This window comes from Rousettus aegyptiacus, unplaced genomic scaffold, assembly GCF_014176215.1.
Source record: "Rousettus aegyptiacus isolate mRouAeg1 unplaced genomic scaffold, mRouAeg1.p scaffold_m13_p_3, whole genome shotgun sequence".
Lineage (NCBI taxonomy): Eukaryota > Metazoa > Chordata > Mammalia > Chiroptera > Pteropodidae > Rousettus > Rousettus aegyptiacus.
This window is the reverse complement of record NW_023416306.1, coordinates 136,976,404-137,120,582: the sequence shown is the minus strand read 5'-3', so window position 1 is coordinate 137,120,582 and position 144,179 is coordinate 136,976,404. Positions and strand designations below refer to the sequence as shown.

Here is a 144,179-nt window from a genome sequence, read left to right as displayed (position 1 = left end):
GACTGAATTCAGGATATATTTCGAAACCAGACCTGTAAAAATGTGCTGCTAAAATGAATGTAAGAGAAGTAAGAGTAAGGAAGGTTCTAAAGCAAAGAATGAATGTTGGAGCCATTTGCTGAGATGAACACAAGGAAGGGGAAGGGGGAATTTTGGAGGGAAAAAGAGGTAGAAACCAAGAGTTTGTTCATTTAACCATCAAAAGAGGAAAGAGCAATATTCTGTTGTTTTTTAAAAAAGAAGATGAAAGGATTTTTCTCACTTTACAAAGAAAAGGATCCACATTAATAGAGAAACATTTCTATGTCCTGGCCCACTAGGATATTGTCTTTAGAAGACTTTTAAAATCAAGTAGGACACTCTCAACTTTAGTTACAAATGCGATCAGTTATGGGTCAGTTCTGACTCACCAAAGGTCAGACTAAATAAATTCAGGAGCCAAGTCTGCTCCCGGGGTCCAGGGCCCCTATTGTCTGTTATAAAGCATAATCTGCCTATTGAGTGAGGAATCTAATTATCATGCCTGTGAAAGATAATCTCGCTGGCTAATCTCACATGACTTTCTCTCTCTCTCATTTTTTTAAATTTAAAACATGACAACTTTGAGTTCCAGAAGCAGATGCGGCAGGAAACAAGACTTAACAGACACTTCCGTTTTTCTTAGGACAGCACCCTTTGCCCCACTTCCGCAGTCCTTACCATAAAAGTAGAGCTGTACCCCCACCCAAGCCAAGACACTCACTCTCCTTACACAACACCGGTTACCTGCTTTTCCTCTGAAGACCTAAAGCTTTGGGGCAATTCAGTGTGGAGGCTGTGCTTACAGACTTCCCTCTGTAGACTTGCCAGGGGACCAAGCAGTACCCTATGTGCTCTGAGGGGAGAAGGCAACGCCCTGCACCTTGTTGTTGTGATGTTTGCCACACACTCACTCACATCCTCATCTACAGCACGCTTTGTGATGCCAGTACACAGTTGTCTTGATGCCAAGAGGCATTTTGTTGTTGCCGTTGTTGTATTTATAATGACTTCTGTCTAAATATTCTTTAGGCTTCCAGGAAGGGACACAGCCGACTGTGATAAAATGGACTTCTCCTCCCTTCCCCCCTCTGGTTACCATGGCAACTCTGAATGACTGATTTCCTGGTTGCCATGTAAATGCAGTGGGATCCCAGCCACTGCACCACACAAAGACGTCAGTAAGAGTGGTGAGAAAACAAAAATCATATTTAAAAAGACAAAGAATTTCATCTCAAGCCTTTTCCTAACAGAAAAGTGGAGGAAAGAAACCAACTGTAATTAGAAATGGTGCTCTTCCCAAGACAAGGTAGGAGTGAGTGTGTCTCTCCCCCATTGGAGGGAAGGCTGGAAAAAACAGGGAAATCCCTTGTGTGTAGCTGGAGGAGTTGGCATGGTGACAGGAGGACAGGTGCCATTCTCAGGTGGCTAGAACCCTTCAGTGAACAGCAATGAGTTCCGCTGAGTAGAAATCTGAAAGATTTTATAAGTGAAAGAAGTAAGTTAGATTGAAAACAACCACAAAATATGGGTCTCGTGGACATTTTTTAGAATTACTCTCATTTGTACAGTTTTATAATTTTAGAGTGAAGATTCCAAGTGCTCTAATTCAATATTTGCTTGATGGTGAATTTTTATTCCTACCCAATAATTTTGCAAAAATAACAAAATGCAGGGTTTTTTTTTTATTTTTCTATTTTTGAAATTGATTTGTAATACCCTGATAAAATCCACATGCCAAAAACTTATTAAGCCAGATTTTTGCATGTTTCATAGCCTGGGTGTTACCTGTAAAGAACACCAGCATGTAAAAAAAACATGTAAGATATATTTTGTATCATTCTTTATGGATACAAAAACTAAAATTGTTGATAACTTACCTCCTCAACTTTTCATCATATCTTCGAATTAATTGGCCTAAAATTAACCTGTTATTCCTTTTCCTCCCGAAAAATCTTTCTGCCTTTTGACAAATGCTTCATATCAAGGTTTTAAAAAACCTAATTAGGAAGAATTTCCATAGGTTTGCTGAAAAACTCACATTATTACTTTTTACTATTAATCGTACTATTAATTTTTGAAAGCTGAATCATGAGTTCATTTTGAACACTTATCTTGTGGGAGGTTAGAGCTGCTATGAGCTAAAACATTTCATGTTTTCTAGATGCTACAGAAGTGACCCTGAGAGATAAAACTCCTTGGTACAAAGGGTACTCCAGGGTACTAAGCAGATAGATCCAGGCCTTGTTAACTGCCATTTCTTAATAATCTTTCTGGCATTCAACACTGCCTCATCACAAAAGCCAGCATGTTCCAAATTGGGTCAATAAGTGTCACATGGCATAAAAAGTTGGGGCAGAAAATTCCGAGGTCAAATAATTTTGTAAAATCTTAGGTTGTAGCACGTTAGGTTTATTTACTGCAGAACTCTTCAGAACTTTTGATATTCCAATGTCTATGGTGGGAGGGCGCTCTAGAGAATATGGTTTCCCAAATGTTTCTGGCCCCTGAGCCATGTCTTCACAGAAAACCTCTTAGTTCTTCAGAGCATACTTTGAAGAAACGCTGGGTCAGACTTCTCTAAGATCTACTTATTTTATTTTTGATTAAAAATTATAAAATTTTAAAAAGTGATTTGCTCCATATGATTCTCCTGGGAAGGAACCACCAATGCTTGGGGGATTTTCTTGGGTCTGAGTTTTCTTCTGTGGAGATTTTGGGGCTTCCATCCCACCACACTGACTCTTTATATGACTACCTCCCCCTCGCCCCACCTACCAGCTGTGAAAAACAACAGAGCTGCCAGCAACCTCACCCCTGCTGAAGCCGATGAGAAAAGCGACAAAGGGAACGGACGCCTGCTCCTCCGCCTCCCTCCGCCACTGTGAGTGAGAAGAGGACCGTGCCTGAGGGAGACGCACCCCCTACTCAGCCTAGTCTGGCTGCCCTGGGGAGATGGAGAGAAGTTCGAATCAAACAGAAGATAGTTTATAGGATCAGATTGTTTTAGCAAACAGAAGTGACAGAAGAGCTAAGGGACAGAATGAAATATTGTTCAGGAAGCTCGCTGCACAGAGGGAGAGGAGAGCTGACTGGAACGATTTGGTAGTGGCCGTCTGAAAAATAAAACAGGTCTGTGTCTTTACTTCGACAAGTTTAGTGTCTTCAGTCAATGGTTAAGTAGCTGACCCAGTCACATAAACAACATCGGGGCACAGATGGGGAAAATGAGAAGAGGAAGCACAGGGAGGAGGAGATAGATTTGTTTTGCTGGGGTTACCAGAAGATTCTTTAGAACAGAGGTAGCAGTTGTGATGGCGGCTGAGAGCCAAGTAAGCGAAAGGGGGTTTTTGCAGGCTGACGTAACTGCCTTTCCAGAGGCATGAGGGTGGGACAGAGTATGGCACAGAGGAAGCAAATGGCAGAGTGTGTTGGTGGGGTACTCTGTGGACTGAGGAGGCAGGCTGGGTGGGGGTTGTTTAGGTTGTTCCTTCCATAATATTTCAACCGATGTGGAAAAATAAGGAACCACAGAAGATTTTAGTCAGAAGACTGATATGACCAGATTTGCATTTTGAAGAAATCATTCCTTAAAAATGTGGGGTAGGCTTTGAAAGAGAGTAGGGTGTAAGATGAAAGCAGAGTAGACACAAAATATTTGAGGGGTTTCCATAGCGCCAAATGGTCAAGTGTCTGTCTGGGAGGAGGTAACAGGGGGAGAAGAGCAAGAAAGAGGAGCTGAGGATTCCTCTAGAGAGTAAAGAACCAGAGTAGGCAGCCGTGACTTCATCCATCTATCCATTCAACAATTATTCACACGCATGAATATAAAAGCAACATCTCTTCCCTTTCTTTTCCCTGAAGACCTTCCTGATGATTTATAGTAGTTCGGGTAATTATAACTTAATTGGATTGTTTGTTGGCCTCTTCCACCTTATAATAACATGGGTGGGTCTTTTGCTGCAACATCTCAGTTTGTTACTTTAATGGCAGCAGAGTTCTCCAGAGAAAGATAAATTATTTTCCCCATCTTTAGTTCTAACACATAACTAGGCTCTGTGAAAAAAAAGTGTCACACATGGGCCCTTCTCCTGGCAACACAGGCCAAACTGCCATCTTGTTAAATTAATTTTGGACCCTGAACAAGTTCATGGCTACACTGATGCGACCTGAGGGAACGCCATTCCTGTGCTGAGACAGTGAGTGGCCTGCTTCTCAGGACTTTAGGTGCACAGAGCCCCGTGGCTGCTGCAAAAGAAATTCTGCCTGCCAATCACAGGTTCAGTTACTGACGCTGACAGCTCTAGAGGATGTAGAAAGAAGACACAGTTAACTGCCCTGATGAAAACCTGGGAAAGATGTTTGCTCTCTCACTTTCTTTACAAAAATAACACATATTAAAATTAGATTTTTAGAAAACTTATTTGAAGACATCAACTCCAGACTAAAAGATTTTAATTGCACCTTCTTTTATGAGTCCCTATGTCTAGACTAGATGTTATCAGGACAATTGTCTCATATCTGAATAAGCTTTTATAGAGTCCTGGCTCTGAATAGGAGGGTTTTTTAAGGACCTCGATTTCATTACTGTTTAGGTCAGGAGAAGGCAAATCAGCATGACATCATGGTGTCCATCTAGGTTAGACAAAAAAAAGAAGCCTTTTAGACAATGGGAAAATAATATACAGTGTGGTAAAAGCTTCCTTGAGAAGACTGTTCAGAGATCAGCATGCTTCCCTTGATCAGGCTTTCTTAAGATTAGACATCTTTCTCAAATGTATTTGAATATAATTCATGTACAGTCTGCAGGGTATAATTTTTTTTTCTTTTTGTGACTGAGTTTGAATTGCCTGGGGGCTGTCATTAAGACCATTGCACAGCCTTGAAGAAAAGCATGTCACTGAATCTGTACCTACCACTGCCTGCTGGAAGTCACGTCTGTTTTTCACAATTCCATAATTCCTATAGAAGGATTTTCTCATTAATTCTCATTTTTTCCTATTCTTTTTTTTCCCATGTGCCCTAATATTTTGCTTTCTCATTTTTACTTTTTAAAATAGTTCCATTGAAATTTTATCGTGGACTCTGAAGCCAGATTATCTGGGTTCGAATCCAGGCTCCATCCCCGACCGGCGGTGTGACCTCTCTGTGATTCAGTGTTCTCATCTCTAAATGGAGACAATAATAGTACCTTCCTTATAGAATCATAGTGAGGATTATATAGCTTAATGTAAAAGAGTGGGGGCTCTTTTCTTGGTGGAGCCTCAAAACGTGGCGTTCCGAGACCGGAGCAAAAGTTGGACTCACCTGGGGAGAGATTTTAAAGCACAGATTTCTGGGCCACTTGCCATAGACTCTGATTTAGTCAGTCTGGAGAGAAGACAACTGCGGCTGATTTATGCAGTGGCATTTAAGAACCACTACTTAAAATTAAAATTTTGGTTCCTGTGGTGCTGTCCTTGTTTGTCCCTCCTATCCTCATGAGCTTTCCCTATCTTACATGGTCTCACAATGGCAAGTCTCAGATTTTGTAGATTTTGGTCAATTTGCCTACCAACGGTGGACCTCTGTGGAGCAACCCATCTTCTTACTTACTAAACTGGTTTCATATTATGCATTTGTGATCACTCCTCAGGGTCTGTCTGTGACCTCTGCTCTTAGAAAAAAATATATCAAATACATGAGGGCTACAATGAATTTATGTTGGTTCTCGTGGGAGGTAATATGTTTTAGGCATCGTACGTGTGTGCAACTGAACCTAGGTTTCACAAGGTAGGAGAATTTTCAGGAACTTGTTTATATAATGTAATTTATATAGGAGAAATGAGAAGGCTATCTTCCAGCTACAAGCCTAGGAGCCATGCTAAAAGTCAATCACGAATAGTGGTATGAAAAGCCAGACTAGTCTCCTGGATGCTTGACCTGGGGGCAGAAGGGAAAAGGCAGCTTTCTTTCTTCCTGCTCTGCTCACTGGAAAGTCCTGAGGCAATGGAATGAGTGATAACCCAGGCACAAATTTGAGGAACAAAACTAAAGATACAGGGGTTTTTAGGACATTGGGAGACAGCGGAAGGGGGAGGACAAAAGAGTGGCATTTATAGAGGAGAGAAGTCTATCAAGAGACTGGAAAGTGGGCAGCTGTGGGGGCTGCATCCAGACTCGAGAACCGAGACTGTGCGCAATAAAGAGGAGGCAGCCTAACCAGGCTCAAGGAGCCACTTCTGATTTTATGTTGAAGGTAGATTTTATGTAGAACATTTCATAAGAGTCATGGGGGACAAGATTGATGGAAAGATGTCAAAAGACACAACGTAGGCTCATGAGGTTTCTTAATGATAAAACATTAAGAAGTACATCAAAAGACAAGGTGACATTGATCTCAGACTGAGGTACAGGTTTCCAGGTTCCCAGGTTCTGACAATAATGTATAGCTGCTAGTGAAGCCACCCAGGTGGAGTAATAATTTCACCAAACACGAGAAGCTCATCTGGCCCATTCTTACAAGTATTTTTATACCATCTTGAGTCCTTCATAGCTCCCTGGCTGCCAGATGTAAGCAACTGATACAAAACAACTACAGCACAGTTTTAATGTCTACCGTAAGATAATCAAGCAGAAACCAGTTCTCAAAAGCATCCTGCTACTGGCCAAAGTTTCAGGACTGTCGGAGAGTTATTTCTAGAATTGCAATCATTGGTTTGTGTCTGAAGTTAGACATGGTTCTGCATATATTCCTGGACTCATTATGTGTAATTGAATGACTAAGAGTAAAGTTTTTTTCTTTTTTTTCGAAAGACCATAGTACCTCTTGCTCTTTTTTTTTTTAAAAAAAGGTAAAATTTGCATATATTGGTCTTTACCCTTTTTAAAGTGCAGCTATGTGAGTTTTAACAAATGCATTCGGTTGTGTGACAGCCACCACAATCATGAGATAGAACAGCTGCATCACTCCCCTCCCCCAAATTCCTTCATGCCCCTTTGTAGTTAATTCTTCTCCTGGCCTCTGGTCCCTGGCAACCACTGATCTGTTTTTATTCCAATGGTGTTGACTTTTCCAGAATGTCAAATAAATGGAACCATACACTATGTAGCCTCTTGCATCTGGCCTCTTTTACTCAACGTAATGTACTAGAGACCCACACATGTTGTGTGTGTTAGTAGGTCACTCATTGCCAACAGAGACATGGTAAGATGCTCAACATCACTAATCATCAGGGAAATGCAAATCAAAACCACAGTGAGATATCACCTCACACCTGTCAGAATGGCTATTTATTATCAAAAAGACAACACAGAATATGTGTTGGCGAGGATGTGGAGAAAAAGGCACACTTGTGCACTGTTGGTAGGATTGTAAATTGATGCATCTCTATTGAAAACAGTATTGAGGTATCTCCAAAAAATGAAAAATAGAACTACAATATGACCCAGCAATTTCACTTCGGGATATTTATCTGAAGGAAACAAAAACACTAATTGAAAAGATATATGCAGCTTTATGTTCATTGCACCATTATTTACAATAATTGAGGTATAGAAGCAACCTAAGTGTCCATCGATAGATGACTGGATAAAGAAGATGCAGTACATATATACAATGGAATATTACTTGACCATAAAAAAGAAAAATCTTGCCATTTGCGACAATATGGATAGGCCTAGAGGGTATTATGTTAAGTGAAATAAGTCAGACAAAGACAAATAACATTTGATTTCACTTACTGTAGAACCTAAAAAACGAAATAAATCAACAAACAAAATAAAACAGAAACAAACTCATACGTACGAGAACAAACTGATGGTTGCCAGAAGACAGATGAAAAAGGGAAAGGGATTAAGTACAAACTTCCAATTATAAAATAAGTCATGGTAATACAATGTCAGAACAGGGTATAGAGTTGTTAATATAATAATAACTGTGTGTGGTGTCAGATGGTTACTAGATAGCATGGTGATCACTTTATAAAGTATATAAATGTCAAATTACTACATTGTACACCCGAAACTAATACTGTATGTCAGCCATAGTTAAAAATAGAAAAGTCATTAAATTGTATACTTAAGATTTATGCACGCTACCATATGTATGCTATATCTCAATTTTAAAAAATTAAAACATTTTTCTTTTGTAGCAAGAGCAGCAAGGATTTCACAAACAGATCTGGGTAATCATTTGTTATGCTGAATTTGGACAAATTTATTTTCTTGATTTTTGGTTTCCACATCTCTATTAATGGTTTTAATAATAATCACTTTCCAGAATTGTGTAGATCTCATATAATGAATTCTTCCATATAATATGCATAAAGTGCTGTTAAAAACAATTGTCCAAAATTTGGAAATTATTGAGTCTTTTCAGTGTTGAGTAGGAGTTGTGTATAGTCCCTTTTGGGGAATTATCTAGGTAGTGGTACTTTTGCTTGATTTGCTACTTACTGATTAGGATATTTACTAGTTAGGATTTGGTAGTATTAATTAGGATATCTTACAACTCTGTAATTGTAAAAGTTAACTTGTAAAAAATTACTAGCGATGTAAATAATTCTTGTCAAGGAGCAATGCAAATTAACTTTGTCCAGAAGAGATGAAAATAATTTGAGTTGAAAAGATGACCCCAAGATGCCATTGTTACTACCTTCTAGAACATGAACCAGTTTTGTATCTAAATTTAAAATTTTATTCAAGCATTCCTTTGTTTTTCAGCCCCTATAAATACTTCCATCTTTCTAATCCTTTTTTGAATCACTGCTGGTTCCTTCCTTAAAGAGTTAAAAACCCTTGGCATGTGCTTACTTTATATTTAAATGAGTCATGCTTTTCACTTTGTAGCTGCCAATAATTAGCAGTATTCAATAAATTTAAGCTCTTATTTTCATTTTTTGCCTTTCTTCCAAGCCTAGGCATGGGAAACAATATAATTTGAGATATTCTTAATAACAGGTTTTCCAATTAATTTTTGTTTTAATGCACCCATGTTAAGATAAGAGTGCTTAAAAGAATAATACTGGAAATATTTTACTACATATATAAAAACAAGCTTCTCATTATTGGTTGGCATTGAGCCTTTTGGGAAGTCGTATTTAGGGGTAGGGGTGGATAATCCTATAAACTTGTCTTACAATGTCCTTTCAGGGGCATCAATTTAAGAGTGTGGTAGAGGAACATTCACTATGAGAAGAAGTAGGTTAGACTTGATATATTTTGGTCAGATTATCTAAAGTGAGATAGATGACCATTGGGTGCTTGCTAGAGCTGTGGGGAGGGAGAAGCCATGAGGCAGGTGATATACTGAGGTAATTATAAAAACACATATTTGTATGGCTCTTTATAATTCTCAAAGCACTTTCATATACATTAGCTCATTTTACTCTCAAAGTAACCCCCAAAAATGTATTCTTCAATTTCATATAAAAGGAAATAAAGGTATGAAGAGTTCAAGGTCACTCTCACTCAGTGAATTAATTAGTGACAGAGTTGAGACCATCTCATCCTGAAACATCCAAGGTTGGACATTATTTCTTCCTTTTAAGGTAAAGTTCTGACAATTAGCGGCAAGACTAATATTTTTGAAGTGATAGGAAAAAGAAAAACACAACATGTTAGCTAAGATTTTCTACTTAGTTAAATGCTTATTTTTTACTCCCAATTCTGAAAGGAAAACAATTTAGAGTCTTGTAAACATGGGTCTTTCCTTTACTGGGAAGTTGTAGGTAAAGAGCAGGAGTGGATGATCCTGTAAGTTTTCCTTAAAATGTTTTTCTTTTGGTGCATCTGTTTAAGTGTTTGTACGGAATCATGGACGAAAGCATGGAACCTGGGAAGGAGGAATGGGTTAGACGTTGATGGGCCTGAGTCAGCACATTGCAAAACAATGATAGGTAATATTCTGGAGCCATGGGGAGAGAAGAAGGAACAGGGAGAACAGTCTGAAAACAGTTATTTTATTTACCTGTATAGCCTTGGACCTCTGAAATATCACTGGTAAAGAGAGCTGGGAGAGCTGGAGGTCTGAATATAAAAGTAATTATTTTCCTCAAGATAAAAGACATGGAGCAAGAAGGTAGGTTTATTTGCTGAAAGAATAAAAGACCTGGATGTCTAGACTTTTTCTTCACTTCACATTTTCTGGTGCTTTATTTCTCTTATCCGATATGATTAAGTCAGTGTTCCTTCCTGCTTCGCATGGTAATTACTGAATCGGCTTCGGCTTTATTCTTCCCCTCAGCTGAGCCTGGGGCCATTAATAAACATGGGTTAGCCTGGAAGCTTTTGCACATCTCCTCTATTACTAGTATCCCAGGGAAGGCTTGAAAAAAACCTAGCATTGGTGATAATTCCAGGGGCAAAGGCCTAGTTCTGCAGAGATCATCCTCTGTTAATTTGCATTGCTTTGGTGAAGACCCTGCTGACTATCTGAGTCTCCGCCTCTTTTCTTTTGGGCACAGGATTTATCTTTATTCATGTATACAGTAGCTAGATGGGCATTTCAGGTATCGTTAAACTAGGCATATAATAAAGAGTTCTAACTTAGAGCATATTGGAAAATGGGTCTCTTTGGACATACCAGAAATAAATGAAATGCCCTAAAGGGAATGGAAAATAAAATCTATTGCCAGAACATTTGCATTCTATTAATGAGCACTTCGGGCCACGTATTCAATAACTTTGCATTGATTATAACCCTAGTCATGCTCCCAGAATCCACTTAGGCGACATCTCTTATGCTTTCCTTCCCTCCCTCCACCCATTCCCCATGAAAAAGACTCTCCTAGAAAATTAAAGTGGCTTTAACAACCTTAGTATTGAGTGGCATATGTTTTTCCTTACCTAGGACCCAGTGGCACTGGCATCTACAGGGCACAGGAGCACAAAGCCTGTTGCACAAGGCAAGAAAGGCTTTCTTCTGACTTGCTTCCCTCTGGAGGGAATAATATTAGCACCGTCGCAGCCTTTCATCTGCCACCTTTCCCAGCACTTGACTCTTGTCTCTCAGCTGGTAGACAAGCTCTGTTGTCAGTCACCAGGGAAGGCTCAGCTTCCATGTGGCACGTGGCTCTGACCTCAGCAGGGAGCCCAGGGCCCACAGGAGCCAGGCGAGTCCAGGGATAGAGACTGCTGGGCAGGACCTGCATGCTGAGTGCTGGCTGTGCTCTGGAGGATTTTTTTATATATAGAAAAATAAGTACATTTACATTCTAGTTAACAGAAAGACAAGTATTTTCCTGTGGTAATTCCTGCTTTCCTTTTTCCTGCCAGCCCCTGAAATGCCCTTCTTTTGCCCTCTCCAAAAGCCTCAATGTGTTCTTTAGTTAATGCATGTCCGAATGAAGTCAACATTCTGCAAATATTTTTGTCTCTTCCAATAATTGTCCAGAGAACAGGAGCATGTTTCTAACTCGGCATGTATTGCATGATGAGGGCGTCTTAAGGGCATTCTGATGATCTTGTTGAGTGGATCTCAAGCCAGTGACTGTAAGCTCTGAAACGCAGTGTATCCCATACTACCCACACGGCCACCAACACCATTGTAAAAAAAGAAAAGTGGCGGGAAAGTGGTGGCAGTTCCGATGTGATGGTAATTTCATTTATCACCCCAGCAGATGGCACTCAGAAATGATGTTGTGATAACAGTGACAGACGAATAATATTCTACAGAATGCGCGTTTCTGGTAGCTTTTTGAAGATCAATATTGTCATTCTTCATGCCTCTCCTATATTACACCATCCTTTAATCCCCTCTGCCCGAAAAGCCACAAATAGCAGTGTTCATTCCTTTGATTCAAGGCTTCCTGACCATTGTTAAATCTTAATGTGTATCTTCATCAGGAATTTATCTGTCATCTCCACTTTAGTGTAAGAAGACATTTGGAATTTTCCTAAAGAGTAAATGTTGAGGGAGCAAATATTATTATATTTGTATTCCCAATCCTACCCTACTCCAGGTTCTAAGGATTTATTTATTTATTTATTTATTTAATTTATTTATTTATTTTGCCTCTTGCTATAGTGGTGATGGGTAGCAAGAACTAGAAGATGTCTGGAGAAGTTAAAATAATTCATGTTAGAAAGACATTAGAATCAATTCTTGGACCAAGGAGAGCTGAAGAATTTTGAATGGGGAAAGAAGAATCAAGGAAAGAGATTTTTATGGAACGTTTAGAAGAGAAGAGAGATTTGGAGGGAAGTGTGGAAGTTGCTATGAAGAGGACCAGAGGTGGACGAGATGGATTTTCCATGAAGTTTTCACGAACATAGACCCCTTCTAAATCCCTGGGATGCAAGCACTGCATTTACATGCTCATTTTATATTCTTTTATATTCTTCTTCATACAGAGCACCCCTCCCCTTAAGCTTTAGAGCTCACAAGTCTGAATACCGAGTGGGTCTATAGAGAAGTAAATGAGTGATATTCAGAAATTTTCCAAACCCCCGAAGGCAAAATGACTTTCTTGTCATGTAAGGGCCCTGACTAACAAGTCTTCTAAGGGTCATCTGAATTCAGAGGGCTATAAAGTTGTCTGAATTACTAACTACCAATTATTTATTAGAATATCTTACAGTTCTATAAGGGTATTCTTTAAATTTGGCAGGGAAGAAGACCGCTGGAAGAGTGAGGCTGTCTGGGCTGGATATGACTGCTGGGCCTGTATACCTTGCTGCTTTACTGAGGTGTGTTTACAGCTGGTATCCGTTTTGAGTGATCAGTGTCTTTGGCCTATCATATTGTTACATATTGTGATTATTATTCCTAAGTCCAAGAAATTGAAAGACTCACCATGATGGGCCTTGATATCCCCAAGAATGTGACAGAAATCTTTTGGGAGTGACAGTGGGCTAACAGCCTTCAGGAAGTGGGGGTCTGTAATGACTGCACATCAAAACCTTAAGTAGAACGAGAAGGATGAGACTGTGCTTTTCAAACCCTGAGCCCCTGGGGATGTTTCTGAAGCCTTCTTCAGAGCGGGGGACTCTCGGGTGATGACAGCTCAAAGAGGATTTCTGGTAGGGAAAAAAAGCCCCCAAATGGCATACAATCAAACAAATTTCAACAGTTTCACAATTTAGGCTTGGACCAGCACAAGAATTGTACTGTTCTGTAAACTAAGCTATATCTTGTGGCAGTTAGAATGCCTAATCCTTACCTGGGTATAATTCATTTCAGAATCCTCAATATGACCATGAGTCAGACCTTAATCCAAACTACATAGCCCAACAAAAAAGGATCTGTTTTCTTCTGCTTTTATTGTCATCTCCTTGATTAATTCCTTCCTCCCTTTCTCATTGTGCCTTGCTTATCAGTCAGAATCAGGATAAGCAATATCTAAAAGTTTTCAAGGTTCTTCTGATTCTGCTTTCCTTTGTGATAACAGTTGGGCCCTGGAACCATTTTCAGGCAGGCACATCCTGCTGGGTAAAAGATCCAGAGCTCTGAGGAGGAACGTCTCCCTGGTGAAAGAACTAATCACAGATCAGGCTTCCCCACCGCCCATCTACCTTGAGGCTGCTTCCTGAGGCCTGCAGCCTCTTTGCCCTAAACAAAGCAGCCTCGCCAGAGACTGTGGCTTTCACCGCACAGTGACTCAGCTCCCTGGGGGATGGTGACAGGCCTGTGTGACCATCAGCCACAAAGTCACCAAATAACTCATGTTGAGGAAGCCAGCCATTTCTACCAAGGCCTCACCTACTGATAATCCATGGCTACTGACCCAAAGGCAAATGCCCTCCTCCCCCAACCTTCTATACCCAAACACCTATCTTGTCTTATTCTCTCATCTTATACAGCTTTACATAGCTTTCTTCTGCAACTCCCATTCTCAACCCCTCTCTCCACACACACCCTTTACCATTTCCACCAGGCCCTCTGAAGTTACCATCTCACAGAAAAGAAATGCTTCAACATTTTCTTCTTTATAATGTCCTTCTCCCACCATAAATGGAAGCCTACCTTCTCCCAAAGATGCATGTCCTCTTGTTTCCCTCTCCAGTGGAGGCTGCCTCTGTCAGCAGACAGGAGCCAGGGGTTGGCGTCAGGAGTCTCCCTGCTCCCTGCTGGTGTTTTTCCACCACGTGAAAACTCTGTCAACGTGTAGGCCGCTTGATATTACCATATTTCATCTTCCATAAATACCAACGATCAAGACCTGTAGTCTGAACTATAAGTTTTCTCACCATGCCCAAATCCGGACGTAACTCTGGGGTATTTAAACATATACATGGATGGTCACCCAACACGCTCGCATTTAGCTCCTTCACGAAAGGCTTTTCAAGGCTCAAAGATGAACTGGTTACCAGCTGGCCATGCTTGACAGTCAGAGGCTACTTCCAGCTCCCTCACTACACCTGCTCTTCAAGGGATTACCAGGATCAAGTTTTCTTCATCTTCTAATTCAGTGCTTGTCAAACTTTAACAAGCATCGGAATCACCTGGAGGACTTGTTAAGACAGATTGCTGAACCCCAGCCCCAGAATTTCCCATTCAATAGATCTGAGGTGGGATGCAAGAAATTGCATTTTTAACCAATTCCAAGGTGCTGCTAATGCTGCTGACTTGGGGACCATACTTTGAGGACCACTGTCCTAATATATGTTCTCAACGGTTCTGAAATTATCTTTATTTTAGAATTATATGAAGTTCAAAAAGTTCAGATGCCTGTGCCTGTGTCCTGTGCCCCAGGATAGCAATTTAATTTATCTGGAATGTGGCTTGGGTTTTGCGGTTTTTAAGAGATCCTCAGGTAATAATTCCATGTTCAGATAAGTTTGGAAATCACTAGTATTAACACCTTGCCTTCCTTTTTCTCAGACTCATCCTGGAAAATATGGTTTATCCAAATCATACTTCCCATCTGGATATTTCCCTGTACCCTTCTGTCAGCCTCCTGCCCTAGGAAATCTCAAACTTGTGTCAATCCTTTTTCTCATTGCTCCTAAATACTAGCCAGCAAGTGTGGTTCCAGAAAACCACATAGCCTTATCATTCTATGACTCATCCTAGTCATACTCATTCATTGATCTTCTGACTTATCTTTGGTTCTCTCTAGTCTCTATCTCTCTCACTGATAATTCCAAAACTTCACTGTTCTAATCCCTCTGCTTGAACTCTTCAGATGACCTCATCTCCTACTTCATCAAGTAAAATTGTTTCCATCAGGCATGATCTCTTCGGTTTTATACTCCATCCAAATAACAAATTTATCTGAAGCCACACTCTTTCTTCCTTTTTATCCCTTCATCTCAGAGGATGATGTATCTAGTTCAAGGTCAATGCCTTCATCCTCCCACACGAATCACCGCACTTGGCTGGCACTTAGCATGATGAATTTAGGTGCTCTTTCCACACACCTTCAACCATCCTCTCTCTGTTGGTTCTGCTTCAACTCTTAATCCCTCTGCACTCGGATTCTCCCTCCTTTCCTTGTTGCCCTCTCATACACAACCACAGCTTCCATTTGTCAGTTCTCGCTGCCGACTGATGGCTGATTCAGGAGGAGTAAAATCTTCTAGATGCCAAGCTTAAAGGCTCTTTAATTTGATATTTGGAATTCTTGAGGTTTTTTTCCTTTCTTTTTTTTATCTCCTGCCTTGCCACACGAAAAGGAACTCTGCTTGCACTGTCAATACTGCACTTCACTTTATTTCTAAAACTTGACTTCTTTGCTCAGTGTGTTAGGCACTAATGAGAAAGCTGCCTCAGAAGCCTAAAGCATTATATTAACGACACTTTTGCTGCCAACATGTACTTACTGCTCAACAAAAGGTAGGCATAGAGCTTCTATCAGCACAATGAAGAAACAGCAAATCCAGCAACACTCTGGGAAACCAGTTGTCTGGGGATTTGAGGGTCTCCTATTCACATGATGACAATTCCAGCAGAGGCAGAAAAAAAAAATGAAGGAAAATGACAAAAACACACACAGGAAGCACAGTATAGGAAGGAAGTCAATAAGGCAGACATCAGAGTGTCTGTGTAGTTTTGTTTGCTCAGCTAATACAATTAAATAAAGCTTAGTTTGGGAAGTGTGCTTACATTGGTACTGTGGTCCAGGTGTCAGATTGGGTTTCCAGTATTATGTGATATGTAGTGGCTTTCTTTTATTGTGGCTTTGAAAATCTTAACATCAATTTAAGACAGAGTACTACTGTTTCTTCTATTCAAAATACAAAGTAGGTCAAGGGAAAAACAGAAAGCTTGGTTCTAATTTTCTTCATAACATACTTTTAATACTGAATATTATATATACGAAAGAATATATGCACATATGATGTTAAATACATTTGTATAAATTTTTTTATTTTGACAATAAAAAACAGTTGATATTGAAAGCATGAAACTTAAAAGCAAAAGTTTATCAAAATTAAACTTTTTGCCTTGAAAGACATCATTTAGAAAATGAAAAGCTAAGCCACAGACTGGGAGAAAGTATTCACAAATTATCTTTGTAAAGGACTTGTATTTAAAATTGTTATATAATAGAAAAAATATATATCTTCTGGTCACTGCTCCCAATTCTTGACACAGAGCTCCTGAAACCCTTGTAATCTCCTGGGTGATAGGAGCATCTTTTGTTCTAATGACATGACTCTGGGTGGGCTCCTGGATGGCTCCTGAATGGAAACTGGTCACCAGAAAGACAAAGCCATGAGTGGAAGCTGGGAATTATCAGCTCTGTCCCACATTCTCTTGAGAAGGGAGAAAGGCTGAAAATGAATTTAATGATCTATCAAGCCTATGTGATGAAACTTCCATAAAATCCCAAAGGTGTGGGCCTCAGAGAGCTTCCAGGTTGGCAAACACATCCATATTGGGAGGGTGACACACCCCAAATTCATGGGCGCAGAAGTTCCTGTGCTTGGGACCCTCCTAGACCTACCCTACGTTATCCTTACATCTAGCTGTTCATCTGTATCCTTTGATAAACTGGTAATCATAAGTGAGAGTTTCTCTGAGTTCTGTGAGCCGCTCTAGCAAGTTAATCAAACCTGAGAAGGGATTTGTGAGAACCTTTGATTTGTAGCCAAACCTGATGGAAGTTGTGAGTAACCCAGGGATCTTCTACATGTTTTGGCCTCTGAAGTAGGTTGGGAATTGTAATGTGGGACTCAGCCCTTAACCTGTGGAATCTGATGCTATCTTCAGGTAGACAATGTCAGAATTGAGTTAAACTGTAGGACACCCAACTAGTGTCAGAGACTAGCTTGTTGTGAGGAAAAACCCACACACACTTGGTGGCCAGATGTGTCAGACGTGAAGTGTTTTGTGTGAATTATAAAAGAAACACAGAAGTAGACTGAACTGAGGTTTTTCCCTACAACAGATGGGAAAGATTGGGTTTTTAATTTTAGTAATATATAAAATCTCTTATAATTCAAAAATAATAAGATAACCTAAATTTTAAAAAATGAGTAAAAGATTTGAATAGAAATTTTATCAGAGAAAATATGCAAATTGAAGTAAGAACATGTAAAGATGTTCAATATCATTGGTCATTAGGGTAATGCAAATTAAAACCACAATGAGATACCATACCACACCCCTTAGAATGACTATTATCAAAAAGACAGACAATAGTACACGTTGGTAAGGAGTAGAGAAATTGAAACCTTCACACATTGCTGGTTGGAATGTAATTTATACAATCACTTTGGAAAACAGTTTGGCAGTTTCTTAAAAAGTTAAACATAAACTTACTACATGATGCAGCAATTCCACTCCTAGGAATCTTTACAAGAGAAATGAAAACATATGTCTATATAAAGATACAAATGTGAATTTTCATAGAAGCATTCTTCATAATAGCCTGAACCTTTCAAATACCCATTAACTGGTAAATAAACAAAAGGTGGTAAATCTATACAATGGAGTAATATTCAAAAATTAAAATGAAATAACTACTGATTCATACTACGACATGGATGAACCTCAAAATATTACCCTAAGTGAAGGAGGCCAGTATATTATATGTCTGATTACATTTATATGATGTAGAAAAGGCAAATTATAAAAACAGAAACAGATCAGCAGTTGCCTAGGGCAGGGGTGAGAGCTGTGTGATTAACTGTAAATGGGTATGAGGAAACCTTGAAGTGATGAAACGTTCTAAAACTAGATTATTTTAATTAACAAAGCTATAAAAAATTTAACAATTCATAGTTCTTGAAATTACCAGTGAACCAAATTTCCATTTTTAATTGCTAGAAATGAAACATGAGTAAAAACTTTCAGATATGGTGTAAGAAATAACCACCCCTTCCTCCAACCCCAGGATCACTCATTTACTACAAATTACAAAAAAGCCTTCAGGGAGCTTCAAGTAGTTTATGAAGATGGTCAACACTGTGTTTGACTGGACTGATATAAAGCAAAGGTCCCCAACCTTAAGGCTGCAGACCAGTATGGGTCTGTGGCCTGTTAGGAACTGGGCCGCACAGTAGTAGGTGAGTGGCAGGTGATAGAGCAAAGCTTCATCTGTATTTGCAGACGCTCCCCAGTGCTAGCATCACTGCCTCGGCTCCACCTCAGATCATCAGGCATTAGATTCTCATAGGAGCACTGGACCCTGGTGCCAAAAAGGTGGGGGACTGGTGATAAAGAACTGGCTTTAACATCAAGTCTGAAAAGTCTGCATTTCTCTGGTCTCACTTCCTCTTACATAGGAGAAAAAAGCCAGAGGCCTGGACGATCCACAAACTGGAATAATAAGGTAGCTAACTCAGTTTCTGCCAGATGCCAATTATTTTGCCATCATCGTATGGTTAAAAGTTTGCCTTGTACATCCTTAAGGACCATCCAGCAACGTGGGATAAATGCACCTGTAGTATTTTCTTAGCTGGCATTGTACTGAAAGGCATGGGTGAAGCCCCAGAACCATGTTCAGTATTTACCGAGCATTCATGCATGAGGCACTTAGACTTATGAGCCATGCAGCAAAGATGATGCAGCCTCTGCGCTCAAGGAGTTTGTAAGCTGGCAGAGAAAGAAAGCTAAGAAATAGTTATTAGTAAACTGTAAACAATAAAAGACATTGTAAAATCAAGTCAAAAACCTCAAAATGTAAAAGGGAGTTAAGCTACAATATGGTTTAAGTTCCTTTCAGTGTGAATATTTTATCATTTTTTTTTTTAAAAAAATCTGGATAGTATGTATATAGGGTAACTTAAAGATTTGTTATGTTTCTGTGGCAACTACTTATTTAGTGATTCGGGGGGTCGTTTCTTAAATTGCATGAATTACAAAATTGTTTCATTTCCAAGTCAAGAGCTCATCAGTTAAACTGAGCCAAATTTGTGTGTGTGTGCGTGCAGCTGCAACAGTTTCTCTCTCTCTCTCTTTTCTGATGTTCTTAGCTCTGTAAAATGGTAATGCTGATATTATGAGAAGTAAAGTCTTTCTGTTATGATGTCTGAAAGGGCACAAAGCAAATTTCCCAGTACTGTGCATGGCACATTAGCTGACCTTGGCCTACCAAACCAAACAGAGGTCCTTGGCAACTGGTGCTAGGTGCTGCACTTGAGTTTCCAAATAAAACTCAGATCTATTAAGTGTAGGCCGATCACAGCCATATGTACTAGCACTCTTGATCCATACTCATGGTGGAAAAAATTATCTCATTAGTGATTCCTTTCCTAATGGAAAATCACCCTGACTTTTGAATAAGTATATGAATTGCTTGTGTCAATAATGACAGTCTATATTTTTGCAGACAAATTTGCATTCAGTTTATATAGTGTTCCTCTGGTCTTTAAAATATTTAGCAACTTGTGGAGGAGATATGAGTTATTCTTAATATAGAGTCAAGATTGAGGTTTGGATATGAAGTGATGCAAATTAAAATAATATCTTCCCCATCTGCTCTCTCTTATTCCCATCTCATTGTATTTGTAGACCCCCATAAAATGGAAGCGGCAGCATCATACCTAAGCATTGTTTAATTCTTTGTATGCAAGAATGCTCCTGAGGCTGAGAGGTTCCATAAGCACATTCCTACGTTTTCTTTTGCAACTGCATAAGCCTGAAGATACTTTCAGAAATAGGACTTTTCCTGCATCCAAGATATAACTCATACTTGGCCTCATCCTGTCCCTGTCTCCTAGAATGCCATACCTTTTATTCATGTTCCAGAGTACATTATGAGGTTTTATTTAATCAGAAACATTATCTTGACTCCTTTTTAGCAAATCTGGTCTTGAAATATAATTCAATTAAAAAAATTATAATGTTGCTAAAAATGATAAAAATTATGCTTATCTAACTGCTTAACTCTGGGGAGAAATAAATCAAGTTAGACCTTTATTTCACACGACATACCAAAATAATAAAAGTGGATAAAAACATTAAACAAAATAATACATCAAAACATAAAATACTAGAAGGAAAGATAGCCGAATATTTGTCTGATTTGTAGATAGAAAAGCCCTTTCTAAAGTCACAATCAATTGAAGAGATCATAAAGAAAAATATTGAATTGACTACATAAACAGTAAAATCTATATATAAGTAAAATAATTAATAAAATTAAAAAGTAAACAATAAGCTAAGAAAAAATTTTTGTGAAAAATATCAATAAAAATTATTCTGATATTGAGAACTTATTTAAATCAACAGAAAAATAACAATTTCTATAAAAAACTAAAGGCATAAACAAAAAATTATAAAAAGAAGCTAACTTATAACATTGAAGGCTTCAACCTCATTAGCAATAAAAGTAATAAAAATATCTGAGTTTTTTTTTTTTTAAAGATTTGCCAATCTGATAGACAATAATATCCCAGCACTGAGAAAGAGTGCAGTCACAAATGCCTTGTCCTTTTGGGTGGGGGGACAGACTGGTAAAAACTTTCTGGAAGGCATTTTGACAATACATATCAAATGCCTTTATATTCATATGTTTTGACAGATTAATTAAACTACCAAGAATTTACATTATGAAATACACAAATGTATGTATAAGAATTTTTGGTATTTACAATAATTTATATCGATTTTTGCAAGTAGTCTTTAAGTCCAACATTAGCAGAGTAGTTAAGTAAATTATGGAGCAATCATGTAATGGACTAGCATGCGGTCATTAAAAACTATTTGGAAAATATTTCAAATGACACAGAAAAGTGTTTCTGATATCATAATGGCTAAAGGAATCTGCAATATTATAAAATGTAGTTCAAACATAGAAAATTAATTTTTAGAGATTGTAATAAAATATGTAAAATATTAATAATTGTATCTTTGAGCAGTAGGATTGTTGTTGATTGTTATTCTTTCTACTTTCTGTACTTACAAAACTCTCTAATTGGTTCATAATAAAAACATTTTTTCATAATGATACCATGAATATTTAACAACATGAAAAAATTATGATATTCAACGTTCTATGCTATGACTATCTCCAATTAAAAAGCCTTTGCACAGCAAAAGAAAGAATCATCAAAATTAAAAGGCAACCGATGGAATGGAAGAAAGTATTTGCAAACCACATATCGAATATTAGGGGTTAATATTTAAAATATGTAAGAAAGTTATATAACTTAAGAGCAAAAAACTAATAATCTGATTTTAAAATGGGCAGAGGACCTGAAGAGAAATTTTTCCAAAGAAGACATACAAATGACCAACAGGTACCTGAAAAGGTGCTCAGTGTGACTAATCATCAGGAAATGCAAATCGAAACTACGATGAGATATCACCCTATACCTGTTGGAATGGCTACTATCAAAAAGATAAGATGTAAGTGTTAATGAAGATGTAGGTAAAAGAGAACCCTTGTAGACTGTTGGTGGGGGTGTAAAATTGTTATAGCTGTCATGGAAAAAATTTAAAAATTAAGGTATCATACAATTCAGCAATTCCACTTCTGGATATATATCCAAAGAAAATAAAAACACTATCTTGTAGCAACACCTGCACCCCCATGTTCTTTACAACATTACGTACAATAGCTAAGATGTGGGAACAACCTAAGTGTCTGTTGATTGTTGAATGGACAAAGACAATGTGATATATACACATACAATGGAATATTATTCAGCCATAAAAAGAAGGAAATCCTGCCACTTGCAACAATATGATAAACGGACCTTGAAGGCATTATGCTAAGTAAATAAGCCAGAGAAAGACAAATACTTTATGATCTCATTTATACACAGACTCTAAAAAGCCAAACTCAGACAGCTGATAGAATGGTTGGTTGTCAGGAGTTGGGGTGAGGGAGAAATGGGAGATGTTAGTCAAAGGGTACAAACTTCCAGTTAGAAGATGAGTAAGTTCTGGGAATGTAATGTACAGCATGGTGAAAATACACCCAAATGTGACTATAGTTCACTTTGGGTGGTGGCACTGTAGGTGGCTTTTTTCTCTTCTTTTGTACATGGATCAAAATGTATTAATGAATTTTAATAGTGTAAAAATGTTGTCAGCCATTTGTCAAATAATTCATGCAACAAACATTGATTTTGTAACTACAGTGTGTAAGGCCCTATGTATGCTGGTTGTTAAAGATTCCAAAAACTGTTTATGGCAGAGTCTTTGCCCTGGAACAAACCACAGCCTAGTATAGGTGATGAAGAAGGAAACACACGATTAAAATATCTAATCATAAGTTCTACAATACAAGGATGGGCTAAGCACTATTGGTGCTATTGTGGTCTCAAGACAGGGCAACTAAATCAAGTTGGCTTGAAGGGGACAGGCAGCAGAGGTACATTTCACATGAGGAATACCAAATAATGACATGCCAGGATGAACGGTTTGAAGAAAGGGTTAAGCATGTCATGTATTCAAATGGCAATATCTTAATAAGGGTGACTTTCTCATGAAAATGCATATGTAAGAGCACTCTAGGATGACTTGAAGGCTTCTGGATTACAGATACTGGTGTCCTTTAAAAAGAGAGAAATCCCATTTGGGGCCAAGAGGTTGTCCCCATTCTTGACCATGTTGAGTTTAGTGTGCTTGTGAGCTATAGCAGTGGAGATGTCTGTAATATGTGGACTGTGAGAGAGATAGAAACAAAGGTTTTAGTTGTGAATTTTAAAAAGACCCAGAGAGGATATAGAGGGTGAGAAATAGAACTGAGCTTCCAAGGCAAGGCTCAGAGGAAAACAAATATTTAAAGAGGCACCTGAGAAGAATCCCTCAAGGAACAAAAACCAGGACAAAGTGAGATCTGGAAGCCAAGGGAGCAAGAACTGCAGTTAATGGTGCCGAGTGCTATAGAGTGTGCCAGAGAGTAAGAGCTGAAGTGTCACTCAGGAGTCAGACCTTCCATCCGATCTGCGTATGAAGGGAAAGTGAGGTAGGAAGAGAAGCTGGAGAAATGGTAAGAAGATGGGAGTTGGGGAGTCGGAGCTGGGGGTCATGGTGACACTGAGGCATTGTTGAGGTCCAGGAGTTGGTATTAGGAGGAAACTCACATGTGCCAGAGATTAAGATAACAGTATAAAGGCAAGTAAGCTATCTATTTTCTGCCCTTCCCAAATTTAAAATGTTATGGGAGAGAGGCAACACCCAAATAACTAGCGAAAAAAAAAATAAATAAATAACTACTTTTCTTAAACTTCTTGCAAACTTAATTCATGGTCACAGAAGGTAATATGTCAATTGGATAGCTGCCAGCAATAGATGCCTTGCCATCTGAAACTTGAGCTGAGAGCCTGCTCAGGCCCAGATAATGTCATTGGCAAAGAGGTCCTTATTCTCTGTTGCATTCAGTCACACCTCAACTGCTCTGCTGCCAGACCCATTACATGCTCTCTATTTTCAGCCACCCTGGACCCTTGCCAAGAGAATATTGTCATCCAAGAGCCTCTAATACATTTGTCTGTCTTCCCAATAGAAAAGTGGTATCCATTTAAAAGACAAGTAGACACAGATCTACTCACTTCAGGTGTGCAGGCCATGATTTCTGGAAGCTTGCCTGGAACTGAAGTAAGCCTAGTGACACAGCAAAACTGCAACGTGGTCGGCAGGGTAGACCACACGTGGGGGTCGGGGCCAGGAGCTGTGACCTCTATTCTGTCGTTCCTGTAATAGTTGTTCGCATACATCTCTTGGTGCTGACATTATGTTGTATTTCCTAGGGTGAATTTTGTCTCCCCATGATAATTGTGAACTCTTGTAAGACAGAGTGATTGAATCTACTTTTTTTTTTAAATCTGTCTTGCAGATTTCAGAACACACTGTATTATACAGCCCATGCCCTTTCCCCCTTTCATCCTGCTTCAAATCTAGACATGATGTATGAAACTTGAGCAGCCATCTTGGGACCGACCAGTGGCAAACGTAAGGGAAAGGTCAAGACCATCAATCACCAAGTTTCTAACCATGACATCATCAAGCTGCTAAATCAATGCCTATAGTCAGCTAATGAAATAATTTGTGTTATGAGAGAAAAATACTTTTTGGCCTAACCCCATTGTAAGTTGGGTTTTTTGTTTCCTGAAAGTAAATATAATTTACCCAGCCTCCATCCCCCGACTTCCTCACTGAAAGAACCCTGCCTTTATTCAGATATCCATTCATTCTCACTCATCTAGGTGCCTCAGGTGATGCTGATTCCATCTCCAGTTCTAAGGGTGGCACTGACTGACCAGGTATAGTCACATTACCCTTGCCAGTGTTGAGTTAAGGAACCAGTGAGGCTTGGGGGCTGAAATCTGTTGGGACTCCTGGGGAAAGTTTTCTATGATATAGCAGCAAGCATAACTTTTGTGTTCTGAACTCCTATCCCTGGTTTATTTATGTGATGAGATATGGGATTTTTGAGCTGATAAAAATTAAATGAGATTTGATCTTGAATTGATGCTTCAGTAGGTTGAGACCTTTGTGAATATTGGGATGTAGTGAATGTATCTTGCATGTGGAAAGGACATGAATTTTGGGGGGCCAGAGGGCAAACTGTAGTGGGCTAAAATATGCCCCCCAAAAGATATCCACATTCTAATTCCTGGAACTGATTAATTTTACCTTATGTGAAGAGAGGATCTTTGCAGATATGATTTAATTAAGGCTATTGACATGGGGAGAAGAGCTTGGATTATCCAGATGGGCCCTATATCCAATTATAAGTGTCTTTATAAGAGAGTGGAAGGTGGTAATTACATACCGAAGAGGAGGAAGAGAAGGTAGCAATGTGAACACAGAGGCAAAAAGACTAGAGTGATGTGGCCCCAAGTTAAGACATGTCAGTAGTCACCAAAAGTTGTAAAGGGCAAGGAACCGATTCTCCTATCGAGCCTCTGGATGATGCACAGTCCTGCTGATATTTTGGTTTTTGCCTAGTGATAATGATTTCAGATTTATGACCTCCAGATCTCTGAGAGAATATATTTCTCTTGTTTTAAGCCATTTGGTTTGTGGTCATTTGTTACAGGAGCCACAGGAAATGAATCCAGGTCACATTTAATACAATGATACTTGAGAAAGGACCTAAGTAAATGAGGGATGGAGCCACAGGGCTACCTGGGGGCACATGTTCAGGGAAGAAAGACTAGCGAGTGCCCAGGAAGAACCGTGCTTGGAGTAGTCAAGGAATGGCCAAGAGGGTAGTGTCAATGATTGGAGAAGAAAAGAGAAAGTGGTAGGAGATTAAATCAGAGAGCTGAGGGCAAGGGATAGAAGATAATGTAGTCAAGGCTTTGCAGACATGGAAAGCACTGGAGCATTCTGAGCAGAGCGGTGACATGATCTCACTTACATAAGAATCCTTTCTGGGTTCTGTATTGACAAAAGACTCCAAGAGACCAGGGTGGAAACTGCAGGACTAGTCAGGAGCCTCTTGCTAATGTCCATCTCTAGGAATGAGATGATGGTGACTTGAACATAGATGGTAAGCAGTGGGAGCAGGGAGAAGTAACTAGGGTCAGGAAACATTTACAAGAATCAGGATTATATGTGAAGTGTGAGAGAAGAAGAGTCAAAAATGCCTTGACCGGGTTCTTGGCCTGAGCGACTGCAAGAATAGAATTACAATTTCTTGAAAAAAGAAGACTGTGAGAAGAGCACATTTGTGGGGTGAGGGATGAAGACTTTGTTTCTGGATATATAAAATCTGAGATGCCTGTTAGATATGCAGGATGTCCAGTAGGCAGTTGTTTATCTAAGCATGATGGTCAGGGGAGACTTCTAGGCTGGAGTATCAATCTGCAAGTCATCAACAAAGAGATGGTATTTAACACCTTGTAACTGATTGAGATCATCTAAGCAGCAGGTGAAGGTAAAGAAGAAAAGCTGTCTGGAGAACTTAACTCTCAGTCCTACCTCGCATGACTGGGGGCTTTGTGCTGTCAGCCGGGGCACCTCCATGCTCCTCCACATGGGCTCCCTCCAAGAGATGCCTCAGTCTCCAGTGTTCTCCACAGACCTCTCTCTCCAGCACTTGGACTCCCTTGCACCTGGATTCCAATAGGAGAAAGACAGAAGCTCTGGTACCTATTAAAACTTAGGCCTGTACCTGTACAATGCCACTTCTACTACATTCTGTAGGTAAAAGCAAGTCACAGGGCCAGCCCAGATAGACTCCATTTTTTTAAAGGGAAGAATGGCAAAAAATCTATGGCTGTCTTTAATCCCCTGTGCCATCTCATTCCTTCCATGTACTTCCTCTCCTTATTCACCTCATCTCTACTCAATATTCCTTTTTACTATAGCCATATTACAGTGTTTAACGAGTGGGCTCCAGGGCTGGATTTGTCCATGGTTAAATCACAACTCTACCACCTTCCTACTCTGTGAGCTTGAGCAAGTTACCATACTTCTCTGTGCCTCAATTTGTTCAACCATAAATTGGGATGTGGAAGGGAATAAAAATCCTACATCATAGGGTTGTTGTGAGGATTAAATGAGTAAATAAAAAGTGCTAGAACTGTCCTTGGCTTAGTGTTTCATACATGTTAGTTATTGGTATTTCGTAGATCTGGTTCTTGATGCAGAACACAAAGGAGTCAGGCCGGGTCTGGGTTAGGCTCCACAGCAGTGGGTGTTAGAGGAAGAGCTACATATAATCCTTAAATTAACCTTGCAGGAACCTCCACTCCCACCCTCTTGACTTAGTTAATAATTGCATGAGGAATATTTTAAGGGAAGGAGTCTTCTTTCTCAGTTTTAGGAAGTGTGACCCTTAAAATAGAACCCATATTTCTGTAAAGTTGGAACTCCACATCCTTACTCTAAAAGATAATCTCGAAATCATCTAAAGTTCAGTTTTTCTGATTTCTTAGTGCTTCGACTTTCTCCTGTCAAGCCTTGGACCACCAATACTTACATACCCTTTCTTACAGGGCACTTTTCAGATCCATGGGAGAAGCCTACAGCAGAAGCTTGTCTGTATGACTCTGGATATTGGCAATTCCAATCCTGGCATGCAGCACTCTCAGCCCTAAGCAGCCATGATTTACAGCAGCAGAGTCTGGGCAGGAAGTCCAGCAGCTCCTGCTACACATGACAGAACAGAGCCCCAAGCACACAAACCCTGTGGTGAGGGGAGTGGGATTGAGTGGCGAGAACGAGCTGGGAACCAAGGGCAGACCTTTGTGGGTATTGCTAGTCTCTCTCTCTCTCTCTCTCTCTCCGACCATTAGTCATATTCTGTGGTTGTGAGTCTCATTTTTTCAGTTCCCTTCTCTCACAAACAGGTTAATCACTGCTCTTACTAAGAGAGAGCGAGAGAGGAAGGAAAAAAATGATTTAAATTCACTCAGAGGCAGAGAGTAATCATACTATTGCATTAGTTCAGATGTTACTTCAGGGCAAGATTGCTATTAGTCTGCTGAGATTCATCTGGACGTTCTGTCATAAGCCTTCCTGCCATTATTTATTATTTGTTTTTACAGTGCAAAATATGCAAAGTTCAGTTTGAGAAATGCTAAGGTAGTACATAGAGCTGATGCCTAAAATTCTGAAATAAATTGACTTTGTGTCCTTACTGTTTTCAAGAAATATTTTTGTAGTATCAAGTATGGATATAGCACTGTGCTAGGCGCTGGGGAAGGGGAAGATACAGGAAAAGAGAATCAGGTGTTTTTTGAGCCCTTACTCTGGTCAAGGCACCTGACAATAGTGGACTCTAATGGATCCTGGCAGTCACAGTCTGTCCTCAATAGTTTATAACGTAGATGTGGAGATGGCACAAACATAGATGGGTAACATTTTCATTTCACCCATAATTTTCTAGTTTTATTGAGGTATAATTGACAAACAAAAATTGTATATATCTAAGATCTACACAGTGAAGTTTCGATATATCTATACAATGTGAAGTGTTTACCACAGTCAAGCTAATTAACACATCCATCACCTCATAGGGTTACTATGGGGGCGGGGCAAGCAAAAATAATCAAAATATACTCTCTTAGCTTGTTTCAAAATACAATACAGTACAATATTGTTAACTATAGTTACTTGACTGTACATAAGATCTCTATAACCTATTCATCCCATATATCTGAAACTTTGTACCCTTTGACCAATATTTTCCTATTTTCTCTACCCCTCATCCCCTGGAAACCATCATTCTTCTCTCTGCTTCTAAGAGTTTGACTTCTTTAGATCTTTCATATAAGATCATGCAGTATTTATCTTTCTGTTTCTGGCTTATTCAACTTTGCATAATATCCCCAGATTCCTTCATGTTGTCACAAATGACATTCTTTTTAAAAGCTGAACAATATTCTACTCTGTGTGTGTGTGTGTGTGTGTGTGTGTGTTATTTTCTTTATCCATCTGTTGATGACCACATAGGTTATTTCCATATCTTGGTTATTGTGAATAATGCTACAGTGAATATGGGAGTACAGATATTCCTTTGAAATGCTGAGTTTATTTCTTCCAATATATACCCAGAAATGGAATTGCTAGATCTTATAGTTCTATTTTTAGTTTTTTTGAGGAAACTCCATACTGTTTTCCATGATGGCTATACCAATTTACATTTCCACTAACGGTTATAAAGTTTCCTTTTTCTCTACCCGTTCCACATTTATCTTTTGCCTTGTTGATAACAGCCATTCTAACAGGTGTAAGATACCTCATTGTAGTTTTCATTTGCATTTCCCTGATGATTACTTATGGTGAGTACCTTGCATATATAGTTGTCAATTTGTATGTCTTCTTTTGAGAAATGTCTATTCAGGTCCTTTAACTATTTTTAAATCAGGTTATTTTCTTGCTTTGAGTTATTTAAGTGTCTTGTATATTTTAGATATCAACCTCTTATCAGATATATGATTTGCAAATATTTTTTTCTCATTTCACAGGTTGTCTCTTCACTGTGTTGTTTCCTCTGCTGTGCAGAAACTTTTTAGTTTGATGCAATCTTATTTGCTTTCATTTCCTGTGCTTTTGGGCTCAGATCCAAAAATTCATTGTCAGGCCATTGTTAAGAAGCTTTTTCTCTGTTTTCTCCTAGTAGTTTTTTAGTTTTAAGTTTTATATTTAAGTTTTTAATCCACCTTGAGCTTTTTTTACATGGTTTGAGATAAGGATTCAATTTTATTTTCTACATATGGAAATCCAGTTTTAGGAATACTATTTATTGAAGAGACCATTCTTTCCCACTGTGTGTTCTTGGCACTTTGTTGAAGATCAGTTGACCGTATACGCATGGATTTATTTCTGAACTCTCTATTCTGTTTCACTGATCTAAATCTTGCTTTTATACTGTTACCGTACTGCATACTATGATGTCTCCAGCCTTTTCCTTCTTCTTGCTCACGGTTGCTTTGGCTTACGACAACATATTAACATTCAGAAATACTTTGAGGCTAAATGAGAGTATGGGTGGTAAATGTGAGCTCCTGTTCTCATGGAATGCTTTCTCGAGGAACAGTACCCTGGATTATGAATATAATCTAGAGGTCAAGGAGCACGGGCTCTGAGTCCAGATTCAGGTTCTGGCTCTCCCATGTTCTAGCTGTATGAATCTGGAAAGCTACTTAACTCCTCTTGCTTTGTTTTCCTCATCTGTAAAATTGACATGAGTTACATTTACCTCATAGGTAAAAATTAAATGAAGACAAAATATTTACATGAACCATATCATTAAAGTCATCCAAGTGCTATATACATTAGTATTTTTATTGTTTTGATGGTCAGAGAGGAAGGAAGAGCAACAAAATCAATGGCTTATGGTAGAGGATGATGTGGGCCATCTTTTACAGGACAAGAGTAATGAGGATAAGGTTGTTACAGTCCCTCCCACTTTCCATCCTTTTGTTAGCTTGGCTTTTGGAGCCAGAGGTTGTGGGAAATAGAGGTAAGTAGAGGGAGACATAGGATTTATTGTAGTCAATCTCTTGTATTCCCTTTGACATTCTTTAAGAGATTCCAGGAGGGTTTGAATTTCTTTTCAATTATTCTTGCCCTCAAACTGCTCTGTATTTAAATCTGGAATGGGCAGAGACTGGCAAGAGGGGCTTCTGGTTATTTCCCCTTAATCTGAAGTGATCACAGCCACCTCTGAATCCTCAAGGCTCTTTCTTTGAACTACTTTTTTTTTTTTTAACCCTTGATATAGTCTGTACCATAGTATGTTTGCTTTCCCACATGTCATGTGCCCCTGATAAACCCCATAAAGATAAAAATTTGGTCTTATTTGCTTTGTATTCTGACCACAGTGTTTCACAGAAAGTAGCTTGCAATAATTATTGCTGAAATAAGTAAAAGGGTATTTTATAGGGTCAATGATAAGCCCAACTTTAAATAGTAGAAGTCTTAAAAATTTTATTATTCCCATTTTGAACAGGATTTCTGTTCATTCCAGAAATTAGATAGGTATCTTCAATTTGAAGGTAAAATGTGAATTCCTGTTTTTATTTCAGATACTGGTGATGGGCAGAATTGAGAAGCCTCAGCCAGCCTTGGGCAAGAAACAGTACCTCCACACTGTCTCCACCCACCCCCTCCCCGAGGTATAGCACTTTATTAAGAATTTGCTGGAGCTGGGGCTGTAATACTGTTAATGTAATTGGCTTCCTAGTCAAGAGAGCTGTGAGCATAATTTGAAGTCTGGAATAGATATTTTAAGATAAATTGCACTTTCAGCATAGGCTGCTAAGAAACCTCTTCACTACACAATATTAAAAAAGCAACTCATCCACATTGCAGTGTAGAAAATACCACAGGAAAGGAAAATACCCAGATACATTTTGGATTTGTTATCCTTTCCAGTGGTATCGTTGTATAAGAAATTCTTACAATTCAAAATAGAAGTTTATAGAAATAGTTTAATATTTATGGCCTTTAATTCACTTCTTCTCACTATGCCCCAGGCCAGTAGGGATGAAATCATGAGAAGGCAAGTTTCAGTGGGGTTAACTAAAAGAAGGATTTCAGAGAAATAAAAGAGACTAGGTACATTGCATTAACAAAGCAGAGTGTGACCTATTTGTTAAATGCCATTTTGAAGCTGGAGGCTACAAAACAGTGGTTTTCAATCCTAGCTACACATTAGAAACATTATTTTTCCTGTTTGTTTTTTTCCTTTACTTTTTATTGAAATATGACATACATTCAGTGAAATGTGTCAAGATTTACATGTGAAGACTGATGAATTTTTAAAAGGGCACCTACCTTTATACACCATCAGATCAAGATAGAATACATTTCTAGCATCTCAGAAACCTTTCAGGAGGTAACCACTCTCTATCACTGGGACAAGTTTGTCGGTTCTTAAACTTCAGATAAATTAGATCATACAATACGTGCTCTTATGCATCTGCTTTTTTTTTTCTTTCTGAATATAATGTCTCTATGACTCATCAATGTTGTTGAATGTATTAATTATTTATACTTTTATAGTATATATAATAATATGTTATATATGCTGTGTAATATTCCAATGTATAAATATATCACAGTTTATATTCATTCTGCTGTTGATAGACATTTGGATTGTTTCCAGTTTGGGGCCATTATGAATAAAGTGTCTGCAAATAATCTCGTACATGTCTTTTGGTACTATATCCAACCAATTCTCCTGGATATATACCTAGGAATGAAAGCGCTGAGTCATAAGAAAGGCATATGTTTAGCTTTAGTAGATACTGTTAAACATTTTCCAAGATGGCTTTATTGATTTATATTCCTACCAACAATGTATGAGAGTTCCAGTTGTTCTGTGTCTTCTCTAATAGTTGATATTATTTAATTAAAAAAAAATTTAGCCAAGAGAGCTTTTATGAGATACCATCCCCAGAGAGTCTTATGTAATACTTTGGGGCAAGACTCAGGCATTGGTACTTTTGGACGCTCGCTCAAGTTATTCTACTGTGCGGCCAGAGTTGACAACCATGCATTAGAATGACATCCTAACTTGGCTGGCTTTCAGAATCAGCTGGGGAACTTTAGAAGACATAGGCTCTTGGGTCCTGTACCAGACCTACTGAATCAGATTCTCCAAAGGAGAACCTGTGGTTTTGACTACTTCCTGATTTGCATGCAGCTGGTCCTAAGTTTGGCCAACACAAATTTAAGACGTCCATTTAAAATTTTAGATTTTTTTTTTTTACTGTAAAGACTTACATGCATAGTAAAAAGCAGAAGAACAAAAAACAGTTCGCTTGCATATATAATGAAATGTAAGTCTTCCTCCTAACCTAGACTCCCAGTGCCCTCCCATAGAGGCAACTGTATTGTTAAGTTTCACGTTTTGTGTGTATACTTCTAAAAATTTTCTGAACATATTGTATCTGGCTTTCCCATTAGCATCAGGCCTATTCTCTTTATGGCAGCAAATGGCTGCAGTAGTTCCTGACCTCTGAATTTCACACCAGGACACCTAGGTTGCCATTATTTTCTGATCCCTTCTCTACAAACCCTAGTATTTACTCTGTCTCGTTGCTCTGAATTGGGTCACACACTCATCTGTGAACTAGTTACTATGGTCAGAGAATACGAAACATGCTGATTGGCTTAAGCCAATCCCCTAGAGCTAAAGACTTGGTTATTTTACCAAAATAAGTGTCTACAAATGTGAGTGAATTTTCCAAAGGAAAATTAAGTGAATATGTTCCACAGTCATAATGGTTAACACTTAATACCATTAAAAGAGTATACTCTAGAGTTATCAAAAACCCATTTCCAATAACATGATACAGTCCTCTGGTCAAGAAAGTTTCTCCCAGGAAGTCTGGCCTAAACCCCAAAAGGTCCTCATAATATTTGTTTTCTTGTCTTCTTTCCGCTTTTCTTTCTTGATAGTAGGTGAATGGAGGATATGCTTGGGGACGTAAATATGCATATGTTTAACTTTAGCATATAATGCCAAATAGGTCTTCAAAGTAGTCGTGCCGATTTACACACCCATCATTAATGTATAAGATTCCATTTTCTCCACATGATCACCAACACTTGATATTTTCCATCTTTTTCTTTTTGCCACACTGGTGGGTGTATACTGTTATTTCAATATGGTTTTAATCTGCACTTTTCCTTATTACAAATGAAACTGAACATCTTGCCATTTATTTCTTGGCCATTTGGATACCATCTTTTATAATATATCAATTCTCTATCCTTTATTTTTTAAATCTTAGAGTGTTTTTTCCCCTGCTCTCTTTTATTCATCTTACTATGTAAAGACATCCTCCTTCCCCTTGTTGTGAGCTCTTGGGAGTCTCTATAATATTTGAATTTATAGTGTAACGTTCTTTCATTTTATTTTTAGGGTTGTGATAAATAAACCTTTGTTCCTTTTTATTTAAAAAACAAACAAGGAGTATTTTATTTTATTTTATTTTAATGATCAGTTGTCAGGGCACTAAAGATATAAAATGAAGAACTTCATTTCTTCAGAAAAGTTAAATGTTGTTGTATAACTTATGAGGCAAAGCAACTTTGCTCAAATCATTTGCTTTTGGCAGATATTTCAACTTTAGACCAAACCAGTGACAAAGAAATCTGTGATATTGAGGGATTTCTGATAAATTTTAAACTTTAATTTAATTATTTTAATTTGATTAATTTGAAATGTGATTAAAATGCATAGCAATACTTATTAATAAAATGTATACAAGATTACAAGGTGCAGGCGTGATTATAAATTACAAGGTTACTTTCTTACTCAGAAACTTTACCTAGAATGATTTCTATAAAAGTTTTTACAAAATAGTCTGAGTCCATAAACATTGATTATAAGGAACACATGTATAGATGAATTAAAGCGCATTTCAGATAAAATTCCACATTAATATTATATTAGGTCGATTTTTATTAAATATTTTTGCACACAGTTTTCATCAGTATTTTTAAATAGTCTCATATTTTGTATGGGTTTCAACCAAGAAAGTTAGGTTGCCACTGTTTTGGTGCAAATATCCACATTTTCTGCACCAAAATAATATGCCGGGCTCATACCCTCCACTTTGTGTTTTCGGGACTTGAATAGCTATTGCCAGCAAACTTAACTAGCAGAAATTGAATCCCAATTTCATATGGACTTATGTAATACCTCATAAAGTACCCGGAAACACACACACGCATGTACAGTCAATTAATTTATGAAAAAGGAGTGAAGAATGTACAATGAGAAAGTTTCTTCAACAAATGATGTTGGGAAAACCAAAATAAAACTGGACCTCTTTCACCATAAACAAAAATCAACTCAAAATGGACTAAATAAATACTTAAAGACAAGAACTGAAACCAAAAACTCTCAGAAGAAAATACAGGGAGTAAACTCTTCGACATGAGTTTTTGACAATGATTTTTTTGGAATTAACACCAAAAGCAAAGGCAAAAAAATAAAAATAAAAAAATAAACAAATGGGACTACATCTAAGTAAAAACTTCTGTACAGAAAAGGAAACCATCAACAAAATGAAAAGGTATGAAATAGGGGAAAATATTTGCAAACTGTATATCTAATAAGGAGTTAATATCTTAAATATATAAATAACTCATAAATTAAAAATATATATAAATAACTCATAAAATAGAAAAAAAATCTGATTTAAAAATGAACAGAGGATCCAAATAGATATTTTTTCAAAGAAGACATAAAACGGCCAACAGGTACATAAAAAGATGCTCAGCATCACTAATCATCAGGGAAATGCAAATCAAAAGCACAATGAGATATCAGCTCACACCCGTTAGAATGCATGCTGTGGGAAAGACAAGTGATTACAAGTGCTGGTGAGGATGTGGAGAAAAGGGAACCCTTATGCACTGTTGGTAAGAATGTAAATTGGTGCGGCCACTATATAAAACAGTACAAAAGTTCCTCAAAAAATAAAAATAGAATGGCCATGTGATCCAGCTATCCCACTTCAGGGGTTATATTTAAAGGAAATGAAATCACTATATCAAAGAGATGTCAGCACCCCCATGTTCATAACAGTATTATTTATAATAGCCAAGATGTGAAAATCACCTAAGTGTTCACCAATAGAAGAATAGATAAAGAAAATATGAGATATATAGAGATGTAGATATTCATATATACAATGAAAAATTATTCAGCCATAAAAGAGAAGGAAATCTTGTTATTTGCAACAACATGGATGGACCTTGACAACACTATGCTAAGTGAAATGAGTCAGATGTAGAAAGACAAATACTATATAATCTCACTTACATCTGGAATCTAAACAAACACACGAACACTCAAACTCACGGATACGGAGAACGGATTGGTAGTTGCCACAGGTGGGGGGGTGTCAGGTGAGTGAAGTAGGTAAAGGTGGTCAAAAGGTACAAACCTCCAATTGTAAGATAAATAAGTCCTAGGGATGTAATGTACAGCATGGTGACTATAGTTAAAAAAAATTGTGGATTTTATTTATTTATGTTTTTATTTTTGTTTTGAGTTATTTTTTAATTAAGTTTGTGTAACACTGGTTCATACAATTATAAAATTACCAGGTGCACATTATCATTTGACATCCGTATATCCTATTGTGTGTTTACCACCCAAAGTCCAGTTTCCTTCAGCTACTATATATTTGATCACCTTTACCCACTTCTCTCTTTCCCTAACCCCTATATTTGACCCTTTTTACCCCGTCTACCTCCCCCCTCCTCCTCCACGCCTTACCCTCTGGTAACCACTAGCCTGTAGTCCATGTCCATGAGTCTTGTTTGTTTGTCCTGCTCGTTTGTTGCTTTTTGGTTTATATCCCACATATAAGTGATACCATATGATTTTCAACTTTTTTTGTCTGGCTTATTTTGCTTCGCATGATTATCTCGATGTCCATCCATGTTGTTGCAAATGGCAGTATTTCACCTCTTCTTATGGCTGAGTAATATTCCATTGCATATATGCACCACAGCTCCTTTAGCCAATCGTAGACTACTTAGTTGCTTCCATGTCCTGACCGCTGTGAATAATGCTGCTATGAACATTGGCGTGCAAATATTTTTTCAAATATGGGTTTTCAAGTCTTTGGGGTAAATACTCAGTAGAGGGGTTGCTGGATCATATGGTAAATTAATTCTTGTTTTTTTGAGGAACCTCCATACTGTTTTCCATAGCAGCTGTACTAATTTGCAGTCCCACCAACAGTGTATGAGGGTTCCTTTTTCTCCACATCCTCTCCAACATTTGTTATTAATTGTCCTGTTGATTATAGCTATCCTAACAGGTATGAGATGGTATCTCATCGTGATTTTGATTCGCATTTCCCTAATAGCTAGCGATGGTGAGCATCTTTTCATATAGGTGTTCGCTATTTGTATGTCCTCTAGGGAGAAGTGCCTGTTCAGGTCCTCTGTCCATTTTTTGATTGGATCATTTGGGGTTTTTTTTTGTTGTTGTTATTGAGTCATATAAGTTTTTTTGTATATTTTGAATATTAGGCCCTATTGGAGGCATTATCTGTAAATATATTTTCCCATTCAGATGGTTGTCTCTTTACCTTGTTGATGATTTCTTTTGCTGAGCAGAAGCATTTCAGTTTGATGTAGTCCCATTCATTTATTTTTGCTTTTACTTCCTTTGTTTTTGAGGTCAAATTCATAAAATCATCTTTAAGTCCAAAGTCCTTGAGTTTCGTTCCTGTATTCTTCTATGCATTTTATTTTTTCAGGTCTTATATTAAGGTCCTTAATCCATTTTGCATTAGTTTTGGTGTGCGATGATAGACAACAGTCTAGTTTCATTCTTTTGCATGTGGCTTTCCAGTTTTCCCAGCATCATTTATTGTAGAGGTTTTCCTTTCTACACTGTATGTTTTTTGGCTTCTTTGTCAAAAATTATTCGCCCATATAAATATGGGTTTACTTCTGGACTCTCAATTCTGTTCCACTGGTCCATGTGTCTGTTTTGCTGCCAATACAATGCCATTTTGATTACTGTCACTTTGTAGTATGATTTGAAGTTGGGCAGAGTGATGTCTCCAGCCTCATTCTTTTTTCTCAAGATGGCTTTGGCAGTTTGGAATCTTTTGTGCTTCCATACAAATCTGATGATTTTTTGTTCTATTTCTTTAAAAAATGCCAATGAGATGTTGATGGGGATTGCATTAAATCTGTATAATGCTTTAGGTAATATGGTCATTTTAACTACGTTGATTCTTCCGATCCAAGAACATGGAATATCTTTCCATTCCTTTGTATCTTCTTCGATTTCTTTTACTAGGGTCTTATAGTTTTCATTATATAGGTCTTTCACTTGTTTTGTTAAATTTATTCCTAGGTATTTTATTCTTTTTGTTGCAATTGCAAAAGAAATTATTTTTTCTACTTCTTTTTCTGACACTTCAATCTTAGAATATAGAAACACTATGGATTTTTAAACATTGATTTTGTATCCAGAGACTTTACTGTATTTGCTTATTGTTTCTAGTAGTGTTCTTGTGGAACCGTTAGGGTTTTCTATATAGAGAATCCTGTCACCCACAAATAGTGCCAGTTCGACTTCTTTGTTTCCTATTTGGATGCCTTTTATATCTTTCTCTTTCCTGATTGCACTCACTAGGACCTCCAATATTATATTGAATGACAGTGGCAATAGTGGACAGTCTTGCCTTGTTCCTGATCTTAGAGGGAATGTTTTTAGTTTTTCACCATTAAGTATAATGTTGGCTGAGGGTTTGTCATAGATGGCCTTTATTATGTTAAGGTACTTTTCTCCAATACCAATTTTATTAAGTGTTTTGATCATAAGTGGATGATGTATCTTGTCAAAGATTTTTTCTGCATCTAATGATATGATCATATGATTCTTATTTTTTAATTTGTCTATGTGGTGTATCACATTAATTAAATTGATATATTGAACCATCTCTGTGCCTCTGGGATGAAGCCCACTTGATCGTGGTGTATAATCTTTTTAATATGATGCTGTATTCGGTTTGCTAGTATCTTATTTAGGATTTTTGCATCTGTGTTCATGAGAGATATTGGTCTGTAGTTTTCTCTTTTTTTGTATTATCTTTACCAGGTTGTGGTATCAGAGTAATATTGACCTAATAAAATGTGTTGGGAAGTATCACCTCCTGTTCGATTTTTTGGAAAAGTTTGAGGAAAATAGGTATTAAATCTTCTTTGAATGTTTGGTAGAATTCACTGGTGAAGCCATCTGGTCCTGGACTTTTACTTTTTGGTAGGTTTTTGATGATTGTTTTAATTTCCATATGGCCAATAGTTCTATTTAGAATTTCCAGTTCTTCTTGATTCCGTCTAGGAAGGTTGTATTTTTCTAAGTACTGGTCTGTTTCTTCTAGGTTATTAAATTTGTTGTTACATATTTTTTCATGGTATTCTTGCATGATCCTTTGTATTTCTGCAATATCAATCATAATTTCCCTCTTTCATCCCTGATTTCATTTGTGTCCTTTTTCTTTTTTCTTTAGTGAGTCTAGCCAGAGGTTTGTCAATTTTATTAACCTTCTCAAAGAATCAGCTCTTTGTTGCATTTATTTTTTTTCTATTGTTTTTTGTTTGTTTCTTTTCAGTTTCATTTATTTCTGCTCTAATTTTGATGATTTCTTTCCTTCTGCTGACTTTAGGCTTCATTTGTTCTCCCTTTTCTAGTTTTTTTTAAGATGAATTGTTAAGTTGTTTATTTGGGCTCATTCTTGGTTTTGGAGATAGGCCTGTAATAATATGAACTTTCCTCTTATAACCGCTTTGCCATGTCTCAAAAGTTTTGATATGTTGTACTATCATTATCATTCATTTCAATATATCTCTTGATCTCTCTTTTTATTTCTACTCTGACCCAATTATTCTTCAGTAGCATGTTGTTTAATCTTCATGTATTTGTGGTTCTTCTTGCTTTCTTTTTGATCTCTAGTTTCAAAGCATTATGATCAGAGAATATGGTTGGTATGATTTCAACCCTCTTATATTTGTCGAGGCTATCTCTGTGTCCCAGTAGGTGGTCGATTCTTGAGAATGTTCCATGTGCACTAGAGAAAAATGTATAAGCAGCTGTTTGGGGAAGGAAGGCTTTGTATATATTAATTATGTCCAGTTGGTCTAATGTGTCATTAAGGATGTTATTTCCTTATTGATTTTCTATTTGGATGATCTATCCATCTCTGACCGTGGGGTATTTAGGTCCCCTACTATGATAGTATTCTGCAACTCTGCCTTTTAATTGGTGAGTTCAGTCGATTTACTTTTAGGGCGATTATTGAAATATGAGGTCTTCTTATAGCCATTTTATCTTTTATTTTCTGGTAGCTTGGTGTTTCCATTGGTTACTTGTCCTTGTGTTTCTGTTTTTTTTTTTTTTTTTACTTTGGTTGGCTTTTGTGGGTTTTGCCTCTGGTTCTTCTTGTTTTATGTTATATACTTCAGTTCTCAATCTTTGGTGTGTGGTTACCATTACGAATATGAAAAAGAATAGTTATATATATACAGTTGTCCATTTTATTCTGTATGTGCCTTATCTCCATTCCCCTTTACGAATTTGGGTCTTTGTATCCTCCCCTTTTCAGTTATTGTTATCTCGGTTTGTCCCTATGTATGCTGAACATTCATTACTATCTTGTTATAGCAATTCTCTTATTATTATTTAAGCTTATAATGCCCTGTTCTTGGTAAGGATTGCATTTGTCTGCTTCTATTTGCTACTAGTCACTTTACTCTTAATTATATTGTTTTGTTTTTTTTTTTGTCACCTTGTATTAGATGAGCTGACCCCTTTCAGTATTTCTTGTAGTGCAGGCCTTGCAGTAGAGAATTTCCTCAATTTTTATATGTATGGAAAGGTCTTAATTTCTCCTTCATATCTAAAGGAGAGCTTAGCTGGATACATTATTCTAGGCTCGTAGTTCCTTTCACTTAATAGTTTAAATATTTGATTCCATTCCTTTCTGGCTTGTAAGATCTACACTGAGAAGTCCAATGATAATCTAATGGTCTTTCCTTTATATGTTACTGTTTTCTTCTCCCTGGCTGCCCTGAGAATTCTGTCATCATTGATTTTTGATAATTTTAATACAATGTGTCTTGGCGAAGGCCTTTTTAGGTTGTGATAATTGGGTGTTCTGTTGGTTTTTTGAATTCCAAGCTCCAGCTCATTTCTTAGATTTGGGAAGCTCTCATCAATTATTTGTCTGAAAATGCTTTCTAGTCCCAGTTCCTTTTCCTTGCCTTCGAAAATGCCCATTATTCTTGTTTCCTCTCCTGATGGTGTCATCTAGTTCTTGAACTTCTCTTTCATTATTTTTCATTCTTCAGTTTCTCTCTTCTTCCTTCTGATTCATTTCTAAATTTATGTCTTCGATATCACTGATCTTTTCCTCCACTTGGTTGACTCTATTTCCCAAGCTTGCTATTTTATTTTTGAACTCTTGTGGTGTGTGTGTGTGTGTATGTGTATGTATGTGTTTTATCTCCAGAAGATCTATTCTGTTCTTTTTGAGGGGTTCGATCTCCTTGCTCTACTCATTTAGTTGTTTTTTCAATTCCTGAAATTGTTGATATGACTTGTTTTGGAACTCACTGAGTTTTTTCAGAAGTACCATCCTGAATTCTCTGTCATTTAAGTTGCATATTTCTATGTCTGTAACCGTATATTCTGGAGATCTTTCTCTTTCCTTCTGAAATGTCTCTTCACCTTGGTAGTTCATGGTGTTTAATGGACTATTTTCCATGTGGGCATTAATGGAAGTGTATTCTACTGGTTCTCCAGAAAGATTTATTTTGTAAAGGTCTCTCTTTAGCTTGTTGCAAAGAAGGTGCTTTTCTTTTGGTTTCCAGTAGGTGGCATCTAAGCCTCTTGGATCCCTGCTTTATATAAAGCCTTAATAATGCTTTTTTAATTTTCTTGTAGATATTTAATCATGCTCACTACCCTCAGTTTCAGTCCCTGTCAGTATCAACCACAGTCTTGGCAGCGTTTGCTCAAATTTCCCTGGGGCTCTGTGGTGTTCGGTCTCAGAGGATAAGCGGGGAGGGTCCTCTGCGTTAAGAGCTGGGGGCTGCGGCTCAGCCTTGGATTTTGCAACATTGGCCAGCAAAAATCAACTGTTGTTTCTCTGCAGTGTAGTCCTACTTCTCTGCTTTCTGCCCTAATGACTGGGCCCTGCAGCTGGCCGGCCCTGGGGAGCTCACAGCTTTCCCAGGCAGGGCCGTTTAGGGAATTTGCTACAGGAACTCACTGCTCCTTCTCCATTCCCCCTTCTCCTACAGGGAACTCAGGAGGCTGCAAGAGGCAGCTTCTTTATTTCTCCCAGTCTACTGCTCGACACCCAGGGTTCTGACCTGTGGTAGCCCTTATGTGCAGATTCCACACTCAGATGTGCTGGTGTGCAGTTTGGGTGTTTTTTTGTTGAGTTAGATGTTCAGCTTATTGTTGTTTCAAGGGGAAAGATCTGCAGATGTCTCTCACTCCACCATGTTTCCAAAGGTCAAGATTCCATGTTGTGTATTTTAAAGTTGCCAAGAGAATAAATCTTAAACGTGCTCATCACAAGAAAAATTAATTCTGTAACTATGTGTGATGATGAGTGTTAACTAAATTTATTGTGGTAATCATTTTGCAATATATACATATATCAAATCATTATGTTGTACACTTAAAACGAATACAATTTTATATATTAATTATATCTAAATTTTTAAAAAAGAAAAAATCCTTGAACTGAACCATAACAGGATTTTTTAATTCTGTTAGATTATTTATTTTTTACCATCTTTTAATTTTCAATTCAATAAAAACTTTAAAATTATTTTATCAGTATTTTCATTAAAAAAGGGGGTGGTGATGGTGGAAATTAAGCTGTTACTCTCTCTCCTGCCCACATTATGGCCCAGCAGGAAAAGCACTGACCAAAGGCCAAATTCATAAAAACTTTCAATTAACTAATAATTGTCAGCATGTTTCCATTTAAATATCTTTTCTTCTTTATCTCTGGTTGATTATCATATCCTTAGGTCACTAAAGTCTGCTTTTGAGACAAAAATGATTTCTCCCCCAAAAGTCAGGGGAAATATAAAAAATGAAATTAGTGATTAAGGATATAAGTTAATTAACCCAATCATTTTGGCTTAATTATTTAAAGTCCAGTTTTTTCCCTCCAATACACCTGAAAATACATTATTCCCAGCTATGAGAATTATATGGAGATCTGTAATTTTTCATTGATGAATTTATAGCTCTCACATACACAAAGGGAAGAAATAGAATCTTGAATGCAATCCACACAAAAATTATTATGCAATGACACGTACATATCATTTGAAAAGCAAGAGGGTTTTTTAGACCTAAAATATCTGGGCTGACAGACTTACTTACGTTTGGTTTGTAAACTAACTTACATCAGTTGGAGTAGGGAAGAGGTAGTAGAAGAGATGGAGGTAGCACCAGGGTTCATTCTCATAGGACAGAGAGGCGCTCATATTTATTTGAACAGATGCTGCCTGAGGATTCTCCAGTGGATCTTCCTCTAACTTCTCTGTGTCTTCTGAAAGGTCCTTCATTCAAATAAGGTTGTAGCAAGAACTGGAACTTTAGAGTCATAATTTATAAGTTTCTTCTCTCCCCACTGATAGCTCCTCCTGGGTCCTCTGTGCTGGATCCCCTTCCTCACAGCCTCTAAATATTGAAATGCCCTGGAATTCTGTTCTTAGATCTTTTTTTTTTTTTAGTCTGTCTACTCATTCCCTACGTGACATCTACCAGTCCTATGCACTAAATAAATGTGTATGCTAATAACTCCAAAATGCATATCTCCTGTCTTCTTCTTAAAACTCTAAATTTATTTATCCATCTGCCTACACAGTATCTCAAATTGAATGTTCTAGAAGAATGTTAAATTGGATATATCTAAAATCAAACTCTTTATTTTTTCCACTCAACTAAATTCTAATGTTTTCTCTTTCCTACTTCAGTAAATGGCTTCATGATTTATCCAGTAGCTCAGGTATCATTCTTACTGTAATCTTCTATTCCTCATTCTCAATCGTTACATCTAATTCAGTCTGAAGATATCATTGCTTTCATCTTCGAAATGCATGCTAACGCCTACCACTTTGAGCCTCCCTCAACTGCTAATAACCTTCCCCTGTCACCACCAGCTCTTTCCTGCAATGGCCTCCTAAGTGGTTGACTTGCTTCTGTGCTTGCCTCTTTACAGGCTAATCTCCATAGTGTTTCCAAGATCAATCATCAAAAAATATTAATCATATCACTTCACCTCTGTTCTCATACCCCAAAGGGTTTCTCATATTAATCCCAGAATAAAACTCAAATAGTCAAGACTTGTAGGTCATGTAAGGCTCTGTGTGATCTGTCTCTGGCTGCCACTTTCATTTTCTCTCTTACTATTCTTTGCCCCCATACCTCTATGGTATCCACACTGGGCTTCTGGGTGGTCCTTACATCCAGCATTCCCACCTCAAAGTCTTGAAACTTGCTTCCCCCTAAGTCTGGAACACTCTTCCCACAATGTTTACATGGCTCACTCCCTCACTGTATTCAGGTCTCTGATCATATGCCACCTTCTCTGAGAGGCCTCATGTAGACTCTCCCCCTCCCCACAATACAGTATTTTGCACCATATGAAATTAACATTTTTGTAGGTTAATTTTAATTAGTTCAACACATACATATAACATTATTGTATTTACCTGTCATCCTTTATATACTTAAGGGTTTAATATTTATGGCCTTATTGTCTGTCTCCTCCCAAGGACTGCAAGTATCTTAAAGACAGCAGCTTGGATTGATCATCTCTAGACAGTACCTGAAACAGAACATTTACAGATCAGGTGCTCTCCACTTCTTCCACCTTTTGCCTGGCCCTTTGATAAATTAGGCTTATTAAAGTGCCTTCTGTGCAGTCACACTGGCATTTTGGGTGTCCAAGCTCTTTCATTCCTTATCAAGCACCATACTCTGGTAGCCTCAGAATTTCATTTTTTGAGATCCTGCCATCCCTCTTACATTGGTTTTTCTTTCAGATTGTCTGGTTATAGGATTAGCCTGCACTTTCCTTTGAACTTCTGAGAGCTGTGTATTGACTTTAAGAACCATGTCAGAGGCTCTTCAAAATGGCTTTTCTTGGGCATTTTAACCCTTTGTGTGACGGACGCTCCCAGATTCTCAGCCCTCTGGGGTTCCTGTACTTCTGCTTCAATAAACAGCATTTCTTGGGAGTTCCAAATTAAATCTAGGAGGGAAGTTCCCTTTGTCTCTTCCTCTGCCTCTGCATAATGAAATTATCAGCAAGATGAGGTTGAAAATATACATTCTGCTTTTAGAGAAATGAGATTTCTACTTGAAACTCTGAGGGCTGATAAGTTCCCATTACTGCAATGACTTGCAAATGTGTCAATTCTGTGATCTTTTTAGGAATATATTCATCCGAGCTGCGTCTTGCTTAGCTCAGGCTATTATATTTACTTATGTTGTACTAAGTGCTTTCCAAACTATTTAATAGTGGATGGAAACTTCAGTCATCAATATGGTAATGTTTAGGACCTTCCCCCCAAAATGCACCCAAAGACTGTAGCTTGAGTTCCCAATTATAGTTGATTCAAAGTGCTGCTTGAGTGTCAGTATTAAAGAAAAAAGTAGTAATGACACTTGTTAAAGATGGTAAGATAGACTTTATTCAGGACTATTGCAAAGATATAGGAACTACTATGATAGAATTTTGCAGCAGGGGAGAGAGATTGGGTTCAGCTCTGAACACGGAATGGACAAGTGGCAATTTACAGCCAAGGAGCAGGGTGGGGGTCAGTGGATGGAAAGTTACTAAGAGGAAACATCAGGAGTAAGGGGGAGGCAGGGTTCTGGCTAAACTCGGATAACAGGATTCTTGCTGAAGACAGGCCAGCGTGATCAGACACCACCTGGGGAATGGTGGAGGATAAGGGACCTGATTAGATGTCAAGGGTGATAAGATATCGAGGGTAGAGGTTAAACTGACTTAGCAGGGTTCAAATGAGGTAGGGAGTATAGCATAGAGTAGCAATCGAGGGCCTGGACTTGGAGTCAGACAGACCCGATTTTGAATCTCATTGCTCCTGTGTGTATTAGTCAGAAACCACGCCAATAATTTTCACAGAAAATGATTTCATAGAGGGAATCAGGGTATGAGTATTAGGGACCCAAAAAGGTAAAAAGAGAACATTGGGGCACCAGACATTGTAACTTTAGAAAGCAGCTACTGTCCCTGGGGCTAGTGGAAACAAAGAGGATAAGGTCAGGACCTGGAAGCTGGGCTCAGGGGTCCTTTGTAATTAGAAGGTAGATTTCAGGGAAGGGGGTGCTAGTCCACTGCTGTTTGTACATCTGAGGGGCTGCTTCTGGAATGTGGAAAATTACTGCTGCTGAGGTGAAACAATGCTCCTAGGGTGATGGTGACAATACCAGGAAGCAAACAGAGAGAAGCAAGTTCTCTTTCCCTCATCCAGCCTTAGCATCTCCTTCTGGCATGCCAACAAAGAGCCATTGATAAAGCAGAAATGTGGTTTGCAGAGTCCCAGTCTCAGCAGCATAGAGCAACGCATAGAACAGTGGTTTTGAAACAGAAAGAAATGGCCTAATAACAAGTATAATGGCCTTACATAAATTACACAACCTTTCTAAGCCTCATTTCCTCTACCTGTGTAATGGGGAGAAATGCCTCCTATCAAGGTTACTGTGAGGATTAAATGAGTGATGAATATAGATTGCTGTGTAAATATTTAGACAGCAGCTTCAGATCTATGTCCTTGACACCCCATCTTCAGCTCACTCCAGCAGCCAAAGGAAGACAGGGAAAGGAGAAGAAAAATGAGAGAAAGGAGAAGGAGGGGAGAATGGAAGGAATGTGTGAGGTGCTATGGGCACATATAGCCACTTCTAAGGGGAGATTTAACACCACTAGAGAGAAGGGCCAAAGCCCTGTGGACAGTGCCTGGTCTCCTTGAGAAGGCTTTTCCTACTTGGAACGAATTACATGCCCCAGTACTTTTAATGACTCTGGGGGTTGTTATGATTTTTGAAAAATCGAGCAAACTAATAAATGTAACTGGAGGTATGTGATCATTTTCTAAAACGTGAAGGCTCAGTGGCTTGGCAAAGGATGACAGCAGGCGGTCTTAATGAGTTAGACCACAAATTAATCCTGCCTTGTTTCTCCTTTAACAGCCTTTTTTTTTTTTTTTCCTGTGTCTTTGGCTGGTTCCAGCAGCTGTTCCAACTGTGTAATTAAGTCATTTCTAAGAGAGCTGAGCAGCTGGGTCAGCACTATATGTTCTAGTGATCACTGGCTGTCAGGGTGAAGCTTAAATTAATATTCTGAGTAGTTATTGAACTTATGGGGCCCCATCTTCATGGAAACCAGTAACTGGAAACAATATTGGTATTCAGGCTTCTACTTTCATCAATAGATTCAAGGAGAGATAAAATCCAGAGCCAGCCTGATATCACCAACAATATTTCTTAGAGTAACTGTTGATGTGAAAAAAACAGATAAGACTAAATTTAGTCCATGGAAGTGAAAATGTAATGTTCACTGTGTCTCCCCAAACTGGGCGAGACGGTGTCCCCCCACCACACTGAGGTGTCTCCCTTTGCCTTTAGGCCTCATTTCCTTCCTGAATATAAGCATAAATTTCCTATCATGCAAAAGGGTCGCTTTGTAGGGATATAAATGGAAATATACTGGCTGTATAAACTTACGAAATTAGTTTTGCAGGCGGAAGGAATCTTAATTAAAGGACTGCTTTGAAGTAATAAAGAGTAATAAAGCATTATTCATTATGTTCACCTTGGCACTAGCCCCATTCACTTTAATGATCTAATTTCTATTTTTCTTATTTAATGGATGACATTAGATTAGCTTTCCCAACAGGTTCATTTCCAAAAATTTAATGAAGTTGAGCTAAGTCTATATGGCAGATTATTAGGGTTTCTGCTTAGAACCACCAAATACCCACAGTCTTGGATTCAACTTTCTGTTTGTGGACAAGATGAGATTTATCAGGAAAATTAGTTCTTTTCATACTAAATCGTTATGTCCTTCATACTAGAAAATCACTTTACCTTGTCCATCTCTTCCAAATGAATAAATTTGCCATAAAATCATGATTTTTGTGACTTTCCATTATAAAGGCTTGAACAAAGGTAATCATTTAATGTATGAGAATCGATACTTGGGAATTTAACCATTGGTATGTAATAACCAAGTCTTACCAGAGAATGGGGGATGGGGTGGGCAGTGTTTTAAGCATTTATTGAAAGCAGTAACAAATAAAACTTAATTTTTATTAAAAAAAAAATTAAGATGAGGCTCCACCCACACTCTCTTAAAACAGGCTCCTTCTGGAAAGGGCACAGGATTTACTACAAAGGCCTTGGTTTGTCGGTCTGCCATTACCAGACAAGATGGAATAACAAGGACTGCATAAAACTAAAAAAATAAAAATAAAAAAATAATAAAGTAAAATAAATAAAATAAAATGAAACGGTAGTTTTTAAAATATGAACATTAGGAAACAGAGGATTAGGACATGTAAGAGATGATAAAAAAGTAAATGAGGTGAGCCTTACAATCTATATAATCAATGCAATCCTAAACAAGATCTGAAAAGTGTTTTTGTGTAGAAATTGAAAAGCTGGTTCTAAAATTCTTATTAAAATGTAAAAGACCAAAAATAGTCAACACAACTTTGAAAAAGAAAAACAAAACTGGAGGGCTTACGCTATTTGATTTCAAGATTATTATAAAACTACAGTAATCAGACAGTATGGCATTGACATAAAGAAAAACGAATAGATCAATGAAACAGAATAGAGATTATAGAAATAGAATTATATGTATCTGATTCAGTGGAGAAAGGTAGGTCCTTTCAGCAAATGGTGCCAGAACAATTAGAATATCTATTGTTTAAAAAAAGGAAAAAATTTAAAAGTAAATAAAAAACAACTTCAGTATACATTTTACATTACATAAAAAAATAACCAAAATGGATCATAGACCTAAAAGTAAAACCCCAAATTATAAAACCTCTGGAATACATAGGGGGAAATCTTTGTAAGCTTGGGTTAGGTAAAGACTTTTTAGATATGACAGAAAAAAACATGATCTATAAAAGAAAATGTTGATCAAACGGACTTTATCAAAATTCAAAAGTTCTCTTCAAAAAACATTATTAAGAGAATGAAAAGACAATTTAAAGAATGATAAAAAGTATTTGAAAAATAACATATGATATTCATATCCAAAATAGAGAACTCACAAAATTCAATAATAAGCAAACAGCTCAATTAAAACCGCAATAAGATTTTACTACGTGCATATTAAAATGTATAAAATGGAAAATACTGACCATACCAATTGTGTATCAGGATGTGAAAAAACTGGAACACTCATACCCTCCTGATATGTAAAATGTACATCCACGTCAGCTGTTCCTTAGAAAGTTAAACATATATATATCATATAACCCAGATATTCCATTTCTAGGTATTTACCTAAAAGAAATGAAGGCCTATGTCTATTACAAGGACTTGTACCTCAATGTTCATAGCAGCTTTATTCATAATAGCCCCCAAATAGGAATAACTCAAATGCCCATCATCAGGGGATAAAATGTGGTATATACTTATAAAGAAATATTCCTCAAGAAAAAAGAATGAAGTACTGATACATACAATAACATGAATGAATCTCAAGATAAGTACGCTGCATGAAAAAAAAAACAGACTTAAAAGAGTGCAGACTGTACGTTTCCATTTATATAACACTGTGTAAAATTAAAACTCTAGTCATAGAAAGCAAGTCAATGGTTGTCTGGGGATGGCACCGTGGGGGTGGAGAGAAGACGGATGGGGTAAGGGAAGGGATTCCCAAGGGGCCTGGGGAAATTTGTGGGGATAATGCATATGTTTATTATCTTGATTATAGTGATGGTTTCACCATTTTATACATTCAAAACTGATCAAATTTCACTTAAATATGTAATGTGTATTGTATTTCAATTATACATCAATAAAGTTTTTTGTTGATTTTTTTAAAAGGCCTGTGTTTAAGTTGTGTGATCTCGAACAAGTTTCTTAAACTCTTTGTACCTGAGTTCCCTCAGGGCCAAACACAGACAATAATAATAAACACCTCAAGGTGTATCAGGGAGACACTGCAGCAACAGGCCTCAGAAAAGCACTGCATCAATGGGAGGTAGAGCATCTTGTCCTCCCTGCAAAGGACTTAGTGTTCCTATTAATCCCTCAGACAGTGTTCTCTCTCGAGGTTGTATCTTTTATCTTCAGAACTCAAAGAACATGATATCTGAAGCTAAGGTAATTTTATCTCTTAAAATGCCTTTATAAACAAAGTCATATAGGAGAAATTGAAAAACACAAGGAATTAAAAAGCAATAGCACAGCATCTGTAGCTTTGGTGAGAACTAAGTGGAAAATGCACTTGCCCTATCATCAAACGACACAATAAATTCAAGCCACTGGATTATGTGTGATCCTTCCCTGCCCCACAGCCCCACACAATCACATGATAAAATAGTAAGAAAAGAAAATATATATAAAACAAAAACAAAAACAAAAAAAAGACCTTACGCTTTGGAGTCAGACCTTGGATCAGATTCTTACTCGTCACTTACTGGGTCTGTAACCTTGGACAGCTCACTCACTCTTGCTGAACTTTGGTTTCCTCACATATAGAACCACTGTCCTGTAGGTTGGCTATGAGGGAGAAACTGAAGAAACATTTTAAAAAGTACCTTGGACAGCACTTGGCACAGTGAAAGTGCTCATCAGTAAGCCTCCCTAAGGTAACATGTTATATTGTGGTAGCACTTGGGTAGAAACCTCCTGGCCCCAGGTTGAAGCTCTTTCGCTAGCTCACCTGTCTTATCTGTAGATAGACACCTGGTGTTCTAGGTGTCATTCTGGTGTTCTTGCCACGATGCAAGGTCATTGTTATTTTTAAACCACCATGAATCCGCATTCATGTATTAACCAAGGGAGGAAATCATCCAGGGGACGCTTTGGGCCCTACTCCAATGCTATTAATTACTAGTTCAGTCCTCAGTGTCTTTGCACTGGCACATTCTCAGATTGCTATTGTGCCTGAACCAGAACCCTTTCTAGAGTCTTTACACCAGGGAACCCTGGTGCTGAACTGGGCGGGATGCTGTGGGTGCATAATTGTTGTTGTGGCAGTCCTCAACCGCAAGATGGCACACAACTCTCTCTTTTTTTTTTTTTTTCAGAAGAGAAACATTAGCAAAGGAATTCAAGTCTGAAAACAGGTATGTTTCAGATCAGATGAAAAGGCATTTATGTTTTAAAAGTTGCCTTCTTCAGTCTTACAATGGTAAAGAAAAAAAAAAAGAGTGTAAAGGAGATTCTGCTGAGGCTCAAGAGATAATGGGAGTTCATGTGGAGATCCCGGAGAGTTGCATGGAAATTGTAGCACTTGCATTCTTGGTGCTTGTACTTGGCCTTTTTGCCTCCCTCTTTGCTCATATTCTTGTCGAAGTTTATAACTTCAAAATGGGCTATACTAGGGGTCTCTGCCCTGATCCAGGATCTATGTGAACCTTGACTGAACTTTAAAATTCCCGAATTCCTCCCATAAAGATGCGAATGCATTCCTTATCTTTTCCTTTAACGGCAAAGGCATGTTTTTCTCATTTTCCCCATGTTCTCTGCTGCTGCATATTCACTTCGGACATGATTTATTGTTGTTTTTATGCCAGTGGAGGGATATGGGAGTGGATTTTAATTTCCATCTTACCTCAGATATACCTGTGCCTGGGCCGTAGGGGTCCCACCTTATCTCAGAGCCATGGCCGCATGCAGCCCCTCTGCATATAGCATGATTAGCTTCTCTCCATGTTCTTTTGCCTCACATAGAGGCTAAACAGCTTATGAAAAGCACATTATGGGACCTAATGCATTTATAATGCCTCCTCTGTAGTGCATAAATCTCACTTTGTGAGCAAGAGAATATCTCGATTGCTTAAAGTAATCAGAAGCCCTTTTCTTAAATCATCTTTCCTATTACATCTTGAGGAAATGTGGTACAGACACATAGAAAAATAATTGCAATATAAACCTAAGGGGATGGAGAGAGGAGGTTAGAGATGGCTCCCGAAGACTGAGCAGTAGTTAGGAAGGCCTAAATGGGTACAGGAGTGGGACTAGGATGAGGAAAGATGTTCTCCTTGGACACCATTACGTGAGGGGTGGAAGTAAAAAAATAAAAACCAGCAAAATGTAAGTAACACCATAGGCAGTTCTGCTGCGCTAGAGAGTGAAATGCAGAGTCATTGAAGAAACAGCTCCCACAGTAGGTGATGGCTAGAGATAGTGCCCTTGTGTGCCACATTAAAAGGCTGGGGCTCCTGCTCTAAGTGATGGACAACCACAGAAGAATTTGATGACGACAGTTCATACTTTAAATAAAACTCCTAAGGTGGAGGACAGATTTAGAAAGGATATGGAGGGAAATCAACTAGGATGTGATTGCAGTGATTCAGGCAAGAGATGCCAGTGGCCTGAACAGGGCAGTGGTAAAGGTATAGAGAAGAATATTTACAAGGCTCACGCAAGCAGAGCTCCTCAACCAACTGAATGTAAAGGAGCATTCAGTTTCTACCTTACAGGAGAAAGGAGATGGTGGCATCAGGAGGAAGAGTTGATTTAGAAGGAAGGCAATAAAATTGTTTTTGTGTATATTGAGTCTGAAGTGCTCAGAGAACATCCAGGTAGAGGAGACCAGCAGGTAGAAAGACATACACAGCCAAAACTTGAGGGAGAGCCAAGGCTAGCAGTATTTCTTTGGGAGACAACAACTGATAGGTACGATTAAAACCAGGAGAGTAGATGAGATTGTCCTGGAATAGAGTGAAGAGGAAGAAAAGTAGTGGGTTAAAGGAGGGATTTCTGGGAACAATGACATTTAAGGGATAAGCAACAGAAGAGAGGCTATTGGAAAGAGAAATCCATAAAAGAGAGAAGGAATGGTAGACAGCTGTAAGCAGAGGCAGGAAAGTGCACTGCCATAGACAGAAATGTTAGAGACTCTCGAGAAAGGATTCAATGATTTCTGATGAAGTAAAGGGACCGGCATGATGGGTGCTGCCAGCTCCCCGCAGTGTTTGGCAATGGGAGCTTGCAGAAGTCGATGGCAGTGGACTAGGAGTGAACGGAAGTTGAAAATGTGGAGATGGTGAGAGCGGATTGCCTTCTGGATGGCACTGGATGAACAGGGGAGGAAAGAAGTGAATGATGGAGTGGGTAGCTGGTGGGGTGGGGACTAGACAGGGCAGAACCTGAGAGAGGGTAGAAATTTTTGTTTTTATTGTGCTTATTTGTTTGTGGATTTGTTTAGCAAATGAGAGTCTTTGACACGTTGATGGGCTGAGGATAAAGAAAGAGTCATGGGTGAGGAACAGAAGGTCCAGGGAAAGAAGAGGGGATGTAGTCCTCAGAGGGCTGGAGGAGTGTGGAGTGATGAGTGACCTTTGACAAGAGGATGTGTACCTCCTTCTCCCCTAAAACTAAAGGAAAGAATGTCAGGATGGGTAAATAGACAGATAAATTCATAAGTGAGAGGATGATAAGCTGACTTGAAGCAAGAGAACAGCAGAAGCACGATCAGAGGCGGAAGACACTGGGTGGCATCGTCACCTGGCTGGGAGCCCCATGGCTTCTGGATTCCAGTACCAGTTCCACCACGGACCAACGACGTGACCTCGGCGCACTATCTGATCTCCCTAAGAACTTGATTTTCTCATTTGTAACATGGGGACAAAAATAGGAGCTCCCTTGTAGAATTATTGTGAGAATGAAAAAAGATTCTATGCATTCTATAAATGACAGTGACAATGATAATGATCTTGCAGCAAATCAAAGAGCTAAATACGCTAGATAAGAAAATAGCCCAAATCGTTTGATAACTTTTGGTCTATGTGTCTTTCCACCGCCTCCCGCAAGACCGAAGGTAACTTGAGGGTAGGCGCCATTTCTCTGACGTTTCTTTGTCTTCCTCGAGTCAGGGGATGCCAGCTTCACAGAGGACTTGCGGTAGAATCGTTTAAATGACTAAATAAATGGATTGCCTACAATAACACAGAAAACAGCTCAGGCTTTGCCCAGCTCACGGCAATATTTTTCGTAAGTGAGGGCTCAAGTACAAGGAGGCTGCTAACAAACTCTGTGACCCTAGGTAACTGCCTTCACCATAGCCTCTCTATCACGTTCTTAGTTTGGAGAAAAACAACACGTTTACGGCCTCTTGCTTCCCCAAAGGGGCTATGTGTCTGCCCTGGGGCAGAGTTAAGAAGAACTTCTTGGAAGATGTTTTCAAAAGCATCAGCTGGGAACAGCCTGGCTTTCCTAAAAGATATGGGGGCAACACTGCCTTTTTTTACTTTTTATAAAATATATATGCATATATATGGAAGCTATTGAATAAGACATTCAATTCACATCAATTATCAGCTCAAAGTGGAGATTCCCAAGAAATCTCTCACTTGTGGCAAATGCACAGGCTTCCCCAAGGCCTTGGGCATGTGCAGGGAATGTTGGGTCATTGGAGGTAGATGGCTACAGAAGTTTGAGAAGCTCTCACTGCCAAATTGGGCTCCTTGAGGTACAAACGATGTCTCAGTCCTCTCTGTATCTTCATGGTGAATTCAGGGCCAGCGACAGACAACGTGCCCAGAGGTGCTTTGGCCCACCCTTCCATCGTCTCATCATGCATCCATCCTTGTCGAGGAAAAGGCAAACTGGCAGCCTTGAACTGGTGAAAAGAGGTCGGTTTCAAGAGACGTCAGACAGCTGTGGGTCTCAATTCTGATTCTGTCACTTACTAGCTGTGTGATCACCTCTTGGAGGTTCAGGTTTTTTGTTTTAAAAGCATATAAAAGGACCACAATGACAGGACCAGACACAAAGGTGAGGGAGTGAGAGGTGTCTGCTCGAGACATCTGACTTCAGATGAGGAAGGCGGGAAGGAACTGAGGCCTCAGGGAGAAGCCCTTGGGCCCCTGGGATGAGCAGAGTCCACGTGAGTTTGAATCGCATGTAGATTAGAAAAATTCAAGTGTGTCTCATTGTCCAAGATTGTGCTCTAGCTTATCTAGCAAGTTGACAACTGTGGGTTACTGGCTATCAAGATAGAAAAGCATGAGAATATGGAGGAACTTGTGCTGGATTTATGTTGTTTCTGGGAAATTACCTGAAATTCCAAATCCTATTGCTTATGACAGTGTCACGTACCAAGAAGTAAAACAAAAATCCTAGAATTAGAATTGTGTTCAAATTTGATCTCCCAAATTTATTAGCTGATTCTAATCAGTTAAATTACTTAATCGTTTTAGTTTTCTTATCTATAAAATAGACATGAAATTACCATCCCACCCAGTTCATTATACAAATTAGGTATGAGTTCTTAATGTATATAATAGTAACAAATCATGAAGGAGTTATGCTCATTGTTGATAAAACTAAGCATTTCCACTTTCCCATTAAAAATGCACACATCTTAAAGAACAATATTAAAGAAAAAATACAATAGTTATCCATTATACATCCATAATACATTATGCATAAAAAATTAATGCATAGTTTGATTCTTTTTCCTGGCTTTGGGACAGTCTTTAAGGGACAAAGGAAATGGTCATTTCTGTAGTCTTTTAGGAATTGCTCTACTGACTTTTCCCTTATTGGGTGACAGGTGAACTACTGTGAAAGAGACTTGGTTTCTCCAAGTTGTGTTTGTATAGTGCTGTGTATTGCACAGTGCTTTATAGCTATTATTTATTGTCCTCACAATACTGGGAAGTGGACCCCTGCAATCTTTTTGGAGCACAAATTAGAGTCTGGCACAGAAGGATCACATAACCTGCTGAATGTCATGCACAGAGAAAGATATTGAAGACTTCAGGGAAACAGGGGACCCAGTTTGCTGAAATGAAAAGAACCTCAAAATGGAATCCAGAGGTTCAGGATCTAATCTCAGCTCTTCCACTCACTTTGTAATCTGGGCAAGTCACATAATCTCTCTGAGCCTTATGTCCTCATGTGAAAAATAATCAAATGAACTCAGATGTCATTGAGATCTACATTCTAGGCTTATAGTAACCTAAAGTCTTCTGAATAGAAACATGAATGGATAAATTTATCAATAAAATATATATCTTTGTAATTTAAAAAAGAGGCAATTATCATCTAAAACGTTGGACTCCATCACCAAGAAGGAACAAAATTTAAGGTTGAGTGGAAATAGGCTAGATAAAACCCTATGGAACTGTATTTAGCCTTAGACATCTTGAAAGATGAGTAGAATTTAATCAGTTGAACAAGTTTGTGGAGTATATTTTAGGCAAAAAAAGAGCAGTGTCTCAAAGGACAAAGATCTACACATCAGGTTAAGGGAATGGGGAGTAGCTATCTTGTACTCTCCCTCTTTAAGCACGCCGAACATGTCAGCCCTAAGAAGTAGACGTGAACTGGCACGAGGTGGAGGGGGGGAGGAGGGTAAAAGGCACTATCTGAGCCTTTGAACAGGACTTTGAACTATGCAGCTATTAATAAAGTGGGGCTCATATTTTCATTCTGCCATTATTCCCTATAGTAAAACCAACGGCAGTTGAGGTAATTGTCAGGGAACAACTCAGGCTTTCCAACCATGAGCATACTACTATCTGATACCATCTTTAATTTCTACCCACAGTTTATAGATTCTTTGAGGATGCACTGATGGTCTATTCTCTACTTATTTTAAAATTTATCCCAGTAGGGTGGATATGAAGATTTAAAAACATTCCTGGATAATAGTAACATGAAGGAAAGACATTGCCATATATTTAAACCACTGAGACTGGGTTTACAATCCAAGATGGTGGCATAAGAAGACCCTGAACTCATCTCCTCCTGTGAACACATTGAATTTAAACCTACACAGAGAGCAATTCCCCCTGAAGAGGCACTGAGGGCTGACTGAACAAGTTCTGCATGAAAAGAAAATGAGAGACATGCCTCATAGAAACAAGATGGAGACATGGTATCATGAGAACCCTACCCCTAATGAACCAACTTATAGTATGGAGAGATTACAGAAGGGCCTGTGTGTACATTTGTCTGCACTGGGCACAGTGAAAAACAGTGGATTAGAGGGAACCTAGATTATCTGGGAAAGAACTCCATTTACTAACCCTAGAGCATCTGCCAAATAAGAATGAAACTGTGGGAACTCTCTCTGGTGTTGGAGGCACTAGAGAGTATAATTTGTAGCCCTCCCCTACCATCTTGATTACATGAGCAAGAACACAATCCAGGTGCTCTAGCTGGCTTGCCAATGTCATCAGAGTGTGCACCAGGCTCATATCAGCTCTGCAGCTTGTTCCCAGGACTCCCCATGGACCATGCCAGTCAAACTACAGTTCTGGCCCCTGTGTGGCTTATCCTCAGGTATCCCCATGTCCTGCTCCAACTACATATCCAGCTGGCCAGGCAAGACAGTCCTAGCATGGCTCACCTCTCCAGGTTCCTTACAGCTCACATATGCTACAGCTAAAGCTCTGGGCTGTGGCGTGGCTTGCCCCCAGATTCACCATAGCCTGAGTTCCCTCCAACTATAGCATCTACCAGCCTGCCAAGGCAGCAAGCCACAGCATGGTTTGGCCCCAGCTCTTCCCTCAGCCTGTGCCAGCTACAGACAGCAAAAGTGGCCCCAGCAAGGCTTGGCCCCAGGACTTTCCACAGCCTATGCCCACTCCAGCTATAGAGTTGCCCTTGGAACACTGCATAGCCCAAGCCCACTCTAGCTACAGCTCAAGCTAACCTGCCAAGGCAGCCCCATTGAGGCTTGATCCCAGAACCTGTCATGGCCTAAGTTTGCTCCAGTTACAACTCTAGCTTGCCTACCAAAATTACCCAGCACACACAGTCTACAAAGAGGAAGCTCTTACACAAGATCATTCTGTAAAGACTAGGAGAAGTTTCTGTTTTGCCTAATTCATAGAAACAAATGCAAAGAGACAGTCAAAGTGAGAAAACAGAAATATGTTACAAATGAAATAGGACAAACCCTAGAAGAAGAACTAAAAAAAACAAAGGCATGCTTCTAACAGATAAAAAGTCTAAAACACTGGTTATAAAGATGCTCGATGAACTCAGAAGAATATGAAGATGAAATCAGTGAGATGGTCACCAAAAAGATAGAAAATATAAAAACAATGAATGAGAACTAAAGACTATAATAACTTACACAGACACGCACATACATACACACACACACACACACACAACACACACACACAATCTCCTTGGGCAAGAAAAAAAAGGAAAAATAAGCAAATTGAACTATATTAAACTAAAAAGTTTTTGCACAGGGAAGAAAAGTATCAGCAAGAAGGTGACCTACTGAATGAGATAAGATATTTGCAAATGATATACCTGAAAGAGGTTAATCTTCAAAATATGCAAAGTATACATACAATTCAACATTGAAAAAACGATCCAGTTAAAAATGGGCAGATGACCTGAATAGACATTTCTGCAAAGAAGACACTCATACAAATGGCCAACGGACACATGAAAAGATGTTCAACATCACTAATCATCAGGGAAATGCAAATCGAAACCACAATGGAATGTCACCACACAGCTGTCAGAATGTCTAGTATCAAAAAGACAACAAATAACAAGTGTCGAGGAGGATGTGGAGAAAAGGGAAATAAATGTGCACTGTTGGTGGGAATGTAAATTAATGGAGGCACTGTGGAAAACAGTACAGAGATCCCTCAAAAAATAAAAAATAGAACTACAATATGACCCAACAATTCCACTTCTGGGTATTTATTTGAAGAAAACAAAAATAATAATTTGAAAAGACATATACATCCTGTGTTCATTGCAGCATGCTTTACAATAGCCAAATATGGAAGCAACCCAGGTGTCCATGGATAGATGAATTTTTCATGGAATCAGAATTTTTCCTGATCTTCTTTCCAATTATTTTCCTTTATATATTCCCAGAAGCTTCTCTCATTGCTATTCTTTCCATAGAGCTCATTCAGTCTCCAAGTTTCTCACTTCCTTCTGCATATTCCATTTGAAACTCTCTAAAGCACATCCAGCTAGCCTTTAATCAAATATGATTTTCTCTATTTTCATGAGTTATGAGTGATTGAAAATCTGATAGTGGCAGTTGGAATTTTAGGAATGGATTTTATATAGTCTTGGGTAATTTGGTAATTATTCAGTAAGAAAGGCTAAATATTTCTTTAATTTTTAGAAAGTTGATATTCTTTAGAAAGACCAATCTTATCTATAGTGGTCCATCAAAGGATAATGGGATAGTCCAGGAGGAAGATATAACTTTGAAAGAACTTGGATAAAGACTCAGAAAACCAGACAGAATCTGCTGAAAAACAACAACAATAACTTTAGCAAGGTCTGGGATCTGTAAGATAATTCAAGTTTTTACATCACTTTGAGGATTTGGTGAATGCTGTCAACTTTTTCTCCATAAAATTACTCTTACCTTCATCCATGACAAATGTTGCTCCTCTCTGATCCCTGGGGTCCATCCACCTGTCCCCTAAATGCAGAATACCTGATAAAGAAGGTAGAGGTGATGGAAATTGTGTTATAAATGAATGTAAACACCATGAGCACATTGTTCTCCTGAAATGGTAAAATGAGGCCAGACTATACCTCCCTATACCGAAGGGGATTAAGAATCTTGTGCTGTTTCCAATCTGTATTTGACAATCAACATGTTTTCAGCCATACTGGGAACATGAAACAGCCAAGTTAATATTTGAGGTTATCTTATTCTTAAGGTAATGTTTCTTAAGAGTAATTTGGCAAAACCAGGTAACCAGTAATGTATTTTTACAATTCTAAACCAAATGCTCACCTAATCTGAAATATTAAAAACAAACCTGTTCTCTTTCCTCCCACTGAAATCATCCTTTCCTTATAAATATCACCAAAAGAGAAGATATCTGGGTTAAACGTAAACATCACCATTCTTTCCTAAGGTTGCAATTTGAAATAGCCACTTTTCTGCCATTGAAAATCACTGATTATTCAGAGCTAGTTATACAGAGCAAAATATCTATGTGATTGCATGGTTTCGATTACTATCATCATAATGTTGTGCACAAAGGTTGATTACCTTCCATTTTGCACTTCTTGTTAAAACTGGGTTAATAAGAGACTTCACATGGATATTCTCCTCACATGGAATGTTTGATAGAAATGCAATACAATAATTAAAATTATTTTATTGTTAAAAAAGAATTAGCCTATCATACAATTTTGTGGTGACTGACAATAGCTCATCATTAATGTATTTATTGATTAAAACACTTGCTTTTATGAGGCATATTTTGTTTCCTTGTATATGTCTAATGCTGGTTTCAGCGAGACTTGAGTTCATCAATTTAGAGCTCATTCAACTTAAGATTGATTGACTTAAAGCTATCGTTTTCTATCTCTATATACTATCAGGAATAACAAATTTGAACTTATTTCGAGTCTAGCTCTGTAGGGAACATTAGTTATTTAGGGTGGCGTTTTTGGAATTAGTGACTTCCTCATTTAAAATATATACATATATTTATGATGTTCTTTTTCAAAAGCCTCCAATAGGCAGGAGAATAGAGCGAGGAGCAAAAAACATTTGGTATAAGTAACACGTTTCTTGATCGCGAAGCAGAGGGTGGTGGACAAGTGGGCAGTGGAATCAGAAGTAGATTTTATATTTCTAATCTTGAATTCAATCGAGTTCCTTCCTTTAGCCACATCATAATCTCCCTCTCTGTAAAATGAGTGATTAAGTATGGCTACTATGAAAACTCTCCAGCTCAATGACACTCTCAAGAGTAGCAAGACCCACAGAATAGAAACATACAGACATGGAAGAGACAAAAGAGGACATTTTTATGTTTAATCACTCCCTTGTAATATATAAGCAAAGTCGTTACATTCTATTGATTTTGAAAGATATGCTTAAACTACCTGCTACTGAGAAGTAATGTGAAGTAACTGAGAGTTAGTAAAAGGAATAAGAACTCCGTATTTCTTTTGAAAGTATTCCCTATTGTGATTTGACCTCTCAGATGGCATTTCCCCTCCTCTGCACTGTTTCTCTTGGTTGAGCTTTCTCTTTTCTGTGTTTGTCACCCTTGTTACACTAACTAATCTCTCTTTGTAGTCACTAAACAAATGAATAGCTCCCCGATTTGGGCAATATACAGGCACACCTCATTTTATGGCGCTTTGCTTTACTGCGCTTCACAGATGTTGCATTTATTTACAAACAGAAGGCAAAACCCTCCACTAACCCAGCAAAAAGATTAACTCACTGGATTGTGATACTCACTTTATTGTGGTGGCCTGGAACAGAACCCTTAATATCTCTGATGTATGCCTATATTTCAGTTCTGGAAATGCAAAAGTATATTATTATTCATCATTAAAGTCAAGTGATCCATTTCAATTGGTTGTAAATGCCCAAGAATTGAAAAAGGAAAAAGAGAGGACAAAACATTGCTGGAGAGACTTCTTTAAATTACCTCTTTTTATGACCACTTGCATCCTGGAAGGGCCTGAGCTTTAAGAAGTTAAACAGCTTCGGTGTGTAGATGCTAAGCAGGTCACACCGAGACGCAGAGGGACAAAGAAATAGCTGCTGCAGCAGGGGAGTCAGCTCATTCCACTCTCGGGTGTGCCAGCCAGGCAGAGGTAGAGCTGGATCTGGACTGATGAGGAAAAGGCAGTGGCATGAGTAGCAGAAGCCACAGCATTCCTGTGTCAAGTTGCCAGTTTGTTCACCGTGGCCACCCCCTCCCGGCCCTTTCTAAAAATTAATGTATCGTGAAAACACCCAACTTCTCTTTGTCCTCCTCTCTCTCACTCTGCTCCCTCAGATGAGATGCAGAAATGCAGCTAAAATGCCACCTACAGACATTCAGGGGAAGGAGTGCCGACAAGATGAGTGAGCAAGGGAGGCGAAGCAAGGAATTTGGAAAATATATCGCCCCACCTCATGTCATCCCAATCTTGGCAACTGAGCCTCTGCAAGCAGAGGCAGAGTTCATAAGGTTATAACTTTTCCCCAGAATCCCACAAAGCTGAATGCTCTGGGTCCTTCCTACCAAACCACTTGCTCTGACCACCAGGGGGCAGGCTGCTGCTAAGAACAGGGCAGTGGACTCCTGAAAGCAGAGCTCCGTCCTTGTTCCCCCCAGGCCTCTCACGTGCCTGAGGGCTCACCCAAACTCTGCCAGGATGGCCTGGCAGTGGCCTGTGGAATTCCTTTCCCATTTGCAATGGAAGCTGCCAGAGTTGGGTTAGTCTCTCAGCGAATTATTCCGTCATTTTATTAGTTAAGTTTGAGAATCAGAATCGTGGTGGAAGGAGCATAATAAAAAGCAGATTCTGGCTCTGCTTATGGAAGCTGAATCTGGAATGGAGGGACTGGGCCTGAGAATCTGTATTTTACGGAAACTCTCTGAGTGCTTCTGATGCAGGTGATGCAGAACCACACTTTGACAGAAAACGCTTTAAGTGGTAGTCGAAACTCAGAGCAGTCCTTAGGCAGAGCCTTTGGTTTTGTATCAAGCCCAGGAGTCAAGCAGGCAAATAAAAGTAGCCATACATACCATGCCACCTGAGGGCTGTAGCCCATCAGATGTGTGGTCTTTGGCATAACTGAGGTAACTCAGCTACTCTTGGCCACATGAATAAACAGTCAAGGTAGGATGAAGGAGGCTGGAGACGAAGGAGAAATCTCACTGCCCAGGTTGAAAACCAGTGCAGGCCGGCCCTGCCCTCTCCCAATGCCATTCACGCTCAAGTTCCTTCTCACCACTTCTGGGTGCTGGTTTCCTTATTTTATCCCCTTTATCTCCCTCCCTCCTTGTTGCTCAAAAGAGCATCTTGGATTTAGAGGCAGCTCAGCTCCCTGCTCATGATAATCCTTGTTTGTTGTCCCTTGTTGGTGCTAAGAACCATGTTATACAACGTGGCACCCCGATGCACTAACAGCTTTCCAGGGAGGAGCGGGAGTGAAACCCAACTTCAAACATGCACATCCATTGTGAAGTGTAGCCTGGTCCCAGAATCCATTCAAAAAGTGTTTTAGAGCTGAGAAGATTTCTCTCTTCTCACAACTTAATGTTACTTTATTCATTCAAAATTCATTAAGTGCCTGCCGTGCCAACAACCAGTTCTGGCTGCTGTGGGAGGTTAAGCAAGATTCACGAGGCCATCGCCCTCACAGTGCTGATATTATGGTGACAGGTAATCCAAGAATAATACACAGACGAATTAGTGAATCAGAGAGAGACTGTGACTGGTGCTATGAAAGAAAAAAGGGTTACATGGTAGAGATGCAATGGAGAGGCCAAATTCTGATAGGGGTTTCAGGGAGGAGCTTTCTGAGGAGGGGTCCATGGGTCAGTTAGAAGGAAGAGACAGACCAGTGGAAGAGTATTCCAGGTAGGAAAGACTTCCATGTGGTTTCTACCAAGGCTACCCAGCCCTTTGGTCCATGGCTATGGAACTTACACTTGTCATTTAACTCAGCAGTTATTGAGTGTCTTTTCTATGGCGGCATGATGCTAATTCCTCAGAGTGCAGTTGTGAGCAAGAAAGACAGGTTTTGCCTTCATAAAATTTATAATTTGTAAAGATAAGGCTCTGTTAACCCTCAGTTACTAAGTTTAACCATTTATCTTCTTCATCCGTGAAAATCTATTTTAGGTTTTGGATTAGCACGGCCTTGGTGGGGAGGCTTCTGTGATTACAAATACCAAAACCCAATGAGAAAATCATCTGTGGAGGGCACAAGAACTTAGATACAGTGTCCAGCATCTCAGATAAAAAAGATCTAGCTACTATTTCTTGCTTATATTTTTGGGGGAAAGAGCATCTCTTCACTCTCTAGAACTCCCTTCATACTATTCCAGTTCTGAGTAACAGGGAATGGGTTCCCAAAGCAGAACTTATGTTTTCCATAACTAAATTAAGTCCATTCAGGCACTGTCATTTTGGGTGCCATCTCTTGGTGCCGAGCAAAAGTGCAGTGGCCTGGCCTTTCCCGGATGGACCCCTGTCCACACTTCCCAGACTTTGGAGGCTGTCAAAGAGTAAATAAATATTTGTCTTTGAACCTCTTGGCTGCCTTTTAGAAGTTCTCACTGAAGATGGATGATGGGAATAAAAATGGCAACAAACTATAGGTGAGCTTTGCTCCTCCCCCTCCCAGGAAGCCCCTGCCTCTCTTACAGCACAAAGGCATAACTGACAGGTGCTGCCAAACGCCAGGCAAAAAGCTGATTTTTACCCCTGGGTTTCAGAACGTTTCCTCTGCATCTGAATTACTAATAAAGGAGGAAGAAAAGAAACAGGTGGAATAGGGAGAGGCCTGCTTTGAGGCCACAGGCAGGAGTGGTCTGGGACTGGTGCATGGGACTTTCGGGAGGGGTTAGAGGGATGAACGGGTGCATCAGAATCCTGGGCCTTAGCCCTAGAGGTTCTGATCGGTGTGGTGTGAGGCCTAGAAATCAAGCTATCTTAAAAAATCATTTTCGGAGCTTATAATAATCAATTAGGGACCGATCGACAATCTCTTAGTTAGCTCTCCTCCCATCCTGACATCTTCTGGGTCTCCACCCCCTTTCTCCAATACCAGGCTTCAGGTTCAGTCTTATTTTGTTATTATCCCCTAGGGGCCTGTGGCTGAAACCTGAGTCAGTCCCAGCCCCATGCTAGGTGGAATAATTGACTTGGGCCTGTTCAGTAAAGGCTTTGGGTTACCAGAAACCCATCTGCCGGCCATTCTCACCAAGGAAACAGGAGCCAGATCACTTTCACTGGGCATCAACCCCGTGCTTCCCAGTGTGCAGGGAGGAAGGAAAATCCACCCCACTTCTGGCACTTTCACTACAAACAACTCCCCTGTGGCTCCTCAAAGCCCTTTTCATTAATATCTCAACACCTCCCAGAATAGCCTGCATGGGTTGTCAGGAAGAGCCCACGCCAAAGGAATAACAGCTTCGTTCTTCCACTCCACCCCCTGGGCTCTGTGCCCACGTACTCTGTTCATCTGAGACAAATTCAGCAGCTGACTCCTCAAAACACCTTGCTTCCCGTTTGCTGGTCCTTTTCTCTTTATGGTCTCTGAGAACCTAGGGTTCTACGCTAGTGACTGAAATAATTTTTATCATCTTAAAAATAAATTTTAAAAAATTTAAAGTAATACATTTATGTAATTTGAAAGTCAAACGTACTACAAAGCCTCTAAGAAAAAAGATAGCAATTTCTTCTTCCCTCTCTCTCCAGACGCTAACACTTCCAACTCTTGCGGTGGTTTTAGAAGAAAAGTACTCCATATTTCTAAGGAACATTCTTTCAATATTTGTATAGTGCTTTTTCAATTTGGAATATCATCTATTGACTTCCCATTATGTAAGTTGAGAAGACAGCAGTTTTACACACATTCTCACCACCTCACCCAGAATTTCCCTCTCCTCCCAATAGTTATGTCATATTTTTTATTAAATTGGTATAATAATAGTGTTTACATTATGATTGTACAAGCGTTTATTGTTGACCCAATTATAGTATGCAGTGATTGTTTTTCTTTAATATTTTGTTCTCAGAGTTCCTTTCTATTTGCTCAGTTATTCTATGTATATACCATCAAAATTTCCCACGTTCTTCACAAAATTATAAAACCCCTCTCAAAACTTTGTTCTACTTGGTCAAATGCATTGAGTGATTGACCAGTTTTATTTCCCCCTTGGAGACACTCCTGAAACCCTACGTTTCCTTGCTCCTATGTGACCTGGCTGCGCAGCTTTAAACCTGTGTCTGTCTTTGTGTCTCTCTGGACTGGGGCTCCTGTTTTCTGAATTTCATATCCATCTTCTTCTTAATTGATTTACTAACCCATTTTGTGCAAGCACATACTTCAGTAGCTTCCTGAATATAAAGATATTGGACATGAACTTTAAAAAGCTTCAATCTTTATTGTACTTGATTAATTCATTATACAATTCTAGGCTGAAAACTGTTTCTCTTGGAATTTTTAAAGCATTGTTCGCCATCTTTCAGTTTCCTGTTACTGTTGAAAACATTGATACCATTCTGTGTCCCTATTTTTTGTTTTAACTTTCTCTTTTCTCTCTCTCCCTCCCTCCCTCTTCTTCTCTCCTCCCCTCCTCCCTTCCTCCATTCCCTTCTTTTTCTAAAAAAGCTGTGCTATGTGGCGGCAAAGGGTTTATAAGAAATCTCTGTATGTAGGAAATCCCTTTACCTTCCCCTCAGTTTTGCTGTGAACTAAAAACTGACCTAAAAAGTAGTCTTAAAAAAAAAAAAAAAAAAACTCAGTCAGGGGTAGGGGGAAATATATGGAAGCTTTCAGGATTTTTTTTCTTTATCCCCAGTACTTAAAATGTTATGACGATATGTCTAGATTGTTCTTTATTACTCATTTTCTAGGCATTTTAACTTTTGCCAAACTGACCAATCTATTTGCCAATAGGCAATAAAATACCATATCAATATATTAATGCTTGGTTACCTTGTTAATTGTGAGATTAAATAGCTCTTCATATATTTATTTATTGTCTTTAAAATTTCTTCTTCTGCAAACTTTGTAGTCATATTTTCCATATATTCCTATGGTGTCATTCGTATTTTTCTTATTGATTTGTAGACTCTCTTTAAATGCTATAGATACCAATTATTTGTTAGTTATAAAAGTTCCATATATTTTTCTCCCTGTCTCTCACCTATCTTTAGGGACAGCTATTTTTAGGTAGTATACAAAGTTTTTAAAGCTTTTTTTGTACTCAAATTTAGCAGCTTTGTTTTTTACTTGTGAGTACTATTTTAGGAAAACCTCCCCAACTCCAAGCTTACAAATATATTTTTCTCTGTTGTTCTCTAATACTTTTTATAGTTTTAATTTTTTAATGTTTAGCTCTTTAACTTATTTTTGTGAATGATATTATGTTGAGATCTAATTTTATTTTTCAAAAGAACAGATCATTTTTCTGGCACTAAATATTGAATAATCCATTCTTTTCCCTGCGATTTGAAATGCCAGTTATTTCTTTTACTAAGTTCCTTTTCATATATTGGTCTGCTTCTGGTCTATTACATTGCTCTAAACCAGGGATGGCAAACCAAAGCCTGTGGGCTAAATCCAGCCTCTTGCTTGTTTGGAAAATAAAGTTTTATTGAAACATAGCCATACTTATTTGTTTACATATTCTCTATGGATGCTTTCGCTCCATAATGGCAGAGTTAAATAGTTGCAACAGAGAATAAATGGCCCATAAAGCCTGGAGTATTATTTGGCCCCCTGCAGGAAAAAAAAATAAAAATTGCCAATTCCTGAGAGAGTGAGAGTATTATTAACTGCAACTCTGTAATATGTTTTGCATTTGAAAAGAAAATATATTCTCATCGGGTTTATATTTTAAAAAATTCTTGGTCATTCCTTGTAAATGTCTTTGGGTAAATTCTACATTTAATTGGTTATTGATATGGTTAGGTTTAAGTGTATCAGCTTTTTTTTTTTACTTGTCCCATTTGTTCTTTATTTTCCTCTTTTGGTTTAGTAATTTTTATTGTTTTATTTTTTGTGCTTCTGCTTTATTTTTAGTGTTTGCTTTAGAATTTATAGTATACATCTTTAAGCCATCATAATCTACCTTTGAGTAATATTACACCACTTCACGTATAGTAAAAGAAACTTACAATAGTATAGTACTTGCACTTCCCTTTCCTGATCTTTTTGCTAGTGTGGTCATACGATTTACCCTTTACATGTGTTATAAACTCCACAATACATTGTTTTATTTTTGCTTTAAATGGTCAATTATTTTTAAGAGTTTCATGAAAAAATTGTGTTTTATATTTACCCACATACTATTTTAGCGCTCTTCACTCTTTGTGCAGATAAAGTTTTACATCTGGTATTTTCTTTGTGCCTGAAAGATATATAAACATTCCTTGAGCAGATCTGCTGGTGTTGAATTCTTGCAGCTTTTGCAGGCCTGAAAAAGTTTCCCATTTTTGTTTCTGAAAGAGGTTTTTGCTGGGTATAGAACTCTAAGTGGACAATACTTTCTTTCAATATTTTAAAAGGCCTGCCTTTTAAGCTTTGTTAGGCAGGACCAGAACAGTCTTTAGTCTCGGAAAATACCCTTCTGAATACTTTACAAGATGCCCCGTGTATTGTGAGGTCTTTCACTCTAGTTGGTGGAAATAAACTATTTCTAGCCCTGTATGAGCTCCAGGGATCGTCGTGCCCCTCTCTGTGGTTCTCTCCCAGCCTCGGGTGCTCTCTCCCTCCTTTCCTCTCCCTCTTCCTCCTGCTCGGTACAACCCTCTCTTCTCTGCCCTGTGATTCTAGTTACATTGGCCTCCCCAAATTCTCCACTCTGCCTTTTCAATTCAGGGAGACCTTTGGGATGTTTGAGTTCCTCTTCCCACATCGTGGCCTAGAAACACTCTCTAGGCAGTAAGCCCATCTTGTTTCTCTCCTCTTGGGGCTTACTCTACTGCACTGCCTGTTGTTAAATGTCTAAAAAACATTTTTATACATATACGCATTTTTAGTTAAGGTGAGTTAAAGTAGCCCCTATTACACCATCATGGTTAAAATGTTTATTTGGGATTTTAATCAAAATTGATGGGAAAATGGACATTTACATTATTGAGTCTTCCCATTTAGAAACATGGTATGTTAATTTACTTAGGCCTTCTTTTAATTTCTCCAGTGGAATTTATGTTCTTTCACATTTATATTAACGTTGTGTTTAAAGACCCCAATACGGTTCTTTAACTTCTCTCTTATAGCATATTATTTATACCCTGTAGCAGCAATTCAGAGATATAGAGTCTAGAGGAGACCCTGGGGCTTCTGCTTTGTTGGGTAGCTCCTAGACCCATCCTCTTCCTCCCACCTCTGTAGATCAGAAGAGGGGCTGTGATGTGATCATAGCTGTTGGTTTAGTTTCAGCTGACTCATGATGGCAGAAGGGTTGAGCAGCTCTGGACTAGGGCCTTGAGTATGGATGAGAAAACATGAGAAGCATTCCTCATGGACCCCAAGGAAGAAACTAGCTTAGAACTTTTTCATTGTGGCTTGGCTTGCCAGTAGCTCCCCTCTCCCCCCCCCTCCCCCGCCACTTTTATTTATAGCTGGGCATGGAAAAACTCTGAGAAGTAAAAGCTGAAGATTGAACCACTGGCCTGTTGAGGGCACTAACATCTCTATCTGGTTGTGTGATCATCTTATTTATACTCTGGGTCTCTTCTTTGATAGATGGTTACTAATGCACAGGGGGGGGGGGGCGGGGAAACGTCTCTAATAATATCTCTGGGATAAATGGGCATTCATGAGCTAGATAGGAAAGTTGGGGAAGTGTTCTAAATATCAAATGACAAATTTAGAATTAAACTTGTAACATAATTCCTTCCTAAGTTGGGAACACTCTGTTCTTAATGAAATTCATCTCTTGCTGTAATGACAATAATAATTTGAGGAGACCTGACTACAGTTGACACCAGATGGGTAAACACCCATCCTAAGTAATGAGTTGGTTAATTATAGCTGTGCCATGTTTATGGACCTCCAATTAATCTCTTGAGAGTATATAACTCCATCATCTATGATGGCTCATAGTATTTGAGCAGAACTTTTCAGAGGTCAGCTTCCTCTATTACCCAAAATACATATCTTAAGAATTAAAGGGTGGGGTGGAATTTAGCTTACTTAATTTCAATATACCTCAGTGTGGGGATCAACTTATATAGAGCACCGGAGAGGTGATGAGGCAAATAAAACAGTGACGGGGAGGCAAATAAAACAGGGAGATTTTAAAATATTTTACTGTACTCATGTAACCCTTACCCTTTTACTGAGCTGAACATTCATATACATGGAACATCCAAGTCTTTAGAATGTGGGTGTATTCAGACTTTCTGAAATAGTAAGTTCAGTGCCTCATTTGAACATTGGTCCAGTTTCGGATAGGCATACTGGCAAAAAGAAAACAATGCCTCTCTCACAAAATGCAATATATCCAGACACTCTGGAGGCTCAACCCATCCCAAGTGCGGATCATGCTAGACAAGGAGCAGATAATCTGGTTGGTCTATATCTCTTGGGCTCATAAACCCTGATGGACATTAGTATCTCCTGCAAAACGTTTTATAGTACCATGCCTACCTCAGACCAAATAAATCAGCAGCTCTGGACTGGGCCTCAGACATTGCTGTTTTAAGTTCTCTAGGCCATTGTAATGTACAGCAGGGCTGAGAAACACTGCCGCACCAGAGAGGAGTGGTGTGAGCAACGTGCCAATTTTCAAAGTATTCATGCAGAGCAAACTTTTAATTCATGATATAAAGCAGTAATTAATTCTTTGGTCCTTCCAAAGACAGTGCCAAGTATGGCAAAATTGCCTATTTCTCCAGCATTTAGCTTAGGTGACCACCTTAGGTGTGTGTGGGAGGTGGAGGGCACAGTCCTGTTATTCTGCTTCCAACATAGCTTTTGAATTTTTCTTTTCTCTTCCTGCTGCCACATCCTTAGTTCAGGTCTTTAGCACCTCTCTGGTCTCACTCCCCCTTCTCCACCTTCTACTAGCACTGCTCTCATAATTTCTCTCAAACCCCAAACACGTCTTTCCTCTCATAATCTTCTTCAATGGCTCCCTGCCATCCAGAAAAATCTCAGTGTTCTCATCTGGGTGCCCAAGGCCCTTCATGAAGAAGCTGAAGAGTGTCATTTCTCAAGTCAAAAGGTCCTTTGCTAGTTCCCAACTGAGCAGTTGTCTCTGCCTTCTAAGCCTTTGCCCGGACAGTTTTTACCTCATCCCATTCTGCCAGAAGTCCCCATTCAATGCTCTCCTTCTGAGTAAAACCTTCTCTGATTTTCCCACCTCCTGTTCCCACCCTTTAGGTCTTCGCTGCCTGTGCCAAAGCAATACCGGTACAAGCGTTGTATATATCTGGCAGAGAGTGGGTACTTAAAAAAAAAAAATAGTGCATGAACAAATACATTTCATTTATCACACTATCGAAATTTTAAATCTGTCTTCCTTATTAAATTCTGAGCTTTCTCTAAGGGAAGTGGATAACAAGGTCATGTACGTAGTAGAAAAAGCAAAGCTTTTGTAGACAGACTTGGGTTTAAAACTCTGCTCTATCCATTACTAGCTGTAGGATCTTGGACAAGTTTAACTGTTTCCTCAGCTATAAAATGAGAATGACAACTCCTTGAAGTGTTCGTAAGATTAGACATGCTGTGTGTAATATCAGGCACATAGCAGGTAAAACAGATATTTTCTTCCCTTGCCACCAATTTACTTACAATTTATGAGACACTTTGCAAAATTCACAAGTAACACCCCACTGTAAAGTTTTTGTTTTAGATTTTATGTTTCCAAATGACCAAATGACTCAATTCTATAAGTTAGATGTTAGATTTGAAAACCTTTCTCGCCCCCATCTTAAGTCATCTGGGACATATTATAACCTATTACCTTATTTAACCCCCTACTGTCCTTTAAATTATTCTTCTTGTTTTTATAGCCAAGAGAACAGGAGTCAAGAGAGGGAATGAATTTTCTCGTAGAAGGAGAGCTGGGGCATTTCAGAATCCTATTGACTCTAAGCTCTGGGCTCTGTACTTTATGCCATGTTGCCCTCAGTCAGTCCTGTGAATGTGTGCTTTTAAATATAATCACTTAGCTTTTTGAAATTAAAACCAACACTCCAATGATGATTGTTTTAAAGGCAAAACTTAAAGTACTTACTTTAATTTATAAAATAAAAAATATTATATTTGAAGGAGAGTTCTTTCAGCCCCACAATCTGGGACTGAATAGTGGCTGACTGCCAAATCACTAGGACTTAGCCTCTTGGAGCCTGGGCTCCTTCATCTCTAACTTATTAATAATAATAATGGTACCTGCCTTCTGTGAATGTGAGGATTAAACGAGGTAACAAATGAACTTCTAACACGTAGAGCAGGGTCTGGCACATGGCAGGACTCAGCATCAGCTACTCCCATCATCACCATGAAGACTGTTCTGCACAGAATTCTATCACCCTGAAACTTAAGCCATCCTTTAACGTGATCTATTATAGGAAAGAACACAAAGAAAACATTCACTCTTTAACACTTCTTGCTTAACTGAGAACTCTAACAACAAAAAAAATGCACTTCAAAGACAAATAAAAAGTAACTTTATTGACTGTTAATCTTACCATGAAATGCCTATAAGAATAATTACAAAATAATGTTTTTTTTTTTTTACACACTTTTGGTATCATCCTCACATGATGATCCTTTCACAGAAAGGATTATTTACAGTTTACGTAGATATAAAGCTCACTGTTGCAAATACAAATGTAGATGTGTAGCAATATATACCAAATTGGTATATTAACTAGCAATGGATATTAACAAATGCAGAATAAATAACGGCTTTACACTCTTCTTTTCTTTTTTTATTGTTAAAACAATTTCCAAATACAAAAATGTAGGTATTCAAAATGGATTTTCATATACATATATATAATTCTGCTGCAAACAGTGGATCAAAAAGCAAAAATGTTCTTAGCATGTTTCATTTTTGAAAACCCACAAGACTATTCAAAAATCCAATTACAAAGAAGGTGTGCAAAACCACCAACAGTGCTGGCAAAACCCTGAAGACTTGATTCTGATTGAAGGAGAGAGAAAACAAAGTATAAAGCGCTACCTAGTTAATGAAACATGTTTTTTTCTTGATGTTTGTAAGAAACTCTAAGCGCTAATTTAATGCACATCATGACCTGGGCTATTTAGAATCAAACTTCACCAGGATTTGTCTCTTAAGCATTTAGAACAAATGGTGGATTATTTAATGACTTATAAGTAAAATAGCCATTAGAAAATCTTTTCATACTTTCATCCTTTTATACAGAGACTGAGATACTTTTATACATTCTGATATCCGAAACTTTGGTTTTTTTCAAAACATTTGATAAAAGCAAAATAATTTCATGATCATAGAACTCTATGGACTTTTTTTCCTTTTAAAGTGTCAAGTTAAACTATTTTAACCAGGCTTCTTGTATACACACTGCCTTGTCACATCCGTGTGGGGACATGAGAGGGGCAGCACAGGTGGAGCTCGCTTATGTTCTCCATGCGTTAATAATACTGACTCCCATCCATGGGTAACACTGCATGTTCCGCTGTACCCTAAATCTATTTCCTTGTTACCTGAAAACTTAATTTTGTATAAAAATATGACTGTTTCTTTAGAAAATAAGATATATATATATTTTTAATAAAACCTGGTAGATAGAAAAAATGGTATATCAAAATATGGTAAACAAATGTTTTAAATACGGAATCATTAAAAACATCTCATAGAAAGACACTGTGCTAAAGTACTCTCCTGACGTGTGAGCCAAATTGTCACTGTACATCTGAAGGTCAGCAAGTTCATGCTCCTACCTTGGTTTCATTATGCATCCTAACAGCAGTGGCAGCAACTGTCTTAAAAACGTCCCTTTCTCAAACGGTAATGTTTTCTGTATGTTTTTACTTCAAAATTAATAAAAAAGACACCCTCTGAACTGGCGGCTTTCAACTCAGCTGCACATTAGCTCCATCTGGAGAACTTTAAAAGAAAAGGCAATTCCATCTGGGTCGTACTACAAGAGAATGATTCAACCCACTGAAGGTGAGATCCAGACGTTGTTTTTTTTTTTTTAAAGCTTCCCAAATGATTCTAGTATGCACACTGGGTTGAGAATCATGGCAAAACACACATGAGAAAATAGTCATTTTTAACTCTATAGATGTCAACTGATTGTCTGTAGGTATCATTCATACAATGACGCATCCTCCATATTAAACAAGAAAGACTATGTGTACAACAAGATAGTCACAGAAGCCAAAATGAAGTAGTAAGCTTTAAACACATATAAACACGTACAATCTTCTGTATTTATATATGTATAATAAGATATATGTATAGTTACGGTATTTTTGGTTAAGCAGAAACTAGCATCACCATAATCTGTTCTTGATTAAAAAACAAAACAAAACACCAAGCACAAACATTTTCTAAGACATTTCCATAATTTTAACAGAAAACAGTGTTGGAAACTCCAAAAAATGTATTATGACATGAACACAATTGATCTGTTACAAGGAACTCAACTGAGCCTTAGAGCTTTCTGGAAGAACAGACGAAAGACACGGGCACGAAGGAGTCACAAGGCATCGCAGCATGCACAGTCTTCTGGTTATTGCTTAATTCACATCTTCGTGACGCCGGGCTGTACTTCTGGCATGTACATATCTTTGGCTTGCTAGAACCACTCGATTTTGACTGCTCTGGCAGTGTTCACTTTGGGACAACCCCCGTGAGGTGGCAATGGCTAGGTACTAGGTGAGTCTCTCTATTAAAAGAGAGATTCTTTTCTCTCCTCCCTCAAAACATGAGCATTTCATGAGTGAAAAAATTTACAAGCAAACAAATAAACCTAACATCACGCACATGATAAAAAATGTGATGTTATATGTAACTGAGCTAAAAAACAAAATGATGACCACAACACCACAGTTCAACATTCTGAAGGCTTGGTAACCAGTAAAGCACATTTCCTTCCAAAGGATCATGAACTTCAGGGCACTTGTCTTGCTATACATTCTCTTTTACCTTAGTGTAATACTTAAAGTGCAATTGTCCCAAGGCTTTTATTTCCATTACAAATATCATAAAGAGCTGTATTTTGAGTGAAAAAAATATGGCACAAGAAATATGTAAAGAAAGAACCCATGGCTTTCACAGCCGCTAGCAAACAGCAGGCTGCCCGTACAGCTGCACGCAAATATACTTTATACAACGAACTCCGGAACTTCATCATGAGTGAGATCCAGAGAAAAGTATTTGCTGGTTCTTTTGACTGGAAAAGCATCTTGGATGTTAATACACTGCTGAGCCAAGCAACTGTTGCAGTAGAGGCCTTCTTCATCCAGTTCATGGCCACAACCAAAAGTATAACTCTGAGCAGTGTCTTGACATAGACCTGCAATGCGCAAGAAGTCTTTCTGGTAAAGTCTGATGTCATCGAGGCTCAAGCTATGTCGATCAGTAGAAGTCTTTGGTTTTCGACATATAGTCTGCAAAACAAAGGAAGGCTGAAACAACTTCAAGTGTATATTTGTCCTGTAAAGAGAGAGGCTGCAAAATCATAAAAGGCTAAGGAATCCCTATATATTAGAAAGTGGTTTCCAATCTGAGGTCTCTGGACCCCTGAGGCCCCGTGGAGAAAAATCCCAGCAGCACCACCAGCAATAATAGCAGCTAACATTTACTGGGTCTTTATTATATACCAGGCCCTGATTAAAACACCCTACATGTATTATTTACTCATTTAATCTTCCTGTTAGCCCTGAGGTGGGTGTTATTGTTCTCTCCATTTTACAGATGAATAATCCAAGGCACAGAGAAGTAAATATGACAGGAATCCGACTATCTCTAGCATCTCAGAAATCAAACAATTATTTTGAAATAAAGCTGTCTAGGTAAAGATACTGTTTCTTTGTTTTTTCACTAAGATATGGCAATTCAGTGTGGCAACACTCTCATGCTGAGGTCTGTTATTATTTTAATAAGAAATGGGAAAACAAACCAATTATTGCTCGAGAAACACAGTTTGAAAAACTATTTTTTTAAAAGCCAGAATTCTTAGGTAGAAAAATAATACAAAATGTTCTTGGTGCAGAAAAGGTTGGGAGGCAAGCGCCAGCATTAAGAGGCAGCTCCTGAACATTGCAAGAGGCCGCGCTCTGCCAAATGCTTCACACAGCAGGTAGCAGACTTTCGGAACTCATTATCCCAAGAGGTGGTACTGGCTGAAAATATAAATGGGTTAAAAAATGGCTCAGCTAATTACATGAATGGAAGATGCTAAATGAGTTATTTAAGGAAACAAGGCATCACATCTCTAACTTTTGCTTTTGAACACCACAAAGGCCGACCTTGTTAGAACAAGATGTCACTTTTGCTGGAGGCAAAGGAACCAGGAGGCGAGGGCAGAGTCTGAGACCAACACAATATTTAACTATGAAATGTCACATCTGAGCACTCCCTGAAGATGACAATCCCTGTACTGATGTCATCTTCCCAGGGGCCAAACCGATTTCACACATAGAATTCACCAGGTTATCGCTACAAATCCTCAAGGCAGGGTCACAAACACACTCCCCATTTTGTAGGTGTGGAATCCCATCCTTAGCTGTACCTCATGAACATTTATGTACAGTAAGAGTTAGCACCTAGTGGTGGAGCAGGGGTGAAAACCCAGGTAGTTTGACCCTGGAGCTCATACATTCAATCATCATGCTACAGATACTGCTTTAAAAATTACTCATTGGAGTGTTCGGAAAGATATTTAATAAATAACATTTCACATTATAGCTACTTACATGGATGAGGAAGAAAGAACAAATGAGAAAAAAGGAAAAAAGAGAGAAAACTGTAGGAGGCAAAGATCGCCAGAATGCAAAGAAAAAAAGAAAAGACAGAAACATACGGGGAGAAAAAAAAAAAAAAAACCCAGAGAGAACCCAAGAAAGGAGCATAGGGAGAGAGTGCTCAGAAAATGGAAATGAATGTAAGTCATACATTGTATTCAAGTGCTGCAATCATGAGTATTAGAGTATTTTAATTTATCTATATCTTTTGACAGTTTAATAGTCTAACCAGTGAACACAGGCTGTAACTCTTGCTTAGCATACTCCGAAAATTCACTCTGAATGGAATAATTAGCATATGGAAACATTTCTGCCACAACATACCTGACAAGTTGCTGAGGTCAATCAATACTTACTCTCTCCCTCTCTCCCTCTCTCTCTCTCTCCCTCCCTCCCTCCCTCTCTCCCTCCTTCCCTCCCTCTCTGTCTCTCTTAACCTGAAGCCTGAAGACTACAGACTTCCCGCCTACATAAAGAGTGAAACAAAGTACATAATCTATCCAAAAACAAGATCAACTCAATGATAAATGGAACTAGCAAACAAAATGGAAATAAATTCAGAATAAAACCAGAATCTATCTGGTTTTATAAATTCATAAATTTATAAAATTCATTTATAAATTCATTTCCTTACGATTTTTAATTTTCATTTGTTTATATAAATATAAATGTTAAGTTCCTATTGAAAATTTTCAATTCCTTCCATACCTGTGGAAGAGAATCGGTACTCTGGCCACGAAGCCTGACAACGGTCTCTGAAGAGCTGGAGGTGGAAGAACCGATTTCTTTCACAATCAACCCTAAAGTAAAACACAGAGGGAAAAAAAATGTAGACTTCAAATTATTCATACCTCTTGTCACATATCCGATATATGCTACTACTCCTAAGAATGAAAGATCAAATATTAACTATTACTGAAAAACCTCATTGTGACTCCGGCGGTAGACAACCAAGATAGAACATGTTATCTCACATCTTATAGTAAAATGTGTGTGGGGGGTGGGGGGAGTTGGAATGAGATAAATGTGGGGTTTGAGTATAGGAAGGAGTTTAGAGTTTGAATTATCTAAAATAAACTTCTAATTAAGCTATTTACGCAGAAGTTAGTAATAAAAACCACGACTGTAGGTGTAAAGCAGTCTCTTAACTATATCTCCCAAAGGCTTCCTAGTTTCCACATGACACCAGCTTTGAATTAACCACACCTCAACAGTGACACAACTTTCTAGGTTTGGTTTCCCTTGGCCATGCACTGAGTAAATGTGAGGGCTCTGGCTCTGAAGCCACACAGATCTGGGCTGGAACCTGGTCCAGACACATAATTATTAGCCATCCTATGTCTCAGTCTCCTCCTTTTATAAGAGGGGGCTGAAAACAGCACCTGTCAATAGAGTTTTATGATGATTAAAGCGCAAGGTATGGGGCCTGCATATGGAACACACTCAGTTCACAGAAGCTCCTCCTGGCTGACGAGGACACCATGGCATGTGCCCCCTACAGCCAATCCCATCGGTTAAGTAAGAGACTGAAAGCGAGAGGCTGCAGTGAAAATTCAGTTCTGGATCTCTGAGATCAACAGAGCCCCTAATCACCCCAGTGTTCACAGACAACCTGTTAACATTACAGAAACAGATACCCAGGGCGGACACTTTCTTATGAGTCTGCGGCATGTGAGTGAAGTACCCAAAAAACGTTTCATGAGGTAAAACTGCCAACAAGAACAGGAGATATAAAGAAAGGTCACTGACATTTTTCTTGCAAAAAGAAAAAACAAGTGGGTAGGTCAAGTCCCAGATCCTTAAGGCCAAATAAATGACTGAAATATCTTCCTACCTGATAAAAGAAAAAAAAAAAAAAAAAAACCCCAAGTAATGTGATTTTTATTCAGCCACTGCTAGTAACTGACAGAAATGACTTTTTGTGTTAACTATCTTTGTGTTAACTGCTTCCCCCATACCCCTTTCCCACAGGCACTTTCCTGTACATTGTTTTAGACATTTTCTTTATACATACACACAGTGAGTGAGAGCATGCTATCTGTGCACCTACAATGTGCACATAATTGTGAATTGATATTTAACATATACTGAAATATATTTGTAAGAAAAAATTCAATACGATTAAGCAAATGGGCAAAAAAAAGAGGGGGGGGGGGACTGGGGATAAGCACTCTAAGCCTGACCAGAGCACCAGCCCGCCGAGCCTTCGTTGGTCAGGCAGAGTGATCCCATGCAACGACTGGCAAGTCTGTTGCTGGCAGAGCATCTGAAGGCCGTGGTTCCTCTAGGCTAGCAAATGGAATTCTGTAATGAAAGGTTCCTCGTGCCCTTGCAGAGTCAGTGCCAGGATGATGGGGGCTGCATGTGTTGGCTTCCATTCAGCTGTGAGTCCCAGGCCCTGGAGCATGGGAGAGGCTCACTGTCAGGGTTGGGGGTCACGACATGGAATGACAATAGGCACCTAGGCCATTTTGACAGTGCTGGTTCCTAAGGAATACTCCTCTAAAGAACAGAGACTAATCCATGACACGTTAACAAATGCAGAAATAACTGAGGTTTAACACAACCCGTGCTGCTATTTTTTGGAAGATAGTATCTTTCCTTTGATAGAAATATAGATTATATATTACATTACATATATTTTAGAACCCTATAATAGGGTTACGGTGAATGCATGTTTTCTAGAAGATTTCATCAAGCATGGAATTTAATTTTTATGTGAACCTTTTGTGACACTTTTTCCTCCAGACTCCTGTACCTAGTATAATACAGTGGGAGAAAACAAAACAAAACAAACCTGGAGACCTGACTTCTCCTTCTAGCCAAGAAGCTCTGTCCTCTCTAGTCTATAAGTTTTCTCATCTGTAAAAAGGAGGCGGCCAGTCTAAAGGGTCTCTGAGGCCCTTTCCAGATATATTATGATTCTCTGGTTATCATTTAAAATAGTGAGAGAGAGAGAGAGCAAGAGCGAGTGAGAGAGAGAGAGGGAGAGAGAGGGAGGTTGGGGTGGGGGGAGAGAACAAACCCTATTTTACAGCTTTCTCCAGACTAAGGGGTGGAAGATGTCGCTTCCCAATCCTGGGTACTCCATCCTCTTCCCTTTCCCTTTTCTCCACAAAAGGCCTTGGCCTGCAGTTTATGACACTGACTTGGAAAGGCTCTAATTCCAGTCCCGCCTCTGATCTAGAGCCCCCCCACTCTGCCTTTTATCCTGAGGCACCTGCTTTTCAATCCAGGGCAACCCACGAGCTAAGGAGAGCTTCCTGTTAGAGCTCACCAGAGTGCCCGTTCAGCTTCCGCGACAGGAGCATGTCCTCCGTGATATAGATGCACATGTCTGGGCTGATGTCCAGAGACTCTTCATTCATCTGTTCCAGGTCCCTGGGATCATCAACCAACATCTCTATTTCTAATACACACAAAAGTAAGACATTTAATGACATGAACAGAAATGGCCACCATGATTCAAAGCCGCACTTTGAGGGAGGCTATGGAATTATTCATATTTTAAAATTTGCTAATGAGACTACTAGGAAACTCTAGGGACAATTCTCAAACTAGATGCTACTTGTACCTTTTTCACAGAATTGCTGTGTTACCTATATGTCTTCTGATGCCATGATTTGACTATCAATCATTTATTTACTCTTTAAGAAACAAGAAAAGCTACACTACCATTCTGCAATGACAAAGAGCAAACTGAGACTGATGGGCCGTTTGCCTGATGCCAGAGCAGACTGCTGACAGACAGAACTAAGAGTTCACGAAGCTCCCCATTTCTCATAGCTATCTATCCCCAGGGTATTCAGTGATCCAATTTGCGATCCACATGAATTCTATAGTAATCAAACATATGTTCTGCAGTTTTCCTTAATGAAGTGAGTTTCTTTTTCCCTCAGACTGTTAACAGCAATTATTTGAGACAAAAATAATAAAAAGGATGTACACAAATGATAAGTTCGGCTGATATAGCAGCTGCCATGGCTGGTCACTGTGTTGCAGGCCTCATCTTGTTTCCTTAACACAGAATTAAGCAGCCAGTTGCTGTATTTCTTTCATACTTCCTGAATTTTGGTGACACAGGAAGTATTTTAGAAATACTTACTAATTAATCTAATGGCCTGGGTACTTTTTTTTTTTTTTTTGTCAAAGTTCAAGTTGTTTCTGTTACTGTCATAGTATCTAATCTGCTGTCCTAATCAATGCCTATTATCTGGACGTCAGAAATGCAGAGACAAGGGCTGCAGGACTAACTTCTACTCTATACAAACTGCTATAACTCAGAATTCATGACATCCAACCCTGCCGTGGCAAAAGATCATGAGTAAAGGGATGTTTTGTCCACAAACACAAACAACCGAGTCATTGGGGAAGATGGCAAGGCCCTCTTTTTCTCTATTATTACTTCTTAGTTGTAATGGATTCTATAGAACCGATACTTGGAAAAAATAACAAAACAACTAGGAGGAAAAACAGAAGACAGCAAGTGAGGACGAGTCAGTACCATCTGCTGGAAGGGCTGGGGGAGGGGTTACCATCATCCTGTGAGTCCTCTTCCAGCCGGTCCTTGCCACCACTCTCCACCCCTGAGGTGTGGGAGCTGCCATGGCTGGTCATTGAGCTGCAGGTCTTCAGCTTGCGGTGGATGGCGCTGCCGGAGTAGCTGTCCTCTGGGCCCGTGTCCCGGGGCTTGGTGTCTGCCTCGATGCCCGAGGTGTGGGAGCTGCTGTGGCTGGCAGTGGAGTGACGAGACAGGCGCTTGTGCTTCATGCTGCCTGCGCTGCTCCCGCTGGCCCGGGAACGCTTTTCCAGCTGGTCCATGTCAAGGTCCAGGTTGTCACTGATGTAGGATTCCCGGTACTGCTTCTTCTCTGTGTGGTGAGGAACACAGCTTGTCATTACATTTGGCCAAGACAGAAAAAAAAACAGTAGGTTAGCGTGAGTGAGTCATTAGGCCAAGAACAAGTATAATTTCACACTCAGAACCTACTAAATGGAAAGTGGTCATAATTTTAATAGGAACTCCACTTGAGGAGACTGAAAAATGAATAAAAACCAGTACGACAGGTTTGGGGGCGTATTTAAACTACTCGAAAGGTTTTACAGCTTTGAGCACTATAGAACAGAGCTATTCAAAGTATAAGTCAGCAGACCACTCTTGTCAACAAACTGTTAATGGTCCATAGTGAAACAATTTCAATAACAGAATAAACATTTAGCAAGTTTTAGAGCAATCTGACATTGTCATGATAGCCACTAATGTGATTTTGTATTTTGCAAAAGTATCAGTCCACGGTGGATTAGAAATTTTAAAAACTCGGTACTTCCCCAAAGATAATTTTAGAAGCACTGCTATAGGGGACTGTTTAATATATATAATTATGCCAATTGCCATTCATTTTGTTAGTTCAATTGTTCAGTTCGGTCCATTGTTAGCTTAGCTCTGTCAAATACAATATAAAATAAAACTATTCTGAGAATTTCTTTCAAAGAATTCTAAAATTTAGATTTATATTAATGAAAATCACTTTTCTCCATTTAGGCTGAATAAATGAGACCTTATCAATCATTTAGAAAACATAATAATCACTATTGGTTTGCCATGTGCCCTCTGATTGGTAAAACTGTTCTTTAACAAGTCAGTGCTGTTCTTTAATACAAAGACAAAATATCGGAAAGTTCCTTTTATCAAATTCTAAACTAACCATTATGCTAAGGCACAAAAGTAACAACTGAGGTGCAGGTAGGTATATGACTGACAAAAAAAATATTATTTTTGTATTTCAGGTCGGAAATTTACAACAACAAAAAACGTTTACCTTCCTTGTATCTTTAATACTGATGAGAAAGAACACATTGAAACGATGCTAAAAAATGAAGACTGTATTTGGGGAATGTTAAGTTGATATTATTTCAGAAACTGCTAGCTAGTAGACTAATTGGGTTCTCGGGGGCTGAAAATGGATTTAATTGTTCTATTTCTTGGTTAAGTGAAAACACTTACACGTCTAATGTCTGAATCCAGCTCCGAAGTGTAATCGCCACAGGCTCCCCAGAGAGGGATTGAGCATCAGCAGAAAGAGAAGACAATGCTTTCCAGAATGCAAAATGGAAAAAATGCTTGGAGGAGCCTATGTGTACATTTCTGGGCTCTAGCCCATTCACTTTAGTTCTAAGGAATCAGGCTGAAACACAAAGGCGAGTGTGTGTAGCCACACAGAAAGAAGACTGGAACCGGACATTGCAGCCCAGCACACATATCATTGAGACCAAAGTACATTTCACTCATCTTTTAGGGCTAGACTAGGTTCTAAGGATTCCTGTTTTTTGAAGGCAACAGGGGTTGTGACAAAGATGGAGAGCTAAAAGCATCTGCAAAATTCTCATACAATTTCTATTCACTGTAGCTTCAAAATAATAGCCATGTGGTCCCTAAGGGATGGGTGGCAAGTGAAGAGAAAAAAATTAAAGAAAAAAAGAAAAATGTTCTATAACATATCGGAGTTCTAAGACAGTTGGGAATTGTGGATCTAGCAATTTAAAAGCTTTTCTGCCTCTTTATAACTAGTCCTCTTACTCCCAACTTCCCGAAAGGTTTGGAGCCAACCATAGTTTTTCCATACTCACTAGTATACTCACTGGAAGACGAGCGCTTGCCAGCCTGCTCTCTTCCCAGTAGGAGTCTAGTGTAAATCTACTTCCTGTCAAAGTGTCGGCTCAGCCTTGGCGCTCTACATGGCTGGCCTCTGTTCCCTTCACAGTGCTACATCACTTAGACCTGCAAACATTTAGGAAGCTACATACCGCTCATTACGAACTGAGGGAAATTTTGAAATAATTCACAAATTTATTCTAAGAAAGGCAAGACGCAACCTGTCATCCTCCTAATAATTACCAGCACGGACAGCGCAGATGGCCAACATGTCAGTGTCCTTTCATTTCCCCTGTGGTAAAAGCCCAGAGACCGCAAAGTTTGTCACACATTGTTTTGGAATATATGCAGTCAAAGTGGCCTCTGGACATATGACCTGAGAATAAGCTCTAGCTATTGACTAAAGCTGGGTTACAAAAATTTTATTTAATGAAAAAGACATTTCTTCTCTTCTAAATTCTATAGAAGAATTCTTATGATCATTTTCTACTACAAAATGCTAAAACGGTGTTTCGGACAAGGTGACTAAAATAAATTTGATCGAGTAAAACACAGACTCTTTCTGTGCTGCTTTTCTGCTATACCAATGCTGAGAAAGCTTAAGAAAACGATGGAGTCCTTAAGTGTGGGTGAGACAACTGGATTCGGGCCAGGGCTGGTCCAGGGAAACCTGGTTCCAGGCTTCCTTCCGACCTGGAGGGATCTCTAAGTAGAAGAAATTAAGTATATTTTCTTTGGAAGAAGAAAAAAAAGTCTCCTTCCCCTCCATCCCCGAAATCTATGTAAACTTTTCCAAATAAAAGACCTACTCATGTAAGTCCCCAAATGTACTCTGTACTATATACTTGGTAATGGATGAAACTCACCCTCTGAGAACTCAAAATACTTTGTAATTTTACCTTAGACCCTATAGGGGAGGTTCTTTAATTCGTTGAAGCTCTTACGAGCTCCTCTTAAGGTCACCTAAATAAGATTTTACTAAAATGCTGCTGGTAGAGAGCTGATGGAATAAATAAACTTCTCAAGGCAATAGTTAGGAACAACGCTGACTTGGCGAATGAGGGCTCTGCACCTCAGGAAGTCACCTATTCTCACGAGTTTCCTGTCCTGTCTGAATTCCTCTTAATATTCATGTCAGCATCAGAGAGATATATTTGTTATACCAATGAGTCATCGTGGTGAAGAGCTGGCAGTCTGGCAGCAGAGGAAGCCAACACACCTGACAGTTTTACCAATTTTCCCAGAAGACAGATGCAGTTTGGTGGCAGACAGTGGGAGATGATTCATGTTCTAATCACTACTCCAATTACAATGACATCTCCAAACTGGGTCTCGTTTAGAGAGAGACAGCTTTTGAGAGGAATCAGTCAGATGTGCAAACTTCTAAAGTTTTCTGTTTGTTAAGAGAAGACAGGCATTTGTCTTGTTTCTGTCAGAAAGGTGGGGTCTGAGAGGTCAATGTCTGTTTCAGATATGAACCTAAGGTATGAATCTGCCTCCCAGGGATCAAACACCCCCAAATCTACGAATCTAATAGAATTACCAAGAATTAGTACAACATGAATTTTCCAAACAAATTGAAGGCATTAAATATAAATAAGGAGGCAGAGCAGCACTTTGTGGAATGAGACGGTGTGTGTTAACTGGGCTAACAATGAGGTCAGTACTGGAAAGCTGAAGCTACTGTCGGAGGCCCCATCCTTGCCTTCCTCTTCCTCACTATGATGTGTTCCCCTTCTCAGGGCCAGGACTCCCGGCTCCAAATAGACTGCTCTATTCTGTGTCACAGGGCAGCCCCCACCGCACTGGCTGATAAAATCCTCAAATGAAAACTGCTTTCTCCATTGTTTGTCATTCTTCCTGAGGCCGACTTGGGAGCCTCCCAGCAGTCAGTAAGAGAGACTGGAAGACATTACATTTCTGTGACCTACCTTTACCAGAAAGAAGTTCAGATTGCCTATGGATAATAGAGCCAAGATGACTTGGTGTATATACAGAGCTCTCAGATGCAGATAAACTTTGGCCTGCACCTTCATGTGGCAGCTTTTTGCAAGGATTTTTCTAGCCAAATGTGAGGGAACTTTAAAGAGGCTATACTGGAGGGCTAGCTACAGGATGGGATAACCTCAGGTATTTGGGATAGGTGCTGTGGTTGGTGGGCCTCAAGGCTCTATCCCTTGCCCTCTGAAACAGTGCTGAGATGTAAACAGGAACAGTGCTCTGAATCTGGAGAGGCTCAGTCCTCAAAACCCCACTCTTCAGGACCCTAAAGCCACAGTTCACAGCAGCTGTAGAGTGAATGACCACGGATGGCAAAACACCATTTGCTTCCCCATCCCAGACCCCAGGATACCTTCATTTTCCTCCAGCTTCCGGATGTGGCGCAGGACAGGCTGCAAATTCATGTAGAGGCGGTGGCTGTTGCTCAGGAGTTGCAGGAGGTGTCTGGAGCGCATGGGACACCCTGTGTAGTATATGAGCTTCCTGGCTGAGGGCAAACCATCTGGCAAAATCTCGAATTTCTTACCCTATGGAGGGAAAGCATAAATCAGATTCAGGAAGAAAAGTCTCTGATTTGCCACGGTTCCCTTCATTTTTTATTTAGCAAGGAAAACTACAGATTTGGAAATACACATATGTGCAGCAGGTCCTTGAAAAACATCATTTCGTCATAATGTTGATGAGATGTTGTAGGAACTTAATTCTTGTTTCTATCTATTAGCCTGTGGTAAAACTGGTTTCATTATATGTCATTTTGCTTAAAGCTATCAAACCTATTCTGACATTAAGTGAGGACTTATTGTATAAAGCTCCATTCAAAGTTTATTGAGAGATAAATTACTGTTTCCTCTTTCAAAAATGTCACAGGACAGAGGAATCCAGGAAAAATCCAGGAAAGTGTCTAGCCAGTATCTTCTGGTAAACACTAACTGGGTATGACAGTTGAAGAATATCTTTGGTTTCTCTGGCTAGTCAGGCCACTTATATAATGGAGAAGGGCCCATCATGAAAGCACCCTCAAATGCAATCTCAACACCCTTACTCAGCAAACAAATTCTAGAAGTGCATTCAAATATTTGTTAAAAACTTGTGATGTACTAAACACTGCAGTAGGCACTGAGAAAATGACAGTGAATAGGACAGATAAGGTCCCTACCTTCATGGAAATACATCTTGGTGGGAGAGATGGCAAATAAACACATAATTATAGTTTATGATAAATTCTGGGGATAAAATAAATAGAATTATGATAGTGAACAACACAAGATACTTATTTAGGGTTTTGAAAAAATATAAAACCCCTCTAGTTGGAAGAGAGAGAGCTGGAATCTAGAGGGACAGTTGAGGGATGAGACAGAAAAGAGAAAGAATTGTTATAAGTCGTATAAGTATCTATCAGTAGAGATATAAGGAATCTTATTAAGTCTGGGATCATTAATATAAAGTTCAAAGTTGATAGTGAGAGCTTCGTACAGTTCCTTAGTTATGGAATATTATAAATTCCTTTAACTTCGTTAATAATGGATAGGGTGGCAAGACTACAAAAAGGAATATGCCCAACATAATGATTCTCAGCCAGATGGAAGAGGTAAAGCGGAGAGGGAGGCATATTCTAATTGTACATTTAAAGTCGCCACAATGCAATATGGGTTTGTGTAACTCAAATAGGGATGGAATTTTTCACCTCTGAACTTTTCAGTTTAAAGAAACCACCAGTGGATGCCAATGCTATAATGGTAATAACTGACACCTAATGAGCATGAGCACGTATTAACTCATTAATCCTCACAGTAAGTCTTTAGGGGAAAGCCAATTATCCCCATTTTGAAATGAAGAAACCAAGGCACAGAGAGGTTAAATAACTTGCTCAAGGTCACGCAGATAGGCAGAGCTGGGCAGAACTGGCTGTGAGAAGAATCATCTGAAAAGTTTGTCGAAGCAGACTCTTGGTCTCCAAACCACATCCACTGAACTAGAAATCTCTAGGAGAGGAGGATGAGGCCCCAAAATCTATTATCTTAAACATGCTCCTCAGGTGAATTTGATGTACAGCTGGATTCAGGAACCTCTGAGTCCAGGACCCTTAAAACACTCAATTTCATAAATGCATTTTATTACTACTTAATTTGGGACATGAAAGGGGCAGGTAGGGTAAAATTTGTTCATTTTCAAACAGCTCAGATCCTTTGACAAGGAGCTGGATGAGAGAGAGAGTCAGTGAAGAGGAGTCAGGTCAGGCTCCACTTAATTTAAGAGTAAAGTGAAATCAGATTGAATTGTGCCCAAGTAATTAAAGTAATGTAGTCAGAAACAGGTCTTTTGACTAACAGGGCAGTGTGGAGTCAGTGCCCAAATGTTGCTTGGCAATACAGCCCTTTATTTATATAGGCCATCTTCCTTATGGGAGAGAGGCCCATATGTACAAATCCTTATCTTCCTTCCTTTGTGTGTTTATTTCAATAATTTCTGAAGGAAAAAAAATTATGGATTTTAATGACCACTAGATATGCACATTATCAACTATAATCTTTTGAACTCTACCAAAAAAATGGATGTAGTTGGCAAAGTAGAGAAACAGAAGAATCATGAATTTGTTCTAACAACAACAAAGTGTACCATTCTTAATACTCTAAAAATAAAAGTATTTTTCTTGTTAAGAATTGCAGACTTTTCTGTATAATGATGAGTTTCAAAGAGTCAGATATTAATAGAAATATCTTTTTATATAACTCTTTATTCTTTGTTCAAAAGAAGTAACTTCCAAAAGCACTGGTCAACCCCCACACTAAGAGTAATTTACCCTGTGATTACAGTTTCATGTTTTGTAACCCCTCTGCTCTGGGCTTTCAAAAATAATTCTATTTAATGAACTCATCTTTTACTTTTCTCACATTCTCTCTGCAACTAGAATAATTTAGGGTAGTATGGTGAGGACTAGACACAAAATTAAAATTAATAATTTTTTTTGCTAAGATTCTTCAATTTTAGGTTCACCACTGATGAGTGACAAGGATTATAGCACATGCATAAGAATATAAGAAAGCTAATTATGTTTACTGTCAAATTTTAAAAAATACCAACTTTTCTGCTAGGGACAATATTGTTTTAAAAAACAAGAAATGACAAAAATCCAAAAACCCAAACAACTGAGTTTTTTCTTTTTTTTTTTTAGTTATTTTTAACTTACCACAAACACCAACTTTCCAACATTTGTCCAGGGAAAATCATAAAGTAATTGTTTCTCTTCATCTAAATTCTGTGGAAAGAATTATAATGCATACAGAGTTACTAATAAAACTGACAGATACTCTAAAATGGCTCTAATTTCTCTCCTGGAAAACTAAAATACATTAATTAAAATCTGAAAGAGGTCCTCAACTCTCTTGGGAGACTTGCAGACAGTAATTAGGATTACTGATACAATTTGTAGCTTTGGCTCTTGAGTGACTGCATTAACTGGCCCTTTTTCAAGGCAATCTTTTCTCTTTTGTCTTATCCTTAAATTTAAATAAAAAGTCTAAAAGACTCAGGCAATTGAGGGATAAGGCACTCAGACTTTCATAATTGGATATTTGCCTACATCAAAGATAAGACACCCTATATTCTCCTGGGTTCTCACAGAATGAGGCATTTTGTCTCCCCTACTGATGGCTGTATGATAACACCATCCCACCTACTTATTCGAGGGACAAACTTTATCAGAAAAGTGTAACGGAAATTAAAATGTCTGGGAAGGCACTGTATTAACATGTTATTTTTCTATAGACAGTTATAAATGTTCTAGAGGATAAAAGAGAATATTTAAAATCAATGACACACCAAGAAAAATGTTTGGATATTAATGATCTGTTGGTGATGAACGTGGGCCAATTTTTGGCTTGTTTTCTGCCCTAGAGGACTCATCACTATCAAGGTTTAGACTGCAGCCTTCATCTATCCCGCATCATCCACATCTATGTTAGACAGGCAGGAAGTAATGACCAATCCAGTGTCAGAAATTGACCAGTGACATTGTCACTGGCACATTGTCAATGTAAGACATAGTGGATACTATCTGACACTTATTTTTCATTCACTAACCTGAAAAATCTGTATCCCTCGCATGGTCAATCCAAGGGTCAGAGAAGCTTCAATTTCCCTTTTATCCTGTAGGAATAAAATTGTATGAAAACATATATTTTTCTTCTACAATGGACAATTTAGCACCAAAGAAAAGAAAGAGAAAGAAAATTCGGGACTGGAAAATTTCTGGTTTAAAATAACTTTGCTCATCTTGCACATCCCTAATTTTCTATGAGCTTTAAGAAACTCATGAACACAGAGTGAATCAATAATGGTATATTATACTTATTAAATCCCTCGGATTTCAAAAGTACTAGTGTTTTCATCATATTAAATTCATTTTCATGTCTGACAATATTCTAAATACTTATGTTCCTGAGAACTCTAGTAAACAAGAATATTTTTGCTTTCATATCATGATTTTTACCTTCTGTCTTATGATTAACCTTTTCTTAGGTGTTAGCATCTTGAATCTAATGTCATAGCTACACTGTGACATAGCTACTAGACTTTCTTTACATGTTTCAAACCAGGTTAAGTCTCTTAGCTTTGAAGCTAAAATTAGAGGTAAGCCTAAATATTTAAGGGTCTCTCAAGAAAATAGATAATAAAGCTGCAAAAGTTTTATTTTCAGTTAGTTTGGGAAAAAATTACTTATTTTTAAGAAGTTCAATTATTACTTGCCAAGATGACAGACATTCTACCAGCTAAACTATAAACTGTAAAAAATAAAGTACAACTACATAAGGAAAAAATTCTACAATTAAGAATGTACTCAGAAATTTGGCCACACCTTTTAAGTGCTCATCTGTAATAAGTGGATATAAAATATGAAGTTTAAAAAAGAAGATAAATAACATTACTAAATGACTAAATTGTTTTCATTATGAGATTTCTCAATAAAAACAATAAATATGTACAGATCTTTATTACATTTAGTCAGTTTTCTCATCAACACAGTGAGAAATATTTTTTGAAAATGCATCCTGGCACGGAAAAGATAGAGCCTATTTTCACTGTTTGGGCTTTTTCTTTTCTTTTTCTCTTTATACCAACTAATATATTTTTTATGGCAAGAAAGGCACATATAGTATAGGTTTAAAAGGAGAAACCAATCCATCACTATGAGTTTAGGCCAATTTCTCTTTCAAGGCTGTTCTGATTACTTCCTGACATAAAACTGTGCTCATAAAAAAGATAGCTGTGCATGTATGAGGTGTGTAGTTCTGGAAAAGGGACACAGATTTTTTTCCCATTTGGAATGTTTCCTGTCCTCTGTCTACCTTACTTACGGTTTATAAGCAGGCCTTAGATGAAGCAGTTTTAACACCTGCCACCTGATTTCTTCAAAGAATGAAAACTCAGCCCATAAGATAATAATATCTATTCCTTACTTCATTTAGTTACATTTTATTATTAATTATCTTGTTTTAAGAAGACAAGAGTCATTTTCTATACCACGTAGAAGTACCGCACTTTAAGTAAATTTTAAAGATTAATTTTTACGCTAAAAATAAATGGGGATATCTACTTCAGTGAAGGATTCTCTAAAATACTAATCTTCCCTATCAAATAAGAATTAAAAAAAAAAAAGTAATTAATATTTATTGAACGCCCACTAACGTGCCAGGCACTCCACCTGGCTATTTCAGATTCATTACCTCACAGAATCTTCCCAACTTTGTGAAATGAATAGACGCATTCCCACTTAATAGATGGCCCAGGATTATAGTTATATTTGCCTGGGATCCCAGTATTACTGAGTGGTGACATAGGGTTTCTAACTGATATCTGATTCCAAAGCCACATTCTTCAATACATCAGTACTTTTAATAAGTTTTTAAATTATAAATTGATTTTCAAATGTAATTTATTTGCATTTTCTCTCATATAAATTGAAGTGTCACAAATAAAATCTCTTAAGGAAAAAAAAAATAACTCAGTCCTTTAGGCTTAGTTAAAGAGATTATATGGAACTCAATTACACCTTTCAAAGATGACAGGGCATTAACAGTGTGTGTCTCTTGGGCATGGAACCATCCTTTGGTTCCTTACCAAGTTTTCTGAACCAGCCAGGAAGATCACCAAGCAACATATCCAAACTACAGTCCAGTCTCCAATGGTCTACTTATGCTAATTTACCACAAAGGCTTACAGGCGTGCCAACAAGCATAATAGTAACAATGATAATAGCAAGGGCATAATGATAATGGTAACAGCATAATAATAATAGTAACAGTTTAATGTCATGTTTAACATGTGCTGGGCACTCTCTTTGAAGCATTTTCATCCATTATCTTTTAAGTCTTCAGTAAATCTCAGAGACAGGTATGTTACCATCCACATTTAACTATGGGGAAACTCAAGCACAGAGGTTAAGTAACTTGCCTAAGATCACGCAGTTAAGAGGTGAAGCTGGGATTCAATCCCAGAAGTTAGGCCCAACGGAACACACTCTGAACCACTTTAGCCTATTTGGTTTGAGAATATACCCTTGAACATGTAAGTGGGAATTCAGGAGTTCTTGCCAAGGAAGTGACACTTGTGAAACAGGGAGAGGAGTAGGGAGGGGGTGGGAAGAGAAGACAGAGATGATAAACAGCAGTGTGTGATTCCCTGTAGAGCCTGGCCCCAGTTGTTATTTGGGTGTGTAACCTCTGACCTCTGGAAAAATGAGACTAGTATACAGAGGACACAAAAGAGAGTAACAAACTTCAGAGAGTGAGGGAACACAGAGTTCAGGGGTGAAAGCACACAGCTTGATTTCAGGTAGACCTGGGTTGAATCCTGGCTCTGTCACTTACTAGTTTTGTGGTGTTTAGTCTGTTCCCACATCTGTAAGATGAAGATTACGGTTCCTATTTTACAAGGTTGTGAGGGTTTAAAAAAAAAAAAGATAAAGTGTTCCCCATAAACACAGTATTCAACAATAACTAGCAGCTGTGATGATGGTCTTGTTATTAATTGATACAATGCAGGTATGGCTTCGCTTTGAGGAATATTAAAAATTACTGACCAAACAAGTTGCCAATGTTACTCCCTAGGCAGAAATGCAGATTTGGGAAGAAGAAAAATAACTATTTCTTATCACTGCAAAGCCAGATTCACAGTTTGCAGCCTTTGTTATCTCAATATTAGAACCATTAAAAAAGACTCCATCCTGCTCTGAGGGCCAAGGATTCCAAGACTGAATTATGATGACAAACAAACAAACAGCAAGTCACATGAAAGTTCTTTAAAAGCCCATCAGAAAGTGAAATGAGAACTTTAAATAAAAGTTCCTCCTGCTCAAGAAGGTATTATTTTCTCAGAAGCTGCAGACTCGTTGTGGTTCTGTACCTTATACAGTCTGTAGTAATGAACCGCGACGTCATCCAGTCGGACGGCCTCTTTGATATATTTAAGATAAGCCTCGGAAGCGGTCAGTGCAAACTGATCTTTGTGCATGTTTGGAATGTGCTTCAGGATGTAGTCCTTCCCTCTCTTGGAAACAACCTGTTGGAACACAATGGGTGTGCAATGCAACATTTGTTGGAGGGATGTTAAATACTACCCTCGACCCCCAAATGACGGAAAGGACAGGACCTAAAACAGGCCCTGTAAACTGGCTGATTCATATTAGAAAATTCTCACTTTTATTTTGTTTTCACCATCAGTTATGATACGAGGCTGAACCTGCTAATAAGAGAAGCAGCGACATCAATTCAGCTGTAGTGCTGCATATCCGAAAGATCACAAAAAATGGGAAAAATATGTCCTCTTGGCTTGAAACCCACCAAGAAAAATAAAACATGCAAACTTGCAAAATTTTGTGCACACCACTGTTTATACTTGCAGTAGGTACCATGAAAAACATCTCTTCTCAGTATATCTTCAGGTTCTGGATTCTACTTAATCTTTCTAAAATTACAGCCACAGAGTAGGAGGTTCTACATGTTAATCCAAAGATGGCAGAGGACTGCGAGGAATTCTCTGAAACATGTTTGGTTTTTGCACAGAAGGCTGACATGAACACTATGAATACTTATGAGAAAAATAATTTCTTTTATATACTCATTGCAATTCATCGTTGCTTATATTTTCATCAGATAGTAGCCTGAGCTCTTAGATGTCAAAAATATATAGCATCCAGCAGCTACAGGCTAAGAGAAAAGTGTTGATTAAAGGTCCTAGCTGATTTTACAGGATTATAAAATGTGAAAAGAATTATGCAAGTGAACAAAAAGGAGCATTAAAAATCATCAGAATAAAAAAATTACAGAATTTTTAGCTTTAATGTTTAATGTTTTTATAGATATTGACATACTGTTTCTTCCTATTGAATTAAACATGACAAACTACTGGCCACTTATCAAATTTTGCTGAGAAGTCAAATGACAAGTTTTTCAGACGCCTTTTACAATCTTAAATCAGTACTTATCAATTTTTTCAGGCCAAAGACCATATAGAGAATACTCATAAGGACACTGGAGTAGTGATTTTGGTGGTCCCAAGAGTTGAGGCCACGGTAATCCAGGTACTCTGGATTCCATCTGCACTGACTGGGAAGCTCTGGTTTAAATGACCAAGGTTCAGTGAGTACTTGAAGACAACTAGGGAATGTAAATACAGGCTAATTTTGGTCCAACAGACATCGATATGTAAAAGCTTGACACCTTTTGCGGTTTCTTTTCAACAGAAGCACTGCCAATCAGTCAATAATAACATATACTGAGCACCTTACTGTGAAGTGCTGAAGAAAGAGAAAATTGAGTCTTAGAGGATGAACAGGAGTTAGCCAGGTAAAAATACGGAGAAGGATATAAGAACTGGAGGAGAAAGGCTAGTAGTGCTAACTGTCACTGGAGGTGTGGAACACAGGAACTGCTGGATGTTGCTACGGCATAAAATTCAAAATGCAGGACAATCAGAAAGGAAGCTGGAAAGGCTGGCAGGGACCACATCCTGGAAAGTTCCTGAGTCATGCTCTGGAGCCTGGGCAAGTGACAGGGGAGCCCCTGAAGGTTTAAATCAAGTGACAGGGGAGCCCCTGAAGGTTTAAATCAAGCAAAATCAACTCATCTATAATCGATGGAGTAAAGCCTCCATGGTGATGCTGTCAAGTACTGATGAGAGCTGGAACCTGGGAGATGGAAGGAACAAACATGGGGAGGGGACACAATAGACACTTAGAAAGTCAACAACAAAAATAGCAGAGAATCTTATTTCTCAAGCTGGGTGATTGGTAATCAAGTGTTTATGATAGAGGATGTTCTCTGGTTGGTTGGATGTGGCAGGGAGATAGAAGGGTGGTAAGGGGGAGTTCTGTATAACTCCAGTTTCTGGATGGCCAGATGGGTGGCGGTGCCACTAGCTGAGATTAGGAACAGAGAAGTAGGAATACTGAGAATTGAGATGGGCAGAATAACCTGACTTGGCACATTCTGAGTCTGAGATGCCTATGGGTAAAACAGCTATCTCACAGACACAGGGGAGAGACACAGATTTGGAAGTTGCCAGCGCACAGGGAAGGGGAGAGAAGCAGCTCTTCTTTCCCTTCCTCCTTTCTTTCCTGGAAATGGGGCAGTGCAAACCAAACACGTGTGTGTTCTGAGTGAAGAAGAGTTAGTTTGAACAGCTTAGGATACAGAAAAGAAGTTAGCAGAAACCTGAAGGAAGGATGGGAACAGACATGGACAGGGTGAGGCAGAGAAGGGACCGCTGAGCTAGTTCATGCTGGACCGGGGCTGGCTCCTCTCCTAGGAGTGAAGGAAACAGCAGTCAGAGCAAGGAGTTTACTTATGTGGAAGGTCCCGGACTTACGATGGTTAGATTTAGGACTTATGATGGTTAGATTTAGAACTTTTTCAACTTGACTATGATGCAAAGCAATATGCATTCAGTAGAAACAGTACTTTGAATTTTGATTTTTTCCTCAGTCTAGTGATATGTGCAATGATACTCTCTTGTGATGCTGGGCAGCAGCAGTGAGATACGTCAGCTATGCGATCATGAGGGTACCAACAGGTATTCTATAGTGTACTATGCTGCCAGTGTTTTTTGTTTTACTTCAATGCTTCAAACCTCTTCAGGCCGTGTTCAGGCTTTCAGCTGTGTTCATTAACACTGGGTACCCACACGACCATTTTTTCACTTTCAGTATAGTATTCAATAAATTACATGAGCTATTCCACAGTTTATTATGAAATAAGCTTTGTATTAGATGCATTTGCCCAAGGGTAGGCTAATTTAAGTGTTCTGAGCACATTTAAGGTAGACTAGCCTAAGCTATGATGTTAGGCTAGGTGTATTAAAAACATTTTGACTTACAATATTTCAACCTACAACAGGTTTATTGGGAAGTAACCTCATCACAAATTGAGGAGCACCTGTATTTGTTTTCTCAGCAGAGGAAAAGCTGTGAATTATCTTACCTTTTAAAGAGTAGTATTTTTCCCTCTTCGAAGAGGGAAAATACTGTTCAAATTAAAAGTAAATATGATCAAGGCCATATAAATGCTAAGAGAAGGCTGGCAAATTTCAAGTTCCACCATATTTAGGATGGATAGTAATCCTCTACCACATCAACTATAAAGTACATCAAGAGATCATGTGTACCATACTCTCGAGTTAATTTTATTTTGGGGCATCACTAAAGGTTTCACTGGCCACAAAACATCTGGGTTTCCATTTCTTGAAGCAACATGAGTAGCAGCACAACGAACTAATGTGCTAGAGAAAACATTTTAAAATTTGAAAACAGTGCCTACCCAAGATGGGAAGTAAGCCTCAGGCTCAAAGTATTTTCCATAGTGCTTATTCCTTTTGAAGTTCCCAAGATCAGCCTGCAGGGCAAAGGCTGCCAGCAGGAAATAGGCCTCCTCTCGGAGCACACACTGAGAATGAAGAACTTGTTTTCTCAGGTGCCAGTAATAATAGAATCTTGCTGCTCTGTCACTAGGAAAATAAAAGAAAACAGAACTCACATTCTGATGGAACAATCCAATGGCATGTAAACAGAACCCAAATCCTGCTCTCCATCTGGTGACAAGAGCTCTTCTGTTTCGGCTCCCTCCTCCTCCCACCCTCCCCACTCTCTGAAAAGGGGGAGATAATAGTGAATACCTGCTGCCTCCCTGAAGTCCTAGTCAGACTACGAAGAAGGCAAAAATAACATTTTCTAAGGCCTGTAACATTTAATTCATTCAGAGAATGGAAAAAGGGTCTAAATCACTATGGTCTAATATGATAAATATGTAATTGAACAAGTGTTACAATAGGAACCTAGGCATTTGTTGTCTGTATTAAAATAACTGTTATGATAATGCTACCCATATAAATAAGGACAAATCTGAGGAGATGATCCTGGCTTTAATGTTTTGCTATTCTCGTTTTTTTTGTCTTGTTTTCAGCTGAGCACATTACTAGTACTCTAAGGCCCTTTTAAAAATGTTTTTATTTACGACCGTCTAGAAAAAAATTTAACTATAAATGGTGTTTTCTCCCTCTCAAAACAAATGAACCGAAAAACGCTTTCCTTAAATTGTTTTTTATTAAGTGAATATTACTTTATGGGTGTGTTTTTATAGGCGTATGTTATGACAATCATGATATTCCTCAAAAATGGAAATACTAATAGTGCACAGATTACAGGCCACTGAGGTCAGAAATAAATATAGTCCCCATTAAATATGCTGAGTAAGAAGTGCTGACTGGGGAAAAAATATGGTTAAGCTCTCAAAGATGTCACAAGCAAATAGGACGCCTTTGTGATCAAAGTAAAAATGCAAAAAAAAAAAAAAAAAAAAAAAGTGTGTGTATGTATTTAATGAGTTTATTATTATTAAATTTATTAAAATTATTCCTAATTATTTTAGGCTGAATGTTTACTTGAGATTCATAGCTTATTAGCTGATAATAATAAAAACATATGGGTTTATTTTAACCAAGATTGTGTTTAAGCACGAAGAGTTTAAAAATAAAGCATTTATGTAATTTCTTTCCTCTTGGGACAGAGTACTTCTTTTTATAATGCTGACCACATAGTGTTTGGACTAGCTCCTCTCTGAAAAAAAGGGCATAAGTATAGGGATAAATTAAACACTCGTTAGTCCCAAAGGGTTAATTAGTGGTTACATAATATATTTTCCTCTTTCCAGTATATGCCATACTTAGTAGGTAAATTGAGTAAAAATTTTCATAAACTTGGAATAACTAAAAAGTTCCTCAGCCTTTTTTAATTTTAATGTGGCAATGATATAGATACTAAGAGAGAATCTCACATATAACTCATTAGCTAAATGTATCTTTGTCTCTTTTACATGGAGTTTCTCAAAATTTAAAAGCAAATTAGTAAAACAGAATTCACATTTCCAGTATATTCTATCAGCCAACAAAATCACTTCTGAAAGTTTCCAGCACTGAATCCTCCTAAGCAAATGATAAACTGACCCTCTGAAATAGTGAATTCTGAGTTTGTATCATGAGCATAGTATTGTTCGTCTAGAAAAAGAATCAATTACCTGCCGTTGCCAAACTTCATCTAAGATTCTCACAGGGTAATTCCACTGGGTGTAATCTTAGCTTTAAAGCTACTGCCAAGAACAGAAGCAAGACCCCAAAGTGAAAAGAAAACCAGGCTATATAAACACCCATGCATTTTTACAGGAGAGGCTTCTTGCTGCTGCCCTATTCCCCAACCCACCACCAGAATATAATATAATCCTTTAATCAGTCTCTCTACTCTTTACCAAGTGCCAGTTTCCTCTTGAATGAAATATCTTTTCGGTGACTGAATTGTTACTGAAAATGTGAAGTATAGAAAATGTGAGCCCGTGATAGTATTATTAACATTTTCATCAACAGTCTAACATGATCATTCATTCATTCATCCAACAAATATTTACTGAGTGCATACTGTATCTGTGTTGTAGAAACTGAAGATAGAACATGAGTGTGCAAAAAGATTTAAAAATCAAAAATCCTGCTCTTACAGAATTTATAGTCTAGCAGGGAGAGATAAACAATAAATGAGTATTTTATTTGGTTAGACGTATTTGATATGGTTTATTTATGTTAGAAGATGAGTGCTGTGGGGAATAAAGGTTTAGAATCTCTCCCTGTCCTCATACCTGATCAATCTGCCATTTTCCACGTAATACTGCACACGGAAGTGGATGATCATAGGAGGTCCAAACTGGTCAATACCCTGAATCAAAGACACATAAAATCAAGCTATTTTTAGTTACTTCAAAAATAGATTGCAAAAGTAACAAAATACCATTATTGACAAGATACTTTTTAAACACCAAAAGGTTTTATCTACTTCTAACTAGTGATGCCTTACAGCAGGTAGACAAATGTCTCATATGGATACCAGGTTCATGCAAAACCAGGAAGTTATCATCACTGTATCTGATACTCATTCACTGTAATGTCAATGACAAAATAAGGGAAGATAAAAATAAATGCCAGTGGAAACTTCTAGCTGAGATCCAGCTACCCTCTCAGCTCTGTCCCCTGTGGTGACCATTTGCTCCTCATTACAAACGTTCTCTTATTCCTCTGACATTCCACATGCCAAATTCTAATATGCTGTTTGTTTATTTAGACATCCATGTTCCTTACTTTGTAGTTGGCTTTGAAGTAGCCGTCTAGTTTATTACAAGAATTCTTAAATACAAATCAAAGGAACTAAGATTAAACACTGAGGATTTATTCCTGATTTACTAGGGTGATCCTAACAACACTAGGTAAATTCCTTGTGAATGCTGCCTCATGCAAACAGAATTGATGTTTACTAAATAAAAGCACCAGTACAATAAAGTGACAAAATATCAAATATAAGGAGAGTAAAAGTAGATTCAAAAATTGTTAATAATATTTAGATCAGTTTTGACAACAGCCCCAGAAGAGGAACACATACTTTTGCCAAGCTTTACATTTCAAAACATCCCAAGATTACCAAAAAGTGATTATCCGACATTATTTAAACAGATATCCAAAATCTATTATTTGCTATGAGATATTAATACTTCATCAATGTGACATTTTAGGACTTATAAAATTCATTTCCCTTTCCCATTCTCTACTATATAAAATATCAGGTACTTTTCTAATGTAAAATAGTTAAAATAAACCTTTTGAAAAATCAAAATAATTTTTCTTATAAATGTAACCTCACCCAAGTGACTTCGTATTGTCGTACCTTGCTGGCCTCTTTCTTCCATTCTTTTGGACAATACTTATAAAGCTTTTGTGACAATTCCATATACACATGTTCATTATCTGCACATTATAAAAAAGGAAACAAGGATAGATTTTTTTCAAAGAAAAGAATACATGAAGAAACAGGTTTTTTAAAAGCCTTAAGATTCGTGAATGTTCTCTAAATGCACACACTACCAAGAAAACCCAACATGATGTTAAAAGATAATAAGTTCTGTGGGCTAGACATTAATGACATTCTTTATGAATTATTTTGCTTTTGCAATACAGAAAACATACTATTAAAAATATTTAATATTTAGAAGAAGTATTAGTTTCAACTCCTGCTTTTACTTAGTTTGTAGGATCATTTTATCTTAGAGTGTAAATTCTAACATGGGGCAGTACTTGGTCTTACAAAAACGTGCTTTTGTTTTGCTCACTGAAGATTCTTCTCATAGGTGCACAGTAATAAAACAGCACAGAAACATCATCTTAACTGCTGTATAAGAAATGAGAGAACATCGACGACGATGGCACATTTCCCAGGGAGGAGCCTGACCCATTCTTTGTGAAGAATAGTCCCCAAGACTCTTCCTTCCGTGAGTTCTCTTTGTAAAATACGGTATGAGAAAATGATAAACCATTACTCACATTGCCTTTGGGATTGATTTTGTGGGAAGAGGAGAAGAATCTTATGCAAAACAAGAATGAATGCCAAAATAGTTCTTCAAGGGAATGACGTTCTTAAGATGAACAGAAAATAAGACTGCTAAAAACCCATGTTAAAATGATCTAAACATGTGAAAACAAGCTAGTAAAAAATATAAAAATTTTCATACTTCCCAAAGAGAATCTTTTAAAAGATTTATTTCACAAGAAAAGCCTTTGGCATTCTTATTTTGTACAAAGTTTTAATTTTTTTTTTTTTAAGACAAAGCTTATCCTTTTTTTTCTAACCTTTATTAAGTAAGAGGCAGACTCATAGAACACTCTGCATAAAAAGTATTAAATCTGGAAAAAAAAATGTATCTCTTTGCCTACTCCAAGGATAACATACTTGCCCACACTGTCAGTCCTGACTGAATGCTAGAGTTTGACTGGAAACACACCATAAGAGAACAGGAAGGGTAAAAGCTACTCTTTGTCTGTAAATGGCAATATTAAGTCAACAAATTTGAATGAAATGGATAAGAAAAAGGTCTCAGAGACAGAAGTGTTTTTTAAATCCACCTATCGAATCAATTAACACTATCTCCCATCTCTCATATGTTACTGATTAAACATGAAATAGGCAAGACCAGACAACCTTCCCATTGAATCTGATTTGTGTTGGGCTGAGTTCCCATATGAAGAAGCAACATTGTGAACAGAACTGAGACTATTCACCATAACAGCTCCTATGTAGGTTTAAACTACCACTATGTCTCTACCATCTGACAGTTTGACCATGACTTTATACTTGAACTCTCAAGCACGCATCAATCCTACAAAGTAGGTGTACAGTAATTCCCATTTGACATGTGAGAAAACTGAAACTGAGAAAAGTCAAGCGACATGTGTAAAGTCACACAACTAGCTAGTGGTGGAACCGGAATTGGAACCAGGTCACCTGATTCCTCTTCCAAGGTACTTTCGCCATATTACAACCTCTCTTTAAAAAAAAAAAAAAAAAAAAAAATCTTAAAAACTCTTATTTTGAAACCTAAAGGAGCTGTAAACTGGTTGTATTAGACTGACTTGTTGGACAATGAATCAACAGTCTGGCTGTACTAAGAAGGGTGAACTTTGAGTGTGGAATAAAAGTAGTTATTTAGAATCTACAGGGCATCTTATTTCTTCTAGACCCTTTTTTGAAGGAGTGACTGAGGTATGCACTAATACAAGAATGGAGCTGAACATTTGTATTTTTATTGGTTTAACTACCACAGGAAGAAAATGAAGAACAAATGTTTGATTCATCAGTTTCTGATGTTCCTCCCTACTCCATGTTCTCTGGCCTCGCCGAAAAAGACAACTGAAAACAATTCACCTTTTGGAGAATGGCCTTGTTTATCAGTTGATCATGATACATTTTCAGCCTGAAAGATCTAAGCATTTTATCATACTAATCAGATTCTCAAGATATCATAAGCCTTTAGATTTAAACCAATTGCAGCAGTAGAAAATGATAATTCATATCCAATATAAAAACATTTTACAGTCTCCTTGAAAAACTGAGCAAAGATATGAAAGTTTTGGGGCACCTAAAAGAGTAGAGAAATTTAAAATATGATTTAAAAAAAAAAGAAAGGTTATAAGGAATGGCTACAGGTAAATCCTGGGAGCTTTATTATGGGGAGAGAAAGCTTATATGAAGCCCTTTACTTAAAAATATTCTCTACATAAATTAAAGTACACAGAAGAAACTGATACCATATCTCAGAATCATATATTCTGACTGGAAAAGAAAAGAAGTTCACAGTAAAGAGGGAAAAACAGCAAATTAGGGTAAATTATAGATCACTTTGTAATACAGTCAATAGCAAATGAATCTGAATAGAGGAAAGTCAGTTTTATTGTGTCTAAATTTCTTTTAATGTCAAAAATTATATTACAAATTAAATTAAAGAAACGCTCAAGCTAATTTCCTACTAGTTCCAGCTGCTCCCTCTGTGCAAGGAATTAATGAACCTCTGGTTCATTAAAACACAAAAGAGCAAACAGATAAAATTCAAACTCCTAAAGAGGAAACAATTTTTAAGTTTGAACTCTATATGACCTAAAGTTCTAAATTTTACAAGATATACACAAGAGTTAATTTTAAAAAATGAATACCAGACTAAAAATGGCCAGTTTATGAGTATTTTCACAATCACGATTTTATATTGTATGCCTAATTTAAGTTACAGCTATAAAACATTATTTCCTTAGGGATAGTTGATTAAATCCATCAGAGATAAGAATAAGACTTACTTTGTATAACACTGAGTCCAAAGAGGTGACAGTCCTTTAGCCTGAGTAGGTCACATACCTGGACCAGTAACTGGTGACACAGAATTTTAACCTGTAAGGAAAAAAAAAAAACATAACTTGAAATAATAATTCAACCAAGTCTACATAATATGCCACAATTGGGCAATTTAATGCATCCTAAATATATTCCTTGAAAGGACAAGCTGACACAACAAAATAATTGTTGGTTTATGGAAATCATTTACATTAATCTGAGACTGTGTTTCAATAATAATTATTAGAATACAAATTTTTACAACATGGCAATAAAAGTACCAATGCAGTCTTGTACAAGACTCATAAATCTTAAGATACAGGGACAAGACCTCCGTCTAAACCTATAGTGCATGATAAAATTTTCAGAAGGAATCCAAAATAGCCTACTCACATTATCAAAATTAGTAACCACCAAGTATATTTACAAGGAAAGTTTTCCTCTTGATGGTTTTCGCAAAATAATATACACTATACAATGAATTAATTTCTAGATTTTACTTATCTTAATCACTTCATTGTCTTAACTTTTAGGTACCTAAACCATATTTCTTCTCTGAATTCTAGTATAATTCAAATATCATAAAACCATAATAATTTGGAACTCTAGGGATAAATTATTCTGAAAAGTCACATGTTGAATGATAAAAGTCTTTAAAAGATACAGTTTTAAAACTTCTCAAATTTTTAATGAAGTGTTTTGAGGGATATTAGCTCTGCTGAGTTAGTCTTATTGAATTTAGAATCACTAAAGCTTATTAGAGTTAAGACTGACTTTAAGAGTCCATACAGGTCAATTTCTTCATTTTATAGAAGTAGAAAATAAACCCAGAAAGCTTAAAGTCATGTAGTTAGTAGTGGCAAAGGCAGCAACCTAAAACTTTTGCTCAATTGTGTATTATTATAACATTTTATGTGTATAATAAAATATGTGCAACATGACAGATTGTCATTTTAGCTATATATTTTATATGTGGGATTTCTCCTCTCATTTGTACCATCATTTACAAATTCTGTCTTCAATAATAGTGATGCCAATCACGGTTTTAAATATTAAGAATTCTAAATTAGTTAACTCTGAATTAATAACTTTTTATCACACAATAATATGTAACTCAGATTCAGAAAATAAAAACATGCTGAGATTCCTCGATAACTGAAAGCCAAACAATTCAGAATTGTGATAATGACAAATGGAGTAAGAGAAACAGGTTTACTACTCTTTTTCACGCTAACTACTAAATGACAACTAATCTAAAGCACTGTATCTACTGGAAAGTGCAAAAGGTGTTTATGAAAAGCCAGAGCAGCACAAATTCAGCTATTTGGAAACACCAGGAACTCGATGAAGCTGAGAGTGTCTTATTTTATACCCAGGATATATACGCACTCAGTAAATGTTTGATGGAGGAGAGCCAAGAGTCTGATTTCCCTGTGGGCTCCTTAACTTCATTCTGTTCCATGACTACAGACTCTGATTCGCTGAGCAGCATCATTTTATAAAAGTACCATTCAAGAATTTAGGGAAAATGTATTAATGCAAACCCACCAGCACTACTGGGAGAATATATATGCCAGTAGGAAATCTTTATCATCTTCAATCATTAAAAAGACTTTGGATTTTGAATTCTATACTACCATAATTCTACTTTACAAATAAGTTTAAATAAATAGAATGATAAAGGAAAAAGTATCACTTGTTATATAAAAATGAACTATATACTACAAATTTGAGACAAAATGTCATACAGTCTAAGGTATCTTAAATCCTTAGTTTTGATTATATTTTAAAATGTAATATACAGAGCACTCAGGATAAAATGTGATTAAAAGTTAATGGAAAAATTCCAAACCACAAACTGCATATAAACTATGTTGTATTGTATAACTGGTGTTCAACTAACGCTGTACATTTCCTCTATACATCACGCATAATTATTGCTATTCCATGAGATTAAATTAAGTATTTGAAACCTACTGAAAAAGCTCTTTAAAAACTATCAAATACGCACAGCCTTCTTGTTTAAAAACTACAATTAAACAAGGCTATGGCTCTGAATTCTTACCTGCTGTGAAAACAAGCTTGAGTTTTTTGTATTGGCATATTATGAGTCTTTAAGGTTACATGTTAGCTGATTGGGAAATTTTCAAGTTCTTTAGGCTTCAGGAGCAATGAAAACTTTAAAAAAGTGCTATAGAGTATGAAGTATTAAGAGTAAGAATTAAAGTATTATCTAAAAATATACTCAATATGGAACTTTTTAATAAAACAGCTTTTGATTTTAAATGTCAATGATTTATTATTGGGCAAGAATGTTTAAAATATGTTCCAGAAAAAAAGAACTGTTCACTCTAGTCTTAGTGAAGTCTTAGCTCTTGGCCACAATTTATATCACTCAAAAATCTGGTGGCTCTTACATTTACCCATGATTTTATTTCCCAAATTTTCCAAGTTTTCATATTTAATATTTATCTGATTAAAATAATTTAAAACAGCCCATATTAGTTCAACTCATAGAAAATTTTGAATGACCAAAACACAAAATTTACCCCTCATGCAGAAAGACAACATTTTATCAACTACATTTGTCAGAGAACAAACTTTCTTTGTTTAAAAAAAAAAAAAAAAAACTCTTTAGAAATGATTAAAAAAAAAAAATCAGACCATTAATGAAATAGTTTTTGCTACAGTTGATTTGTTATACCACGGATCTACAAATATCAACTGCTATTTTCTGAATACAAAAATAACACTTTGTAGAAAAAGACAGGCCTTTGGCAACCTTGAACTTGTTTCCTAGCAGTGAGGGACCACCATACTCCTTAACTGAATCCCTCCCTCCTTTGGTCTAACAGCCTGATAAAGAAGAGTCTGGGCATGGCAGAGAAGTCCACATGACCTGAAATAAGAATAGGCCTACTTGGGATTAGGACTCTCCATTTTCATTAATAGAGTTTCATTAATAGAGCACCCTCAAGAAATGAGCAAACAGCTCAAAGAAATTAAAACAAGTGATACTCTATGAAACTAATTTACTGAGCAATTCTCGGGTTACAGACACTGTAATAAGCACTTCCTGCATGTTGTACATTTAAATCTTCACACTGTCCCTGTGATGAGAATAAGATTATTGCCACTTTATAGATGAGGAAACTGAGGCAAAACAAACAAACAAACAAACAAATAAACAACCCTAGCTTGTCCAGGGTTGGAGTAGAGATTTCTGCCTAGGTCTCTCCTTAATCATGAGGATATATGGCTTTATGGTCCATGCTCATAGTCCTGACAATCCTGTAGGAATTATACTAATTTTGCAAAAGAAGGAAGTGAATAAGTATAAAATTTATCCTTGAGTAAGGAATTAAAAATAATAATAATAGCAGCTACTATCTATGTGTCAGGAATTATGCTATATGCTAACCCTTAATTCTCACAATCACCCTGTACCATAGGTACGAGTCCCATTTTATAAGTGAAGAGGAAGCTGAGGGAGGTTTAATAAATCTTCCAGAAGTCGTTCAGACATGGGATTTGAATTTGGTCTGTGTGTTTTAAATACATTCATGTCTTATCACTACAATACGGCTCCTCAATTATTATTCATAAAGGGAAGACAGAAAGGGAGCTAATATAAATCAAATGCCTGTTATGTGCTAGGTACAAGGCAAGTTGGTTTTACAAGTGAGTAAGGTGAGTCAGCGTAAGCAACTTCTCTAAAGATCACAAAACTAGTAAAGTGTAGAGTCAAAATATGAATAATCTGATAACATTTATGAACAAAAATAACTATATTATTATTACTAACAACCACCAACATTTATTTTCATTTACTATATATCATGTACTTTCCTAAGGTCTAGGCAACTGACACAAAGTCAAAAATGTAATCTAGTAAATAGAGTTATGTAGAGTCAAAGAAACTAAGTGATGCTGGATAAAGGTCTTTGCCTGGGGAGCTTAAGATTATAAACTATCTATAGCATCTCTTTAGGAGATCTTGTTAAATGCAGATTCTTGTGTCCTACCCTAGACATACTACATCAGCATCTCCAAAGAGTACAGTGGTCTGAATATTTAACATCTCCAAATAATGCTGATGTACATTAAAGTTTTAAAAACCACTAATCTACAAGAATGAATTGGCTATCTTTTGACCTGTTCTCCATATCCTGTATGCATGTACACACACACATGCATACATATTCTACAGGTGAAAAGACAGAAATGGAACTGAGAGGCTTCTTAAGTGCATATGCTACATGATTATGTATATTTTTAAAATTCAGTGGCTATATCGTTTTATATAACTATATAAGAGAACTCAAATAGCACATTCACATATATAAGTAAATTACATTTTAATATATTTTGCCAGTGCCCACAGTGAGATAGAGGGATATGTTGCCAATTTTTATTAGGTTTTAAAAATCGAATGCTGCAAAAATAAGTCTATCATTTCACACAGTAAAAACAACTTGGCTAGCCTGAATAGGAATGTAGCTAACAGAAATTCTGCCCAATGGATGATAAATTTCATTCAAGGTTTGATTCTCGGATAACCCCTATGAGTGAAAACAAGGTTACATTAGTAAATCAAGAAACTGCAGTGACTGTCAGAGGAAAGCCAAAAATAATTATGGTAATAAGCAGAACCTTTTCCTAGCTAAACTTTTTCATGGGGCTATTCATGTCATATATATTAAATATAACATTTAAAAATATTCTCTTATACACCAATTGGGTTAAAAATACAGTAGTTTATAGCTAGGAAAACTAATTCAAGGCATGCATTAAGGCAATTTTTTCCTTAATTCCATCAGAATACAACCAGTAAAAGAAAGAATATGAAAGTTGATAATATGGAGAGAAGTTGAAAAATGATAGGCATGATATTGATTATCATAAAACTGTTTGGCAGTCTCCATCAAAGCTAAACATATCTATACCTTAGGATCCACAATTTCACTCTTAGGTATAAGCCCAGAAATATATACATATGTGCATACATATAAAATATTCATAACATTTCTATTCATAATAGCCCCAAACTTAAAATAACCCAATGTCCATCAACAATAGTTGGACAAAGAATTTGAGCATATTGTTATACAATGAAAAATTATACAACAATGAAAAAGAAAGAATTATGGTAACATGTAAAAGAATGGATGAATTCCACAGGCCAAATGTTGAGTGAAAGAAGCCATATGCAAAAGAGAACACACCACATAATTTCAGCAGCATGAAGTTCAGAAACAAACAAGATTACTCACTGGTGATAGAGGCAGAATAGTTGTTACTCTTTGGGTAGAGATTACTGACTAGAAAGACTCACAAAAGAGGGGGCCTGGAAATGTACTGTATCTCCTGCCGGATGATGGTTACATGGATGTACACACTTGTAAAAATTCACTGAGCTGCACACTTAAGATTCCTATACTTTGCTGCATATAATTTATAATCCATTTTTAAAAGCTGAAAAAAGAAATCATATTCCTCAATGTCCAGGTGAACTAAGATGGTTAACTCTTATTCATGAAACATCAGTGATACCTTAGTGCTCAAATGCACAGCGTATGCTTGAAACTGACTAGATGTAGGCTGCTATTAAAACAAAGATCAAGACGCATACTAGAAAGCTAGCAATTATTACAATTTCATGTGTGTAGGTACAACTCAAGAGTATTTAAAAAGCAAATTCATATTATATATCGATAAAAATTATATTTCAATAAAAAGTTTAAAAATAGCAAAGTGTTTGTTTTTCTATAATATAGTAACCAAAATTCTCTAACTTTACCCTGGGCAAGAGAATGTTGAAGGCTGTTGCACTTAAGCCATAATTCAAAGCTTTAACCTGTGTAGACTACTTTAACATCTCAACCCACCACCTTGGTACAGGTATTCTGTAATGACTTCACTCTTAACTTGAATGTGGTCACTGGTGGGAACACGGATATTTAACCATTCCTTAAGTGGGATCTACTCACATTTATGATGATGTTCAGGGATTCATCATTGGGAAGGAAAATACACACACTCCGACGGTCTTGCATGACTCTGTTGTTATGGAAGTTCAATTTGTTCATTGTGTGTGGGCGCGCTTGTGGTCAGGGCTGGGCTCCGAGTCCTCGGCAATACCTCTGGTTCCGAGCACTCCAAAGCCGAACTCTACTCCTCATCACACATCCTACAGAAGCAGAAGCATCCCGATGTTCCACTAGGTAGGTTTCATAGCTGTAAAAAAGCCCAACGGCAGACTGTGAACAGAGGTGGTGACATTGGTGAGGGCGGACGGGGAGACGAGCACCAGCACAACTGCTGATGCTGGCACAGGGACAGCGTGTCTCGAAGCCAGGGCTGCCTAACTGAGTACACGAGAATGCCCTGAAATCTATTCCCTACTTTGCCTACTACCAAGTGCGCGAACATTTTCATTGGCGGGCGTGAGTTAAACGTAAAGCCAGACAGTGCCTCACACATTCAAGGCAGTACCACGCACTGCAGGGCACAGCCTGCCTCTGAGGAGTTTGTAGTCTCACATGGGACATAATGTAGGGTTCTGAAAATCCACAAAATGACAAAATAGCAACAACAAAATTCTCAATCTCTTTTTTTCTTTCATTGCAAACTCAAATAGATGCCCCGGCTCTTACGTTACATTCCTTCTCCAACCACTTTGGTCTGGCTTCCACCTCCTTCACGTCACCAACGTGGCCCTGACAAAGGAAGCCAGTGATCTCCAGACCATCAGTAGTATCCACAGGATTCACTTTAATTGATGTCTCTACGACATTCACCATGGTTGTTAAGCCCTCCTTGTAACATTTTTCTCCCTTAGTTTTTATGACCCTTCTTTCTCTCCTGATTCTCTAACATGAGAGTGCAAATAATTTTTCTATTTGTTATTTCACCAATCAATAAAATACACAGAAACAGCAAGACTTTATATATCAAACAATGTTTATATCCAAAAGAATGTGATTTTTGGATACCTCTGACATCTAATCAGTTTATTAAACATATTAATTTTATTTTTTAACTTCTCTCAGGTTTTTAATATATACAATTGTTTGCAAGTAGTAAAAATTTGTCTCCATTTTTAATAATTATGCCTTTTATTTGTTTCATGTCTCATTGAAGGATAATTTTAAAACAGTGGTGGATATTTCCTAATTTTAATGAGTGTGTCTAGTTGTTTCATATATTGTTACTAATATAACACAATTCAACCAAGATATATTAAGACTAGTTGCCTCTCAAAACACTAGTAATTGTTCATATTGTTCCTTTCCAGCTGTATTTGTAGGATACAAAAAGAGAATTTCCAGGAATATGGAATTGTTATACCAGGCAGAAAATACAACCATATAGTTTTAACAGAAAAGCCATTGTCAGTGTCTACGTAAATCAAAGTATAAAGGAGAGAAGATCTTAGCCTATTTGCTTCTTAAGGTTAAATGTCTATCTGTTAGCAGGATGGGAGAGAATATATTCTTAGATGACACCATGAGTAAATATAAACTAGTACTTCTTTCCAAAGTATAAATAAAATACCACCCACAAGAGAGCTACTCAAGCTAACTAAAAACAAATGGTAATCTTATAAGTGGTATTTCTTTCTTAGAAAGGTGACCAAAAGCTCCCTTAGGAGTACTCTGCTTTTCTTAAAGGATAACAGCAATTGTTTCACATTAGCTTGTAGACAGCACATCGCCTTATAGGGTTAATGGAGATCAAAGCTGCAATTCTCTCCAGTATGGGATGGTTAACCCATGTGTTCTATGACCACAAACTAACTGCATCCCAAAGCCAATCATCCACTTAAAACATGCACACTTTTAGTTCGACAGTTCCAAAGCACCAATTGTAGGACCTATGTGGGCTGCATCAGACTCTCCTGAATGTTTGCCACAAATGCCGAATCCTGAACGCAGTGACATTTCTACTGAATCATAACCAGGGTTAGGGCCCAGGAATCTGACATTCAATCATGTTTGGAAATCTAACTTTAATGAACAGAAGGAAGGTGGTGAGCACAGGGCTGGATATAATACCTTCGTAGTATACAGTGGGAAAACATCTTGAAGGCACAGAATTGGGGATAAGCAACATATGTGAATGATATCACATCATCACTACAACTGGGAAAAATAAGTCCTCAACATTTTCAAAGGTATAAATTCCTAAAACAGGTCATGTTCAGGTCATTGTCCTGAAAAAAAAAAAAGTTACTAGGTGATCTAGGGATAAATAAGTTGGGAAAGCAGGGTACCCTATATATGCCCTCTCTTAAAATTTCAGAAAATAATAAAGACTCTGAGAAATCCTGTGGACCACTTCTTAAATTTGTTCAAATTAATATTTCTCAAACTTATCTGGGCAGAGAATACTCTCCCAGCTCTGAGACATATCTATTAAATTTTGTGGCAAAATTTCCCCTATATATTGATATATTACAACGTGTAGGCCTTCTCTCTACTATTAAAATCCTTCAAGAAGAAATTATAAGCTATGCTTAAATGCATCTTATTTAAATTCAGACCCTTAAATGATATTAATCCCAGTATAACTCATCTTATTTAAATCTATATGTCGAATTGAGTTACTCCTATAATTTTCCATTTCTAATTACTCCAATTAAAGGGAGGTATTTCTACTGACCTACCTGCTAGAGTTTAAAAAATAAACTAGGGAAAAATATATGTTCTGAGGGTTGGGGTGTTTCCAAAGCTTCATTAATTTTAAAATTTCATTTGAGTACAATTTTTATTTATTTTATAGTTCAAATAATGCAGTAAAAAAAAAAGACTAGAGAAGACTATTGAAGAAAATTTAATAAAAGCAGAGTCTTTAAGGAGCAGTACTGCTTTACTGCTGCTTTTTCTGCTTTGAGGACAAATTTAAAAAGCCCTAAAAAGAGAGATAGGATTAAGTTTTTACTTTACTCAGGGCTGCATTAAAGCTGATTAAAAGGTTCTACTGAAGTAGCAAAATAACCATATCTTTAATATGTTCCAGTATAAAATTTAATATTAAATTGGACACTCCTGAAGAAAAGAATTAGACTAAAGTGATACCAATCTGGATTGCAGAAATTAGCTCCTTATCTATTGGCTCCGTATTCTGTGTCCTAAATTAAGTTTCAATTCAGTCCCAGGAGGGCACGTTTCCAATGATCTTAGGATAGATTATCTACAAAGAAGAAACCATGTCATAGTATCATATTTCTCAGGCAACAACAATTTTAAGAGTGATTAAGCTCCACCCTGTCATACTTATTAATACTCAATTTACAAATAAAATGTTAAGCTATGAGATTCCCACATTTGGATTTCGAACCCACTACATTATAAGCCCCTTTATCCTGATCAGCACCATTGGTCACAAAGTTACTTCATTTCTTTTAAGAATCAGGAAGCCACTATCTAGTGCGGACATTCAATACTGATTTCCATTTTTTAGAAATTATTAGAAATAACCTTTAAAACTAGGTCACCCTGGAATAAAAGCATGGATTTTAGTTCATTTTACTATAGCAATATTGGTTCGTCAGTCGTGACAAATTTACTATAGTCATGTAAGAGTTAACAGGAGGGGAAAGTGAGTGTACCTGGAGAGTATACAGGAACTCTCTCTATCATCTTTGCAACTCCTGTATATCTAAATGTATTCTAAAAGTTTTTTTAAAAAAGCTTTTTAAAGAAAACCTAGGTCACCAGAAATTTCCTACCCACAGAATGTAATCTCACTTAGAATGGAGGCAAAGTGCGATTCTCAATTCTAAGATTGTTACCCTAAAAAAAGTGCAAAGGTGGTAATTTGATAATATTCTATAAGGCATGCATGATGAGTAGGCATATTTCAGCAGTCAATAAGGTATCTTTATTATATAACAAAAACGATGCAAGAAATTATCTTGGAAAACTGAATTGCAGAGCTCTATCTTCTAATTTAATCATCAAACATTCATGATGCTCAAGTTACATACAGAGTACTGTAATATTTATTTGCTGAAAAGCAGAATACAAAAACAATAGATATGTCCCCTACACTCATGAGTTCGCCACCTGCTTAGGAACACACCACTGGCAAAAAGCTTAAGATGATGTTGTCCCTGCTTCTCAAGAGCACACAGACTCTGATGGTCAACTCTCATGGGAAGACATAACTGATGACAGCATTCGTGTGGCTAAGATCAGTTTGAAATAAATAGCATACAGTCTTTTAATGTGTTGTATTCTAAAAGTGATACCAAGATGCCTTTGGTAAGAGTTGGGTTTTTTTGGTTGTTCATTCATTTATTCATTCATTCAACATATTTGCACTGAACACTTACTATGTGCAAGGTGTTGTAGATATACGGTATACAGTACTGAACAAAACAAATACCTTGTCCTAATGAAGACAGACAATAAATATATTATGTATATGGTGATATGTACTACAAAGAAAAAGAAACCCAGAGTAGATGAGAGAGCTGATGGAGATAAGATGGTAGAGATATAGGGTAATCAGGAGAAGCATCTCTGTTAAGTTGATATTTGAGTTAATATCAGAATTAAAAGTTATGTCATTTCCTTCCTTCTTTCTTTCCATCTCTCTATTCCATCTATTCATCCATCAATCCTTCTATCCCAGAAAAGACTTTTCTAAATAGAGAGAATAGCAAATGATAAGGCTCACCTACTATTCTGAAAAGTTAAAATAATAGTACTAATTATAGCTAACATTTACTACATACTTAACTATGTGACAGGTGCTCCTGTTAAGTACTTATGGTATATTAAAGAAGACCATAAACTCTTTGCCATGCTTCTCATTGAGAGATGGGATCTAGTTCCCCTCCCCTTGAATCTGGGCTGGTTCCATGACTAATTCATACTCAGAAGTTCTGCTTATGGATAACTCATTTATGCAAATATTCTTTGTCTGTTATTCCAAAGCACAATGTCTACACTAACAGTTGCTTGTAGTTATTGTTCTTGTCTATCTCCTCTTCTTAGAACTTCTTAGAGCAGGGTCATTAGCTCTATCTACCTATCTATCTAGCTAGATATAATTTTTAAAATCTTCAATGGCAGATACATAGTATAAGCTCATTAAATGCTGGTTGTTTGGCTTACTATACATATGTCCTTGGACAAGGAAGATTCTACAGCAAGATTTCTTAGCCTTAGCACTGTTTACCTTATGGGCCATTGGTGCATTGTACGATGTTTAGCAGCATCCCTGGCCTTTTACTGACTACAAATCAGGAGTATCCCCCCACCTCCCAGTTGTGACAACCCAAAATATTGCCAGATAGTGCCAAATGTTCCCTGGGGGCAAAATTACCCACTGTTGAGAATCGGTGCTCTACAGGTTTCCTTATAGAGTCATTATGGGCTACTTTTTACCATCCAGCTGTTCTTGAAGTACACCAGGTCCTCAAATAACATCATTTTGTTCAACGTTTTTTCATTACAACATCGATGAGAAAAAAGAAAAATCGATTCCTGGCTAGATCCACTGTGTGGAGTTTGTGCAATCTCCCCATGTCTATGTGGGTTTTCTCTGGGTACTCCAGTGTCCTCCCACAGCCCAAAGATGTCCAGCCTGAGTGTGGGTGGATGTGTGTGTGAGTGCATCCTGTGACAGAAGGGTATCCTGCCTAGGGTTAGTGTCCACCTTGTGTCTTGTGCTGCCCAGATAGGTTCCAGCCTCCTGTGATGCTGAACTGAAATAAGTGGTTTAGAAAATCATGCTCTTACTTGTTTTTATTAACCTTTCTTAAATATGTACAACGCAATTTCAGTGTTTAATATTAGAAGTGTTTTGGGTCTTTATTTAGAAGTTTGGTGACATTTTTATGACAAGATATATGCTATAGAAACTTAACTCTTGTTTATAGCAATTTGTCCATGGTAAAATTAGTTTCGTTATACATTGTTTTGCTTAAAGTTGCAATTTCCAAGCACCTAATAATGATGTTAAATGAAGACTTATCATAACAGTATAACTCTCACTAAACTCACATTTCCAAACTAATGGAGTTCCAAACTCAGAAGTCTGGCTTGAACCTTGAAGTCAGATTTTTCAACCTCTTGAATGTCTAATGCTCTGGCTTCAGTAAAGCTTTGAAGGTTAGCCTTTTTAAAATTTAATTTTTAATGTATGAACTGCCAAACTTCTCGCATAAGTACACTTCCATTATTACCAGGTACTTGTTCCTGTAGAGTCCTATATTTTTATTCTAATATCTGGAAATATAAATATTAACTGGAAATAACTAATACCCAATTTTCAATTTGTCTATATGCTCATACTATGAGTATCTCTTTTTTAGTAACGATCATTTGCTTATAAGTGCCATTTTAGAAACAAAGAATTATTTATCTCAATTAAGAGTAAGTAAATCAAACATTTCCTACTTCGTGGCCTGTTTTGCAGTTACCGTTTTACCTAAAGAAGAAAGTAGTTGACATCTATCAACTACCTGGAGTCAAACGCTCTGTAAAGAACGTCGGGCTCTGTTAGCTCAACTCATCTTTCAACCATTGCTCTGGTAGATAAACAAGGAACTGACAAAAGCTAAAGAGCACCTCCTATATGACTGAACGTTAGGTGTTTAGAGACAATATGAATAGAATATTATTAAGAACGTATACTTAACCTTCCCAATTGGTCAAACATGGGTCCTAATCTGGATTCCACAATACTAGCTCTATGACAATGGGCAAGTAAACTAATTTCTGAGCCTGATTCAACTGTAAAATCTGTAATATTGGCCTCCCAGGATTATTGGAAAGATTGAATGAGATCGATAATAAAGTATTAGATATCAAGTTGCTGAGGGAAGGTTCAGTAAAATAACAGTCATAAGTTGCCAGGATATAAGAAGGCACATCTACAACTGATCAATATATCACCCAGAGATCCAGAACGTGTAGCTAGATGCAGCAACTAGACTAAACTTTGGGAGGTCTACTTGGAGAAGTTAAATGTATTGTTGGTTGTAAATGGAATGGTTGCCTTATGTTAGGTGGTGACTCCTTTGAAATTTTATTTATAAAATTTATGAAAAAGAGAAAGTACATATGAGTACATAGGTTCAAATGTGTTGTTTGACCAAAAGACGGAATGTAGAGGACATGTGTTTTAATCTACTTGGTACCATCTTTCTCTTGAAGAGTGCTCTTTTCCCATCCCAGATGTTTCCAGGGGGATATCAATCACAGTGTGTTCTCTACTCTGAATGGGTGACCCAGGGTTAGTCATGAAGACTACCCTATTCTGCAGTCACGATGCTTGGTCTAAAGGGTACACATAGGACCAAAAAAAAAAAAAAGCCATGAAATTTGTTATACAACTGCTGGGATGGAGAGGGCTGCTCTTCTTTCTGGACTGCTGTTTGTGCAAACGATACAAGTCTAGAGTTGCTGGCAATCATCTTTACATGGTAAGAATGTCCCTGAGGAAGGAAGTCATCATAGAGGAAAGTGAAGCTTAGAAATTATCCTAATTACATCATTTGGACTGCTATATCTAGCCATGTGAGAAGCCAGAAACCATTCCTAGGAATTCTCATATAATGAGCTAATAAATTCTCTCTCCTCTTAAGCTAATTCTGTCACTTGTGACTAAGTCCTCTATAACACAGCCTATCCAAACAAGAAGCTGATTTAATGCTTGACACATTTATTCATTAATTCACTGAGTGTCTACTATCACCAGCTATAAAGATCAACGTTTACTTGGAAACAAACAAACAAACGAATCAACAGTGCTCTAAGTTTTAAAGTTTCTTTCTATTCTACAACAAAGTAGAATATTCACTATGATAAATGTACATCAGTAGCAAAGAACACCTAGAAGGTGGAATAAAATCTGAGTAACTGAAAAGTTTAGGTGGTTCAGCTGCTGTTCAGATATCGTCATTCTCTAAGAGCATTACATACAGTAACTGATTTATGGAAAAATGTATGAATTCATTTAAGGCAAACAAGTACAGGGCAATTAATTCATAACAGTAATTTTCCCAAACAAAAGAATAGCTCATTTTGAATACTAATATGTGGGTGAATAGTCCTGTCTTATTAAAGGCCACATGTGTTTTTACAGAATTCTGTTGAATGTGCTTTCATTGTTATCCATTTGTAGATAAATTACAGTAGCTACAAAAAAAGGGGATTTTTGTTTTGTGTGGTTTTTTTTTGTTTTGTTGCAAACAAAGTAACTGGAAAGCATACTTTGATATATAATTTTGGAACTAGTCAGTTTAAAGTATAGTTGTAGCAATTTTAGTAAAAATAGCTTTAATTTGGGCCTATTTTATAAATTTGGTAAGGGGTATAGCATTAAATTAATTACCAAATGCAATCCAGTACAGACTATAACCTGACTAACATTACCACACTATACAACTGTAACTGACTATGTATGTCACTTGAAATACAGTTATCGTATGTAATATGTATATATGTAAATTTGTGAATTATATATGAGGTATATATATGTATATATGTAGACATGTACGTACAATACAGGTAATAACTACACATAAAATGTAGTTATTGAATCAAAGAAAAACTGAGTGTGCAAAGAGGGAATATAATGACAGGCAATATAATGTGCTACTTTAAGAGTTTGGGCTCTGGAGCCCGACTGCCTGAATTGGAATGTCCACTCTGACGCTTGCCGCCTGGGTGCCACTGGATAAGTCTCTTTACTTCTTTGTGTACATTTCTATCACCTCTGAAATAGGACTGTTATGAAGATCATTAAATAGGTTACTCACTTATTGACTTCATATCATGGAAATCAGGTGGAAGAAATGCTTTTTGGTAATATGTTGTGGTCGTAATCCATCTTGTTGTTAATCATACACTGAGTTATAAAAGAAATGGTATGTTCCTCCTCTTAGTAGCTTACAGATTATTTCATTTCTATATTTAACCAATGAGATTTGCTGCATCTTGGGAATGGAAATGAAAAAAAAACCCAAAAACCCCTTACAATTAAAGTGGACTTGAGTTGGTGCCAAGTATGTTTGTTATACTCTAATAAATAAAACATGTGGCTCATCCTTGGCTATAGAAAAGGGAGACTGTATGAAAGACAGAGGAGCTTTATATTGCAATGAGGAGAAAAATTAGTAAAATTGATGTACTTGTAAGCTGTAGTTGGCACTGTAAATCACTGCTACCAATACAATATGACTTTGTCTATAAAGATGTTCGTACCTTTTGATCCAACAATCTAACTTCTAAGGAATGTATAAGAAGGAAATTATTAAACCAAAGTACACTATGCTTTTGAACAAAAGTACACACTTGAACTCATCGGAGTATAAACAGGAAAAAAAATCTAAACAGTCTAACAACAGGAATAGATTAGTTAATTATTGTACATCAAAAAATAATAAAAATACCATTTATTAGCATATCCTCCTCTAAATCGCAAATGCCCACTATAGCACAAAATTATCCTGTTTTACTATGTTTTTAGAACAGAACTAACAAAAATGGAGAAGGCCCCTAAATTAGAAGGAAGGGTCACAAGTATTCTGTTAGTCAATGAACAAGCATAAGCCAAATACATCTGAGTCCTCCAGTACTTTATAAAGTACACTATGTTTTGTGCCTCATACTATTTCTCAATTCCAGCCCTTACAGAGCTTATAATCTCTTTGAAGAATCAAAATTAATACAGTAGAAACAACAGGAAGCAATACGATTGTATCTTAAGTTAAATGTTAAACTTTGTGGTAGAAGGTAGGTTGTGGGATTTGAGAAAAGGCTGAGAAGTGAAGGGAGTGAAGCATTCAGGAAAGATTTCAGGGGTGGTGCGGGATGTGGCGGGTAGAACTGCAAAGGTGGAAAGTAACACAGAAAAGGGCCCAAGTGGAGAGGCAGGAGAGAGGCCTGGACCCCTGCAAAAGATGTGTGGCCTGCCCCATGATGCAAACTCAAAGACTGTACAGACGAGAAATCATGTTGGGGTGCCCCCCTGAATTTTAAGGCATTATCTTCAGTACCTTGAGAGGCCTCTGAGGAGATTCATTGGGACAGCACACAGCAGGCAGTTTTTCAAAGCTTTGTTCTATGTTAACTCAACTACTTTCTCTAGCTTTGGCAATAGCTTTGCACACCATGGTATTCTGACTCCTGGCCTTTTATGTTTTCCCCTTCTTTGGCATTATTTTCTGCTATTACCATATTTGCTTTATTCATTTGATTACAGAAGCAAAGCAAGGGTGATGATAACAGTGGTACTTGGGGAAATGAAACCACTACTTTTTTTTACACTTGAGATTAAAAACATATTTCTACAAAACACGATTCTGGTATACTCTAAGCTGAACGGTAATAAGCACAACTTTGTTAATCAACAATTACCATGGCTTCTACCCTAGAGTTTATAAAAGAAGTTATGGGGTTCTTAAGAATTATTTTAAATATTTCAAAAAGCCTGATAAAATTGGTATATTAACCTATGGCGGTATCCTGAGAGAAATTAAACGACCATTTACTTAAGCAACTTTAATATCATTTTAAGTGCTCATTTTGATAGCACATTTAGTTTTACATGCCAAATTTAAAAAATAAAATGACAGTTTGATAGTTAATCTTTCCAAATATAAGGCCCAAGGAAAGTGAGGGAGAGGAAGGATAATAAAAGTGATTCTGAATGGTTGAAAGGTTGGGATAGATTTAGTTGCTACTTATATATACGTTTAAAAAACAATCTTATTATGAAAAAAAAGAAAATCCTTCTTTCGGTCCAGTCTATCTATCATTCTAGCAGCTTTTCTCTTCTACCATTCCTCCTCACTGTGTTCTCACCCAGATGTCCTGCCTGCCTTGTTCTTTGAATCTGCCGGTCCCCACAATGCTGCCAAAGCGACCTCATTAAACCGTACATTCGACCTTGCATATCACACTCCAGCTCACACTCTTCAGTGCCACAGCACTTACACAGGGTAATGCTTACACTCTAGGGCACGGATTCCCGCTCATCCTCAGTGTGACCATTCTACAATTCATGTTTTAGATTACTTCAGTACTTTTCCTTATGGTTTCCTGAACAAGTCTTGTTCTCATATATCTATGCTTTGGACCATGTTCTTTCCTCTATCTAGAGTATCCTCCCTTGCATATTATCTCACCCATCACCATCTCCAAAAGAATAAATACAAAGTATCTTCGTACTCCCCAGAGAACTCAGGAACTCTGTGCAGCATGTGTCCACATTGGTTGGTGGCTGAGGGGTGTTTCTCCTGCACTATTATCAGCCTTATACTTGTTGGCAACTCTGTCCGCCTGCGGAAGACAGTAATCTCCTCAAGGCCGGGATCTGTCAGCATCTCTATGTCCCTAATGCCTTAGGCAGTACTGGGCCTGTAATAGGCAACCGGTTAAGATGTGTTGAATAAATTATTTAGAAATTCACCAGAAATATGAATAAATTCCCTAACAATTAAGAATAAAATTGTTCTTTAAGAAGCATTCCCCCTCCTCCATCCCACCCCAACGAGAGTCAGTATCAGTCACAACTTCAATATTTTCTACATGTTAGTTATAAGGGGAAAGAGGGCACTTTTTTTTTTTATCTTTAAATCTAGTGGGGAAACATAAAGGGAAAATATGCTCCAATGCTGTCAACAAAGTACAGTTTCTAGGAAAGTCTCCCCATGTATCAGGTTAAACGAACTGGTATGAAAGCAAATGTGGAAAAAGACAGAACTTACTGCATCCCAACCAAAGTAAATGACACAAATATCCAACTCAAAATTTGACTAAGGAGCCAAACTGCCTAGATTTAACTCTTAGTCAGCTATCACCAGCTACGTGACCTTGGACTAGGCACTTCATCTCTCTACAGCTCAGCTTCCATATCTGTAAAATGGAAATAATAACAGTATCTACTTTATAGGATGTTGTAAGGCATATGGTAGGCACCATATAAGTGTTAACTGTTAATAGTTAAACTAGTTAAATGATATGAGGGGAATTTATAAAAACTAAAGTAACTCGAAGCCTAGAAGTAGGATGGGTGGGTTGGTGGGTGGTTTACTGTGGTAGCTTGCGATGTCGTCCAGGATCTAGTTTCTTACTGGTCGCTTGGAATCACATCAACCAGAATGTGGAGGCAAACAAAAGTACCAAAACCCATCCTGACTGAATGCCTGAGATCACAAGCTACCCATCACTGGGCAGGGGCATGGAATAGTTAGATCAGCTTAAGCCACCCAGAGTCCTCCAGAGCTAGAGCTAGAATTGAGATCAAATTTCCTGAAGTAAATGGACATCAAAACAAAAACCTGGGTACTTTTGGGAAGGTGGGAGATGTGAGAAGATGCCAGACAGACAATCGAGAAGAAGAACAAAGACAATGGTGAAATTCATGAATTTTAAACCAGAGAAACTATTTTTTCACAGCTGTTTGTATTCAAAAGTCATATCAGGTTTAGCAACCAGGCGCAAAAATTCCTTTCAACCAAGATGAATTTCTAGCATGACATCGCCAACAAAAAGTGCTGTTCTCAGGGAAAATCCTTCAACTTAGAAGCATCTGCTTCTAATTTCCACAATGAAATCTTTGATTCCTTCATTCATGGGACTTGCATTCAACTCCTCTGACACAGGAACTGCAGTTTTCTAGATAATGATTTTGCTATGAAATCTTATTATCTGACAGCAATATATGGAATATTAACATTAACTCGATTTTCCCCTGAAATATATATTTTTCCCAAAAAAGAGTATAATGCCTTCAACAAAGATTGAATTAAATACCTGGGAAGTTGCTAGCTTTCTTGTAACATTGCAAAAGGATTTTCCATGTCATTAAATGGTTCTTAACAACAACGATAAGATGTGATATACAAACTGGATATGCAAAAGTCCACTGACAGTAGAACAGTCAGTGGATAAGTAAAATACGGGACATGAAAACAATTCAGCAGTGAACACTAATGAACCGCAGCTACACATTAACAAGCATGAATCTCAAAATAATGTTGAGCAAAAAAAGCAAGTTGTAGAATATATACAGCATGATTCGTTTCTAGAATAGCAAGTTCAAAAAGTGGCAACTATAAACAATAATTCATTTACGGATATAATACATGTGTTAAGACTATAAAGAAAGGCAAAGGAAGGATTAACCTCAAAATTGTAGCAGTGGTGCTGTAGGGGCAGGCTTGGGGCAGGGGATATCTTAAGGGAAAAGAGCTTCAAAGATGTTAGAGAAATATTCTTTTCCTTAAGTTTGGTAGTGGATACAATGGTGTTCTTTTATTACTACTATTGTTTAAAATATACATAGACATAAACACTTTGTGTCTATTTCACAATTTGAAAAAATAAAATCAGAGGTATTGATGCTGAAAATGCTGCGAAAACCACATGCTAGTGATTAAATTTTTAAGACACATAAGACAAGTCTGAAATCAACTACAGCATACTAAAATAACTCCTTCTAAAATATTATTTTGCCTGATACATGTTTCTATGGCCTTGAAATTGAAAAAAAACAAAAAGCAAACAAACAAAAAAAAGCCTCAGATAGAGATTCCGGTGGTGTTAGTGAATTCGTATAGAAGCTTTTACAATTTATTGGCATGCATATGTATTAATTTCTGGCTTTCTATCTACTACTACTTGGAAAAATAATGTAATACAGTGTAATCAAATGAAATCTTGACCACTGTATCAGATCTGAGTGATCACCTAGTCCAAACCCTTAATTTTATAGGTGAAGAAACCAACCTTTTGAGAGAATGACCTGCCAAGAAGATATCAGGTAGTTTTAGGGAGCCGATGTGCTTTTCCTTCCAAGATCTTCCCTAAATTCTACTCAAAAATTCAAACAGGCAGGAAACAATTTTGCTAAATCTAGTCTCTTTTCAGAAAGTTCATGTTTTACATATTTAAACAGAAAGCTGAGACACATGCTAAACTGATTTGCTAAAGTAAACATATTAAATGCTACTAATACCTGTCTCCTACTGATAGTTGTAGAATTACAGGTAAAAAAATTTATGAAGCCAGAAAAAGACTTTGACATGCACAGAATCCAATTTGTACCCTTACACACACAAATTATGGGCTGAAATTATTTTGTTAACCAGACACACCCAAAAGAGTAGCATCTGAGCAGGACACACCCTTATGCACACACACATACTGTCATACTACACATGTGCCAAACTTGCAGATGGGGTGAAGTGAGACTCACAGGTCCAGGCGCTCGTTACAGTAAGAGAAGATCAATAGCACAATCTACAGACTTCAAAGTAAAAGATCCCTCTGGACAGTCTAACAAGGCTTTATATTGCTATAAAGCCTTTATTTAACACCCTTTGGGTTTTTTTTGCTGTGAATACCTAAGTTATAGACAAAGCTGTCACATAAACTTATGAAGACATCTGAAAACAACAATTAAAAAAGATTATTTTAATCATAAAAACCCCTAAAACCTTGATTTATAGTTTTAAAACCCCTTAAGAGAAATGATTAAAATGTTTATTTTACATGTCTTTAATAATAGCGTCACAAAATATTTACCAGTTATCATCATGTGGAGATTCATCTCCAACGCATTAGAACACATATATAAACAAAGAATTGGATAAAGACTAACCAGAGACCAACGTCCACACTTTAAGATCACCTCCCACCCCATTCTCCCCCCGCCCCCTGAAAAACACATCATTCTTCTGGGGCATCATCAAATCATTAGCCAATCCACACTAAGGAAACTGAGGTGATTTGTGTTATTCTGGAGAAAGATAAAACCGAGACTGAAGTGGCTGTGTGGTACATCACTGGTATCCGGGGCTGATCCCTTAGACTTTTCCGAGGGGAATTTTCGATCAGAAGCTGGCTCTCTTCTACTTATCAACCAGTGTTCAATTCCCTTACTTATTTCTGGAAGATAACTACCATAAATTTGCCAGTTCCACAAAGTGTGAAATCTCATTTTCAAGTGGTACTTACATAGTAACATTCTATTTCTCATATACCAATTCGCAGGCCTTATTTCTTGATCTCTTCTCGACTGGGGTTTTAAAATAAGATACAAATCAAAGTCAACTCAAATAAAACCCATATATTCCAAAGAGAATAGAAATAATAGCCATTTAACAGTGAACCTCTAGCTCCCTGGTGTGTGAAGTCAACAAAATCCAATAGTGAATCACTGAATAGCCTAGTCAAGTCACCTCCATTTGACCTACCTGTTCATTGGATTTTCTGGTTCTGTGCTATACCACCCCCTTCCCCCCCCCTCCCGTGTACAGCCAAAAGAGAGCATTCCTTCTTATAGTAATCATCCTCTAATGCTCCGAGAGAGACTTAAAGTCTGGTTTTTAAAGGGTGTGGAGGAAGGAAATCAGAATTATACCTTACCCTATGCAAACTCGGTTAATCCTCCATGAAAAAGGGAACCACAGCTCAACCATGAATTTTAGAGTTAAAAACAAACAAACCAATCAAACAAAAACAGAAACCATCCTTCCTCTGCTCAGCATTGCTTTTTTATATGGCTCTAATCATTCTGGAAAGGTAGCTAGTCCCGAGATTGACCTACAGACTTTTATCCTGGAGAAACCAGACGAGCAGCCTATTTAAAGTCAGCCATCCCTCATGGCAGGACCACTGCCCAACACCAACTGTACATCACTGCCTTCTTACTCCCTTAATCCCACCACAAAAAGGCCAGATATTCCCAACACTCGCCTTGAAATCATATCATCTCAGATCCAGAGGCAAAACAATTCAAGTGCTCAAAAAGTACACATTAAGAGAGGGGTGCCAATTTTCCTTTATGACCTTCACACGCTGAAGAGTAAATTAAGAAAACATGGTATTGGTACTAGTCATGTGCTTTCTAAGAAAAGCTGGATGACAATTCTTTTTCAGATAAGATTTGGAAAGTTGTAAGTCATCTACTGGCTTTTCACCTTCAATACAGGCCTGAATAATCAGAACATAAAATCCTGAAATTCCCTCTAAAGAGTCTTTCAAAAACGTATTCCAGTTAAATTCAACAAGAATTTGGAAATAATTTGCTCTAAGAGTATAAGAAGTCATGACAGTTTATGAAAAATCTACACCTAATATTATACTTAGTGGTGAAAGATTGAATGGTTTTCTCCTAATATTGTAACAAAGCAAGGATGTCTGCTCTCATTACTGGTATTCAAAGCTGAAGGACCTACTATGATTTTCAGACATCCTATAAAAGATACATATAGTAATCAAAACAGTATAATACTGGCCTAAAGATATATAGGTTAATGGAATAGAATAGAGTCCAGCAATAGAGCCATACATAAAATCATTTGATTTCTCAGAAAGGTGCCAAGGTAATACTGAAAGAGAATGGCCTTCCAACAAATAGTTTTGGAACAACTAGATATCCATTTGGAAAAAATTGACCTTGACCCTAACATAAAAATTAACTTTAAATGAATTATAGACCCAAATATAAAAACTAAAACTATAAAACCTACAGAAAACTTCTAGAAGATTTTTGTGATACTGAGTTTCTTAGGGCACAAAAAACTTCAAGCATTAAAGAAAAAGATATATCAGACTTCTTTAAAATTAAAATTTTGCCTTTTGTAATTCACTTTAAAAGGACAATGCAATCCTCAGAGGAGAAAAATATTTTTAAAACACTTATTTGATTAAAGACTTTAATCCAGAAAAAATAAATCGCTCTTAAAACTAATAGAAGACAACTCTCTTAAAAATATGGGTTAAAGATTTAAATAGTTCACCAAAAAAAATACACAAATGACAAATAAGCATTTGAAATGATGCTCAATATTATTAGTCATCAGGAAAATGCAATACTACAGTGAGATATCACTAAGCACTCACTAGAATGGTTAAAGATAAAAAGACTGATAATGCCAAGTCTTAGTGAGAATATGGAGCAACTAGAACTCTCAGACACTGCTGATGGAATGTTAAATGATACAGCCACTTTGGAAAACAATTTGACAGTTTCTTATAAAGTCTAACTTCATTTACCATACTACTCAGATATCTCTTAAGTATTGGCCCCAGATAAATGAAAAGACATGTCCAGCAAAGACTAACATATGACTGTTCATAGTAACAGCAATTGTAATGGCTCCAAACTGTAAATAATCCAAATATCCATTAATAACAGGTAAATGAATGAATTGTGACAACTGAATACTATCCAACAATAAAAAGGAACTACTGATATATGCAAGAAAATTTACGAGTCCAAAAAGCATTATGCTAAGTGAAAGACAAAGCAAGACTCAAAAGACTATATACTGTGAGATTCTGTTTACATGAAATTCTGTAAAAGGCAAAACTAAAAATCAGTAGTTGTCCAGAACAGGGGTGGGAGGGTGAGAGTGAGGGGAAAAGGAAAGAGAGGAGGAAGTGAGGTTGGAGGAAAAGAGGACTGACCAAAACGGAGCTTTAGAAAAATCTGGGTCATGATAAAAATGTTCTATATCTTGATTATGACACTGGTTACATGATTATACACACTTGTCAAAAGTCATCAGGTTATTGTAAACTTTATTTATATTGTATGTAATTTATATTTTAAAAAAAACCTTACTTAAAATGCTTTGAACTTACATGTTCACTAATGTAATACAACATTAATATTACGCGTTAAGTAGTTTTCCTACTTAACGTGTAATATTACTACTTAACGTGTAATATTACTACTTAACGTGTAACATTAAGTAATCTCAAACCCTTTGCTGCATGACACAGGGAATGTGCAAAAGTGAAAAAATATTAGCTAAACTGGCTAAATTCATGGCTTCAGAAAGTTTAACCAGACCACAGAATTAAAATGTAGGAATTCATGGTGATTGGGAAATAAAACTATAATTTTAAAGAATGCTAAGTAAAAACAAAAGTGGGTCTTTTATGTTTAAAGTATCACCCTAGCAAGAATTCTAGAGATAAAAAAGAAAAAGAAAAAGAAAAAAAGTCTTGCTAAACAAAAACTGAACAGCAGAGTTTTAAACAGGTAATATTTCACTTGTCACACAGTAAAATTGTTCATTTGTTTTTCTGTCTCCCCTCATCAACCAGGCTCTAACTTCTACAGAATAGGCCCATGCCTTGTTCAGCACTGAATTTCCAGCAAAATGCTCAGCACATAAATGACTGGTAAATGAAAGAATGAACTGCAGATGTACTCCTGCTAAATTTGGTTTTACTTGCAAAATCCACATGTAAGTAAAACTTCCTATAGAAAGGCCTATGGTGGATATATATGCTTCCATAAAACACTATCACTATTTCATTCAAGCTTCATAGCCTTCTTTATTACAATTTAAAGATTAAAGTTCTAAAATCAAGCAACTGCATTTAATGTCTTACCTTTATTTTCAAACACCTTTATTTTAATTTTCCTTTACTAACCAACTCTACAAATTAAGATTTGTTTTTTTTAAGGTAACGGCTTTTCTGAACAAAAAAATGATAGTGTGAAATTTTAGGTATACCTTGTACTTTTCTCAGATAAAATCCAATGATCTGGAATTCTGTGCCAAACTAAACACATTATCATGGAAGTAGAATATGTTTGGAAAGATTACCTAGTTCAGACTGACACAAAAATTCTCTATGGCAAAATAGATGTAAGCTAATTAAGGAACCCAAGTTGATCTAGTATCCAGCAGAAACTAAAATTGACTTAAAAGGGGAATTTAAAAAAAGAAATCAAAATGTTGCATTGTTATTTTGCAACTACTCTAGAAACATTTTATCAACAGGGTGACTGTGGGGCAAGAAAAAAAACACAGGCCTCAGAGTTAGAAGAGTATCACATTCTGGTTTTATCACAAACTGTATGTCAGGTAAAGGTGTGCAATCATAGAAGTAATTTAATCTCATCTACAAAAGAGAGAGACTATTATTTCGAGGATCAAATAAAGTAACCAAAGTAAAAAATTCCTTTCAAAACTATAAAATGTCACATAGATATAAAGTAGTATGATGCTGAAAATCTAGTTGAAGGAAATAAATGCTCGCCATCCTTTAACTTTTAAGAAAGATAGTATATATGAATCATGGTTCTTAGATAATCTGATGACTACTATGTATCCTTGCCCTATGTGTCCGTGAATGCATACACATTTGCGTTTAATTCTAGAGTTTCAGATTCTCTCATGACATGCAATCTAGGTTAAGCAACCCTGTTGTAGGCTGGCCCATGTACGCTATAACGATTTCTACATTCTTTGTCCTCTGACACCTATCAGTAGTAAATGACCATACAGATAATTATGATAAGACCTTGAGGTATGTCTGAACAGGATGTCAACGTTTACAAAGCACTTTCGAATATATTATTATTTCATCATAGTAGTATCTTCCATTCTCTATCAATACTTTAAGGTCCATGACCTCACTCAACTATCGGATATAATTCAGCTTCTGAACTACAATTTATTATAATACTAAACTCTAATGATAGTTAAAATTCTTAATTATACTATATGGCTATATTCCTACCTACATTTAGACAGAAAAATATCATTAAGATGTATATAAATTTATGAAAACTTATTTTACATTTTAGCATCTCAGAGAACTGAAAGAACACCATTTGGAATTATTTTTATGATTACCTAAATTATTCTCATAATCAAACATTTTATAATATGTATATGTTTTTTTAAAATTACTATGGGAACCTAATCAATGATATCTTGATTTGTTTCTTCGAGGAAAATGTTCTATTTTATAGCTATTCTATTAGTAATCTTTAAGATTCAATATTTATAGTTTTTGAGCATTTAAATAAACTTTCACTTTTCAATTCTACATTAAATCTAACTACTTATTACTGTTATAAAAGAGTTTTATTTTACTCATGTCAGATAGCAAGATACATACATGGGTTTTCATAAACACAGTTTTTACTTTGTTTTATGAATCAAACTCCTCCTTGGCTTTTGTAAACACACTTGAGTAAAATACACTAGAAAGGAGTAGAATCTCTATACATAATTTTAGTTATTTTTCCTATTAGCCTTTTCATCCCAATATAGAACATTGAGATTTTTTTTTTCCTGTAATAACAGAGAACGCATAGGTGATCAGATGGTGCAAGAATAGAAAACAGGAGGACTGAACAGAAGTCAGGGGAAGCTAAAACTCCTCTCTCCAAGGAGGTCAAGGCCACAGCAGGTAAGATGGGCAGCATAGCAAGATGAAAGTTTTATTTAAAAATAATCTCAACCTTTGGGTCTTTATCCCCAAAGCTGAAAAAAAGGTAAGACCAATATAAACTTTTATAAGAAAATATGAGGTCTATTATCATCTCATTCCTATGCCACAGGGCCAAGCACATCAACTCAAAGAGTGAGAGGTCCACATCACCTCCTCACAGGTGACCTGATCATCACAATGGGAGTGGACACCACCACTTGTCAAGCCAAGGAGAAAAAACTGCAGTGATGATTAAATGTTTCATAAACACACTTGTGTTACTTCTTTTTTGGGTCAAATGCATCTCTGACTTGTTCTGTTTAAATCTAGATCATGGTTCTGTCACCTGAGATAGATCAGAAAGAATAAAGCTGTAATACTATTGGGCTTAAGTCAAAAGCCAATAGTTTTCTAGGAGCTGAGGAAGAATTCAAGAGAGGTAGAAATGGAACATCTTCTGTGTTCTCAAACAGCTTACTGCCTACCTGGGAAGATATGACTACCCTTCATAACACAGATAATAACATCCATACTAGAAAAAGATACACAAACAGGAGTCACCACTACAATGTATCTGGTTAGGATTCAAGCACTAGAAAACAGAATTCAGTTGACTACTAACCAGACTACCTGAGCCTCAAACAAAATTCATATCCTTCCCCATCCCCTCAGCAATTGAAAAAATATTTCAAAGTCTCCTCAGAAGAAAATAGATTATACAATAAAATGCATTACTTTAGATCCTACATCTATGATTACAAATTTCTTGAAAACCTGTTTGTCATAAACACGAGTCTAGTTCAAGAATTCATAAGCCAATTATTAAAGGAAATTTTGTTTTGTTATAAATTAGATAACTTCCACTAACTTTCTATAACTGAAATTCATGAAAATTTTTCTTTGTAAATAACAAATCATCAATTCAACATCCTTTTTTCAGATTTAAAATAAATGTGGGCTCACATAAATATGTGAAGCTAAAAAGATTTTATTTTAAAAAGATTTATTTGGAATTTATTTAAAATCTATATAACATTTGACATTTCTTTAAAACTACTCCCTGATCTCACTTCCTTAAATTTCCTTAAGATCACATTTGGAAATCTTGGGTTTATTTGAACTAAAACTTCCTTAAATATGTTAATTTTTCTGAATCTCCTTCTATAATTACAAGTAACACGAGTTTCTCAACAGAGATTTCAGAAATGGCACCACAGCAGCTGACCTTTATTTCAGTTTGACACTAAACTATGCAAAAAATTAACTTTACCACTATATTTAGATGGGTTTAGTTAAGTATAGAATCCTATTTTCTTTAGGAAAAAAAAATACTTAAAGCATTTCTGATTGTTGTGATAAAATATATGTAACCACACAAAATTCCACTCTATTTTTTGGCTTGCATATGTCACCAACTTTACTACTGAGGTTTTTCATGGCACCATATTTATATCACTCCAAGGCCAGACTGATAAACACTATTAGTCTTTTTCAGTCATAAAAATATAAAATAAAGGTACTATCCGCTAGTTACTCTTGAGGGGAAATTTTCAGTTTATTTTTATAATCTATTTTTGAAAGCCATAAGAAAAGTCCTTACATCTTTGAAATAATTATAGCTTCATAAAATAAATTATAATTCTTTATCATTAATGCAATGATTACTGCCAATGATAAATTCTTTGAAAAAGTTTTCTTCTAACTTTTTTTACTATAGAAATTACCTCTTTGTGTTTAAAATTTTATAGTCAGATTATTTTACAAACTGCTATGGAATTATGAGAAAGTCAAGGAGTTTGGAATTTAGTAATGGCTTACAGTCCCCACTACAGTCCCCATACCCCTAGACCAGAATGTTCTTTTATAAGGTCTCAGAGCACCCCCAACTTTTTAGTTATATTTATAGAAACTGAACAATTATATACTTCATTATCTAATATTTGCCTTTCCAGAGAAATGTTAAGAGCTTCAGGAAAACAGGTACTATCAACCCTGTAAACTTCAAACCTTCTTCAGGCTCCAGGGTCTTCTGTACACCCTATTTGCCAAATAAATGAAAAAAAAAAAAAAAAGACATTTATACAGTATTAGCCATTAAAAAGAAGCATATCTAAAATAATAAAATGGTATGTAGTAATGGCCCATTAATTTGGAAACTTCACCTACCTATATAGCAGAATCAGAGAATTGATGATAAATGAGGTATTCAGTGAATTAATACTCAAATAAATTACATAAATGATACTACAAAGTTACAAAGGAATGGATGTAATAAATTAAGAAAGCCCTATTGAGGAAGTAGATTTTATACAAGATTTTGATATTTTCTAATTCTTCTATAACATCATTATACAACCACAGATTACCATCCACTAGAAGCTAAATATAAACAATATCTAGTAAATCTGAAATAAATTTTCTAGTTGCTAGTAAATTATAAGATGTCATTGTCTTCAAGAAACTTACAAGACAGTTGGGGAGCTAGAAAATATATATAAAAAGATAACTATACAGTAGCATGTGATACAGGCAATATGCAGCTCAGTTCAGTGAAAGAAGAGGAAGCAAGACCCAGACTAAGTGTATGTATTTTTGATGGGACAATGGAGAAAACAACTGGGCTAGACTTAAGGAGCTTTGAGATGACATTGGGAAATAAGTCAAGTACCCATAACACAAAGAGGAAGCTCACATGCCTATAGGGGCAGGTAACAAAAGTGAAGCCTGCAGGATAAAAAAATGCTAACAGCCACTTGGTCTCAATACTGCAGGCAAGAGGATCTCTACTGGGGACTATGGGCCAAGGCACAGCACACACTCCACATAGAAGGGGAAGCTGTTACAATGCTCCAAAGGATCACTGCCATACTTTCCATTTTTCAAAAGAAGGTGTAAAATTAAAAATTTTGTAATGTAAATTTTCTCGATTTTTAAATGTTGGCAAATAAATGCTTTCAACACTATGTTAAAAAATCAAAACACGTCTGTAGCCATTCTTCCTGGAGGGCTTACAACTCAGGTTTAGAATGTTGAATTTCACACTAAGAGCTCTGGACTTCATCCTGTAGTCACTGACTTAAGAGATTTAACATTTATTTCAGAATTTGCTTAGTTTTACACCTCTGCACACTCCAGTATTTACCATGTAAAATGCTCAGCCCGGCCAAATTGTTTCACATTGGCCTTGTGTATTTGTTACAAGCCAATTACGTTCATTTAACTAACTGTAGTGACTTATAAGTTTCAGCTGAAAAAACATTCAAAATGATACTAATAAAACAGTGCTGACAGAGCAGTACCTAAGAGAATGCTGACATTATGTGTACATACCACAACCCACTAGAAACGCACATATAATCACTGGAGCTTCACCTCTCAAAAAACATGTGCCATAACCCACTGCAAATAAAAAGTCTTTGCTTCTTCTAGCTTATTTCCACAATTAGCAACTTTCTAAAAACTATTACTATACTTCCTTTTATTACCAAACGACACTCAAACACATGTACAAAGTTTTAATTCTACAATCACCATAAGCTTTTAACTACCCCAAAATAATATTTAAGCATTAAAGGCCTACATGTTAGCATTTTAATAAGCTTAGGGAAAGAAAAGGTAATTAGTATCAGAGACCTGTTGATTCATTTTGATGATAGTATTACAGAAAGTTAGCATTATAATTCAAAGGTAATTCTCGGAAGAGAAAATTCTTGGTGCATAATTATGATGTAAAATACAGAGCTATGAAAATTACTTAATCACATGCTTTGAAATAGTATTCACAATGAAAGTCATCAACAAAGTATAAAAGAAATATTAAACAAGTAATAATTCTATTACTTTATTTGCTCTGGCTCTTGGAAGCCCCAACCCTGAGCCATCCACTCTGTGAATGAAGGTTACCAGGCTCGTGGGGCAATGGATGTGCGGACTGCTCAGCTCAAACCTCTCACCATTACTAAAAAAGAAGCTGACTCAGAGCACAAGTCTCCCTGGAGCTCAGTTTTATCCTTTTCATATAAAGGATCAATGGGTTGAATTAAAGAACACATCTTTACTAGAAAACAAAACAAAGTCTTAACACAAAGTGAGTGACTGTGCTTCCAGGATATAGTTTTTATTTGAAGAGATGCAATAAAAAAAATAAAGAAATTGCATTAGAACTCTTTTCTATTTCAAAAGAAACAGGCTATAACCTACACACTTGTGCTTTACCAAAAGTAACTTGGGGGAAGCCTAAAGGCTCCCCATTCCTATTGGAGCCTGCTGAAGACACTCATGGCCCCCAGGATTCCAAAGTTCCACCCCAAAGTCTATCAGACGTATTAAAATGCACTCGCATCCAATACTGAATATTTATAAGAAACTGAACTGAAAATCAGAATTATCTTTCATAAGCTTTTCATTCTTTCTTGAACCCACTCCAATCAGGTTTTTATCCCCACTCCTCCACTGACACAGCTCAGGTCAAGGTCACCAATGACTTCCATTGTTAAACCCATTAGTACCGATAGGTCCTCATCCTTCTTGACCTGTCAGCAACCCATGACACACTGATTCACTCTCTCCTCCCTGAAACACTTTCTTTGACTTCAAGGATATTCTAATTTCCCTCCCATCCTTCTGGCTGCCCCTTCTCAGTCTTCTTTATTGTTTCCTCTTAATCTACTCATCCTCTAAAGGCTGAAGCACTTCAGGCTCAGCCCAAGTGACTCATCACTATTGGAAAAACTCATAGTTCATCCTTCCCATGGTGTGGGTCAAAAAAAATTAACTGTATCTTCTAATAACAACACTGTTTCTTAGGGAATGGGGACACTTATGTCCACTAGATTAGGGATAGGTGCATAATTCCTTTGGTTTAAGATACTCTTATGAGATTTTTTTCTCTTCTCAAAAAACTGTAATGACTCAAAGCTCGGCCTGCAGACTGCTTTCTCTGTCTGCACACATTCCGCGAGTGACCTCATCAAATTTGTTGGTGACTTCCAAGTTTATATCTCTAGCTTGCACCTATTCTTTAAACCCCAGATTCCTATATCCAACAACCTACTTAAATTCTCCCCTGGAAGTTGAACATCGTATGTTTAAAACAGCTCCTAGTTATTGTTCCCAAACTAACTTCTATATCACATTCCCATCTCAGTTCATGGCAACTCCGTAATTATGCAAAAAAAACTCTTTGATGTTATCTTTACTCTGATCTCTCTCATACTCCTCAAAGAGTCGGCCAGGAAATCCTATTGGTTTATCCTACAAAATAAATCTTTGTTATTTCTCATCCCCTCCCCCACTGCTACCGGCATCTCTCACCTGGATTACTGCCAACAGCCGCTAACTTGTATCCCTGCTTCCAACCTTGACCACCCTGCATCTCAATCCTGCAGTCAGTGAGTCTATTAAAATGAAAGTCAAAACACCTTACTCCTCTGCTCAAAACTCTCCAGTGAGTCCCCATTTCACTCAGAGTAAAAGGTCAAGTTCTTAAAATCGTCCACCAGGCAGGCACCACGGGATGTGCTCCTGAAACTTCTTTGACCTCATCTACTGCTTTGTGAACTTTCTCACTGCTCCTGGAACACGCCAGGCAAGCCCCCACCTGAGGCCTCTGCTAGCCCCCCTGCTGGAACACTCTTTCCCCAGGTGTCAGTATGGGGATCTTCCCTCAAGTCATCTTCTTAGTGAGACCTACCATGAACACACCACAGTAAATTCTCAATGTCCCAACAGATTCTTTGACTTTAAGGGAAAGACATATAATGAAACCGATTTTACCACAAGCTAATTGCTACAAACAGGAGTTAAGTTCCTATGACATTTCATTAACATTATAACACCACCACGGTAAACAAAATGACATTATTCAAGGATCTGCTGTGCTTCAAACTGCCAAGGCCCTGGCTTTCTACCTCTAGCACTCCTAATGTCCCTCAATCTGCTCTACATGTTTTTCAGTCACACTTATTACTTGTTTCAGTCAGTCACACTTATTACCGTCTATATTATACAATGTGCTTTGTTTTTGTTTATTGTCTGTCTCTTATTAGGATATAAGCTCCATGAAGGCAGGGCTTTTTTCCTTACTTCGTTTACTGGCATACCTCTCTGGAGCCTAAAACAGTGCCTGACACAGTCGGCAAACAGTACGTTGAATAAATAAATTAATCTAATTAAACACATAATAATTTCATTTTCATAGTTTTCTTTTAAACTTTAGACTCCTAACCAGATCCTGAACATTTTTGTTGCTCTTAAAAAAGCTCATTTGTACTATAAAGAATAATAAATAGAAGAATAAAATAGAAAGATCTCAATCTGACCTCATGGCCCAACATGAATCCAGTGGCCTCAGGGAAACTAGCAATATTCTTTGGCCATCACTGGTTCTGCTTCCTAAAACCAGGACTCCACTTAGTACTTATCTGAGACATCTAATACCTTTCCACACACATGTGTTTTGTTCTCCCACCTAAACAAGAAATACTTTGGTAGATTTGCACAAAGTATTCTATACAGGCCTGGACACTTCATAAAGATGTAAAACCTGTTTTTTGATGGACTTGGTGAACACTTTTAAAGCATTAAGGTTACCAAGTTCAAGATATTACACCACACTTACCAGGGAACAGGGTTATCTAGGGTAAGACTCCCTTTTAATGATCAGAATGATACATCACCAGAGGATCCTGTGCCTATTTTGACTGGGCTTGTAATTATCCTGTTTAGATGTAAATGTGCCTTTCTAATGTGCTTAAGTTTGATTTTCTTAAACATTCCCTTTAAAATTTTCAGACTATTAATTTACTTTGAACAAATGGTTTTAAATCTTAAGCTTTAGGCCTTATTTACAAAATTGTAAAAGGATCTGACCCAAATTATATAAACTGTGCCAATGAAGGGGGATGGGCTAGGAGGAATAAACAATTGTTTTATGCTAATCTAGTGGCTTTCTCTAAAAGGAGTCACATAAAATCTACAGGATACAGAAGCAAAAGACAAAGGCCATTGGTACTCTTTAAGTTTAAAAGTACACTGCATAACATTAATCATCACAAAGAAAAAATTTTAAATCTTTTTAGCATCTAGAAAGAAATAACTATCCAGTAGGTAGAAGCTAGGGGACTGAGACTGCTGGGAATTAGAAGAGAATTAGGAAAATTCTTGATCAATTAGTGATCAGTGAAACAGGTCAGATGTTCTTAGTGTAGCAATACAGATTGCCCAATATCTGTAACTGAGAAATACTAGGTTGTGTTGCCTGTTTAATGCCATCAATAAACATAATAAAATCTTGTGAACGACTGCTTATAACCAAAAGCTTAAGGAAGTCCAAGAAAACCATACATCCTTTTATATATCATTTCTTTCTAAGTAACAAGCTAACATTACTTGACTGTTTACTATGAGTCAGACATACCAAAACAACCCAGTGGAAAAGTTACTATCCCCATTTTAACAGATGAGGAAAAAGAGGTTCAGAGAGTTAAGTAACTTCCCCAAGGTTACATACTGGAGAATAGTGGAGCCTGGATTTGAACCCCTGAAGACAGATCTGAAAAATCTCATTCTTACCATTATGCCTCAATGCCTCTCTTCCATGTAGTCTTCAAAATGTATTTTTCTTTTCCGTAATTTCAACGAGCAACTAACTTGTCAGAATTGTGGCTCTATAGTGAGCACATTTTGTATTTTCTAAGATTAAGCATAAGTTTTTGCTATTGTAAGCAGTATCGCATTCAGGCAAGATACGTTTACTACCCATTTGTAAAACAGCTGTTATTTTACCTGTTTTACACCTTCTTAATGAGCCTAAGTTGAAATTTTGAGCCTTTTCTTGAACCATGAAAACATCCCTTTTCTCTTTAGGGAAACATGAAAGAAAATATCTATAACAACAGTTTTCCATTGCAAGCACTTTGTTTTATATACTTGATTTCTCAGTGAAATCATAATCTTGTTTTACAAAATAAGTGCTTCCTGGGGACTGCCGCAGACTTCACCATCGGAATTTCACTGTTGTTTTAAGGTAGAGACTGGCTGTTTCCAGAGATATTTAAGAAAAGATAACTTGGTGAGGAAGAGGAAGCACAAAGGTAAAGGAAAAGTGGGAGGAAAAAAGAGGGAGGCAAAATGGCAGAAAGAGAGGAAAAAATTTTTTTCAACATTTTCTTAAGAATGAACTATTCTAAAAATGTTTAGAAAGCAGTCTTTTGAAATTAGGGCCTATTCTAGATCATATAGATCATTGAAATAATGAGTCAGGAGAGACCTAAAGATATCATCAATTTGGACATAACACTATGTTAAGCCAAAGAAGGCATAAAACAGACTCTTTATTTTATTTAAATGCAGTCCAAGATCAAGTTAAAACTAACCAGTGGCATGAAAGTCAGAATAGTGGTTACATCTGGAGCAGGGATTCTGACTGTAAAGAGAAGCTTCTGGAGGGCTGGTATTGTTCTGTTTCTTGATTTGAATGCTGGTTGCCTGGGTATAATCACTTTTTGCTACACACTTCTGATCTGTGCATTTTTCTGGTTGTATGTAATTATTCAACAACAAGTTCACAGAAATTAAGCCATAAAGATCCCCCTTCCCACCCTCCCTCCCCCAAAATCAATCTACTGAAACTGGACAGCACAAATGGTGTTACCTGTAGGGAGAAAATTAATTACATTTCATTTAATGTTAACTAGACAGAAAACTACATGAGAAGCTAAATATGAAGCTTCATTAATTTCCTACTATCTTCATACAGAATTTGCTTGATTTTTATAATGATGTCCTCCTTCACATGAAACCGTGGTAATTGGTATAAAATATTGCTTTTCCCTGTCTTCATATAACAGGAAAATTACAGCTCAAAGTTCTATAATACACATGTACAAAGTCAAAGTTACAATAAAACATCTGAAAATATCACAGGATAATCAGTTTGAAATATTAAGGTTTTAAATAGATACTTTTGGTCAGAATTATCCCAGTTATCATATTAATAAAATGAACTCGATAACACCCAAATCTCTACCTAATTTCCTGCTATACAGATCAAATTCTGCTAGGTAAGAGGGATGCATAATGACAAAAAGAGAAAAAAATCTTTTTCCAACATTTTCTTAAGAATGAACTATTCTAAAAATGTTTAGAAAGCAGTCTTTTGAAATCAGGGCCCATCCTAGATCATATAGATCATTGAAATAATGAGTCAGGAGAGACCTAAAGATATCACCTACTTGGCACTTATAAACCAAGGTCTCACTGGGAAGCCCTAGAAGAGAGGGAGAGGAGAAAAAGGGAAAAGAGAAGTCCAAAGGGCTCTGTATAGGGGCAGAAGTACAGCAGGCTTGAGAAAGTAAAATGCTGCCACTCTGCGGGGCTATTACTCAAGTGGGGAAAGGCATTCAGGAAAATGCTGTGCTCCAGACAACTTCAAGGAAGCTCCAGCAAACTCTGCCTTCTCCTTTGGCCTGTGTTTGGTTCATCTGTGGATTTGTTTCAGCACCACATTTTTCTCCTCAAGTAATAAAACCAGCTGTCGGATCAGTGATTTCTTGCCCCTTTCCAGTGTTCAACAATTCCTCTTTGATCAATGTGGTATCTGCATGATTTCTCCATTTCATATATATAAAAAGTGATAGTACACCAACCTGCATCAGAAGTAATTTTACCACTAATTCACAGATGTACAAAAGGCTTGTTTTCACTCAAAACTTTATGATAACTTCAGCCATAACTTTTGTAGAGCTCTTCTGGTCCCACAGCATAGGACTGGGCATTTGTAGTTCTCCCAAATCCTGGGGGACTAACAGAATATTTGTAGAATCACTGAAACTTAGACAAAGTGTTTCCAGTCTTTGAAATGGGAAGTGGCCTCGGGTTGGGGAGGGACAAAATCATAAACACAGAGACCCTGAACAAAATTTAACACCAAACCAATGATTCAACACAAATATGGGCAAAGTTTCCAGGATAAATATCGCTTCACACTGTTTAATGCTATATATAAGCCTTACAGGGCACCTTAATTCTAATTCTTTATTTCTCAGCTAAAAAGATCTTATTCTTTAATTCCTAGTTTTAAGTATAAAGTTCTCCCTACTTCAGCCTGTTTTAAATACTCATCCTTCTAAATTTAGATTTTCCTTGCAATTCAATGTTCAGTATTCTACTTCCTCCTTCCTCTCAAATTATCCCTTTAACTTGTTTCTACTTATTTTTATAGGCCCCCAAAGCCTCTTCCTCAGGATGATATGCAATTCAAAAAGCCCTCCCAACTACCCCCTATATCAAAGTTTAACTACAGAGGCCAACAATAACATTCTTCCAGTTTGAGTTTTAGAAAAGATACATTTTGACTAAAATTTCACCACTCATAAAATTCCTTCCCTCTTTCCTATTCCCTCCTCCTACACTCGATTGTTTTACGCACAATCATAATGTAACCAAACTCCCAAAATGTGTAATTATGTAATCATACGAAGTCTTCTGAAAATACATATAATTTTAAATGTGCAACACACACTCTTTATACGTCTGGTGTTGGGAGTATAGGTTGAAAAATAACTGGAGTTTTCTTATAAGTGATGTATGTTGTTTCTTCTTGGTAGAGAGAGATAAGAGGATCACCATACAGGGACCAACCGCTTTATCAGAATATACAAACTGTTCTGTTCCAAGAGGATTTTACTGAAGACTGTAAATACACTTAAAATATTTTTTTCTTTAAAAAAAGAGAGTTGGAATTGGCATAATTGAAAGCCAAAGCTTCTAAGCTTTGCCCATGAGGACACACAATACTGAATACCTCCAGTTCTCCCACTTAGGAAAGACACAGGCTTCCTCTACCAAACGAGGGCATTTGTGGTTTTTATTAATGAATAATTGGAAAAACCCACCTCTGCATAAATGCAGAAAACTTTCTATTCTGTAGACCACTTAAAATAATATTAAAATGACTTTAGAAAAAGCCCATGAAATTCAGTTCCAAACTCAGAAACCAATGAAAGGATAATGTGTGCATGCCATCTGGGATCCAGGCAGCCTCATCAACAAAAGGGAAAACTTGTTGAGATCATCCAAATCTAAAATTCACATACATTTTTACATCTGGACTGAATTAATCTTTTCTTGGTACTGGCTTTCATGTAATAAAATAATTGTTTGCAGGTTTTATTATTATTATTATTTTTTGTAAATCCACAGACTTAGAAATCAAAATGTGCAACATCCAACTTGAAAACTACAAAGAATTCCTTTATCAAAAAAGTTAGTTGTGAGACAGGACTCATTTACACTAAACTCTGAACCTGATAGCTCAGTCAAAAACAATTCTGCTTGAAACATTCATTTCAAGCATCTGCCACAAAAAGGCAACACAGTCTATTATGCCATTAGTACTGAAAGCCAAAAGCTTTAGAAGTGTATTTAAAAGTGGAAACCAAGTCCAGAAACTAGAAAAGCTCTACAGCACTCTCTACCCAGTTAGCCCAGTTGAATGTTTTTTGTTTTTGTTTTTCTAAAAAAGAATTTGTAGCTAAGTTATTACCTAACACGGTGACATTCTGCTTTCAAAAGCAGTGTCTTCGTTCTGGCCTTATTGCTTTCCTGTAGAGCTAGAAGCATCTTAATCTTCAAGTTCAAAACATGTACTTGAGGCTGGTGGCTTACCTCCTTTTTTGGGGGGGGGGGGGTGAAAATAAAGATTTCCTGTCCCTTAAAATGTCTTGAGCATTCCAAGAGCTCCTGAATTATTGTGGTCAATAATGTCAGATCTCAGGCATTCTTACAAGCAATTCAAAGGGGAGATTTTAGTTCATATTACAGTCAGTCTGCCTTCTGGGGAAGATATCCAACAGATAACTAACTTGCTAGTAGATATCCCCTGGGCGACCTTTCTCATCTAATAATCCCAAAGGTCCATTTTAATATGAAATATAAGTCCTATATGTTTACAAACATACTGAAAGAGAATTCAAATGTCAGCTCTCTCTCAATTGTGGAGTATTTTTAACATAATACTTTTATTTCTCAAAACCACATCCAAAGAAAATGATTAGGTGCTGGAAGTTTTATACTACCAAGAACAACAGCAAACGCGTCTGTTTTCCTGCCTCTCTTTTGGTCTTACCCCCTCCCCCACTCTCTATCCTGGAGGCTGTTTGCAGGTCTTGGTGGACGTTAAAATTACTCTACAATGGTCTCAAAATGCTGTAGATCGTGAAAAACTTATCCTTTTACATTGCTAAACCTAAATTTATGCACTGTTCTAAGAAGAAAAATCCAAAAGTCAAAAGCGTTTTTAATGACAGACGTATTACGGAAAATTTTCCCCACAAAGTTTTGATGCTGTTAAATATCAACTCCCTGAAATCACAGAAAGGAAATGACTTACATTCTTGAAAAATGAAGCCACTAGCAGCTTTCTCCAGAAGTATTTTCTAATCCGTAAACTACACCCTGTGGCAACAGGGAGTATTTCGTGCAAAAACTAAATTTAAATAGATGCTTATAAAACCAAAAAACAAACATCGTCGGGTCTCAGAGAAGAGACAGAATCACACATGGAAATTCCAGCAAGAGATACTTTTTTTGTACATTAAAAAAATAAATAAATAAAACGGGAGAGCAAAAGACTTGAAGGCAAACGCAATCCGAGAACGCCTGCTGAAGTTTTCCTTTCCTGCTGTGGGCAATGCACAGCTTCTGAGGGAAATACTGGCAAAACAGATCATTGCTAAAAAATGAAAACGAAAAGGGTGTAAAGAAAATATTTCTTTGGACACACAACTGCACGGCCTGAAAAATCTGCCAGCTTTCACTCCAACTTTAAAATATGCTTATTTTGACAGCTTTCTATTTATTCATGCCTTTAAGAAAACGCTTTCACCATTTGGTTATGTCGTCCCGGGACTCGAAGTGCTGTTATAATCCTTATGGACCTCCCAAGGTGGCCCCCAGCTGTCCATACCTGGCAGTTCCTGGCCATCCTAGAGGACAGGCTGGTGGTCTCCTCTCCCTGGAGCCGGGCCTGCGCGCCGCAAGCTCCTGCCGGAACCCAAATTCTGCAGGCCGCGCCCCCTACTCGCATCCCACCAAGGTCCCCTTTCTGGCGCCGCCGAGCCTCAACTCGATCCCCAGCTCCCGCGACTAGGCACTTTCAGGGACGATGGGGCAGAAGCTGCGCTCAGGTCCCTTCACGCAGCACGGCTGCCCGGCCCCAAGGCGCGCACAACAGGCGGCAGGCACCGCACCCAGGAATGCAAGGCTCCAGGACTGGCCCCGGCGCCCCATCACAGCGACGGGACGCGACAGCCAGACGCCCTCAGAATAGGGCGCCAGGAACCACCAGGGACCCAAGCGCCGCGCACGGAGCCCCAGGGCGCAGCCCGCAGCCCCGGCCGGCCTCCCGCCCTCGCGCACTGGCGGCCCGGGAGCTCCGCGCCTCCCCCGCTGCCCGGCTCGGCTGCCCCCGGGCTCCGTCCTCCCGCCCCGGCGTAGGCGAGCTCCGACTCGCGGGAGGCGACCTACCCGCCCGGTGCCCGACTCCCAGAGCCGACGGAGCAAGGAGAAAGCGAAGAAAGACGCGGAGGAGTCACTGCTTTCTCCGGGGCTCGCGACTTTCCAGACCCTCCCAAAGCTCCGTCCAGCCGCCGCCCGGCCGGCAGGGGGCAGAGCGGGCGGCCAGGGCGCAGTGGGAGGGCTGGGGCCTGGGCTGGGGGTCCCCCACGCTCCGGGTTCCTCCTGCTCGTACCTCAGAGTAAGGTCCGGGGCACCAGACGGTGGACTCACATCAGCTCGCAGCCCCTTCCTGTCGGTGCTGCGCCTGCCCCGCTGCTCTCAGCCCCTCGGCCTGGGCAGCCCCGGGAGCGCTCCGCGTCGGCCCCGCCCCCCTCCCACGCCTCCCGCCCCGCCCCCCGAGGCTCCGCCCCGAGCTGGCGGGGGCGGCTCCAGAGCCGCGGGAGCGAAGCGAAGAGACCGCGGCCGCACGTGGAGCGCCCGCCAGCCCCGCCCCGGACCCAACCAAGCGTCCCGCGGAGGGGTGCCGCGAACCCGCGGCGCGAGAAAGCCGAGGTGCCACCCCTGCGGGGTCCAGGAGAGCGGGGCGAGCCCCAGAAAGACGCTGTGTGTGGACCACTGCGATCCACGCTTTTCCTCGAGCGAAGGAGACAGAGGCGCGAGAGGACACTTGTCAGCTCCCCCGCTTCTGGCCCAGTGGCCCTTCCCGACTCCCGGCCCGGGCTCGGGGGGAACGTTCCCTTCCGAGCCCAGCCGCGCTGGCCGGGGGCGGCAGTTTGGCCTGAGCATCGTCTTACTAATTCGGAAGGATGGAAGGGAGACCACTCAGAGAGGAGGCGGTCCCAGCGGAGGAGGCTTCGTGATTCCTAGTTTCCCGCCTGTCCTCCTGTCCCGCACCCACCTGCCCACCCCACCACTCGGGACGCAGCGCCCTGGAGAGTTTTATACTGGATGAGAGAGGCGCAGCCGAGGAAGCCAAGCCTCCCCCGCTAGCTCTGCCTCTTCAGTTCTTCAGGTAGACATGGCCTCTAACTGATGCAGTTTTAGTGCCCATGCCTCTCAGAAATTATATTTGCCCGCTCCAGATGGTGTCTGGAGAGGGCGGCCGGCGATGCAGAGGTCCAGTGGAAGATATTTTTATGGCACGGAGAAATGAGTCAGGAAATAGAGGTTTCTTTGCCACTTTTAGTCGTTGGATCTTGGGAATGGGCAAGCTATGTTCCCCTCCACCCCTGTCCCGTCATCCTGTACCTACTGGGACCTGATACTGAGGACTGGAGACGACGGGAGAGAGACCCAGTCCTCTCCCTCCCTGGTCCCCTGGGCCGCTCTAACCTCCAGGGCTCTGCCCTCCTAGGTCTTAGGCTCTGATTGCTGACTCAGTAACCCCTGTTCAGGGGGACAGTAACACTCCACAGCGCCCTTCACTGAAGAAGTTGTGGGGTGTTTATTCTGGATAGGACAATTGGGTGAGCTGACAGGAAGCAGAGAAGGACCTGAGAAGGGACACTACCCTAAATCAGATTTATGCTGACAGAAACCAACTTTAAAATTGCCCTGTTCTTTTGATCCAAACATAAGTATGTCAAGCTAGCTGATGCTGGTTTAAAGTATGCCAGTCTTTGTACCTTGCTGGATTGGCAAAAGAAATTCAGTTTTCTGTTATAATTACAGCTGAAGCTCACTTGAAATAACTGTCTCATTCACAGCTTTTAAATTTTGGGAACCACGACATTAGGACTGAGTATTATGATCGGCAATCTTTTGTCTTTTCACAATTGATAATACATTCAGAGCTTATTTCTGATAAAGTAGAATGATTTCTAAGGACATTGCACTTATGATTTAGTTATGACTTATGAAAAGGGGGACAAGAACTATGTTTCAATGACTGCCTTTTAAATTAGTTGTATTTAAATAAATTAAAAATTGGTTAGCAGTAGTTATTACAATGTAGGCATTTAAAAGTGGAATACTGCATTTTTTCTCATTTTTATATTTTATACACATTCAAAATGAGTGCATATTGAACACTAGTTGGTAAGGTCTTTAATTAACGTGATTCCTAATGAGATAATCCAGCATTCACCTGTAAACAGTCATGAGAAAAATGAGTAATAATATCATTATTTTGGAAACAAATTACTAAATCTGATTTCTTTTCAGGCTTGTGCATAAAAAGCTAGCAGAGAAAGAACAACATATTGCTAGATTGTGAAATATTGCTGCAATATAAAATAGGTAAACCCAAGGAGCAAAGTATTTTAAACACCTTTTTTTAAAAAAACATGTGTTTAAGATTGGGTTTATTGTCTAGAAATAGACTGTAGCAGAATTTACTATGTGAATATTTTGGAGACACGGAAACAGAGGACCTGAAAAAGGATACTATGTAATTGTAGCATTCTGTGAATACTACACTAAATATAGATTATTAATAGTCAACTAAGTGTTTTAAAGCTCTTAAGATGAAAGTAGAGCTGAGAAAGGAATGAGTTGCTTTAGATATTTATCACAGGAAATGCTTTTCTGTGCTTATTACAATAAAGAATGTAATTTTGTAGGTAGTAAAGTTATATTTTATGATCCTTTTTGATGCTCAGATATAGTTTTA

The 144,179-nt window shown here is 37.8% G+C and overlaps 1 protein-coding gene and 2 long non-coding RNA genes across 6 annotated transcripts; 1 reads left to right on the top strand and 2 right to left on the bottom strand.

Annotated features, from left to right (window-relative positions):
• The first annotated feature begins 746 nt into the window (after nucleotides 1-746).
• On the top strand, nucleotides 747-3,282 carry LOC107498132. The gene is made up of 2 exons (XR_001593947.2): nucleotides 747-1,327; nucleotides 2,800-3,282. It is a non-coding gene; the product is annotated as an uncharacterized LOC107498132 (long non-coding RNA).
• Nucleotides 3,283-49,096: 45,814 nt separating this feature from the next.
• On the bottom strand, nucleotides 49,097-61,977 carry LOC107498133. The gene is made up of 4 exons (XR_004950054.1): nucleotides 60,953-61,977; nucleotides 60,760-60,820; nucleotides 58,912-58,983; nucleotides 49,097-54,162 (listed from the first exon to the last, which is right to left on the bottom strand). It is a non-coding gene; the product is annotated as an uncharacterized LOC107498133 (long non-coding RNA).
• Nucleotides 61,978-71,637: 9,660 nt separating this feature from the next.
• Nucleotides 71,638-141,938, bottom strand: FRMD6 (FERM domain containing 6). 4 transcript variants are annotated; one of them, XM_016120809.2, is made up of 14 exons: nucleotides 141,801-141,938; nucleotides 107,828-108,074; nucleotides 101,804-101,894; nucleotides 98,850-98,929; nucleotides 97,774-97,850; nucleotides 95,413-95,599; nucleotides 92,003-92,158; nucleotides 88,682-88,747; nucleotides 87,789-87,857; nucleotides 84,954-85,128; nucleotides 80,484-80,819; nucleotides 79,226-79,357; nucleotides 76,657-76,748; nucleotides 71,638-74,592 (listed from the first exon to the last, which is right to left on the bottom strand). In XM_016120809.2, exons 2-14 carry the CDS (start codon nucleotides 107,924-107,926, stop codon nucleotides 74,308-74,310), a joined length of 1,845 nt encoding a protein of 614 aa, XP_015976295.1. In that variant the 5' UTR covers nucleotides 107,927-108,074; nucleotides 141,801-141,938; the 3' UTR covers nucleotides 71,638-74,307. The 4 variants fall into 4 exon arrangements, with proteins under 4 accessions (XP_015976295.1, XP_015976291.1, XP_015976292.1 ...); XM_016120805.2 differs by having other exon boundaries at nucleotides 98,826-98,929; nucleotides 141,801-141,930; XM_016120806.2 differs by lacking the exon at nucleotides 141,801-141,938 and adding an exon at nucleotides 141,578-141,762 and having other exon boundaries at nucleotides 98,826-98,929.
• Between the last annotated feature and the right edge of the window lie 2,241 nt (nucleotides 141,939-144,179).

What these genes read in the sequence shown, in the direction of transcription:
- FRMD6 (XM_016120805.2), bottom strand. Translation starts at nt 107,926, where the DNA reads ATGAACAAATTGAACTTCCATAACAACAGAGTCATGCAAGACCGTCGG. An exon ending in GACAATACGAAGTCACTTGG is followed by an intron (nt 97,851 to 98,825) that starts GTGAGGTTACAT and finishes TCTTTGATTCAG; the next exon opens with GGTATTGACCAGTTTGGACC. An exon ending in AGAGGACTCACAGGATGATG is followed by an intron (nt 79,358 to 80,483) that starts GTAACCCCTCCC and finishes TGTGTGTATTAG; the next exon opens with AAATAGAGATGTTGGTTGAT.